General features: G+C 36.4%; 1 protein-coding gene and 2 pseudogenes across 5 annotated transcripts; 2 read left to right on the top strand and 1 right to left on the bottom strand.

Annotated features, from left to right (window-relative positions):
- Positions 1–45,978: 45,978 nt before the first annotated feature.
- On the bottom strand, positions 45,979–46,784 carry LOC143681173 (peroxiredoxin-6 pseudogene; annotated as a pseudogene).
- Positions 46,785–67,178: 20,394 nt separating this feature from the next.
- TMEM106B (transmembrane protein 106B) lies at positions 67,179–114,242 on the top strand. Of its 5 annotated transcripts, none has more exons than XM_077122681.1 (8): positions 67,179–67,382; positions 69,650–69,871; positions 74,003–74,066; positions 80,864–81,023; positions 104,758–104,898; positions 105,162–105,211; positions 106,245–106,298; positions 108,574–114,242. In XM_077122681.1, exons 2-8 carry the CDS (start codon positions 69,652–69,654, stop codon positions 108,710–108,712), a joined length of 828 nt encoding a protein of 275 aa, XP_076978796.1. In that variant the 5' UTR covers positions 67,179–67,382; positions 69,650–69,651; the 3' UTR covers positions 108,713–114,242. The 5 variants fall into 5 exon arrangements, with proteins under 5 accessions (XP_076978796.1, XP_076978799.1, XP_076978807.1 ...); XM_077122684.1 differs by having other exon boundaries at positions 69,632–69,871; XM_077122692.1 differs by having other exon boundaries at positions 67,179–67,397.
- A 16,966-nt stretch (positions 114,243–131,208) lies between these two features.
- LOC143681167 (ubiquitin-conjugating enzyme E2 E1 pseudogene) lies at positions 131,209–135,463 on the top strand (annotated as a pseudogene).
- Positions 135,464–144,179: the final 8,716 nt, after the last annotated feature.

Here is a 144,179-nt window from a genome sequence, read left to right as displayed (position 1 = left end):
AGATCTAAATATGAGACCTATAACTATAAAATTTCTACTAGAAAACACAGAAGAAAATATTTGCGATCTTGAGTTAGGGAAATATTTCTTAGATAAGATATTAGAAGCACAAACATAAAAGAAAACATGATAACTTAAAAATTAAAAATTTTAATTCTTCAAAATTAAAAATTTTGAAATGCTTCAAAAACACTTTAAAGAAATTGAAAGGGTCTATGGTGAATAATATCATTATAATAATATTGTTTCATCAACTGCAACAAAGCTGGCACATTAATTCAAAATGTATAATAGGGAAATTGCATATGTGTCTGTATCCCCTACATTTGTTTTTCTGTAAACCAACAACTTTTCTAATATTAAAAACAAATGAAATTGAAAGGGCAAGTCATAAATCAGGCAAAAATAATTGCAGAACCTGTATCTAATAATTACTGCTTTCCAGAAAAAAATATATGTATATATAAAAACTCTTGTAATTCCATAATAAGAATACAAGCAATACCTTTTTTTTTTTTTTTTTTTTTTTTTTTGCATGGGCAGGCACTGGGAATTGAAGCTGGGTCTCTGACATGGTAGGTGAGAACTCTGCCTGCTAAGCCAACATGACCAGCCCAATACCATTTTTTTCTAAATGAGCGATGATTGGAACTCACAATTTTCCAAAAGAAAAAATATAAATGGCAAATAAGCACAGTCACTGGGGAAATGCAAACTAAAACAAAATTGATATACCACTATACACCAACTAGAATGACTAATATTAAAAGATCTTAAAAGATTGACAATTCCAAATGTGGTGTAGAAACAGGCTCTTGAACAGTGTTGGTGAGAATTTAAAATGATACAACAACCATTTTGGGAAAAACCTGGCAGTTTTTTATACAGTTAAGCATATACTTACCATGTGACTCAGCTATCATTACTAGACAGCTACCCAAGAAAAATGAAAAGATACATTCACAAAAAGAGCATTTGAATGTCAATAGCAGTTTTTATTCATAATTGCCAAAAGTTGAAAACTACTCAAATGTCCATAACTTGTGGGTACATAAACAATTTTTTCATATCCATACAACAGAATTTTATTCCAAAATAAAAAGATGTTCTACTGATACACACAAAAATACAGATTAATCTCAAAATCATTATGCTAATTGAAAGAAGCCAGGCACAAAAGATAACATCCTGTAAATGTATCATTCCATTTCCTTTAAATGTCCAGAAAACACAAATCTATAGAGATGGAAAATAAATCAAGGGTTGCCATGAGCTAGGGCTGGTGAGAGAGGATTGATTGCTAAGAGGCACAGGAGGAGTGTTTGGTGTAATGGAAATATTTTATATTATTGAAACTGCCCAGAATCAGTTAGTAGCACTTTTACTTCCCTGTAACTTTTCTAACTCTTCCTGTCCGTTACTTTACTTTCTGAGCTTGTTTTAGCAGGCAGACAACCGAAAGTTATCTAACTTGAGCATGCACATAAACTCAGCCTGACCCCCTTAGATGACATCCAAGATACCCAGCACAAAAATTCAGTCCCCTTGGAACCAAAATTGTGTAGCTCAAGAGGTGTGAGAAGTTCTTCAACAAGGGAAATCCGGTCTGTACACTGCTTTATGCTTTACCATATATGAACAAATATATGCCTAACCAATTAAATCATGCCACATTAACCTTCCCCCGTAGCAATCACCTATTCTAATAAAATCCCCCTTAGCCCTCATATTGGGGAGACAGATTTAAGCCTTGCCTCCTGTCTCCTTGCTTTAAAAAAAAAAAATTCAACAGTTTTATTCACACATCATACAATCCAATTTAAGTAAAAAATCAATGGTTCCAGTTATAATCACCTGGCCATGCCTTCACAACCACAATCAATAAGAGGACATTTCCTTTCTTCCAAAAAAAAAAAAAAAATCCCATACTCCTCCCCCATATCCCCTGCTTACTGACATTTAATTTTGGCATATGCCTTTGTTGCATTCAATGGAAGCATATCACAATTCTACTGTTGATTACAGACCCTAACTGGCATTGACTGTATACCATCCAAGTTTCAACCCCCTGCAACGATGACATTCATTTATCCCTTGTGCAAAAATATTCTTATATTTGTACATTTAATCCCATCATTTCCACTCTAGGCATTCCTAATTATACTGTCTCAGTCTTTACTCTCTATCTTTCATTCTGGTGTCCTACATGGCCCCAGCCATTCTCCCTCAGTCATACATGAGTATTCAGCTTCATTGAGTGAACTTATATTATTGTGCTAACATCAGATAGTATTGTGGTATCCATTTCTGGATCTTTACAACCAGTCCCGTTGCATGTTCCGTACTACTTCAGTACAAAATGCCCAATCTCTACCCTCTTTCTATCTCCAGATAACCTATGTTCTTAACCTTAATTCTCAAAATTCACTGATTAACATTAGTTTATATTAGTGTGAACATATTGTATCTGTGCTTTTGTTTCTGGCTAATTTCACTCAGCATAATGTTCTCCAGGTTCATCCACTTTGTTGCATGGTTCATGACTTTATTCTGTATTACAGCTGTGTAATATCCCATTGTATGTATATACCATAGCTTGTTTAGCCACCTGTCGATGGACATTTGAGCTGTTTCTGTCTCTTAGCAGTTGTTAATAATACCACTATAAACATTGGTGTGCAAATGTCTGTTTGTATCCCTGCTTCACTTTCTCCAAATATACACCTAGTAATGGGATGGGTGGATCATACGGCAATTATATACTTACCTTCCTGAGGTACCACCAAACTGCCTTCCAGAGCAGTTGCACCATTCTACATTCCCAGCAACAGTGAATAAGTGTGGCCCTCCCTCCACATCCTCTCCAGCAATTGTCATTTTCTTGATAATGAACATTATGGTCTGTGTGAGATGGTATCTCATTGTAGTTTTGATTTGTATTTCCCTAATAGCCAGTAAAGTTGAGCATCTTTTCATATGCCTTTTAATCATTTGTAGTTCCTCTTCTGAAAAGTGTCTGTTCATGTCTTTTGCTCATTTTTTAACTGTGTTGTTTGTCTTTTAGTTGTTGAGTTATAGAATCTCTTTATATATTCTGGATATTAAACCTTTATCTGATATATGGCTTCCAAATATTGTCTCCCACTGAGTAGGCTGACTTTTTACTTCCTGACAAAGTTCTTTAATGCACAAAAGTGGTTAATTTGAGGAAATCCTATTTATCTATCTCTTTTTTTCATTGCTTGTGCTTTGGGTATAAGGTCTGGGAAACCACCTCCTATCACAAGATTTATAAGATATTTCCCTACATTCTCCTCTAAAAGTTTTATGGTCTTAGCTCTAATATTTAGGACTTTGATCCATTTTGAGTTAGTTTTTGTAGAGGGTGTGAGATTATATGTTCTTCTTCATTCTTTTGCATATAGATGTCCAGTTCTTCAAACACCATTTATTGAAGAGGCTACTCTGTTCCATTGGGTTGGTTTGACTGCTTATCAAAGATCAGTTGTCCATGGTGAGGGGTCTATTTCTGAACACTCAGTTAAATTTGATTAGTCAGTATATCTTTTTTTTCTCAAAGAGGCTGAACCATTTTATATTCCCATCAGCAATATGTGGTTCAATTTATTTACATACATCCAAGACTTAGTATTTCCCTCATTTATTTTATTTTATTTTTTTTATTAACGGAAAGAAAAAAGAAAGAAATTAACACAACATATAAAAATCATACCATTCTACATATGCACTCAGTAATTCTTAACATCATCACATAGATGCACGATCATCGTTTCTTAGTACATTTGCATCGGTTTAGAGGAACTAGCAACACAACAGAAAAAGATATAAAATGTTAATATAGAGAAAAGAAATAAAAGTAGTAATAATAGTAAAAAAAAAAAAAAACCCAATAGCTCAGATGCAGCTTCATTCAGTGTTTTAACATGATTACTTTACAGTTAGGTATTATTGTGCTGTCCATTTTTGAGTTCTTGTATCTAGTCCTGTTGCACAGTCTGTATCCCTTCAGCTTCAATTACCCATTGTCTTACCCTGTTTCTAACTCCTGCTGGACTCTGTTACCAATGACATATTTCAAGTTTATTCTCGAATGTCCGTTCACATCAGTGGGACCATACAGTATTTGTCCTTTAGTTTTTGGCTGAACTCACTCAGCATAATGTACTCTAGGTCCATCCATGTTATTACATGCTTCATAAGTTTATCTTGTCTTAAAGCTGCATAATATTCCATCGTATGTAAAGCAAGAGCACTGAAGAAAGAAAGAAATAAATGGGAGCTCCTCAAAATTAAACACTTTTGTGCATCAAAGAACTTCATCAAGAAAGTAGAAAGACAGCCTACACAATGGGAGATAATATTTGGAAATGACATATCAGATAAAGGTCTAGTATCCAGAATTTATAAAGAGATTGTTCAACTCAACAACAAAAAGACAGCCAACCCAATTACAAAATGGGAAAAAGACTTGAACAGACACCTACCAGAAGAGGAAATACGGATGGCCAAGAGGCACATGAAGAGATGCTCAATGTCCCTGGCCATTAGAGAAATGCAAATCAAAACCACAATGAGATATCATCTCACACCCACCAGAATGGCCATTATCAACAAAACAGAAAATGACAAGTGCTGGAGAGGATGTGGAGAAAGAGGCACACTTATCCACTGTTGGTGGGAATGTCAAATGGTGCAACCACTGTGGAAGGCAGTTTGGCGGTTCCTCAAAAAGCTGAATATAGAATTGCCATACGACCCAGCAATACCATTGCTAGGTATCTATGCAAAGGACTTAAGGGCAAAGACACAAACGGACATTTGCACACCAATGTTTATAGCAGCGTTATTTACAATTGCAAAGAGATGGAAACAGCCAAAATGTCCATCAACAGAAGAATCCCTCATTTATTTTTTATAGTTATTCTAATGTTTGTGAAGTGGAGTCCATTGTGGATTTTTATTGGCCTTTCCCTGCTTATTAACAATGTTGAGTGATTTTTCATGTTTTACTGGCCATTTCTATAGTTTCTTTGGAGAAACGTCATTTAAGCTTTGCTCATTGAGAAAAACAAAACAAACTGAGTTAGCTTTATGCTGTTGAACATAAGAATTCCTTTTATAGTCTGGATACAACACCTTTAGCCGATATATGATTTGCAGACATTTTGTATCATTTAGTACAAAATGTCTTTTCTCTTTCTTGATGAAGTCCTTCCATGTCCAAAGGTTTATATTTTGATGCAGTTCATATTTATGTAATTTTCTTTAGTTGTGTGTATTTTTGGTGTCTTATCTAAGAAAACATTGTGAAATTCAAGGTCATGAAGATTTATTCCATTTTCTTGTGTATGCCTCTAAACCTTCCATGGATTTAGCTATTACTTTTAGGTTGTTGATTCTTTTTCAGTTAATTATTGTGTACAGTGTGAGGTAATGGTCCAGTTTCATTCCTTTGCACATGGATATCCAGTTGTTCCAGCACCAGTTGTTGGACAGACCCTTCTTTCTCCATTCAATGGTATTGGCATCTAATATCCTTGAAGAAAGTCAACTGGCCATAGATTTATGAGCTTATTTTTGCATTCTCAGTTTTATTGCATTAGTCTATATATGTATAATTATGCAGAACCATTCTGTTAGTCATTATAATGTTGTAAAAAGATTTGAAATTGATAAGTGAAAGTCCTTTTCTCTTCTGACACTTGCATTCTAGCAGTTTGCTGTCCTCATATCCAGGCTACACCCACCACCACCCATAGAGTTGCACAACCTCACCCTGCCCCCCCACATAGATCTGTCTTTATGCCAGTATCATGCTGTTTTGACCATTGTAGCTTTGTAATATGCTTTAAAGTCAGGTAGTGTGAGACATCCCACTTTGTTTTTCTTTCTCAAGATATTTTTGACTGTTCTGGACATCCTGCAATTCCAAAAAAATTTTGTTACTAGTATTTCTATTTCTGCAAAGGAAATTGTTGGGATTTGGATTGGTATTGCATTGAATCTATAAATCAACTTGGGTATAATTGTCATCTTAGCTACATTTAGTCTTCCAGTCTATGAACATATTATGCCCTTCCATTTATTTAGGACTTCCATGATTTCTTTTAGCAACTTCTTATAGTTTTCTGTATATAGTGTTTTGTGTCTTTAGTTATATTCACTCTTTTTTTTTTTTTTACATGGGCAGGCACCAGGAATTGAACCCGGGTCCTCTGGCATGGCAGGCAAGCATTCTTGCCTGCTGAGCCACTGTGGCCCACCGTAATTCACTCAAATATTTGATTGTTTTGGTTGCTATTGTAAAAGGAATTTATTTATTTATTTCCTCCTCAGATTGCTCATTAAAAGCATATAGAGGGCAGTGCAATAGTGACTCAGTGGCAGAATTCTCACCTGCCATGTCAAAGACCTGGGTCCAATTCCTGGAGCCTGCCCATGCCAAAAAAAAAAGAAAGAAAGAAAGAAAGAAAGAAACTGTACAGAAACATAAAGATTTGGGGGTGTTGGTCTTGTACCCTGTTACTGTGCTCATTTATTTGCTCAAGTAGCTTTTCTGTAGATATTTAGGATTTTTGACATACAGTATCATATCATCTGCAAACAATGAGAGTTTTACTTCTTCCTTTCCAAATGGGTGTCTTTTATTTCTTTTTCTTGTCTAATTGCTCTGTCTAGAACTGCCAGCACAGTGTTGAATAATGATGGTGACAGTGGGCGTCATTCTGTTGATCCTGATCTTAAGGGAAAGCTTTCAGTCTTTACCTTTGAGGATGATGTTAGCAGGGGCTTTTTGTATAGTCCCTTTATCATGTTAAGGAAGTTCCCTTCTAATCCTATCCTTTGAAGTGTCTTCATGAAGGAAAGATGTTGATTTTTTTTTAACTTTTTTAATTGTATAATATAACATATGTACAAAGCAAAGAAAGAAAAAAGCAATAGTTTTCAAAGCACTCTTCAATAAATAGTTACAAGACAGATCCCACAGTAGGTCATGGGCTACCATACCAGCATCTCAGATTTTTCCTTCTAGCTGCTCCAGAACAGTAGAGGCTAGAAGGAATATATATATTTTTCCTCATCATTTTTTTCTTTGTTTTGTGAAAAATAACATATATACAAAAAATCAATAAAATTCAATGCACAGTGCAACAATTAGTTGTGGAACACATTTCAGAGTTTGGACTTATCTGGTCCAGAGACCCAAAAAAAGGTTGTAGGTTTCTGGAAAGTTACCCTAGTACATGGAAACTTTGTAGAACTTTATATATTGCCCTAGGTGTTCTTTAGGATTGGCTAGAATGGTTTTGCTTGGGGCTGGCAAGTTATGATAGGTGGCAATGTCTAACTGAAGTTTGTGTAAGAGTGACTTCCAGAGTAGCCTCTTGACTATTTGAACTCTCTCAGCCACAGAGACTTTGTTACACTTTCACCCCATTTTGGTCAGGATGGAATTGTTGATCCCACGGTGCCAGGGCCAGACTTATCCCTGGGAGTAATCACCTATGCTGCCAGTAAGACTTTCACCCCTGGATGTCATGTCCCATGTAGGGGGGAAAGGCAATGATTTCACTTGCAAAGTTGGGCTTAGAGAGAATGAGGCCACATCTGAGCAACAAAAGCAGTCCTCTGGAAGTAACTCTTAGGCATGCTTATGGGTAGGCTAAGCTTTTCTGTTACATACGTAAACTTCACAAGAGTAAGCCTCAAGATCAAGGGCTTGGTCTATAGATTTGGATATCCCTAATGTTTGATACAGTATCGGGGTTTCTCCAGTGGTAAAGATTCATAGCTCCATATTTTTTCTCCCATCCCTCAAGGAACTTTGCCAATACTTTTTGATTATCTGCTTAATATATTCTGGAATGTATCCACGTATTATATTAAGCTATAGAGGATTAAAGCCCTCATTCTTATTCTAGGCTCTCTCTGTTTCGATTGTTCAAATGAGCTATCCAGACAGGTTGAGTTAGATTATGTGCTACAGAAAATTTAGGTCATGGACAAAATAAACCTTTCTTCCTTTGGTCTCAAAGAGTAGGTGAGGTTCTAGACAATGTCTTCCTCAGCCCTGTGTTCTGAGTTACTTTAATCCCAACCTGATTGCCTTTGTTCTTGTCTCTGAATACCAGATTATACAACAGCCTCTCAAAATCCAGAAATAATAATTACCACTGCTGACAAAATGTGACTGCTACAAGAGCTTACAATCTAGGCCTCTGTTTTTTAATATGCATTTTCTAAAGGAGACCACACAAGAATTGCTCTTTTGTTTCTGGCATATTTTTGCCTCACCAAATGTCCCACAGGTTCATTCACAATGTTGCATGCCTCACAACTTCATTCCTTTTCATAGTAGCACAATATTAGATCATATGTGTACACCATCATTTGCCAATCTACTTTGCAGTGCAGACTTCAGCCACCTGCATTCATTAGGCATCATATATAATGTCCAAAGTCCACAGTCTATCAACACTCTCAATTTTAGATAATTTCATTGTTCTAAGAGAAAGATAACCAATAAACACACCTTTACCAAAACTTCCCTTAACTCTTGTCACTCCCCGCTCCCTCTGCCATTATTTAGCCCTGATATTGCTGTACTACTACTGATGTTGTCCTTTTAAATATATCCCATAGCATGCAATATCAGTTTCCCCCCATACCCTGAACTTAAACACTTTTTGTACAAGAATCATACCTTTGTAGTAGTTCATGCAAAAACTTATTTATATTTGTAGTGTTAATCAATGCAACCCAGGATGTTGATGCCTTTTCTGCATCAATCAAGATGATCATGTGGTTTTTCTCCTTGACTTATTGATATGGTGTGTTATATTAATTCAGTTTCTTGTACTGAACTAGCCTTGCATACATGGAATAAATACCACTTGGTCATGATGCATAATTCTTTTTATGTGCTGCTAGATTCATTTGCAAATATTTCATTGAGGATTTTTGCATCTATATTCATTAAAGAGATTGGTCTGTAATTTTCTTTTCTTGTGGTATCTTTGCCTAGCTTTGGTATTAGTGTGATGTTGGCTTCATAGAACAAGTTCAGTAGTTTTCCCTCCTTTTCAATTTTTTTGAAGCATTTGAGCAATATTGGTACTAATTCTTCCTTGAATGGTTGGTAGAATTCACATGTGAAGCCACCTGGCCCTGGACTTTTCTGTTTGGGAGATTCTTGATGACCGATTCAATCTCTTTATCTGTGATTGAAGTCGTATATTTCTTCTTGAATCAATGTTGGTTTTTCATTCCTTTCTAGAAAGTTACCCATTCCGTCTATTAGCTTATTAGCATACAGTTGCTCTTAGTATCACCTCATTACCTCTTTTATTTCTATGGGGTCAAAGGTTACATTCCCTTTTACATTTCTGATTTATTTATTTGCATCTTTTCTCTCTCTCTCTCTCCCTCTTTTTTTTTTTGTCAGCTTAGCTTAGGGCCCATCGATTTTATTGATTTTCTCAAGGAAACAACTCCTAGTTTTGTTGATTTTTCTATATTGTTTTCATATTCTCAGTTTCATTTATTTCTGCTCTAATCTATGTTATTTCTTTCTTTTTGTTGGTTTTGGGGTTAGTTTGTTATCCTTTCTCTAGTTCTTCCAAATAAACCATTATTTTCTTGATATTTGCACTTTCTCCTTTTTTAATATAGGCATTTAAGGCAAAAAATTTCCCTCTCAGCACTGCCTTTGCTGCATCCCATAAATTTTGATATGTTGTGTTTTCATTTCCATTTGTTTCAAGATATTTACTGATTTCTCTTATAATTTCTTCCTTGACCTACGGTTGTTTTAGAATGTGTTGTTTAGCCTCCATATATTTGTGAATTTTCTGACCCTCTGCCTGTTATTGATTTCCAATTTCATTTCATTATGATCTGAGAAAATGTTTTGTACAATTTCAAATATTCTAAATTTACTGAGACTGGCTTTGTGACCCAATATATGATCCATCCTTCAGAATGATCTATGAGCACTTGAGAAAAATATGTATCCTACTGTTTTCAGGTGTAATGTTCTGTAAATGTCTATTAAGTCTAGCTCTTTTATTGTATTATTCAAAATCTCTGTTTCCTTACCATTCCTCTGTCTAGATGTTCTATCCATTCATGACAGCAGGGAATTGACGTCTCCAACTCTTATGGTAGAGATGTCTATCTCACCCTCCAGTGTTGTCATTGTTTCCTCATGTATTATAGAGCCCTCTGGCTGATTTATACATATTAATGATTATTACGTCTTCTTGTTGAATTGTCCCTTTTATCAATATACAGTTTCCTTCTTTGTCTCTTACATTTGAAGTCTAATTTGCCATATATTAGCACAGCTACTCCTGAACTTTTCTGATTGTTCTTTGCATGAAATATTTTTCTTCAATCTTTCACTTTCAATCTGTTTTAGCCCTTGGTTCTAAGATGAGTCTCCTGTAGCTACATATGGATAGGTCTTGTTTTAAATCCACTCTGCAAGTCTGTGCCTTTTGATTGGGTAGTACAATCCATTAATATTTAATGTTATTACAGTAAAGGCAGTACCTTCTGATACCATTTTGTCTTTTGGATTTTATATGTTGTGCTGGTTTGAAAGTGTTATGTACCCCCAGAGAAACTGTGTTTTAATCCTGATCTAATCTTGTGGGAGTAACCATTTCTTTTAATCCTGATTCAATAGCATATGTAGAAACTTATGACTAGATTATTTCCATGGCGATGTGGCTCACCCAATTGTGGGTGTGACCTTTAATTGGGTGGAGATGTGACTCTACCCATTCCAGGTGGGTCTTGATTAGTTTACTGGAATCGTTTAAAAGAGAAAACATTTTTTTAATGTTTTATTCAGAAATTTCTAAATGTAAAATTCAGAATATTTTGTGCAATGGGAAGTTTTCTTTGAAAGTAAATTTGATCAGTATAGACTCAACAGGTAAAATATCTTAATAGACAAGGAGCTTTAGACATTTAAAATTTGAAGAACCAACTTCAAGGAAGGCACTTAGAATCTTACTGTTGTAAAAGTCATATCTTTCAATGTGAAAAAACAGATATCTCTCATACTCTATAATCTATTTTAGAATATTGAAAAATGTCTAATGCTATTTTAAAAACATTTTATGAAACAAATACATTCCTCAATATCAAAAGTTGACAAAGAATGTAAATAGGATTCTACATTTTTGAGAGAGTCAGAAATGACAGAAACCTCAGTGCTGACAGAAACTTCAGAGCAGAACTGATACAGATGCAGACACATGGAGAACAGAGACATGGATTTTTGGAGATGCTTGGAACCAAGCTGACATTGCCATGTTCCTTCCCATGAAATGTTAAGCAAGCCAGAACCTGGAGAGAGCCATGGGAAGCCAACAGATGAAAACCGGCCCTAGGGAAACAAAGTGAGGAACACTCACAGGAACAGAGACAGAAGACAATGGAGCTCAGGAACAAAGGACCAGAGATGCCAGTCATGTAGCTTCCCAGCTGACAGAGCTGTTCCAGACCCATCAGTTTTTCTTGACTGAAGGTAACCTCTTCTTGGTGCCTTAATTTGGACACTTTCACTTCTGTAGAACTGTAAACTTGTAACTTATTATATTCCCCTTTTTAAAAGCCATTTCATTTCTGGTATACTGCATTCAAGCAGCTAGCAAACTAATACATATGTCATATCCATTTTTTTTTTTTTTTACTTTTTATCTTTACTGATAGTCTTCATTTCTACACTCTTCTCTAGACCTCTTTCTCCTATCTTTTCCTATCTGCCTGTAGTACTACTCTCTTTAGTATGTCTTGTAGAACTGGTCTCTTAGTCACAGACTCTCTCAGTGTGTCTCTGAAAATATTTTAAACTCCCCTACATTTTTGAAGGACAGTTTTGATGGGTATAGAATTCTTAGTTGGCAGGTTTTTCTCTTTCAGAATCTTAAAGATATCATTCCTCTGCTTTCTTGCCTCCATGGTTTCTGCAAAGAAATCTGCACATAGTCTTATTGAGCTTTCCTTGCATGTGATGGATTGCCTTTCTCTTGCTGCTTTCAGAATTCTCTCTTTGTCTTTGATATTTAACAATCTGATTAGTAAGTGTCTTGGAGTAGGTCAATTTGGTTCTATTCTGTTTGGGGCATGAGACACTTCTTGGATCTGTAATTTTATGTCTTTCATAAGAGATGGGAAATTTTCAGTGATTATTTCCTCCTTTAGTCCTTCTGCCCCTTTTCCCTTTTCTACTCCTTCTGGGACACTCATAATATGTGTATTCATGTGCTTCATGTTATCATTCAATTCCCTGAGACCCTGCACATATTTTTCCATTCTTTTCCCTATCTGTTGTTTTGTATGTAGGAATTCAGGTGTACTATCCTCTAGTTCACTAATCTTTTCTTCTGTCTCTTCAAATCTGCTGCTGTAGGTCTCCATTTTTTTTATCTCTTCTATTGTGTCTTTGATTCCCATAAGTTCTCCCTTTTATTTTCTTCATATTCTCCCAGTGTCTTCTTTATATCTTCATCTCTTTTACTGTATCTTCCCTCAATTTGTTGATCTGATTTTTTATGTGATTTTGCATGTCTGTTCAAACATCCTTAATTAGTTGTTTCAACTCCTGTATCTCATTTGAAATATTGGTTTGGTCTTTTGACTGAGCCATATCTTCAATTTTCCTAGAATGATTCATTACTTTTTGCTGGTATCTAAGCATTTGTTTTCCTTACTTAGTTTATTCTGGAGGCCATTTCACTCTTTTACCTAGGTTTTTCTTGTATGTTGGCTTTGTTCTTTATTTGTTCTTTGTCATTCAGTTCAACTTATTCTAGACCTCTAGCATAGCTTCTATTTAATAGATCATAAATTTTCAGCTCTTGTTTTTCTGGTTCTTGCTGTAAATATATGGAACCTTTTTTTGAGGAGATTCTCCTAAGATATGACTGACCCCAGTCAGATTTTCCCAGACCAGACAGGCCCATGTCTCAGGAGGTGGATGTAACCAATATCGAGTTCTCTGAAGGTGAGAACTGGCAGGTTGTCAGACTTTTCTATGAAGCCTCTAGACTATGGGTTTTTCCTATCCTGCCCAGTATGTGGCACTTGATAGCCCATAGCTTCCCACCAGCATAAAATGATGCAGTGCTCTTATTTCTCAGCCGTCTCTCCCTCTCAGTGGTGTGATTAAGAAAGAGGTTGAGGTAGGAGTTGGGTTTAAGTTGCTTCTGTTTTACAGCCCATGGTGCCTGAATGCCCTGAAGGAGGGCCACTACTTGAGCTGGGCCACACCTTCCTTTTCTTGGAGAAAATGCACCCTTTAGAGAATTATCCCCTTTCACCTGACTAGTTACTTTGTCTTTCAGAAATGCTTTAATTCTGCCCTTGTCTGGGGCACTGCTGGAGCCTGAGAGTGCTTGCAGTTCTATTTAATGGGTTGTTAAGAAGTTAAAAAAAAAAATAGAGAGAAAAAAAGCTTTTTCAGAGCTGGATCCAGCTTCCCGAGTTTGCCAAGCAAGAGCTGAAGTTGGTTCACAGCTCTATGTCTCCCCTGGATCTATGTGCCCCTTTTCTTAGGACTGAGACCTTTTTCCAATATTTTGTGCTGTCCAACTCAAACAGCCTCAAATATTTTTTCTGTCAGCCCCACCCTCTTACTGCTGGGGTGAAAACTCCAGGTTCCTCTAGTGCTTACTTCACGCTTATCTGTGCTTGGGTCCTGTTTTCAGAAGTCCAAGTTCGTTAATTAATTCTGCATTGGAGCTGGGTTGAGCTACCTTCTCCTTTTAGTATAGTCTGTTTCTTTTTTCCTTCAGGGAACCAGCCTGTCAAGCCTATAAGAAGGAGACTTACAGTTCTGGATGGGTTCTCAGCTGTTCCACTTGTTCCAGACTGGTATATGATATATGTCTGGTCACTAGTGCCCCTTCAACAGTCATTACATACAGTTCCTGGCTATTTACTAGCTGCCCTAGAGAATGAACTACATTCCACACCTCACTATGCCACCATCTTGCCTTGCTTCCCTCTCTTTGCTTGTTGAACTTGCAACAGAGCTCTTTCTTTTCTCAAAATCCTGCTGCCATAGAATTGACTCCTCTGTGTATTCGGGAGCGAACCCTTACTTGGGAACATTATGAATATAATCAAAATACATCAAATTGTACACAAATTGGTAAATTTTATTGCATGGAACTTCTAGCTATAAAAAGGAGGATCAAAATTTTAAAAAATAAATTTAAAAACAGAACTCAGAGAGCTTCCAAATATTTGACAGATTAGAGGTGATCCATGGAATATCTGCCTAAATTAACCATGCAAACACGTGTTCTGAAAGGTATCCACTCAGATACTCACGGGTCTCTTCCTCCTTGTGACTATGGAAGAAACTATTCAGTGATTATAGAAAACAGAAAACATAAATGCATGAACTCAGGCTATGGCTTGATAATATTATAGGTTATAGAAAGGACAGATAATATGTGAGACTCTACTGGACAAGGTCCACAAGATCTGGGTCTTGATTTGGAAGGCTGTAAATCTGGGGGCTGGAATAATCTGAAGACTTGTCACACATCCGGCAGGTGATGCTGGCTGTTGACTGGGGTCTGAATTGGGGTTGTTGACCAGAAAACTTAATTGTGGCCTCTTTACGACAGTTGGATTCCAACAACAAGCATCCTGAGAGATTTGTCAGCTAAAGTTATATTGCCTTTGATGACCTGTCCACAAAAGTTGTATACCATCATTTCTGCCCCATTCTATTCATCATGGCAGTCACAAAGTCCTGCCACAGTTCAAGGAGAGGGAAAATAGAAACAGGTTTTTAACAGGAAGTGGCAAGGTTTTAGAAAAGCTTCTAAGTCTGAAAATATCATGGATACTTTTGGAAAATACAGTCTCCCGCATCTTCCTATGAAGATTCTATGAAATATTTCCCCAATCTAAGCACACATTAGTTTGAAAGAAGCCTCAATTAATTCCAAATGGCAGGAATAGCAGTGAGCAATTTCAGATCACAACTGATAAAATGAAAAATTAAGGACAAAACCAGAAGACAATAAAGATAAAAGTGTATGGGGAAGAAAAAAAAACAATTTCTTAAAACTACCTTGCATAAAAATGGAAATGAAAACAAAACTTTTGGAATAGCTAAACAAACTGATGATAAAACCTGTGCATAGGGTCTATACTACACAGCCAAAGATGTGTTCAGAAGAAAACTCATTATCTTAAATTCTTATATTAAAACAAAAAATGGATGAAAAAAATTTAATAACAGAATATCTTCTCCAAAACAACTAACAAAAGAAACTAAGGAAAGCACAAGAAAGTACTGATGGAAAAAAATCAGTGCTTTATAAATTAGAAGACAGAAAACTTAAAGCAAAAAAAAAAATTTAAGGATTGGTTATTTGAACTAACCTAATGAATAATCAAGTGAGGAAAAAAAAGGGATGAAAGCATTAATTTAGACAAGTTAACACAGATATACAAGAAAATGAACAAACATCAGAAACTACTTTGACAATTCAATTTTAAAAATTTGAGAACCTAGATGAAATTGATAGTTCTCTAGGAAAATACAGTTATCAAAATGGAGCTGAGAAGAGTTTCTTACTAGATCAATTGCCAAAGAAATAAAGATGTTGATGAACAGCACCTTTCCCGGGCTTCCCTATCAAAAGCAGTGTCTTTAGATTCAGATGGTTTCACTGAGCAATTCTAAAAAAGCTTCAAGATACAGGTAAATCTAATATAATGTACACTATCCCCAAGTATAGAAGAATAAGGAAAGTTTCCAAATCATTTTTAATAAGTAAGTATAACAATGCTAATAACCTCCTCCAGAAGCACAGAAACAAAAACTGTAGAGCAATTTTATTTATAAATGTTGAGGGGAAAATACTAAAAAAACACTATCAAAATGACTTTAGCAGCATATTAAAAGAAGAATGTTTTATAAAATAATCTATATTAGAAAGTGACCCTATTAATATATCAAAAACAGATTATTTGATCATTTTATAATTATTTAAAGTACACTTAATGAAATGAACTGAGGGTGGCGCGATGGTGACTCAGTGGCAGAATTCTTACCTGCCATGCCGGAGACATGGGTTCAATTCCCAGAGCCCTGCCCATGCAAAAAAAAGAAATGAAATTTAGATTTCTCTGTGGTTTTGCTCTAGAGGAACTTATAATACATGTAGAAAAGGGAATGAAATACGAAGCACTAAAATCAGAAAGTTAGATACAGTATTCTTTATTTGCTGGTGATATGTTTGTTCATTTGGGAAATCCAAAAGAATTAACAGAAAAACTATGAAGTAATAAATAGTTTATTATGGTGTCAAGGAACAAAATTAATATTCAGTAATCTATAACTCGAAACCAGCTAGAACATATACTAAAGGATACAATCCCATTTACAAGAGTAGTAAAGCCAATGAAACAAGAAATATACAAAATGTCTATGAAGAAAACTTAAGATTTCTACTGTGGGACATAAATAGAAAATACATATTACATCTTTGGGTATAATAAAAAAGCTTATAGCAAAGTGTTAATACTTCCTATGTTAATCTTTAATTTTAATGAGAACTGAATTAAACTGAAAACAGGATTTTCATTTTTCAGTAAGGAAAGTTGATTCTATTGGAATGAGACATCTTCTTATGGTCACAAACTGGTCCAAGTCACCATTATCTCTCACTTGAATCGCTGAAATAGCCTCCTATCTGGACTGTGTGCTTCTTCTCTTGTTCTCCTCAACCCTCTTAAGGGATTCTCTATAACAGTAAGAGTATTTCTTTGACAGCATCAATTAAATGCCATTATTCCCCAGCTCCAGTAGCTTTACCACACACTTAGAATATAATCTCAAGGTCTTAACATGGTCTGTAAGGCTCTCCAGGACCTGACTTCTAGCCCTCTCTCTCTTTGCTACCAAACCATTTGTTCACTTTTCCCCAGGTGTGTTCCTTGAACATGTTTTTAAGTTCCTACTTTTCAGCCTTGCCCTCATAATTCTATCTGCCAAGAATGATCTTAGCATATAGGTCATTCTTCAGATCTATGACTTTCACTCTTCTGTACCTTTTGTGTTTTATAAGCATGTATGTGAGTTACCTATTTTAAGAAGTGGAAAAAGTACTGTAATCTTTGTAAAATCTCTCCTTATTCATTATGCAAGTGTGAGTTGGGATCCATTGACTTTATGGCTTTTTGTTTTAGCTTTTTTTAATGATGATTAATAAATTTGCTATTTTTATTGTTATTTGAAATTTCAACTCAATTTCAAGCTTCTTGAGTATAATAATCATCTGGCTTATTTTGTATCCCCAAATGTTTCTAGCATAATATCAAGCACATAGGAGGTGCTCAATACATATTTGTTGAAATCAGGGTTGCTCAATTTAGGCATTATGGATATTTTGGGCCAGATAATTCTTTCTTGGGGGTGGGAGGGAATGACCTGAACACCTGGAATATTTAACAGCATCCTTGGCCTCTTCCCATTATATGTCAGTTGAACCCCCCCAGTAGTGGTGATAAAAAATGTCTCCAGACACCATCACCTGGGGAAAGAACCGTCCCCAGTTGAGAATCACTGGCTTAAATTAATGGTATACCAAAACTTGAAGGGTAGCTACAGAATTTAAAAACAGATTTTAAAGCAAGATTTAGTATTCATTTCATACTATATACTATATTATATACTATTGCATAAGTGACTAGGATATAGTATGTCACATACTATAAAGAAAGACTAAACTTTAAATCTTTTGTCATAACTGTTCCTGAAATTTTATGAGATTACCTTGCATAGGAAGGTGAAATTCAGAATTCTTCATTTAGTGAAACTGTATGACTTGCAATAGATAAAAATGGCTTATGTGTGAGATACATCATTTTTCCCCCTTTCTTCTTGAAAACTATAATGATAGTAAAAATAGATTATCATTACACCGAGGGTATGATTTGGAGTAAATATTCCATTCTTTGATACAGATCACTTCATCAAACAGGGATCAGACTTTATAAAGATTAATTACTCTAGCCAAAGAGTTAGTTCTGCATGATTTCTTTTAATTGATAACCAGTGGTTACAAACTAGAAGTTATCATCTGTGAAATTGGATAAAGGAACTGACGATGAGAATGATAGACAGATATTTAAGATAGATTATTATCATCTCACAAACAGCATTAATGGGGGGGGAAGACCTCCAAAATACATGGGTGAAGGAATTACAAATCTTTTCTTATCTTTAATATTGTCATTTGACAGTGAAATTCTTGCAGTAATAAGAGCATTTCCTATCTCTACTATTCAACCCATTTTTCTCCTTTGTTTTTCTTACACCAAAGAAGAAAAGAAGGAAAGAAGAAATGAAGGAATGAGGGAGGATAAAAAGGAGACAGGGAAGACAGGAAGGATGGGAGGGGAATTTTTCTGCAATAGAATAAACTAAAATTGCCACAGAGTTCTAGTCTACAAGCTAAAATTAAACTAGTGGCCTAATTTTATATTTGGTTTCCTCTAGAACAATTTAGCCAATATCTAAAAAACTCATTTTGAAAAACACTTAAGAAATTTAATTAGCTAGTTACCGGTGTTCATTCCATTTCCATATTATAATTTGAAAAATGATTTATGAAAAACCACTCCCCATAAATGGACTTCCTGGTGTTGTTCAACATAACCCCAAACAATAGTGTCTCAAAAACTAAAAATTCCTGCTTCCTTCAATTCTAAAATGTTTTGCATTGTTTTTTCATATCTGTTTTGATACCTCGACATCTGCCAACAAATGCCAAATGGTTTTATATAGCTAGCAATATCCCAGCATTTAAAAAAAAACTAAAATTATTTTAATGTTTTCCATATTTCTGTCAATCCTAACCTGGCTATAGTACAAGATATAAATAGTTGTATATTTTTAATACTGACTCCTATCTTTTTGCACCATCATTGCATAATAGTTCATCTAATTAAAGAAAAGCAAACAAAGAGTGAATCAATAGATATCTAGTAATTCCTTATTTTCTCTTAACATAAAACATCATTGCAAATAATTCTCACTTTCTTTATTCAAAAGTATAATAATTTTACAGTCTCTGTTTTTAAAACAAGAAGAGGAATTATGGAACCATTCTATCAAGATAGGCCACTTGTATAATAGTTAGAAATTTTCACAGAATCCACAATTCAGTAGTTTGAATGACTAGTCATTCATGAAGCTTTAAAGAGAAAATAATTAATCAAGAAGAAACATGCTTTGTGTGCTTTGAGGTAGAAATATTACATCTTCATCTAAGGATAAATGTTATTTCACAGCAAATAATAATGTCTACAACATGATCAAACCTCAGATGAATTGATTTTAAAGTCTTGATGAAATTAAATATGTTTACATTAATGAAGCTAAATCTAAGGTCTAGTAATTCTAATTTATCTTTCTCTCTCCAAAAAAAAAAAAAAATGACATTGTGGTATTATTCATTGGGTCTTCAAGGACATTTTCCTTCAGTATTGTAAACATTCATCCATTTTCTGTTGTAATTTTTCTTATATTCATCTAAGCCAAATGAAATTGCCAATATTTGATCATTTTGACTGGAAGGAATTGCACTTTCATATGGCCCAATACTTGTCTGAGCAAGAACGATAAGGAACTGAGACAAGAGAGAAAACAAAAACAAACAAAAAAAGTAAAGGAGAATGATGGATTAGGAAAGAGAGACAACTCTTGTTTATAGTGCTATAATCAAAACATTTGATAATCAACTTTGGAAAATCATAAAAAGTATTAATCCAAATGGCCCTTTTACTCTAAATAACTTACATAAAGCATAATAAAGTTTAAACAATCAATACACATGTGATGTGTAAATTTTACTCTTTAACTTGGTGTCAAAATCAGCAATCTAATGGATGAGAGATTGACAAATTAAAACATTCTATTGAATGCTGAATACTTCAGCATAATGCATGCACAATTTTTTTGTAATTTCTTGAAATTAGCCATACATTTGCAGGAGAACAAATTTACTTTTCTTTAAAATTTGACAATGACAGGACTTTATCACCTTATCTTGATTTAGATTTTAAAATCATACTGTAGGGACTAATGGATGGCCTATGACTTCTTACGCCAGAAACTGCTCCAGTCAAAAACCTAGGGAGCAATCTGAAATAGGTTTATTAAGAATGTGAATGTCTGTCATGAAGTAACTAAATTATTGATGAATTTTGGATGATGAAAAGGTTAATTATTTAAGTAGATTTAGGGTATTAATACTTGTCAGTGAAGAACAAAAATGATGAAAATGCTATTGATCTCAGCCACAATTTAATAAACATAAACATAATATCCAAATCAAAATGAAATGTAATCAGGCAATTTGGGAAATATTGTCTCGGCTAAGACACTTACATTATAGAACTTTAAAGTATTCAAAGCTTCCAACGTATCGTGTAAGACATTATCTAGTGCAAACATCATTGACCACACTTTCCTATTTGAGGGCTGAATTTTGGGTATTCCCCTAAAGGGCAGAATCACCCCGTAATGGTTTAGGTTGAGAGACTGACTCATGGGTTTTTTGTTTTGCCCCATGCTATCACATTTTAGTTGCTACTTTGACTTCTTAAGACAAAAAAACTGAATGTAGAAAAACACTTCATTAAAATTCCATCTTAAATCTCATCCTTTGAACAGATCTATTGAGGTCATTGATGATTTTTATATTTGGTTATTGCCATACAACACATGGAACTTTGAATATATAGATTTCTCTGGACTTCCAAGTACTTCAATTGGTAATTGTTGATTGCAGGCGAAATGGCTTAGAAGATGGGGAAGTACAGTTGATCTCAAAATTATAGCAATGTACAAGACAAATAAATAAGGCCATATTACTAGTGTCACAGCCTACAGTGCAATTTATGACCTATATCACATAATAATTTATGACATTATGAAATTCTGTAATTATCAGTTTATATTTTCAGTGTTATTGCATTACAGTAGTTTTAAAGGTTTAACTTTTACCTTCCTAGATGCTTGGAGTGTTGAGTCTATTATAAAGACAATATTACCACTTACAGAAAGTTTGAAAGTAGAAGAAATAAATCAACACGCCACCTTAATATTTTGGAAAATTTCCTTCCTGGTTTGGTCTATAAAATCCATTTATAGTTCTGTATTCAACATTTTTCCTTTTTAAATTATAGTTACTTTTCCATATTGTTTTAAAGTCACTTTTGAATAGTATTTTAGTGAGTGGATATATTAATACTAATTTAGTCAACTACCTCATTTTTCAATTTAAGTGTGATTCCATTTAGACATCCTTAAAAATAATTGGGGAGGGGGTACAAGGGTAGTTTAGTGGTAGGATTCTAGCTGCAGGAGATCTGGGCTGGATTTCTGGCCCATGCACTTCCCCAAAAAACAAACAAAACAAACAAAAAACCAAACAAACAAAAGTTCAACAAATGGTGCTGCAATAACAGAATACTCACATTGAAAAAGAATGAAATGTGACCCCCACCATACAGCATAAAATAAATAAATAAATAAATGGGTAATAAATAAAACAAACAAACAAAAAGTCATTTGGAAAGAATATTTTAGGCATATTTCAAACTATTATTTTATATTTCAGATTATAAGATTTTTAATTCAAAAAATTTCAAAACTGTGGCAAAGTAAAATGAGGATATATGTGCACCTATAATCTCATTACTTAAACACAGCTGGAAACATTCATCTTTAGAAACAATTACCACAAACTATCATTTGTCAAGAAAAATTAAAATTAAAATTCGTGGGTTATAATTTTTCACAGGATATCCTCATGAAAATGAATTAATGTATTGTTCTCAGTTTGCATAATTTTCCTTTGGAAAAAATTTGAGGCAATCTTCCTATCTCATTATTTGTAACATCTTTACTCCAAGGAAACAAAAACAATTTTGAAACTATTTGTTAAGATATGTGACAATTTATAGTAATAGAATTCTCCCTTTTGTTAGCTTTTCTGTTGCATAAGAAGAATGAGTTGGCCATCAAAGCATATACCCCACCTTCGTCCTTACAGAGGATGAAGTTAATCTATGCCCAAACTCCTGACACAGAAATTGCCAGTTTGCTAAGTATGTGGTGTTTGTTTCTTCATGCTCTTACCTTATGACTTGTTTTGTCATGCAAAATATCAGAATTATAAATATTTTGTTTGAAAAGATAACAAGCTATTTTGACTCTGGAACTTCTTGTCAGAAGCAGGTACATGACAACTATGTGATGATATTGTGAGCCAGTGATTGTCTACTTTGCAGGGTTTGTGTGGTGTTTCAATAAAATGGAAAGAAAAAAAAGAAATAGTTGCATGATACATACTGTTTTATGTAAAATATTAAATGCAAACTTGAGGTTAAATATTGATCTTCAAGAAGCATATGCTTAAAACTAAGAGGATCCCATATCAATTCTGTAGAAACTATCCTTACACTTGTACTTGTGATTATTTAAATTTGTTCAGGGGGGGAGTTTGCTCATATTTTGCAGATTATGTGATGCTGAATATAATGAATTTTTTTCTTCTCTGAAAATAAAGGATTCAGGGAACATGCAAATACCGATATTGAGATTACAAACATAATTTATGATCAACAGTATATCAGATATTGCTATTTATTATGGTTTTGTCAAACCCCAACCAAAACCATTTCTGCCAACCTTAAAGAACACCTAGGGCTCTGTCTGATATTATACAAAAGTTCCATGCACTATGATTACTTTCCAGAAAACCTAAAAACTCCAAATGTGTTCCCAGGCCAGATAAATCCTGAAATCCAGCGGGGCCAGCCTCTCCAGAGCACCAGTTAGTTCGATCCTCCATCCCATATTATTGACACCTCTTTCTAACAGGAAAATGTTAGAATGGAGCACAAAGACCTTAAAGACTGGGAAAAGGACCAAAGGAGAAGGAGGAGTTATAACAGAGAAGATAGGATTCAACAAATGAGTCTAATTGCTGAAACATTATATTGCTATTTCTTTTAGTCTCGAATGTCTTGGAATAGCTAGAAGGAAAAATTTAAAATTGTGGAATTGCAATCCATGCCAAACTCTGAAATCTGTTCTATAATGAATTATTGTGGTATGCTTTGAATTTTATTGCTTTCTTGTATATCTGTTATTTTTCACACACAAAGCAGCCAGTGGAGAAAAGGGAAATGAGAGGGCTTGGGGATGGAGGCCTGCCTGACTTTATTTCAGTCACACAATCGCAGACACATCAGAAGATGGCTTGGAAAAAACTGTATATCAGAGAAAGTTTTGTTCTGGTAAGCATTATCTCCTGGGGTAAACACTGTGCTCTCTAATATAATGAAATGTTTTCTTCCTAAGTAAGACAAAATAATGTATCCATTGAAGGTAAGCTTCCCCCTTTGCAATATTGAAAAAAAAGAAAAAGCCAGCCTTTCTTTGATGGACCAGAGCTCAGGAAAATGTACTTACTCCAGAAACAAGGTATAAGACTGCTGCAATCCACATGTCTGTTTAGGTGGTGCTTTGTGAACCAACTCAATCCATATTTTTTCCCCCATAAAGAAGCAAAGGTATAAAACTGGGTTCTTGGCAGCAGCAAAATCTTGATCCAGGAAAAGTAACCTGCTAGTTTGAAACTGTTACATACCCCCAAAAATCTATGTTCTTTTATTTCTAATCCAATCTTGTTGGGGGAGAGTTATTGTAGGGTGGGATCTTTCTATCAGGTTGTTTCCATGGAGATGTGACCTGCTCATTCAAGGTCAGTCTTAATTAGTTTATTAGAGTTCTTTAAGAGGGGAAAATTTTGGAAAAAGCTCAGAACAAACATATGGAGATGCTTGGAGAACTAATATGGAGAGTAGAGGAATGAAACCAAGCCACAGACATTTGGAGATGCAAAGCTAAGAGATGAAATCTAGGGTTTGCCACACAGAAGCTAAGTGAGTGCCCACAGGAGCTCAGAGAGTAGGCCAGTGGAACCAGAAGTTAAAGAATGAAGCCTGGAGCAAAACACCAGCAGACATCACCCTGTGACAGAGAAATCCTGAAAGTGATCACGCATTTCCAGAGGGAAGGTATACTCTTGCTGATGCCTTAATTTGGACATTTTTATGGGCTTAGAACTGTAAATTTTTAATTTAATGAATCCTCCTTGTAAAAGCCAATCCTTTTCAGGTACAGTGAATTCCAGAAACTTTAGCAAGCCAAAGCAAGTAATTACCTATTTTCCTACTGTTTGGCTTCATCCATTTAAAATCTTGAGACTCTCTTCTGTTGGGACCATACAAACGATGTTTGGTGCCATTGCCACTCTTGTCCATGATTCTGTTCCATCAAACAAATGGAATTTTTTACTTTCTTGCTAATTGGTTGTTATAAAAGCTTTTAAATATAATTTTTATTGTGATAAAATAGGTATAATACATTGTTTCCAATTTTAACCTCTTTCAAGTGAACAAGTTAGTGGTGTTAATTATGTTCACCAAGTTGTACCACCATCACTATCACCCATTACCAAAACTTTTCCAGCACCACAAACAGAAACTCTGTACCCATTAAATATTAACTCCATATTCTCCACTCCCAACACCACCTCTGCTACCCTGAAATCTACTTTTTGACTCAATGCATTTGCATATTCTTGTTATTTCCTATCAGTGAAATTGTACAATATTTGTCTTTCTGTGTCTGGCTTCTTTCACTCAACATGATGTCTTCAAAGATTATCCACGTTGTAGCATGTAAGAGAACTTCATTCATTTTTACAGCTAAATAATATGACATTGTAGTATTTTGAATTATGCACCTGAGAAAAAAATATTCTTAATCTTAATTAAGATTAATTGTAATCTTACACTCCATTGTAAATAGTCCTTTTGAAGATTATTTTTGGTTAAAGCATGGCCCAACTAAACTGATAGAACCCTGGAGCATCTCACTCCACAAACTTAATCTACTAAGAAGATCTTAATTAACATGAAATATGTAATTGAGCTAGGGGGAATTAAAATAGACTTTCTGTAATTAAGCCCCAGAAGCCACTGACAAGAGATAAATACATATAAGTAATGCAGAAATCCATGAGACGTGTTCCAGACATCAGGGCAAAGAGAAAAGGAGAGAGAGAAGAAAAAGGCAAACAAATGGAATTCAGAAAGCATACCTTGCTTTCAAAAACCTACAAAAGAAGTTTGGTACATTTTAAGACTTAAGACAAGACAGAAGAACCAGGGTGTTCTAGTTTGCTAGCTGCAGGAATGCAATATACCAGAAACAGAGTGGCTTTTAAAAAGAGGAATTAATGTTGCTACTTTACAGTTCTAAGGCCAACAAAATGTTCCAATTAAAACAAGTCTATAGAAATGTCCAATCAAAGGCATCCATCCAGCGAAAGATACCTTGGTTCAAGGCCAATGAAGTTCAGAGTTTCTCTCTCAACTGAAAAGGCACATGGCAACAATGGTGATGTATGTTAGCTTTCTCTCCTTCTCACTTTCTCTCAAGTGAGAAGGCACATGGCGAACACAGTCAGGGTTTCTCTCTCAGCTGGAAGGGCACATGGCGATCATGGCATCATCTGCTAGCTTTCTCTCCTGGCTTCCTGTTTCATGAAGCTCCCAGGGAGGCATTTTCCTTCTTCATCTCCAAAGGTCACTGGCTCATGGACTCTCTGTTGCGTGGTGCTGCAGCATTCTCTGCTCTCTCTGAATCTCTTTCATTCTCCGAATGTTTCCTCTTTTGCAGGACTCCAGAAACTTATCAAGACCCACCCAAACCGGTGGAGACATATTGTCACCTAATCCAATTTAACCACCACTCCTGATTAAATCACACCTCCAGGGAGATAATCTGATTACAGTTTCAAACATACAGTATTGAATAGGCATTATTCTGCCTTTACAAAATGGGATTTAGATTAAAACATGGCTTTTCTAGGGGACATACATCCTTTCAAACCAGCACACTAGGAAAATAGCAGAAGCTATAAAGGTAATTTTTAAAATACAAGTGGCACCAAAGTGTAAAGAACAACAAAAATATTAATAATTTTTTAATTTCTTTCAATGTCCAAGATAATGTACCAAAAGAATGTGTGAGTACTTCAACTTTGTTTTCATCAATTTTTAAAGTTTTTAGTAATAACTCTTCCATTTCAAATTGTGATTATTATTTGATGATTGAATTCCAGAGTAAAGGAGTCTTTTATCACTTAAAATAAAAAATATTATATTACATAATTGGTCTTCTTTTGCATTAATGCACTGAACATTCTTGTGTATATGAAAAACTAAGAATAAAGCGTAATTCTTACTATGAATACTTCAATTGATCAACGACCCTAAATATATAATTTTACACTAAATCATCAGCTTAGCAGAGAGATTGATCCCTAAAAATATTTAAAGTTTCGATTTTTTAAAAACTCAAAGTTTTTCAGCAGCTTTACCACAGACCTTTATCTACATGATTTAGCAGGTTTCATATTAGGCCAGTTCCTGTATATATCATTTACGTGTGCAATTTCATATATCAGACACAAACATCTGCCATATTTAAGTTTTATACTGAATGGCTGTGCTGTCTTTTTAATGCACCACAAACACCCAGGAGTAGAGTTTATGTATCTAGAAATGTCTTCTACATATAGCCCATTGATCTGAACAAATAATTCCAGCTAAATATGTACTTTAAAAGCAGAGGAAACATACAACCACATACAAAAGTAAATTTCTTTAATAATACGCATTTAATTTGAAATACATGAGTTTAAGAACTTATAACACTTTTAAAATGAAAATAATATGCCTTCTAGTATCAGAGAAGGTATTTGTATCATATAATTAGGTGTATGTATTTCATTTTTAAAACTTTTAAAATAATATTATTAAATATATATCATTAGTTCATCAGCTTTCGTTTTTCCATTTACAAGGAATTTTTTAGAGTGTAGTTTTCCTCCAGGTTAAAGTATGGTATATCAGTTACATATTTAATTGTTTTTCAATCTCAGCCTTCTAATAGTAATGGTATTTTAAAAATATGAATGATATTTTATTTTATTTAAATCTAAGGTTACATGTCATAGCATATTTCTATATCACCCACACAGGAACAAGTATAATATTATGATATTTATGTTTGGGACTAAAAATTTATGGCACAGTATCCCTAATGGGAATGCATTCATTAAAATGTAGCATCAAACTTGAAAAGGAACTGGGAGATTACATACATATATATATATATATATATATATATATACACACACAAATCTGGATTCAGACTCTTTCTAGTCTGAATCTTCAGCTCAGTGCACTACCCTGCTTTTTCCCTATATGAGAGTCTATAAATATCAAAATATCCACCTTTTTGTGGTTTTCTTTTCAAACTCTACTATCACTAGAGGAAATTATTAATTTTAAATAAACATTTTTCCATTAATAATAGTAATAACCAAGATATAGCCTGTGCCTATGTGTAAACATGTCATTGTAGGAAAATCAAGAACATTTTCAAATAAACCTAGAGTGACAACACATTAGACTGTTATGTTCTGTGACAACCTACAAAACGATTCCTTTCCCCCATGATTTTCTAAACACAATATGATTTTTTAATGTAAGTGTTATGATTAAAATATCTTGACCATTTTATAGATTTTTAATAAAATACTAAAATATGAATGATATAAAAAATATGAATGAAATATCTAAAAATGAAAAATTCTGACTTTGAGATTTAACTCATCAGGTCTTTCTTTGCAGGAAATAATAATACAGGAAATGTATAAATAATGCAAGAAAGTTTTTCATCAACAGTATAAGTTGATGAATTAATCAATTGTAAGAACAGGATGCTCATGAGACATTCATTCCTTTATGGGGCAGATCATTTCAGTCTCCTACATACACTTAAAACTTAAGACTGCACATATGTCTATGTGCTTGTGTGTGTGTGTTTGTGCGTGTGATGTGTGTGTATAAGAGAGAAATACAGAGAGGGGAAGGTGGAGAGAGAGCATGAATGTCAAATTATTCCTATACCAGGTAGAACAACTATCTAAGCACATATGTTACTGATATTATATCAGAAGTTTTACCTATTTGAAAATTATATTTAGCCACATTGCTTGTTAACTGAGTTACAATAATCTGTGCAACTCTAGAATTGACAAAATAATTTTTAATGGACCTTCCAGCAAATTTACCAGTGCCAATTCCAGGAACTAAACCCATTCTGCCAGTTTGAAACTGTTGTGTACCCCAGAAAAGAAAAACCATGCTCTTTAATCCTCATTCAGTATTGCTGTGTGGAATCTTTTTATTCTTTTCATGGAGATGTGTCCCACCAATTGTGGGTGGTAATGTTTGAGTAGATGGTTTCCATGGAGATGTGTCTCCACCCATTAAAGCTGGGGTTGCTTACTGGAGCCTTTCAAGAGGGAACCATTTTGGAAAAAGCTCAGAACCAACAAAGCCCACACAGCCAGAGCTCTTTGGAGGTGCAGAAGGAAAATGCCCTTGGGGAAGCCTTATGGAATGAAGACAGAAAGCTAGCAGATGTTGCCTTGTGCTTTTCCAGCTGAGAGAGGTGTCCAGAACCCAAAGACTTCCACAGACATCAACCACGTGACTTCCCAGCATACAGAGCTGCTCTGGACAACATCAGCCTTTCTTGAGTGAAGGTAACAGCTTGTTGGTGCCTTAGTTTGAACATTTTCACAGTCTTAGAATTGTAAACTTGCAACTTAATAAATTCCCTTTTTAAAAGTCATTGCGTTTCTGGTACATTGCATTCCAGCAGCTTAACAAACTGAGACACCAACATATGTACTCTCTTAACTCAAAGAACAACATTTGTGAAACTGCAAAAGCATCATCTATAAATGATAAAGTAGCTGTAGTGAAACAATACACTGTTTTCTCATTTGGAGACTGTTTGGAAACCAAATTGTATAGGTGAAGTGAATCCATGGGGAGAAGCCCAGAGCAATAAGACAATATGGTTAGTAGTGCTCGGCAAAGTTATGATCCTGTTAGGGGAAATTCTGTCTAGAATATTATACAGCTATTGTCAATGCCTCCTGCAGATTTCCACATTAGAATACCTACATTTCTTGACGAATTAAAGTATATCTGTTTCAAGTATGCAATGCCATATCAAAAGATTCTTATGCTGGAGGTGCAAGGGTAATTCAGTGGTAGAATTCTCACCTGCCATGTGGGAGACCCGGGTTCGATTCCTGGCCCATGAACTATCCCCTCAAAAAAAATTCAGCAAATGGTGCTGCAATAACAGGATAGTCACGTGGAAAAAGAATGAAATGTGCCCCCCACTATTAGCATACAAAAAAAAAAAAGATTCTTGTGCTTTGCCATTACTTAGGTACCTCATTTCTTTTCTCAAAGTTAAAATGCATTATATTAGCCAGGGTTCTGCAGGGAAAAATAATCAACTGAGTGTATGTATATGTAAACAATAATAAATTTATTATAAGAATTGGCTCATGTGACTGTGGGTATTAGCAAGTCTGCAAGAAGGAAGGTATCTTCTTCCTAGGAGAAGCTGACTGACTGGAGCAGAGATAAAAATTCTTTCTGCCTGTCTAAATCACCAGCTCTCCCTTTAAGCCCTTCATCTACTGGATGAAGCTTCTCTAATTGCTGAAGGCAATATACTCTGTTGATTATAAATATAATCAGCCATAAATGCCGTCAACTGACTAATGATTTGAATCCTTGAAATACTCTCACAGTAACAATCAGGCCAGTGCTTCCTTGATCAAATATCTGGACACCATAACCCAGACAAGATGACACATGAACATAACCATCATATACATATGAAATGATCTTACTATTAATGTTTCATTATTATATTACTTGGAATGCTCCTAATAAATATATTTAAATTTGTCTACTGTCCGGCGCCGTCTCGCTCAGCTTCTGATCCCCGGCCGGCGGAGGGAACAGGAGGGAGAGAGAGACAGATGCAGACAAACCGACTCAAGTGACAGACACGGGTTCGAGACACGCTGCAGTTGTGAGCACAGACCTTTACTGGAGCTAAGCTTGCAAGCTCTGTTACAAATTCCGCGCGGGACAGAATACCCCGCGGGGGAACAACCTCTATGCGGCCGTCAGGTACGGCTCCCTATGGGTCGTCTCCGCTTTACCCCGTCCGGGTAAAGCTTATATACATAGTCAGGGTCCAATAAGCTAACGCCGCGTGTACGGGGGTGATTGGTAGGCGCGGTTTGAGCAGGCGTGTGTCATTTGCGGAAGCAGGATGTGAGCGCCATCTTGGCTCACTCGATGGGCGGGGGGAACTCTAGAGCAGGCTGCAGCGTGTCCACTAGGCCCAACCCGGGAGGCGGCTCTCCACATCTCCCCCTTTTTTATTTATTTTCACCCAGTGTCTCCATTGATGAGTGAGCTCCCGTGGACCTGAGCGGCCCACTACTTGTTTTGGTGCTTTGGGGAGTCTGGACTAGGCTTGCTAGGCACCAACCAGAATGCCACCTCATATAGAGACCGGAGAGCCCGTGAGCTGGAAACCACGTGACTCTCCCTGCAGTGCTTCGCCTCGCAACTGGGTTATGAGGGGGGGCAGGAGAGCGGCAACCAGAATCGAGAGTGTCGCTAGGTGTCTCTGTGCAATGGCTGGAGTCTAGTCTGGCCAGGACTGCGACTTCGCCTAAGAGATCAGCCTACGACCAAAATTATGACTGCTGGTGCCGCCTTTTATACCCGGGACACAGCCATGGGCCTTGCAGCGGGTCTTGCTTTCGAGCGTCCCGCCCTGAGTGGCCGGGATGGGTCATATGGTGAAATGGGGGACTGGGCAGCAGGGCGGTCATTGTCAGGAGCACCAGGGGCGAGTGACATAGCCAACATGGTAGTAACACGCAATTGCTGCTGTGTCTGGAACAAGCGTTCTAACAAGCATTTAACAGTGACTAATCCCACTAATAGTCCCACCGCTACGAGAATCCAAGTAGTCAAATTGGGCCAAGAGAACCAAGAGGTGACTCGGTTCCACAGACTTTGTACAGTCTCGCCCAGTTTGGAAAGGTCGAAGGCAACGGGGGTTAACTTGATCTTCCCAAGCACTTTAAGGTCTGATTCCACCTGTTGGGAGAGCGGGGGGTATTAAAACTGGTCCCCCCTTCTAAACAGTCGAAGGGTGACCGGCGTTTTCGTTGCCATCTCGTCAGTCGCCGCCGTCATCAGCAGAGTTGGAGGCCTGATCTGATGGTTCAGGTTGAAGGCTTGTTGGTTTTTTGGGCAACAGCTCCGTGGCCTCCTCGGGCGATGTCACGGTTCTCACCAGTCTTTCCGGAACCCACACTGGTTGACGTCCTGGCTCCTGGGGAAAAACACAAACAGAGCCTCTGGCCCAGCTGAGCACGGGGTCAGGGCCTTGCCACTGTCCCGACAGGACATCCTTCCATCGGACTAGACCTCTATGTGGAGGACTCGGAGTGGTGTGTTGAAGGGCAGGTGTCATTCCCTGTGAATTTTCATTTAAAAAATTGTACGTAAACAAGGCTATAGACAGTTGAGCCTTTGGGGACAGGCCGTGACCTATTCCCCCTTTCTGTTTCTTTAGTAAGTCTTTGAGAGACCTGTGAGCTCTCTCAATGACTCCTTGTCCTTGAGGGTTGTAAGGGATGCCATGTTTTAATTGTACTTCCATATTATCACAAAATTTTTGGAAGGTTCTACTGGTGTAAGCAGGTCCATTATCTGTCTTTAATATTTTTGGCTTACCCCACGCTGCCCAAGCGGCAAGGCAGTGTGCAATGACTTGGTGGACTTTTTCTCCTGTCTCAGCAGAGGCAAATAATATCTGAGAACATGTGTCTACTGACACATGCAGGTATTTAATTTTACCATACTCTGAATGATGAGTGACATCCATTTGCCAAATGTCTCCTGGGATGAGGCCCTTAGGGTTAACTCCAACCGAAGGGACTGCTCTTTGTTCTGCACAATCCCTGCAGGCTCGGACTATATCTCTAGCCGCTGCACGCGGAATACTAAACCGCTTAGCTAGGGTACCTGCATTGATATGAAATTTGGCATGGAACTCTCGGGCTTGCTGATATGGTGTCAGCGTGGGGAAGACGTGTGGCTGTCGAGTGGCCACATCTACTATGTGATTTCCTTGTGTCATGGGACCAGGCAGGCCTGTATGGGCCCTAATATGAGTTGTGTAAAAGGGATGTTGTCTAGCACGTATTGTCTCTTGAAGCTCGAGAAAGAATGTGCTCACTGTGGAGGAACATTTTATAATGCCCACAGTTTCTAAAATTTGTAGAGAATTTACGACATAAATGGAATCAGAGATAATATTCAGGGGGCCAGGAAACTCTTTCAGGACTGTAATAATGACTTGCAATTCAACCCACTGAGGTTTTTGTGGTTGAAAAAATACTGTTTTGGGAGTGTCCCCTTCCACACAATACGCCCCTGTACCAGAGCTGGAGCCATCCGTGTACACGGTGAGGGCGCTCGCTAGTGGCTTAGGCGAAGTCACTTTGGGAAAGATCACTGGATGTCGGGTAACAAATTGTAAGAGGGGGTCTTTAGGGTATTGACTGTCAATACATCCCAAAAAGGTGCACCGGAGAACGGCCCATTGATCTATGCACCCGGTAAGTACTTCAATTTGCTGGAGAGAGTAAGGCACCCTGAGGTTTTTGGGTGGTTGGCCAAAATGTTGTATGGCCTTCTTGATGGCTTCTAGGGCTAGTTCTGCAACTGCGGTAGGGTAATGCTCTAAAATCTTTTTTGGAGAAACTCCGGGATGGATCCAGAGTAATGGTCCCTGTTGCCACAGCACCGCCGTGGGCTGTGACTCTGTTGCTCCGGATCTCACAATGGAGGGCAGACGGAATTACCTGATGCTGCCACTCGAGGGAGCCCTTGCCTACCATCCACCGGAAGGCGCCGCGTCTCTAGGGGCGCAGCGGTAGGCGCGGGCGGGGCGGAGGGCAGCGGGGGCGAGACCGGGAGCCCCCCCAGATCGATCAGCAGAGGTGCGCCTGCACTCTCGGCCTCGTCACCATCTGACTCTGAGTCAGAGTCGTCTGAACTAGCGCCAGACTCTGGCGGCTTACAAGTGGGCGGCTCACTTTCACAGGAGCCGTCCGCTAAAAGGGTCTTTAAGGGAGCTAACAAAGGTAAACTTCCGGACTGCCCCATGTTTGCAGTCGGCACTGTACTTTAATCACTCGGAGAGCTCTTCCGAGTCCCCGGGGCTACCTGAAAGCCCGCGGGCCTTAACTCTCACGTAATAAGAAGTACTCACCTTCTCGCGGTGATCAGGCGCGGGAAGTCCGCTGCAAGCTCAGGATGCACGTCCTTCTCAGTTCAAGAAGAGACAGTACGGCTCTCCTTGCAGAAGAGGTGTCGAGAGAGGAGGGTCCCCGTACGGGCCACCACTTGTCCGGCGCCGTCTCGCTCAGCTTCTGATCCCCGGCCGGCGGAGGGAACAGGAGGGAGAGAGAGACAGATGCAGACAAACCGACTAAAGTGACAGACACGGGTTCGAGACACGCTGCAGTTGTGAGCACAGACCTTTACTGGAGCTAAGCTTGCAAGCTCTGTTACAAATTCCGCGCGGGACAGAATACCCCGCGGGGGAACAACCTCTATGCGGCCGTCAGGTACGGCTCCCTATGGGTCGTCTCCGCTTTACCCCGTCCGGGTAAAGCTTATATACATAGTCAGGGTCCAATAAGCTAACGCCGCGTGTACGGGGGTGATTGGTAGGCGCGGTTTGAGCAGGCGTGTGTCATTTGCGGAAGCAGGATGTGAGCGCCATCTTGGCTCACTCGATGGGCGGGGGGAACTCTAGAGCAGGCTGCAGCGTGTCCACTAGGCCCAACCCGGGAGGCGGCTCCCCACAGTCTACTTCTTATTTATCATTGATACATTTTCATTTGATATTGGTATTAATGTTTAGTTAAATATTATTTTGCTCTACCATCTATATTAGTTTGTTAATGATGCCAGACAGCAATATACCAGAGATGGAATGGGTTTTTAAAAAGGATTCAATAAGTTACAAGCTTAAAGTTCTAAGGCCATAAATATGTCCTAAGTCATCCAGAGAAAGATACCTTGGCTCAAGGAAGGCTGATCTGGGAAGACATGTGGCTGGCATCTGCCGGTCTTTGTTCACAGTTCCATTGCTTCCAGTGTCTGATGGCAATAGTTTCAGAGCATCTGTGTCAGATCTGCACTCTCTCCAAAATGTTTCCTCTTGTGAAGAATTCCAGTGAACCAATCAAGACCCATCTTGAATGGGTGGAGTCACATCTCCATCTAAACAAAGTGTTACACCCACAGTTGGGCATGTCACATCTCTGTGGAGATAATCTAATCAAAAGTTTCTACTGTAAAATGCTGAATCAGGATAAAAAGAAATGGCTGCCCCACAAGATTGGATTAGGATTAAAACATGGATTTTCTGGAGTACATAATAGATTCAAACCGGCAAACTTACTGATTATAGCCTTTACATGTATCCAAGCTGGGTTAGTTTAAGGAGGCACTTTCAAGGTATTTCTACTGTACCAAAATGCTGGTGGATTTCTGCTAAAGTAAGTTAAAATTTACATTTTAAGGAAATAATTAAGCTCAATCTATATAAAATGTTTACTGTTGGTGAACTCTGGAAGAACAAGAAGATAACAGGTTATAGAAAGATAGAAAGAGAGAGTAGAAGTGTATGGATGAGGAGAGCAGTAGAAAATTCAGAAATTTAATTCACAGTCATAGGAATTTTATTCTTGTTTTTAGTTTTACTATAATGAATACCCCCTTTCCACTGACAAATGGAAGAAAGGCTTGAGGAACAATGTTAACCAGATATTGGGTGTTCTAAATAAGGAAAAGGATGTATCAATTTAAAAATAAATCTGGAATTTAGGTAAGGAGACCTTTTTTATTTGAGAGGATTATTCAAATAAAGGGAAGGGACAATTGCAACAAGGAGAACTTTCCAAACATGATATATGCAAGCATCTCAAAGATTAGACTGAAAGGAAAATTCTTTTTCAAGAATAGGTGAACAAGGGGCCTAGATTGTAATCTCTTATAGCAGTCACATTTAGTCCAGAGTGGTAATTGTTATTTTTGGATTTTGAAGGTGTCTCTATAAGTATATCCTGGTATTTAGAGATAAAAACAAAGCCAATTAGACTGGGATTAAAGTAATTCAGAATACAGGGTTAAGGAAGACATTGTCTATATTTTAGAACCTCATGTATTCTTTGAGATCAAAGAAAGAAAGGTCCATTTTGTCCAGAACCTAAGTTTTCTGTAGCACATATCTAACTCAATCTGTCTGGATAGGTCATTTAAACAATCCAAACACAGGGAGCCCAGAATAAGAATAAAGGCCTTTAAACCCATATAGCTTAATGTAATACCTTGATAAATCCCAGAGTGTATTAAGCAGATAATCAAAAAGTATTGGCAAAGTCCCTTGAGAGATGGAAGAAAATATATGGAACTATTAAACTTTACCACAGGGGAAACCCTGATACTGTGTCAAATATTAAGGACACCCAAATCAATAGGCCAAGCTCTTGATCTTGAAGCTTACTCTTGTGAAGCTTATGTATGTAGCAGAAAGCTTAGCCTACCTATAGGCATGCCTAAGAGTTACTTCCAGAGGACCTCTTTTGTTGCTCAGATGTGGGCTCAGTCTCTCTAAGCCCAACTCTGCAAATGAAATCATTGCCCTCTCCCCCACATAGGACATGATATCCAGGAGTGAAAGTTTCCCTGGCTATGTGGGAACTGACTCCCAGGGATGAGCCTGGACCTGGCACTGTGGGATCAACAATGCCATCCTGACCAAAAAGGGGAAAGAAGTGTAGCAAATAAGGTATCAGTGGCTGAGAGAGTTCAATAGAATTGAGAAACTACTTTAGAGGTCACTCTTATGCAAGCTTCAGTTAGATGTTGCTACCTATTACAGCTTGCCAAACCCCAACCAAAACTATTCCTGATAATCCTAAAGAACACCTAGGGCATTATATAAGATTCTACAAAGGTTCCACATACTAGGGCAACTTTCCAGAAACCTACAACCTCCAGATGGGTTCCTGGACCAGATAAGTCCTGAAATGCAGAGGGGCCAGCCTCTCCAGAACATCAACTAGTCCCATCCCTCTATCCCATATTATTGACAGCCCTTCCAACATGATAAAGTTAGAACAGGCATAGCTTAAATATCCATGAATAGTGGGAGAAAGATCAAGGGTAATGGTGGAGTTATATAGAGAAGGTAGGGTTTAATAAATGAGTATGATTACCAAATCATATTGATATTTCTTTTAGTCTCCAGTACCTTACAGCCGCTAGAAGTAAAAATCTAAAAGTGTGAAACTGTAACCCATACCATCTCTAAAAGCTGTTCTACAACTAATTGTTGTGATGTGCTTTGAAATTTATGCTTTTTTGGATATGTTGTTTTTCACAAAATAGAGAAAAAGTTGATTGTGATGATAAATTTACAGCTATATATAATGATATTGTTAACCACTGATTATACACTTTGGAGGATAACATGGTATGTGAATTTATTATATATATCAATAAAAATAAATAATTAAAAAGAATGGGTAAACAAGGCCAGAAAGAACCTAGGGTGCATGTGTGGGTGGCATGATCTAAAAGTTGCCAGATAATGCCCCTCTTGCAGTAAGCTGATTTTCAGGAAAGGTCATTAAGGATGGGCTGTACATTGGCTCAGGGCTAAGGTGGAGCAAAGTACAGTGACCTGGAAGATGAAAAGCTTAAGTTTTGGCCAAGTTAGTTAATGATGCTTTCTTCTGAATGGCCAGTGCAACAAACAGTTCAACCGATTTTTTTTTTATCTTACCATCAAAAATGGATATCTTAGTTAGCTTACCTATAGGCATATTTAAATGAAGTATCCAAATAATCATTGCAAAGACTGTTTGTGCAGTAAATTTATGAAATTTAAAACAAACAAGGAAAAACCCATAGACACAGATGTCAGAGTTTCTTAAATTCCAAATATTAAACACTATCTTAAATATCATTTGATTAGCTATCAAAACTGTGTACAGTATCAAAATATCAAGCAGAAAGTTATTACAAATATCAACTTTGCTGTAGTAATGACCTATGTTATCTAAACATTTTCAAATTTTTGACTTCCGGAATCTATTTTATCTAATATTACTACAACTGCCACTAGTTTTTATTTGTTAGATCCACATGTTCTTTCCCTCTCTCACCTTTTATCCTTTAAGTTACCCTTGCCAATACTCTTCTCTTTTGTACCCTACTCCAGACATCCCTCTCTGTCTTTTTTCTGTCACTAGAGCTCCCTTTAATATATCTTGTAAGACAGGTCTCTTGTTGGCAAATTCTTGCAACTGTTTATCTGTGAAGATTTTAGTCTCTCAATTTTCAGGACAACTTGGCAGGATAAAGAATTCTCGGCTGGAAATCTTTCTAGTTCGAAATCTGAAATATATCATATCACTGCCTTCTCACCTCCATGGTGTCTGTTGAGTAACCTGAGCTCAGTCTTTTATGTTTTCCCTTGTATGTAATAAATCTCTTTCCTCTTGCTGCTTTCATGATTGTTTGCTTCTCTTCAAGATTTGACATTCTGATAAGTGTATGTCTTGGAGTAAGCCTATTTGAATTTGTTCTATTTGGGATTTGTTGGGCTTGTTTTATTCGGATGTTTATATCTTTTATAAGAGTTGGGAAGAATCCCCCCAGTATATCTTCAGCTAGTCTTCCTATCCTTTTACTTTTCTCTTCTCCTTATGGGACACCAATAATTATTATATTTTCATGCTTCATGGTGTCTAACATTTCCCGGATATCAAGCTGTGTTTTTTCCATCTTTCTTACCATTTGTTCTTTTGAATGTTACGTTCATTCTCCTGTCTTCTAACTCACATATTCTTTCTTCTGCCTCTTGAAGCCTATGGTTATGAGTCTCTAATATACTTTTAATTTGGTCTACAATATCTTTCATTTCTGTGGTACCTGATATTTTTCAATTTATTCTTTCAAATTCTTCTTTACACTCCTCCACTGTCTTTTTGATATGCTTTATGTCATTATGAACAACCTTAATTAGTTGTTCCAAATTCTTTGTCCCCTCCGGTAATTTAATTTGGTCATTTAGCTGAGCCATATCTGCCGGCATCTTTACATGCTTTATGATCTTCTGCTGTAGGTGGGGAATTTTAATGTCTTAATAAGATTATTTTGCAGATTTATTTCCTTCCCTTGTCTAACAGTTTGAATCTACCCTCGTGTTAGGTTTAAAAATCCTCTTTTGGATTTGGTTTGTCAGTTCTTCCCCCTAAAACCAAGACCCTAATCTCAAGGTCGGGGTGGGGGGGGATTGCCATTGTGCTTAGGGCTTTATTTGAGAGCTAGGTGGATCTGCAGTTTGTCAGACTGTACTTTCCACTTCTCCCAGAAAATGGTGCTCTTGAGTCTTCTCACCCCCTTAGGCCCACCTGTCCCCAAATGCAGGTGCGATGTCTAGTAGCCAGTCACAGCATTCAGCTCTGCCTGCTTCGTTGGCCTCACCTCTCTAATTGCACACACCTAAAGTCCCTGGGGCTCCTTGAAAGAAGGGGAGTGGTATCAGGGCCCAAACAAGTCTCTTTAGCTGGTTGGGTATCATACCAGTACCACTTCCTGTCTCCCCCTTCTCCCAGTCTCTGCCAAGAAAAAAACAGGTGCCCACAGCAGCATGTCAAAGGGGTGAGGAGTAGGCACTATATCTTGACTATGTGGAGTCTATGTATAGGAAAATCCCATCTATTATCTTCCAGACTCACCATGGGAACTCCAAGCTATGGAGCTGAAGGGAAAATCTTCCCAAGCCAGCTGCGGGGGTAGGTGGAGTTGTGACTGAGTACATTTATACATTCACCCTGTTCTCTCCATCCCAATTTCTCGGGTTTATCTTCGAGGGCCTACCTATGTAAGGTAGAAGACCATCCACAATCATTTACACCCTGGAACCACTGTCCTGGTCATTTTTCTATCGTATCTTTCATTGTTGTACAGAGCTGGGGTAAACTGAGCCTCTTCTATTCTGACATCTTGCTTGAAGTTCTCCAACTGATCTTTAAATGGTAAAAATGGGAATTTAGAAGGTCTGTGTCTGACTTCTTATAGGTAAACAAAGAGCACTTTGAGTCTTATTGGAGTAATTTGGGAAAAGGTGGTTCTTCACAGTAAGAAAAGGATGAGATGGGGGATTTCTTTAACCATTGCTGTTTTCCAGTAGTACAGGACTTAGTAAAGTTTAACATTGTCAGATAGCTCACCTTTTCTCTGCCTCTATGATACAGGTGCTATCTACCTTTATAGCATTGCAGCTAGGCCCTGTAGTCTACTTGAGCTAGTGCCATCCTGAGCTTGGGAAAATTGCACAGGGCTATTATTAGCATGCTATGATATAATTAAATCTTATTGTCATTTAGTAGTTTATAATTGGTCTCTTCCTTCATTTTTTAGAGTACCCTTCCTGAGTATTATGGAGATGCTCTAGTAGTTTATTCATTGCAAAGAATTTAGCTTATTAAAAATTATGTGAGAGCATAAAATACACAGGAAGGGATTGATATTGATGATCAGTGGGAGTAAACAATAATTGAGCCAATACAAATGGTGATAATTGGCATAATCAAAAATCAGAATAATGGCTACAGGGTGAATGCAGTTAGTTTTCCGTATTTTGTGCCACAGAAACATTTGACTGGAGGAAATATATATGGTTCAAGTGATAGCGAAATTATTTTTCCTTTCTTTGATATTCATATATTAATTCTCCTATGATATGTCAGCCAATGGGGTCTTGGATAAATTTATGTTTCAAACTTTCTGATAAACAAACATGAATTTTACATTCTAAGCCTTTTTTGTACCTATACAAAACAGACATCTTCTGATTTCAGTTTGTGAAAAACTCTTATAAGATGGAAGAAACACTATAATAAAAGTAGAACATCAACATAAATTAAAATTACATAAAGGGATTTGAATTTCTACTTTTTGATTTGGAACACCAGGCAGAGAAGTATTCCCACAGGGCTAAAGTTTCACTTTGGAAGGATACATGTTCTGCTTGACTGCTACACCTAAATAATGTCTAGCCTACTTATATGGCTTGTCAACAAACCCACATATCTACAACCAAGGTCTACATAAAAAATTCTTTCCCAGGATTTTTTTTTTTTTGGTCAAAGGGAAACACACTTTTACTATCATGTGAGAAAATATTAACCAGAAGAATAGTTGAAAGTATTTCTTATCTGGGTTCTATATGGGATCCTAAGTTACCATAGTAGTTTGCTAAAGCTGCCTGAATGAAATATACCAGACCTGGATTGGCTTTTATAAAGGAAATTTGTTATGTTACAAGTTTACAGTTCTAACACCATATAAATGTCCAAACTAGGGCATCCAGATAAAGATATCTCAGCTCAAGGAAGGTTGATCTGGGAAGGCATGTGGTTGGCATCTGCTGGTCCTTGCTCCTGGTTCATTCCTTCCAGCTTCTGATGCCAGTACTCTCTCTATAAGTGTCGGTGGGCCTTCCCTTAGCTTCTCTGGGTCACAACTCTGGGTTCTGGCTTGCTTAGCATCTCATGGCAAGGCACATGGCCACGTCTGCTGGGCTCTGCCTGTGTCTAGGCATCTGCTTTCTCTGCTGGCATTCCACGCATCTCCAAATATCCGTGTCTCTGTCAGCTCTAAAGCAACTGTTCTCCAAGGGTCTGTATCTGAGGTTTCGCCAAAATGTTTCCTCTTTTAAAGGACTCCAGTAAACTAATCAAGACCCACCTTAAATGGGCAAAGTCACATCTCCATCTAAAAAGCCACACCCAAAATTGGGCAAGCCACATTTCCATGGATATAATCTAATCAAAAGTTTCTACTCTACAATATTGAATCAACATTAAAAGAAACAGCTGCCTCCATAAGAAGGCTTTTCTGGGGTGCATAATAGTTTCAAACTGGCACTGTTACTATATCATAAATTACAGAGCTACACCATTTAAATATTGCTGTCACCCAGTCACTCACTACTGTGATGGCAACCTGAAGGAACTGAAAAGAGAAAGGGGATTTTGCAAGCTAAGAGAATCTAACAAATGTTTAAATAGAAAGAATTAGATGTTTTAAAAAATCAGCTTGGTATGGTATCACAGTAGATTTCAAAGTGACTATTAATACACATATGGAGTTGTTCTAAGGAGAAGGAATAGTAAGAAAAAAAGTATTCTTTTTGAAAAGTTAAAACATTTTTTTAAAGAAAGCTTATAACATAAGGGAAGAGGATGAGATGAAGATAGCAAATATCATGAAAAATACAAGGGTGAATGATGAAAATAAAAGACTGAAGCCAATAATTACAGTTAAATATAAATGAAATTAATACTTATATAGAAATTATACAGATAAATTTAAAAACTCATCTATATGGAAAGTCATAAATAAATATGAATTTAATGTTTCTACATGAAATTATTTCTATAGGAAGAACTTATTCTTTTTTCATTTCAACTAAATAGATATTTTTTGTACAACTTCTATGTTTCAGGCAATGGGTAATTACAAGAATTAAAGAGAAATGTCCAAATAAATGCAGTGAGTTGGAAGTTTTGAGAACTCTCAAAAAATGTACATATTTTAAATATAATTAAAGAGAGAAAATTCACATTCTGATAGTTCTGACATGACATAACATGAATTTTTAAATATCTTTGTTCATAAAAACCTCATCTTCAATAGCCTCCTCTGTTGTCCCTTAATCTAACGTCTGGTGCCATTATAACATTTATGGAAAACAGATCAGTGAAACTTCAGAATGAAGGAGAAAATCAACTTCACTGTAAAAATTACACAATTAAGAATGCAATCAAGCTTGTCTAGGGTGATCACTTTCAAAATGACAAAGAAAAGAAGGAACAACAGTTGAGCCCAAATGGGCCACTGCCAAGTACAGCTTATTCACTGATGGAACTGTGCCTGATACTTGCCCAGGATGCAGCTGTAACAAGTTTTCCTTTCAAAACATAGTAGAGAGAATAAATTAAAATAAAATAAAAAGCATAGCAGAGACTCAGCCCTCAGAGGTTTTTATGAGGTCTTCCACAACTCTGTACTTCCTAAACTGTATACAAATCTTCTTACTACATGAGTTGTGCTGTTCACAGCCAGGTAGTCAGGAATCATTCTTTAAAAATCCAGAAGGACTGAATACTCCAACCCCAATTTAGACCTGCATATGATGCCCCATGACCTCCACCAGAGTCCATGTAAGGAGCTGAGTCCTTAAAGACTGTAGAAAAACTATTCTCTAGGGAAAAAAGTGAAATGAAAATTAAACATTAAAAAAAAAATGAAGAAAATCATAAAACATTTCATCTGTCAGCACCTGGGATTTATTATTTAAGAAGAAATCCTTCAATAATTTCTTCATTACCTAAAGCTATAATTAAACCTTATGTTTTCAGATATTGTGGAGAAAAATGTTGAGGTTCAATAATCTATATAACTATATTCAGAATTATTTGTAGATAATCTACATGTCATTGACATAGAACAGATTTAAAATTAATTCTCCATGGGGATACTTGTTGATATTACACTAGAAGTGTCAAGATGAAAATATTTATGCTCTTTTCAAGCTGGACCCCAATGAGTAAATGCTCCTTTCCTTCAAATTTAGTAGAATTCTGTATCAATCCTATCACCTCAATAAAAGTAGGCTACTTAGGTGCCTACTCAGAGAACACAGAATATCCATATTAGAATAAGAAGATAGGTACAACACATTTTTTCTCAAAAGAAAAAGAGGCATTTCCTGGAAATATAAAACTGGATATGCATTATGAAAAGATTATAAGAAAGGTGTCAGCCTTTTTAGAAATACAATTAATAAAGACAATGTTAAAACAAACATTGGAAACTTGGAGAAAGAATTAGAAAATTTTATAAAATCAACATGAAACAAACATTGAGAGACACAAAGGAAGACCTAACAAATTTAGAAATCACAAGAAAATGAATAGGTAACATCTTTTACACTGGGTTAAATTTTTGTTGCAATTTCTTAATCACCAGTCTGTTGCAGATGATTATGTTCCCAGCTGATTGCATAATAAAATTTATATAATTTTCATTTCACCGTGAGTTCAGTGGTTTTAAATATGAACATAAAAGCCTCATACAGTTCAAAGAAAAGAATCTCTCCAAGCATATTTGTAACAATGACCTCTATTTGAATACTCTAGGCCAAGTTCTTGTGCCAAGAACAGGAAAAACAAATTAACTAGAACCTTCTCACAGATGATTGTTTTAACAAGGCTTATTTTGTTTGGGTTCTACTTAATACATATGCATGCCTGATCACTTGTGAAACTAAAGTCTTATAGAAATGTCAAGGTTAGAAGTTGAGGCCCTGTAATTTTCCCTTAGTCATTAAGTACTTGATTCAAGCAGCAGATTGTATCTTTCCGTTAGTTTACTTAGCTGGTGCCAAAGTCTGTTCAAATGTTCCCCGAGCTTTATTTACTTTTGTATTGAGATTCAAAGCATTGTTGCCAAGTATTCTATGAGCCTTCCAAAATATTTCAATGAAAATATGTTGGCAGATGACATAAGAATGATTTATTAAGGAAAAATTTCAAGTAAATCTATAAACAAATGAAAAGCAAGCTACTGATGATATGCTATGTATTTAACATTAGCTTAGAAATGATGATTAAGCACTAAAAACGTATAACACTTTAACTGGAAGGTGATAAGCACATTCCAAGCAGAGAACAGAGCTTGACTGACACCCCCAGCAGATGTGTCCAGTGCCCAGTGGCAGGACGAACAAGCTAGGAGAGCCAGAGGAGGAACGAGGGCAGCAGAGTCCTGGAAGCGTGTTTGCAGTTGGTTTCCCTTGCAGAAGCACCTCGTTAAATAGCTGTCCTAGAAAACTGGCCCTAATGCCCAGGGTCAAACACTGAGAGCAAAGACTGCAACAAATATAACCAGCCAAACAAAAGGGCGCACGTGTGTGGAATTAATCCACCAGTTTTGTAAAACAGAATTTTCATTTCTTTATTCCAATATCTGACAGCATTATAGATTAAGGTGCAAATGCCATGTCCCTATCATCATCTGATATAAGCTCCCAAAAACTACTGTCAACTTTGACCCTTGGTTCATAGAATTCAGTCTGCATCTGTGGTCTGCTCCTAAATTCCAGATATCACAACAACATATACCTATTTTCTGTCTCTCTTGCCCAGTCCAGTCAAGTCTAACAATCTGGACTTAAAAAAACAAATCAGAAAACAATAATAAACATGAAAGAATTAAATTTAAGATGGATAACATGCAATCACTTTCATGAAATTTAGTACTGAGAAGATAATACATGTTGGATTTAAAAGTTTCATCCAAATACTTTATGACCAGATCAGGAAATTGTAACTGTTCAAATACAGAGTCAAAGTTTCAAATTCTACTTATTGTTCAACCTCCCTAAATTAATTTACTTCTTATAAAAGTCATTTCTTTCAAATTTGCAGTATAGAAGCTAAGATTCATTTCAAAACCAACATATCATTCCTCTATTTCATGGACCAACATTGTGGAGATAATACAATGAATGATAAAGATACATAAGACAAATGAAGGGATTTTAAAGTTCAAGCAGGAACTGAAAGTCAGAAAAAAATAATAAGGTCAAAATCCAGAGAAACTGTTTGGGCAAGAGAGATCAGTAAGCAAAGCCAGAAAGTGGGCAACATTGGCCAGTGCATATACAATTCTTGAATACAACAGGAAGTTAGATCCCCACTCTGAATATTGACAGGGATTATAGGATATCAACATCAAATAGGATCCTGAACTAATGCATCAGATGTATATATGTATTCTTTGAGAGAAAAATATGAAGGATGGAGCCTCAGTAATGAAGAGTCAAGAAAAATGGACACCTCCAGGCTTGAAGAAGCACCGTTGAGAATGAAAATTGTTGACAAATCTAATACTTTTTCTTCTTTTTTTTATGTATGATCTTTTTTTTTCAAGTTTTAGTATAGGATTTTATTTGTTAATCCCAAAAAAGCAAAATTCAGAAAATAGCCCACCCACTGCAAGAGCAATTCTATAATAAAACATTTAAAATCATCCTTTCCTTTTTTTCCCCAAGGTGTGCTCTTTTAAGTATACCACATTTTAAGTATATCACATTTTAGAGTAGACTGATGCACAGAAATACTGTGTGAAGAACATGTGGCACTTGTTATAGGAGCTCTCATTTTCTGGTGCACCTTTTTTTCCTGTAGCTTGCCCTTTTGCTAGAAATTTATTGCCAAATTTTCTTTTCTTTACAGCAAAATATTTTAAGAATCTCTTCTTCCACTCTTCCCACTTGAGTTGGAAAAGTACAGAATTGAAAAGGTTTTTTTTCCCCCACTGGTGGTTAAAACACATAATATTGAAGAATAGTTGGGTTACTGTTTGTTCTTGACTTAACCATTTACAGAGAAAGTTGAATTTTAAGTTCTGTTACTTCCCAAAATGGCTAACAGAATTTAGGATTTGATTAGTACAGCTGAAAAGCTGAGCCATTCTATGATGGAACAAAACAGGCTTTAGCAACCATCAATGATACTTATACTTGTTGATTACAAATCCTGAAATGAGAATCCAGACTCCAAATAGAGAATATATTTCAGAGAGAGCCAGAAAAGTGCTGAGATACAGGAACAGAATAGAGAGCTGGTGAAGGCAGAGTAAAGAATCCCAAGAAATTTACAGTGTCATTTTCATTTAATAAGCCAGTAGCATAGCAACCTAAAGACCTTGGCTATGATACACTAGGATGTTTTTAAGGGATTGCTGCAGGAAAACATGACTGGCAGGTGGTAAACTCTGGCTCACTGTGCTAAATGAGCAACTCCAGCACCAACTTCCTGGAGAGACTAAAGACTGGGGAGTGTAATGGAGGTATTTCTCACCAGATGAGAGCTCTTTGGTGAAGTTTCTTTTAAAGAACAGTTTTTTTGCTTCTTCTTCAGGGCTGGTTGGAAGGACCATCACACTGTCTCCATCCTTCCAATCAACCAGGGTAGCAATCCTCTTTTCTGCCTTCAGCCATGGAGAGAGATAATTACTCTGTGAATCTCATCAAAGTTCCTTCCATAGGTAGCTGGAGAGAGAATAGACAGCTTCAGTTTCTTGTTAGAACCAAAAATAAATACCACATGAGCTGTCACAGGCATGCCCTTTTCGTCCTTCTCTATTGCGTCCAGCATCCCCAGCAGGATGGCAAGGTCCTGATTCCTATTATTGATGAAAGGAAAAAGTAACTTTATTGTGGGTTCATCACCAATGTATGCAATGATATCCTTGCTCCAGGCAAGATGGTCCTCAGTACTGTCTATTGAAAGAGGGATCATCTTAACATTCATCTTGGCAACTCCTGGTGCCAGTTTTGCAGCTCTGCCAAACTCCATCATGGACACTGTGGTAAAATCCCAAGGATGGGAGAAGAAAATGCCCCATGAATTTCCCAGATAATCATGGAAACTGATGTCACCAATGGTGGTACTGGCCTTGAAACTGGGGGCCTTATCGTAGAGAAGCAGACATCTGAGCATGGCAGCAGGGGTGATGGGGTAGGGTGAGGGGACACAGCCATCATAGCACCAGCTGGCTGGCTTTGGCAGAGACTATGAATGAGCTTTTCAACTGAAGAATGTGATGGCTTGGAGTTGTAGGTACCCCAGAAATATATGTTCTTAAAGTTTAATCCATTCCTATGGGTGTGAATCTATGGTAAGTAGGATCCTTTGATGAGATTATTTCAGCTAAAGTGTGATCCACCTTGTATTAGTCAGGGTTCTCTCAGAGAAACAGAACCAACAGGAGATATCTCTAAATATGAGATTTATAAAGGTGTCTCACATAACTGTGGGAATGGAAGAAGTCCAAAATCTGCAGGGCAGGCTGTGAAGTTGGCAGCTTCAATAAATGGTCTGAATGAACTCCACAAGAGAAGCTCATTGGCTGAAGAAGCAATGAAAAAGTCTCTCTTCCATAAAAGTCTTCAACTGATTGGATTATCTTGATGGTGGGAACTGCGCCTTAGTTGATCGCAGATATAATCAGCCGCAGATGCAATCAATTGACTGATGACTTAATACACCAGCTTTCTGGTTTATCAACCAGTCACAAAATATTCTCTCAGCAATGTCAGGCCAGTGTTTGCCTGACCAGATAAGTGGGCATCAACACTTGACCAAGTTGACACCAGAACCTAACCATCACACAACTCAATCAGATGGGTCTTAATCTTATTACTGGAGTCCTTTATAAGAGAATGAAGTTCAGCCAGAGAGGGAGAAAGCCATAGAGGAAGAAACCAGAAGCTGAACATCAACAGAACCAGAAATGAAGGGAGAATTGAGATGTTGCCATGTGCCTTGCCATGAAACAAACTAAGGACACCAGGATCATTAGCAGCCAATCTCAGAATTCCACAGTCTTCAAAGAGAAAATATTGCCTTGATGATGCCTTGATATTTTGTGAGCTAGGGTGCATGGGTGGTTCAGTGGTAGCATATTTGCCTTTCGTGCGGGAGACCTGGGTTCAATTCCCAGATCATGCACCCCCCAAAAAAACCAAAACGAAAAACTGAAAACTGTGAGCTAATAAATTCTCATTGTTTAAGCTGACCCATTGCATGGTATTTATTTGACAGCCAAGGAAATAAAAACAAAGTATAATTTACATTTAATAAAATTACAGAGGTTTTAAGTGTTGGTGCAATGAGTTTTGACAATTGCATACAACTCTATAATTATCACCCCAAAAAGATACAGAAGATTTGTATTGGCATAATCCTAGAAAGATCATTCCCTGTGCCTTCTGTCAATTTCTGCTTCTTACCTGAGGCAACCACTTTCTTTTCTTTTTTTTAGAGGGAATTTTTTTATTGACCAATAATGCTAACAGTTTTTAAAAATAGTCACTTATGGGTTTTCTTTGTCCCTACCCAGCCAATGGACAAAGTGGAAAATACTGCACACAACTCAAGCATGGAAATAATGATTAACAAAATATCTAAAGAACAAGTATATGTTTTACATTTTTAAGAAGTAATCCAAACAAAATAATTTGAAGTGTTTCTCTGTTTTGGAAGTCTTAAAACGTAATCTCATGTTTTGTTTTGTTTTACAAATTGACACTGTGTACAAAGAGTTCAAATGGCCAGTAAAATTATTGCCTTAGTATTGTTGGCTTCAAGTAATGAAGGTATAATCTGAATTCACATCAGAGCTTTCTAAAATGGCAATAGTACATGCATATAACTTTCTATAGTATCCATAATCTGTTTTGGCTTTCTCTTGGCTAAAGAATAAAAAACCAGACAGCCTTTTAAAGCTGCCACAATTTTCTAGACTGCTTTGACCAAAGTTGGCATACTTCATTTCTCTTGCTTGCCTTGATAACACCGGGCTAAACAGAAAATGAAAAAAATTCATGTCAAGAGAAACTTAAACAATAGCTAGTTCTGGACCTAAAAGTTTTGGTACAATTGATACCAACTCAGATATAGATTCTTAAAGACAAGCAATTTTCAAAAATTAGGCCAAAAAGCCTACATTAAAAAAAACTAGGCAACCACTTTTTGATTTCTGTCACCACATCTGAACTTTGTCTTTTCTTATAATTCACATGAATGGAATCATGCTGCATGCATTCTTTTAGATCTTGTTCTGTTTGCTAAAGATGCTGGAATGTAATATACCAGAAAGAGGTTGGCTTTTTCAATGGAGATTTATAAATTTACAAATATACATTTCTAAGCCCATGAAAATGTCCAAATTAGGGCAATAAGAGGAAGAGATCTTCTCCGAGGAAAGGCTGCTGGCATCTGGGGTTCCTCTGTCACATGTGAAAGCAAATGGTGACATCTGCTGGTCTGTTTTTTTTGTAGGTTCTGGTTTCAATGGCTTTCTCTTTCAGCTCCTGTGAGCCCTTGCTTATTTCTCCCAGGGCATTTCTTTCTAAATTCTCTGTGCCTTTATTGTCTTTTACCCTCTTCACAAAGGACTCAAGTAAGTGATTAAGACCCAGCTTGAATGGACTAGGTCACATCTCAACTGAAATAGCCTCGTCAAAAGGTCTCACCCAGAATAGGTTTGTCCCCACAAGAATGGATTAAAAGAACATGGGCTGGTGGGAATGTAAAATGGTACAGCCACTGTAGAAAGCAGTTTGGTGGTTCCTCAGGAAGCTAAGTATAGAATTGCCATATGATCCAGCAATCCCATTGCTAGGTATCTATTTAGAGGACATGAGGACAAAGACACAAAAGGACATTTGCATACCTATGTTTATAGCAGCAGTATTTACAACTGCCAAGAGATGGAAACAGCCCAAATGTCCATCAATGGATGAGTGGCTAAACAAGCTGTGGTATATACATACGATGGAATATTACACAGCTATAAGATAGAATAAAGTCAAGAAGCTGGTAACAGCATGGATGGATCTTGAAGCCATTATGCTGAGTGAAATTAACCAGAAACAAAAGGACAAATACTGTATGGTCTCACTGATATGAACTAAACATTAATGAGTGAACTTGGAGAATTTAAGAACACAGGTTATTAGGAGATATAAATAGGGTAGAGATTGGGTATTCAGTTCTGAAGGAATACAGATTGTGCAGCATGACTGATTATAAAAATTCAGAAACAGATAGTACAATACTATCTGATTATAGCACAATAATGTAAGTACACTGAATGAAGCTGAATATGAGAATGATAGATGGAGAAGGGCTGGGGACATGTATGAACCAAGAAGGAGAAATAGAAGATAAAGGTTGAGATGGTATAATTTAGGAATGCCTAGAGTGTAGAATGATGGTGATTAAATGTACAAATTAAAAAATATTTTTGCATGAGGGAGAACAAAACAATGTCAGTATTGCAGGGTGTTGAAAATAGATGGTCATTTCATATTTTAAAACTTCAACTTCTGCATGAAACTTAAGGGAGGGATGTTTATTTGGTGCAAAATTTATACTTTGACTAGCGCATTTCTTAATTTAACTTGTATGGTCAGTTTAATTGAACACTATACATACATGGAACCTTGAACAGGGCATGAGATTTTGTTGGTTTGTCCAGGTTAGTGTGATGCCCCGATAAATCCCAGAGTGATTTGGACAGTGAATAAAGAAGTATTTGCAAAGTCACTTTGGGGCAATGGGGAGAAAGGGGGTAAAATTCAATATCACTATTTAAAGAACTCCTGGAATTCTCGCAAGCAGTGGGGGCAACCAAATCAATAGACTGAGCCCTTGATCTTGGTGTTTGCCTCTCTGAAACATATCCCTGCAAAGGACAGGCTAAGCCTACTTAAAATTAAGCCTATGAGTCACCCCAGAGAGCCTCTTTTGTTGATTGGATGTGGCCTCTCTCTCTCTCTCTCTGAGCTGACATGGCAAGCAAAATCACTGCCCTTCCTCCTCCAAATGGGACATAACTCCCCAGGGTGTAAACCTCCCTGGCAACATGAGACAGAAATCATGGGATGAGCTGGAACTTGACAACAAAAGGACTGAGAAAACCTTCTCCACCGAAAGGGGGAAGAGAGAAATGAAACAAAATAAAGTGTCTGTGGTTGAGAGATTTCACAGTCAAGAGGTTATCCTGGTAGTGATTCTTATGCATTATATAGATATCCACTTTTTACTTTATGATGTATTAAAGTGGCTAAAGGGGAGTACCTGAAACTGTAGCGCTGTGTTCCAGTAGCCATGTTTCTTGATAATGATTGTATAATGATGTAACTTTTACAATGTGACTGTGTGATTGTGAAAACCTTGTGTCTGATGCTCTTTCTACCTAGGGTATGGACAGATGAGTAAAAAATATGGATAAAAATAAACAGATATTGGGGGGAACAAAGGATAAAATAGTAGATTGAGATACTAGTGGTCATTGATAGGGAGGGGTAAGGGGTATAGTATGTATGAATTTTTTCTTTTTTCTTTCTTTTTCTGGAGATATGCAAATGTTAAAAAAGTGATCATGGTGATGAATATACAACTATGCGATGATACTGTGGGTCATTGATTATACCATGTAAATAGACTATAGGTCAAGAATGTTCACATGTTTGTTAAAGTTTACAGTAAAAATATTAAAAAAAAAAAGAACATGGTCTTTTCAGGGGTATACAAGAGATTCAAACTGGCACAGCTCTATTTTATACAATATCTTTTTTGGGGGGAAGGGGGTGCATGGTATGGGAATTGAACCCAGGTCTCCCACATGGAAGGTGAACATAACAATATCTTTTTGAGATTCCTTTATTAGTAGTTTGTTCTTCTCTATTGCTCAGTATTATTCCAGTGTATGTATGTGCATAATTTTCTTTATCCTTTTGATGGCTATTTGGTCTGTTTATTTTTCTCCCTGCAAGTTTTGGCCTTGTAAGAATAAGGCTGCTATGAATATTATTATTTGACTGTTTTGTGGGCATATATTTAATGTCCCAGCAGATTTCTGTGTCATAGTATGGACTCTGACCCCCAATATCTTTAAAAATATCCATAAATTCTTTTACTAATCATTAATATTCAACGTGAATAGTACATTACTTCCTAAGTCATTTACTGGAATTGCTGTCTCACCTGAGATTTTTGTTGTATGATTTACATGATGTAAAGATACTAATACACTCAGATGTGGCCTCTCTCTCCAGCCAATACAACGAACAGTCTCACCACCCTACCCCTCTCTACTTGGGACATGACTCCCAGGAGTGTGGACCTTCCTGGCAACGTGGGACAGAGATCTTAGAATGAGCGGAGACTCAGCATCAAGGGATTAAGAAAAACCCTGGAATGAGTTGAGATTTAGCATCAAGGGATTGAGAAAACCTTCTCGACCAAAAGGGGGAAGAGGGAAATGAGACAAAGTGTCAATGGCTGAGAGATTCCAAACAGAGTCCAGAGGTTATGCTGGAGGTTATTCTTATGCATCAAGTAGGTATCATCTTGTTATTCAAGATGTAATGGAGAGGCTGGAGGGAACTGTCTGAAAATGTAGAGCTGTGTTCCAGTAGCCAACAGACACTCCACCAAAGATGATATGAGGGCGATCAATAAGTACTATGAAAAGATGTGCAACATCAGTAACTATTAAAGAAATGCAAATTAAATAGTTTGACTATTTTTTAGTTTCTTGAGGATGATTGAATAATGATACAGCTGTCACAATGTGACTGTGTGATTGTGAAAACCTTGTGTCTGATGCTCCTTTTGTCTACCTTGTCAACAAACAAGTAGAACATATGGAATAAAAATAAATAATAGGGGGAACAAATGCTAAAATAAATTTAGTTTGAAATGCTAGTGATCAATGAAAGCAAGGGGTAAGGGGTATGGTAGGTATAATCTTTTTTTTTGTCTTTCCTGTGTTCTTTTTATTTCTTTTTCTGAATTCATGCAAATGTTCTAAGAAATGATGACTATGCAACTAAGTGATGATATTGTGAATTACTGATTATGTATGTTGTTTTGTTTCTTTATTTTTTAATTAATAAATAAATTTTTTAAAAAGATAATAATACATTACACTTCTAGGGAGATTTGAACTTTAATCCCAATAACCTTCAATTTGTAACATATGAGGATATGTTCTTAGTGTAGTGAGATGCTTCTACTCCTTGGTTACTGTTGGCTATTACTAACTTAACAGTCAGCTTGGCCTGCCAGCCACCTCATTGATCCCGCTTCCCTAATATGTCAGTTACTAAAACACATGAAACAAATGATGAAATTTCAAACTATGTACCCCATTTCTCAGCTACATCGTCAATTTATTTAAGCTACAAAATTCATTTTTCTAAATTTCATTCCATTTACTTCTTCCATATAGCCTCAGGAAATATTCACTGATTTCTACATCCTTCTGATTCTGTCTTCCAACTATTTCTACTTATTCATCTTCTCCATTCTCCCGTATTGTTATTTCTGTTCTGGATCATTGGCATACTTCTCACCTGGTTTCTCAGCCTCCAATAACTCTCCCACTCCATCCTCTACTCATTTTTGGCAATGAGTTCAGAATAATAATTTTTAAAAGCATATATGACTTTGCTCTTTTGTTAAAATCCTTCAAGGATCCTCAGTAATGATCAGCATTAAGGTGAAATTCCTTAACATACAGGATTCTTCACAACTAATTAGCTTTACTCCTTTTCAGCCTAATTTCATTTTCTATCCTTTCATCACATAGAAACTATGCTCCAGCTATACAGATACTTATAGTTAAATATACAATGCTTCTTCATATCACAGAACTTGTACATGGGCAGTTCTCCTTGCTTACAACTTCATTTCCTGAGTTACTAACTCCTCCCCAAGTATCTCCTCCTCCAGGAAGTCTTCATTAATACTTTAGCCTCAATCACGTGCCATTTCTGTATGCATCTTGTGCAAATTCTTATCATAGCCCTATCACATTATTGTGTAATTACTGATTTAATTAACTATCTTCCCTACTAGACTTTAAGGAATGCTGATGAATTTGAGTTCGTCATAATTAAGAAGTTCTCTTTGAAATACACAGTTGAGAACAAAAAGAAAAACACTAATGGGGAGAAAATATTTGCACAGCACATATCTGATAAATGTTTATATTCAGAACATTTAAGAACTCTCAGAACTCAGGAATAAAACAGCCAAAAATAACAGTACAAATGGGAAACATTTTTAACAGACACTCCACCAAAGATGATATGAAGGCAATCAATAAGCACTATGAAAAGATGTCAACATCAGTAGCTATTAAAGAAATGCAAATTAAAACCACAATAAGGAGTGGCTAAAATGAAAAAGAATGACCATAGCAAGCGTTGACAAAAGTACAGACCAACAAAATCTCTCAGACATTGCAAATGGAAATGTTAAATGATGCACTTACTTTGGTTAAATAGTTTGACTATTTTTTTAATGTAAACATATGTACATCTACTATATGATCTAGCTGTTATTCTGCTGGGTATGTACCCCAAAGAAATGAAACCAATATATCCACAGACTGTGTGTGTCAGTGTTCATAGCAGCTTTGTTTGTAATAGCCGGAAGGATAACCAAATGTCCACCAACAGATTAATGGTGGACAAACAAAGTGTGGTATGTCTAAGAATGCAATAATACTGAGCAATAAAAAAGAATGAACCATTGATACACACAAAAAGATGGGTGAATCTTAAAGTAACTAGACCAAATGAAAGAAGCCAAACAAGAATATATATTGTTTTGTTTACGAAAGAACACATACTTTAGGTTTTAGTTCCTATCTGCTCCAGCAAATACCATGAAACGGTGGCTTAAACAATGGGAATTTTTTAGCTTAAAAAAAATTTTTTTTTGCTTGCTGTATGGCGGGATCACATTCCATTATTTTTCGATGTGAGTATCCCATTATTGCAGCACCATTTGCTGAATTTTTGTTCATTTGCTTTTGTTTGCTTGTTTGTTTTTGGGGAAGTGCATGGACCAGGAATTGAACCTGGGTCTCCCACATGGCAGGCAAGAATTCTACCACTGAACTACCTTTGCACCCCCCTATTAGCTTAAAGTGTTGAGGTCTGGAAAGTGTCCAAATCAAGACTTCATCAAGGTAAAACTTCCTACCTAAAATCTGACTGACAGCAATCCTTGGATCCTCCGCCACATTGCAAAGCACATGGCACCATCTGCTGTCCTCTTTCTCTTCTGGGTTTTGTTAATTTCGCTTTCTTGCTTCTGTGGCTTTCTCTTCTCTTTGTCTCCTTTCATTCTTTTATAAAGGACTCCAGAAATAGGATGAAGACCCATTGTGATTGAGGTGGGTCGCACATTAACTGAAGTAATCTCATCCAAAGGTTCACTTATAATAGGTTCTCAACCAAAGGAATTGTTCACAACTTTAAGAAATTTTAAGAAATTGTTTTTCAACCATCACACTGTTTGATTCCATTGATTTAAAATGCAAATTAGTCTATAATACAGGAAGTGTATTAGTGGAAGAGTGGCAAGAGAGTAAGGTTACAAAGGGGTATAAGGAAATCTTGGGTAATTTGAATGTGATTATTAATTTAACAAGTATATTCATATGTTCAAAGTGTCAAACTGCATACGTTAAACATGTGCTGCATGTGGTGTATTAATTTTACCTCAGGAAAGTTGTGAAGAAATAAAAAAAATTAAATAAAAATCTCTACTCATTCTTCACCTTCTCCAGGGATTCTTCACCAATCTTTTAGTTCCAGTTAGACTGGCATTCTTCTATGCTTACTTTTATCATATTACATTGTTCTTGTTAATTTACCTGACCATCAGCCACATTAGATTTTAAGCAGAATGAAAGGAGAGAGAGTATTTTTGAGATTGATTTCTTAGAGAAGAAACATGCCCTCTCAAAACATGCATATTGGCCTCTGTCCAGAAGAACATAGTGATTTGAATGGACATTGTCCTGTACCGATGCCCAATGTCCATTTTTATATACTAATATCTGTTATGTTTAAAACATGGATTATTAGTTGCTAGTTAATTGAAATTTGAAGACTAATATTGAATGACAGGAGAATCAAACCTCTACTTCGAAGTGATATTTGGGAACTTTGACAGCTTGGAATCAGAACATTAAAATGTATATTCTAACACATCTCTTGTAGGTATCAGCTTTATCTGACTCCTCTGTCTTAAATCAAAAAGTAACCTGATCATTCTGGGCAAATCTGTGGTTCATTAGAATCCTCAAGAAACTCTGATATGGATTTCATGTTGGGAAATCTAAGAAATAACAATATTGATAGACATGGCTGTGTTCGGCTTTATAATTTAGGAGTCATATTGAGGAGGAGCTTTAAAAAGTAGTGTTCAGGATAAGAACCCAACAACAAAAAAAGGAAAAAGTAAAGGAAAGATCAGATTTAACACAAAACTTTCCTTAAACATTAATATGAGATATAAATATTCTTTTCTCCCTTAAACTAAAACACTTCAGTTATAGTTAATTAAAAAAATGCTAGGAATATTATGTGTTTTTTATCAGTATGGAGCTGTGCTCTGCAAAAAAAGTATGTACTAGCCACATGTGCTAATAAATAAATACTTGAAATGTTTCTGCTTTGAATTGAGATGTCCAAATTTCAACTTAGCATAACATACAGAATATAAAATCTAATTAATAAGTTTTATATGATTACATATCAAAATTATATGGTGGACATATTGGGATATTAAAATTAATATCTCTTTAGTCTTTCTAATCTGAAAATTAAAAATTACTTACATGGCTTTCATTTCTAATCAGATTTTTTTCTGTTTTACAGCATTGGTATAGAGAATAAACACCTCTTCCAGTGCTTGAACTGAATATTGGCATTTCAAAGGGAGAATTTGGATTTTCATGGGTTACTCTTTTTTTATATTCTAGTTATTCTGTTTTAAATGGAGGAAAAAAAGAAGAAAGGATTCCAAATTTTTAATAGTAGATGTCACTGCATTCTCAATGGGTAGGCAGGAGACTGCTATGATTGGTAACAAACATTAGGGCGTCTTTTGGTCATAAAAGAGAAGTCTCTAGGCTAGTCTTATATGACAGAGGTAGAAATAGAGGCAGAGCTAAACTGATCTGCCTAAGAGGGATTTTCATTTTTCATCTGTAGAAGCTTGAGAAAAGGGGAGTTTGAGCCACAGGATTTACAGAAAAGCAGTTAAGAAAAAGCTCACTGGAGAGTCAGAGTAGGCCCCTGGGAAACTGATAGCAAACGGTGCCCAGGAGGAAAAGGGACTGGTATAATCTGATTCTTGGCTGAAAATGAACACTGAAATTTGGTAAAAGCACTATCTGATATTTAGTTGTAATTGGTTTCTGTTTTTTGTGTGTGTGTGTTCTTAAATTATTTTCTATTGTCCATAAAACTTTGTTAACAATAATCTGTTACATATATGGGATTCTGTTCATGACGACTTGTGGTATGACAGAGAAGAAACAGGTTTAAATATGTGGCAAAATGATATAGAGAGAGCAGGGATGCCTCCACAGCATGAAGTGGTCGAAATTTGAGTCAGGGGCAGAGCATAGAAAACACTAACAAGCAATTATCGGCAAAAATTGCAAGCCCCTTTTCTCTGAAATCTTCAAAAAATTTAAGGAGTGAACTTCACTGGAGAAGAAGGTTCAAGTTATTTTATTTACCTATTACATAAAGGGTAACTGTTGTGGGTTGAATTGTGTCTCTCAGAATGATGTTGAAATCCTAACCCCAGGTACTGTGAATGTGAAGTTATTTAGAACTGAAGTCCTTGCAGATGCAATTAGTTAAAATTAGGTCACACTCAATTAGGGAGTACACTAAATCCAACTTAACTGAGGCAGCTCTATTCCCTGGTTTGACTTCAGTGTGAAGTTTAAGAATTAGTTTCACATTGTTATACTTTTTTTCAATATTTATGTTTTAGTCACCCTCTTTTTTGCATATTAAGTCTATCTTCCCTGATTCAATATTGATACTAATGCCACAGTGGTTAAGAGCTCAGGCTTTGGAATCAGAATATCTAAGTACTGGTTTTGACATTTATTACTGTGTTGCCATGGGCGCCCAATATCTTGTTTCTCCTGTTTTAAAAAAATGATGTGGTATAATAATAAACCTAATCCACTGTATCTCTGTAAAAGCTAAATGAGATGGCATAAACTGTTTAACACAATGTCTGGCAAAGTAAATCCATTCATTCAGCAAACCTTAGCAAACTCCTAGAATTATTCTCATTAGAAATCATGATGACCCTAAAAAATATTAAAATAAATTTAATCAAAGTCACTAATAAGTTTTAAATTCACATTTGGGAGAGGAAATTTTAACATACAGGGAGGGAGAATTAGCCCTGTGCAGGTGTGAAGTAACACAGATGGGACTGAAGTATAGAAGTTCTTTCCAATACAGAGAGAATTTCAGAGATGTAAGTAAGAGTTCTGAGGAGAGAAATGATTTGCAGAATATAATACAGGTTATCATCTTCAAAAGAGAGGGAATGACAAGTTTGTAGTAAAAGAAAAAGTAATGGGGGCCAAGTGGCTATAGGAAATGATCATTTGACTACATATCTGGGGATCAATCCCTGAAATTCAACTAAAAACAACTCAATACTTTAAATTCCAGCATGCTAAAGTGGCCAAGCTAGACTGCAAGTGAAAGGGGCTGAGCTGTGAGACTTACACAGCTACACCTGACAAATTGTGTATATATTAGTCAGGGCTCCCTAGAAAAACAGAACCAACCAGAGATATATATATAAATATGAACTTTATAAAGCTGTCTCACATAACAGTGGGAATGGAAGAGTCCAAACTCTGTAGGTCAGGTTGTGAAACTGGCAGCTCTGATGAAGGGTCTTGTTCTAGTTTGCTAGCTGCTGGAATGCAACACAACAGAAAGATTGGCTTTTAATAAAAGGGGATTTATTTTGTTAGTTCTTCAGAGAAAAGGCAGCTTAGTTTCCACTGAGGTTCTTTCTTACGTGGAAAGGCACAGGATGGTCTCTGCTGGCCTTCTCTCCAGGCCTCTGGGTTCCAACAACTTTCCCTGGAGTGATTTCTTTCTGTATCTCCAAAGACCTAGGCTGAGCTGTGAGTGCTGAAATGAGGTGTGCTGAGCTGCCTGGGCTGTGCTACATTGCGCTCTCTCATTTAAGCACCAGCTAATTAACTCAAACATCATTCATTGCAGCAGGCATGCCTCCTAGCCCACTGCAGATGTAATGAGCAACAGATGAGGTTCATGCACCATTGGCATGTCCACAGCAACCAAACTAGGTGCCTTCACCTGGCCAAGTTGACAACTGAATCTAACTACCACAGGTCTGAATGAACTCCACAGGAGGGGCTTGCTGACTGAATCAGTCACGAAAAAGTCGCTCTTTTTCTGTAGAAGTCCTCAACTGATTGGATTATCTTATTGGTGGGAGATATGCCTTAGTTGATCGCAGATGTAATCAGCAACAGATGCAATCAACTGACAGATGATTTAATAAACCTTCTGGTGTATTCAAACAGCCACAAAATATCCTTGCAGCAATGGTCAGGCCATTGTTTGCCTGACCAGACAACTGAGCATTACAACTTGGCCAAGTTGACACCCAACGATCACAGTTGGCTCTTGTCAACTTGGCAGCTATACACATCACCTTGAAACATGTTTAATTTCAAATAGAACACAATAACAGACATGTTTTCACCTCACAATACTCAACTGTCCTGCATACAACCGGAATCACACTACATCCCTCTACAACAGGGTACAAGTCCTTTGGTAACATTCACTCTTAAACTTCAAATCCTACTACTTAAATAGTATATCATGAACAATATAATTTATATCATATGATAAGAGGAAAACAAGATACTTGCTTATGTACAAATGCAAACATAAACATAACAAAACAGGGAGGAAATATTCACACAATCACAGTCCTTTCTGTAACTGGTCACGTGGCTGCAGTTCATATTTATTGCTACCTTCTTCTATTACCCATTTCATGTTCCCTTTACCTTCAGCAAGGACTTCAGCTGGCCATGGTTCTTTGCCTGGAGAGGTGACCCATTCATTCATTCCTGAAGTTTCTGGGCATTGGTCCTGACTAGATTAGGTTGTTGTAGTTTTCCATTGACTTTAATCACAGGACATGGTAGTACCAAGAGACACCCTAGGGGATCTCCTGATTTCCAGGAAAACTTTTTTACCTCCATTGTGTAGTTACAATCCGACTTCCCCTGGATAATCAGGATCAATCACCCCAGACAGAACAGCAATCCTTTTTCATGCACCTGATTCAGTGGCATGAGAAGTTCAAAGTGGCCAGGTGGAAGTCTTAACTTCCAGTTCAAAGGAATCATCATTATATCCCCTGGTAGGAACACTCTTCCTTTTGGAACTAAGACCTGTATACTAGCAGAGCCTAACGTTTTGCTGAGTCCAGCTCAAGCAACTGTCCAAACAGGGTCAGAGGGGGCAGTGGGAGATTAAGAAAAACACAATACAGAGTTAAGAGAAAGCAGGGGCTAGGTGGTTCATTGCCTGACTGAAGGCAACAACCCCAAGAAGCCAACGCAAGTTTATTATATACTGTTTAACAATAGAACTTCAGCTAAGGTAGTGCAGTACGTGTGAATGTGCTTGACGTAATGAACAGGGATACAGAACTCTCTTGAGAACAGAGTGAACATTAATTAGCCTGCCCAGAACTGTAAGTTGCCCGGAACTGTACAGGCAGAATGCTTCCACAGTAAAGCTGGATTAGATAAGGTGCAGCCCAGGCCAGACCTCAATCCACAGTAGACTAAGGAGCCGTGCTTCCAAGGTTACTCTTACATGGCTTTGCCAGCAGTCAGAGGCCTGCTTCATGAAAAACCTGACCTGGGCCCCAACAAGGTTTCAGGGACAAGAAGCAAAAATTTTCCTAGTGGATCACTTGGGGTGATAGTGAGTGGTGCTACTCTCATTTCCACCCCATGATTCCTGGACCTGTGACTCTCAGCTATGGGAGAAACAGCACCATACAGTGGAGCTAATTCAAAGCATACACAGCCTTCTGGAGAACATTGCTTCAGCACTGCAAGATATTGCCACCTAGTCGGCACCATAATTGGGTCTTGAAAAGGCCATTCCACCGTTCTCTCAATACAGCTGCCTCAAGATGATGGGGAACATGCTTAAACCCAAGAATTCCACGAGCTGAGCATGTGCCTATTCCCGAGCTTCATTTGCTATGAAGTGGATTCCTTGATCAGAAACAATGCTGTGAGGAATACCATGATGGTGGATAAGGCATTCTGAAAGTCCACAGATGGTAGTTTTTGTGTAAGCATTGTATGCAGGGAAGGCAAACACATATCTGGTGCACGTTTCTATTCCAGTTAGAACAAATTGCTGACCCTTCTAGGATGGAAGTGGTCCAATGTCATCAACCTGCCACCAGATAGCAGGCTGATCACCTCAGGTAATGGTGCCATATTGGGGACTGGCAGATTGGGCACTCAGCAGTGGCCTTAGCCAGCTTGGCCTTGGTGAGTGGAAGTCCATTTTGCCTAGCCCATGCTTAACTTCTATCCTATCACCATGTCCACTCTGCTCATGAGCCCACTGGGCAATAGCAGGAGTAGCTGAGGAAAGAGGATGGCTTGTATCCACAGGAGGGGTCATCTTATTCACCTGATTATTAAAGTCATCTTCTGCTGAAATCCTCCACTGGTGAGCATTCACATGGGACACAAATATTTTCATATTCTTTGCCCACTCAGAAAGGTCTATTCATGTACCTCTTTTGCAAGACCTCTTTGTCACCAATTTTCTAGTCATGCTCCTTCCAAGTCCCTGACCATCCAGTCAAACCATTAGCAACAGCCCATAAGTCAGCACAAAAACACACCTGTTTCTCCAGGAGAGGTGGTTACAGGGTAAAAAGGCAGTGAAGGACTAATCTCTTTAGGTGGAGGTTGGGTGGCTGATGCTTCTGGGCAGACTGGAGGATGGGAAGCTCTTTCCTCAAGGCAGGCTGGAGGCAGGGAAGTTCTTTCCTCAGGGCAGTCCATTACAAGTCTATCTAGCAAAGGCTCAGCAGATTCCAATGATTCCATCTCCCCATTGCCATCATTATCAAGCCATAAATCTTCATCCCATGTTTCAAGATCCCATTATTTTCAATCAATGCCCTTACTTTAACAGCAGTCACCCTGCAAGGTTGAGATTTTAGTTTACATTGTAAATCTGCTACTTGCATGATGAGTCTTTTGTCTGGTTTTCAGAGATCTCAATTCTGTGACCACAAGAAATAAGACTGTGTTTCAGGGCAAACATGGAAACTTTTATATCATTCATATGGTGCCTAAGTTGCAAATTTGAAGACTTCAGCTCATCGCTTTCCCTCATCACTGTATCCAGTGTATCTAACAACAACCGGCCAAAATCATTATACCTCTTAATTCCACAAAACTCCATAAAGGTGCCAAAAACACTCTCACCCAGAGCCTTCCCTCGTATAAGCACACAATCAGCAGAATCTAACGGTGATATTTTGTGTATCTATCTTACCAACTCACTGCATGGACTGTCAGTGCTCTACTCATTAGTGCCTCTGAGTCTAACCAGAGTAGAAAAACAATTATAAAAACCCATTTTTAAGACTGTGTTTCTCAAGACCCCACTCCTGGTAATATCAAGCTGTATTAGTTAGGTTTTCTAGAGAAACAGAACCAATAGGACATATCTGTAATATGAGATGCATAAAGGTTCTCATGGCAATTGTAGGAATGGATGATTCCAAAATCCATAGGGCAAGCTGTGAAGCTGGCAGCAATGATGAAGGGTCTGGATAAACTCCAAAGGAGAGGCTCACTGGCTGAAGAAGCCATGAAAAGCCTCTTTCCTTCTTTAAAAAACACAAACAAACAAACAAAAAACTCCACATGATTGGATTATCTTGATGGTGGCCCTGTGCATCAGTTGAGTGCAGATGTGATCAGCTACAGATGCAATCACCTGGCTGATGAATTAATATACCAGCCTTCTGGTTTATCAAACCAGCCATGAAATACCCTTGCAGCAATGTTCAGGCCAGTGTTTGCCTGACCAGACAACTGGGCATCATCACTTGGCCAAGTTGACACCACAACCTAATAATTATAGTATACTTCACAATTATTAAGATGGTGGAATAATTATACATTGAGTGGTCTGCTTAGAAATTTTAACAGCAGATTTCTAAGAATGTAATTTTCGCAATATGCCTGATTGGTATTGGTGCGGCAGGTTAAAACAGGAAGAAGATACTATAAAGGAGACCTTGAGCAAGGACAGTTAATCAAGGTCAAGAGGGCCTGATTTGGAGTACCTACCTAGGCAAAACACCCAGCATCAGCTGAACCCAAATACACTATGTTCTAGTTTGCTAGCTGCCAGAATGCAATATACCAGAAACAGAATGACTTTTAAAAAGGGGAATTTAATAAGTTGCTAGTTTACAGTTCTAAGGCCAAGAAAATGTCCCAATTAAAGCAAGGCTATAAAAATGTCCAATCTAAGGCAACAGGGAAAGATACCTTGGTTCAAGAAGACCAATGAAGATCAGGGTTCCTCTCTCAAGTGGAAAGGCACATGGCAAACGTGGCGATGTCTGACTGCTTTTGCTCCCAGGCCTCTTGCTTCATGAAGCTTTCCAGGGGGCATATTCCTTCTCCATCTCTAAAGGTCTTTCATTGCATGGGCTCTGTCTCTTCTCGTTTTCAGAAAGGGACTCTATCCAAAATGCTTCTTCTTTTAAAGGATTAATGGGTGGAGTCACAACTCCATGGAAGTTATCTGATCAAAACTGGGTGACTCACATTTCCATGGGAACAATCAAAATGTACCCAGCCAGCAATATTGAATGAGGATTAAAGGACATGGTTTTTCTGGGTTCCACCACAGATTCAAACCAGCACACACTATTACCACCAGAGGCTCTGGAGAGCAGAGAAGGTAGGAGGAAGAGCCTGAAACAAGGAAGCAGGGGCGAAATAAGTAAAGCTAAGCAATAAAAGCAGATGGCCCCAACATTGTGGGGCCTCTTGCTTTTCTCACCTCTGTCTTTGTGAGAGTGCCCACATATCCTCTCACTTGTGTTCTCAGTAGAATTTTTGCTTGCTTATTCTATGCTGTGCTATGCCCTTGAATTCCTTCTCACAGCATGGCCAAGAACCCAGAAATTGAAATCTGGCAACACTAGGATTTGGGCGATTTATTATTAGAGAAGAGTAAACAGAGCCGTGAAATATAAGACAAGGCTAAGCTTTCAAGATTAATTCAACATGGAGAAATCCCTTAGCTTGAGCAGCAATGCTGAATATAACCAGAAATCATTGTGGAAGAATAGTCTTCTGCTCAGTTACCTTGGAGTCTTAAAATCAAATGGCCTTATATGATAGTTTATAGACTGGTAGAAAACTTAGGAAATCATTGTAATTTGGAAGCTTTTCAGAAAAATTTCATTTCCAAATGTGCTTTAATCATGAAAAATGGAATTAGAGGCTCAAACGTGCCTAGTATTCAGTATCTGTCTTTAAAATACATTTACATATAGAGAGTAATTTTTTTTATTTAGTTAATTAATTTTTATTTATTTTTACCTGGGCAGGCACCAGGAATCGAACCTGGGTCTTCTGGCATCATAGGCAAGCATTCCTGCCTGCTGAGCCACTGTGGCCCACCCTAGAGAATAATTTTGACATAATGATATCTAATAGCTACAGAGTGCCTTTTATGTGAGACAGGTTAGATAGGGAAGGAGGAAGGGGGAAGTAACCCTAAGACCCTTTGGAGCACACACACCTAACCCACACACATCTACCCTCACTCAGATTGGTGCTTAAAAAGAACCAACGAGACATGTACCTCACCAATCCCTTGTTAGCACAGTCAAAGGGGGATGGTCCCCTCCAAGTCTTTATAATGCAAGGATCCCACCTCAAACTGCTTCTCCTCTGGAGAATGCCTGAGCTCATCTTTCTTTGAGCATGTACTTTCACTATGCACTGCTTTGTTTAGCTGTACACACTGGCTAGTCCTCATGTTCTTTTTTTGTGGCGGAGTCAAGAACCTTCACGGCATCAGTCCCTGATCTGGGTCTAGACTTCTCCAAGAATTCCTGCAGCTCTCCAGCAATCAGTAGAGAATTCCTGCGGGTCTCCTGTATCAAACTTATTAAACTATTTTGCTGCACACCTGACTACTCCTGGAATTCTTTCTTGAGACTGAATTGAGAACTCTCAAGGCACCAGCCATTGGTTGAGGGCTCAATTTCTCCAAGAAATTCCCAGGACTGTCCAGCTTCACTAGTATGAGGCGCCTGGCCACAATGCTATAAAGTAGGTGATATTACTATCTCCATTTTAAAGATAATAAAATTCAGGTAATAAGTAACAAACTGTCACACAGTCTCTGTTAACAGATCCTAATTGGGCTGGTTCATCCTGAGGCAGTTTTGCAATCAAGAAATTAAAATTTAACAAATGGTTATGATTACTGATTCATTATAGATTTTTTTCTTCTAGTATATTGTAGAATGGCCAAAAGTTAATACCTGGGTTGCACGAGTGGTTCAGTGGTAGAATGCTCACCTTCCATGTGGGAGACCTGGGTTTGATTCTTGGACTATGCACCCTCTTCCCCGCAAAAAAAAAAAAGTTCATATCTGAAATTATTAAAACTCCCTGAACTAGTCTCAGCCCCATTCATATTTACCATTGTGATAGTTATTCTAGCTCAGTCCCAGCCCTTGTTTATGCGTGCTATTTTAATGGTAACAACTCCATCTTCTTTTGTTTGAATCCATAAAAACCCTGCACTTCTTACAGGGAGACAAATTTTTGGACCAAGAGGTCATCTGACCTGCTTCATGCTTAAGCAATGAACTTTCTCTGTGAAATCCCAATGTTTGGCTGTTATGTCTATAGTATCCGGCGGAGAACCTGTTTTTGTTCAGTATCAGTTTGAATCTTAATGTTGTATTCCTAGCCATGCCACTATATTGCTGCTTACAGGGATCGTCTCTTAGAAAGGTTCACTCATGTTAATTGCCATGATTTCGATAAAAACTGTGCTGTATGCTCAGTGTCCTCTGAAAAAATGAGAAAATCCAACAATGCATGTAATAAAGTAAAAATTGTACAGTTTCACAAACTACAGATAATAAGTTTACATTTTATGTATTTCCTTCTATTTAAGTCCTCACAAATAGATATACATATTTATATGTTCTAAATGTGCATATACTGTAACCCTATTAATAATACTTTGTCTTCACTACTTCATTCTACTTTTGTTTAATAGTATAACATTATTGTTCTCCATGTAAAAAAACATCTTTACAACATGATTTTTACTGGTTTTAAGGAGCTCATTGTATGGCTGTCCCATAACTTTAGTAACCCAGTAATTCTAGGAAGAGTGATACTTCCAGAAGTTGCCTATCAGAATAGATTTTCAGATTGCTTTCTTTCCATGTTCTGATTTGTTTTAGCCAAGATATTAGTTTTGGAATCTCAAACAATGTTAATGGAGGATTTGTTTCTATTTTCCACCTTTGGAAAGCATGGACTAAATAAAAGGGGTTGAAAACTAATGATTTAAATAAAATCCCATTGTTGGACACGTAGGTTGTTTAAATGAACACACCGTGTAAATAAATGTTTGTAAATTCTGTATCAGTCATTGTTCTTCAGAGAAACAGAACCAACAGGATATGGATGAGTGGATGAATGGATGGATAGGTAGATTTATTATAAGGAATTGGCTCACCCTATTGTAGGGGATAGCAAGACTGGATTTTTAGGTCAGTCTAGAAGCTGAAAATTCCAGTGAGAATGCTGTTGAATTCTTAAATCCGGTCCTTAGGCTGGAAACTCCTTAGGCTGGAAACTCCGGAAGGAGTGGAGGATGTAGTTTTGAGGCAGAATTCCTTTTGATCTCTGGAGCAATAGGTTCTTGCTGATAAAACTAGGGGTGTGAGATTGATACCCCTGAGGGTAATCAGCTTTATTAGTCAACTACCTGTGTATGCTAATCCCAAATAAGAAACATCATCACTGTAAAAACTAGGCTAGTGTTTGTTCAAGCTGGACACCATGTAACCGAGAAATTAGGATTTAAGGGATAATTATGACCACTAAATCATTATATAAATATTCATTTTTTTTTTCTGGTATATCAGAATAGAGAGAGGAAAAATACCTGAAATCTCTGAACTACAATTCAGCTACCCTGATAGCTGATAATGACTGTAAACGCCTTTAGACCTTCCTTTCAAGTCTAGGGAAGACAAGGGAACAAAACCAGAAATGAATGAAATATCCTCCAATCCTCTCCTACTTTCAGCAAGGGAGAGCAAGGACGCATGCGTGGTGCGCGCCGCTGGCGCACAGTCCCGGGTTCCGGAGAGCGTTCTGCGCAGGCGTGACCGCAGGTAGTCGCTGGGGCCGGCCTCAGCTGAAGTGGACTTGCGTCCTCAAGACCCCCGCCCCCAGCCTCAGCCGCTGGCGCGCCACAGCCGGGCTCTAGCCTTCGCCGGGAGTGCGGCCGTGACCCCGTCCTCAGGCCTCTCTGTGCGGGAGCAGCCGGGAACTGCGCAGTGTCCCGCGTGCCGGTGAGAGATCTCCGGGTGCGCGGCCTCCAGTTCCCCTTCAGAAGCTGGGCCGTGTGGCGGAGCTTTGGGAGTAGCCGGGCCTGGCGAGGAGAAGGGAGGCCGCGGGGAAGCTGGGCGGGCGGCGCGCTGCGCGGGGCTGGTTGGTGCAGGTGTTGCTGTGTCCGCGCCTCCTGTCCGTGCCGCACCTTACAAGGGGCTCTCGGTTCAGCCAAAGCCCGGCGCTCGGGGTTGATTCCTGTGGCCTCCATGTCCTCAGCGGCTATAGCTGGTCCTTGTTTTGCTCTTCTTGAATTTTCTTATACGGTCGTCTATACACACATTTAATGTTACAGAGTAGGCTGCGTTTTGGCGTTTTGTTTATGGAGCTGTTTGAAGACGCTGGTTTACCTCTTTCCCACGGCCTTTCATAACTAAAACCAGTGTTTGTACAGGAGAATATGAGGCATTTAAATTTGACGGTGTGTAACGCTCCTCCCCCAGAACGGCTCCAAGATGAGTCTGATTTGTTTTGGTTTTCAGTAGTGACAGATTGCGATACGAACTCTGAACACATGGAAGAGAAAGGTTCTAGTCCCTTTTAAACCAACCAGTGTCCGAGAATAAAAGTAGTTGAACTTTTTTCAGTGCTTGCTCTGACGAAAACCTGGCAAGAAGGCCAGGCATGCCCAGTACCTGACAAATTATAAGGTTTGTTCAATCACTTTGACGAAACACCCAGCAGCAGCTGTTAGATAAGGATAGAAAACTAACCGGGGCTGAGTCACTTGGCCTTCCCCACAACCCCCACAAGGCCTTCTATGGGATGCACCTTAAGCTCCTGCCTGCCGTATTAACTGAGATCCTCTAAAAGGTGCCTCTGAGAGCGCGTGATGCCCACTTATCCCAGTTCACCTAGCATTTCCCATAGATCTGTGGGTCGCAGTGGGTGTGTTTAGTGATGTTAATTCACCTCGAAACCATCTGTGGCTGCAAGTCTGGGTTTGCCTGGGATTTAAAGTAAGCCAGTGTGAACGAAGATGGTTGTATTTTTTTGATTTTTGTTTTCTAAAGAAGTTAAAAGTCATTTGGTTTTGTACCTAATTAGGAAACTTGTACATAAATTAAAAAAATAATTCCTCGTTCTACAATTTTTTCTATCTCGTTATATAGTTTTTTTATCCTAGTGTTTATACTGTGTTGTACTTCTTGATGGTTTAGGATTAGTTGTGTTATTTGAGGAGTATATTTTCCTATTCAAATCAATGACGATTTTTGAAAGAAATATAATTTACCTCTTTTATGAATGTCTATTGTTGTTTTTTAGTAACTGATGAATCATATGGTCAAATTTAGAAACAAAAGAAATACGTTCTTTTAAGTCCTGCTTTACTCCTTTATTTTCTCCCAGAATATTGGCAGATTGGATAATATGACTTTTAAGTTCTTTTCAGTCTTAAGAATCAATGCCTTAAGTGCAGTGTTATTTATTGCATTACCTACCTGCTGAAGTTATTTTCACGTGGAAACTAGTACTAATTAAGTTCACTTACTTGGATTTAATATTTGTATTTAATTTTCCTCATGTTATTTTTTATTCTGTTATCCTGAATTTTGAAGTTAATGTTCTAAATTTTGTTTTTTATATGGGTAAATTCATATTTTGGAGTTTAGCGTTATAATTTTAATTTGCCAACTGTTGAATGAAAGAAAAATTGGCAAGATTTGGTTTTTGAGTTACTTTTTCTTGCAAATATTTGAATGTTTAAAGCAGGAAATCTGAGGAGGCGAGATAGGATAGGAAGGATTGTGGATTTTATTTATCACAAAAAGGTATGACTTTTAAAAGATTGAAAAATACTACTTTTAAATTACCTGGTGAAACATAACTTTGCCTAGTTAGCTTCTGTCCGTAGCAGCTTTTGCCTTTACTGTTAATTATTCTAAAAGTAGAATGTGGTTTTGTCTTAATCTGAGGAAAATGAAGCCTGTGTCTTTCTTTTCAGAAAACCCTCAGAAACTATAGAACTTTGCCAAATGTTGATGTTGTTTGAACACCCACTGTCATCACATTTTTATTTCATAGTATTTTGTTAGAAGTACATTCTAAACTCTAGTAAATGGCTCTCTTGTTTCAGTCATTTTTATTGAATATAATTATAATTAAAAAAATAACTTAAACACTCTGTTGAAATTTGTTCTAAGAAAATTAGATTGGTGTAAATATCCCATAATGTTCTTGAGTGTACCTTTTTCCTAAAGTTTGCTTTAAGATTTTTGTTTTTCTTTAGATATGGGGAAATCTTTTTCTCATTTACCCTTGCATTCAAATAAAGAAGATGCTTATGATGGAGTTACATCAGCTGACAATATGAGGACTGTATTAGTTAATGGTGAAGCCCATAATGAAGATGGAAGAAATGGAGATGTCTCTCAGTTTCCATATGTGGAATTTACAGGAAGAGATAGTGTCACCTGCCCCACTTGTCAAGGAACGGGAAGAATTCCTAGAGGTATGTTATTTGCATTGCTTTTCCTTTAAAGAATAATTATAGATATTTGCACAAATATTATAAAACCCTGGGTCTAAGCTACTATGTTCTAAAAGAGCCTTAGATTTAAAATTAAAACTTTATATGAGTTAGCTTCAGTAAAGAGGTCACTAAGAAACAAACCTAAAAATATTTATTAAGATTCCTAAAGCAGTAATAATGGAAAGCACTTTTCTACCCCTGGTATTTTTTTCTTTCTTACCTGCTGTTGTAGCAGATATGCATAGTCTCTTGAGTGAAAATCTGAGTTATATTTTGGCATCTTTGAGGACATATCATAATCTCTTTGCTACGTTGGGAATTAGTGACAATTTAAGTGAGTTGATGACCTAGTTTTTTTTATTGTGAAAAATAACATTTATACAAAAAAATCAATAAATTTCAAAGCACACTGTGACAATTAGAGCAGATTTCAGAGTCTGGCATGAGTTACATTTCCACAGTTTTAGGTTTTTACTTCTAGCTGCTCTAAGACACTGATGACTAAAAGCAGTATCAGTATAATGATTCAGCAATCATACTCGTTTGTTAAACTCTACCTTCTCTGTATAACGCCACCATCTCCTTTGATTTTTCTCCCAGTCTTTAGGGTTATTTGGGCTATGCCCATTTTAACATTTTCATGTTGGAAGGAGTTGTCGATAATTTCGGATAGGGGGATGGAACTAGATAATGTCCTGGAGAGGCTGGCCCTTCTGGGTTTCAGGACTTATCTGGCCTAGAAACCCATCTAGAGATTGTAGGTTTCTGGACAGTTGCCCTAGCGCATAGAATTGTCATAGAATCTTAGATAAAGCCTGCAGTGATCTTTAGGGTTGGCAGGAATGGTTTTGATTGGGTGTTGACAGTCTGTAATAGGTAGCAGTGTCTAGCTGAAGCTTGTGTAGGAGTAGCCTCCTGAGTAGCCGCTCGACTCTATTTGAACTCTCTCAGTCACTGATACCTTATCTGTTATACTTCTTTCCCCCTTTTTGGTCAGGATGACATTGTTGATCCCACGAGCCATATCTCTATTGCTGGGGAGACTTTGTCCCCTGGATTGATGACCTAATTTTAAAATTCATTATCTAAAAAATAATAAGTTGGGCATGTCCTAATTAGTTATTTTTAAAAGGAATCCCATGAAAAGGTATGGGATATGAAGATGAAGTAACTAGTAAAAGATACCAGTTTATGGCATATCATAGGAGAAGTCAAAAGGAAATAATCCCCCAGGTGCTGTTCCTAGGCTACTTTAGTAGCAATGACAACAAGTATAAATAATAAAAATACCTTGGGCTATTCCATTTTCTGGTTGGTAAAAGCTGACATGTGACCCTAGAGAGACACTGAAAGAAGAGGGACAAAGTGATAGTATAAGGAAGACCAGAGTCTCTGAGAAATTCCTTGGGAGTAAATATATATTTGAGCTGGACTTGGAATATTCTGGCTTCATCTTTACAGACATACTTTGAGGATAAAAGGATTACTGCAGTTAAAGGGATTAATACACCAGGCTGATTAAGAAAAAAAATACTATTTTAGTAGTTTGGATATATTTTTTCAGTATGGCCAATACGATTTTTTGATAATCTGAATGTGGATTAAGGAGACTGAAGGGAATTTTTCACCTAAGCATCTGGGAAGAAATGGAGTAGTCATTTAATGAGATGGAAAAAAGCAAGTTTGGGTGTGTGTATCAAGGGAGAGAGAGATCAAGAGCTCAGTTTTAGTCATGTAAGTTTGGAGATGTGTATTTGATATTTAAGTAAGTAAGTTTAGTTCCAGGCCCAGGCAGGAGTCCTTAGCATACAGATGGTACTTGGAGCCATGAGCTGGATGAAAGTACCAAGCACCTCAGTGTGCCTAGAAAAGAAAAGCGCTAGCAGTGAACACTGGGGCATTCCAGCATTTCCAGGTTAGTGTGATAAGAAGGGATTAATAAAAGGCAGTGAGAAAGAGCCGCTTGAGTGGGAGGAGGAAATTTTTCCATGGGTGGTGTCCTGAAAGATAAGTGAAAAAACTGTACCAAGGAGGAGTGAGAGATGAACCATGCCAGATGCTCCTGTTCGACCAAGTAATGTGAGGACTGAGAACTGATCGTTAGATTTGGTGAATTGGAAGTTGCTGGAGACCTTTATAAAAGCACTTTTAGTAGCTTGATGGGAGCAAATGCATGCATCGAGTAGTATCAAGAGAGCTTAGGAGGAGGAAAGTATTGTAGAGAGAAAATAGCATTTGAGCAGTCTAGAAAAGTAGAGAAAAAAGGTGGTAGTTGGAGTGGATTATGGGGCCAGGGAAAATATTTTGTAAGATAGAATGAATAGTATGTATTTATATGTTGGTGAGAATGATCCATAGAGAAAATACTGATGATGCAGAAAAGGGGGGAGAATTATTGGAGCTATATCCTTGAGTATGTTTAAGAGATCTATTGCACAAGTGCTGAGGGTTGTTCTTACATAGGAACAGAGGTAGTTTATTCTCTTTTATATAGGAGAGAAGGTAGAGTCTCTGAACCCAGAAACAGGTAGATGAGTATATGTGCTAGTGGAAGCTTGTGGAAGTTTTCTTCTGTTTGCCAGATCGTGAATTGAAAATGGAGGTGGGGAGAAGATATTGTAGGTTTGAAGAAAAAAAAGAGGTGAAGTTATGAAATTAAAGTTTTTGAAAGTCAGAGAGTGAGAATGTAAAGTAGGGAAGTAGAGTATGATTGTTGGCCCCCCATTAAGGGTAACTTGGGATTAGTGATCTTGACTCTAAATTGAGACTACTTAGCATGGTCATATTTTTCTTTTTTGAACTTCTATTCATATTTAGTTGGGTGGATATAGGCACAGTGGCAAGAAAGTTGATTTTAACCAGGTTTATAATTTAGCCAAAGGAACATCACTAAACAAGATATGTATGCATTCAGATACAGATACATATATACATATTATACATATGTGGAATTTATTTATATGAGGAATAATGACAGCATTTTGAAAGACTTCTAAAGAGAATTTGACTGGCACTTTAATAGTTTTATGAAGATGAAGATCCAACTTCTGGTACGATTGGAGAATTGGCATTTAAAGGTAGTGTTCTAGTTTGCTAGCTGCCGGAATGCAACACACCAGAGATGGATTGGCTTTTAATAAAAGGGGATTTACTTCATTAGTTCTTCAGAGGAAAGGCAGCTAACTTTCATCTGAGGTTCTTTTGGGAAGGCACAGGACTATCTCTACTGGCCTTCTCTCCAGGCCTTTGGGTTCCAACAACTTTCCCTGTGGTGATTGCTTTCTGCTTCTCCAAAGGCCTGGGCTGAGCTGCGAGTGCCGAGATGAGGTATGCCAAGATGTTTGGGCTATGCTACATTGTGCTCTCTCATTTAAGCACCAGCCACTTAAGTCAAACATCATTCATTGCAGCAGGCATGCCTCCTAGCTGACTGCAGATATGATCAGCAACAGATGAGGTTCACATACCATTGGCTCATGTCCACAGCAACAGAACTAGGTACCTTCACCTGGCCGAGCTGACAACTGGATCTAACTACCACAGGTAGCATATGAATATAGCTCAACCCAAGAAAGAAATAGTGGGCTTTGAAGTAACAATGTGAAGAGGGGCCTGACCTGAAAGAGCCATGGAAGACTCATTATGTAGGGACACTTAAAGCTTGAGATGTAGTATTATCAGTTTGAGTTTTCAAGGGGGACAGTGTTAAAAGACCTGCAGGTTTAGGGGTGTTAGGATGTGGAGGTAGCAGTATGTTTGCTTTTATCCAGATAATCAAATCAAAGTCTCAGTGGAGTTCTCTGGAGTAGTTCTATAAATTAAGATCTTCTGAAAGCTGGGACTTATAGATTTTTTTTTTTCAGTGGAAGAAAGAGTAATGGAGCCCTCGTTCTTTATACTGTTTTTGCTCAGCTAGACATTTGACTATGATGAAAGTGTCCACTTTGGAACCAAACTGCTGGAAAAATTTTGAAACAACAGAGCAGTTTTCTAAAGGGATGAGATGAACGCCGGTTGATATTCTGGTCTTTTCCAGACTGTGATAGGGAGGCAGTATATTTTCAACTAATCATATTAATAGGTTTCTAAACCTACACCTTTTACTTTCAGGGCAAGAAAACCAGCTTGTGGCATTGATCCCATACAGTGATCAGAGATTAAGACCAAGAAGAACGTAAGTGATTCTAAGAAAATTGCAATTCTTTTTTTGTTGTTCTTGGTTTCTGTTTTTTGTAGTTTTTGCTTTTCACTTTATGTATGAATAATTCTGTAGTTAAGGATCTTAAAAGGAAAAATACTATCAGGTTAATTTATGCTATCATATGTTTTTATCCTTCCAAAAAACAAAAACAGGATTCCTAGTTGTGGTAAGGTCTTGAAGGCAGTGTAGTATTTGAATCTTTTCAAATCTATGTATTCAGCTCAGAAATAGCAGCAGGCAAAAAAATACTGCACTCATACAAACAATGTTTTCGTCAAAAATTGGTGATAAGACATTTCCTCCAATCCCAGAATAAAAATGTGTATTCAAATTATGATGACAGCAGGGATCTAAACATGCTTAGCCCGTGTATAGAGGTTATGAAGGGAAGCAAAAATAAAGTTCCTAAGGATCCTAAGAACCTTGATACACAGAGAGCAAATACGCTACCCCCAAAGAATACCTTGATATAATGGTAAGAAGCTGCATGCTGTAATTTGGAGAGAGTGCAAAAATGACCACAGAGATTCACTAAGGGCTTTGAGAAGATCAGAATGAACTCAAGCATCCTAAGCCTTCAAGGACCTTAGGAAAACACGATAAAAATTCTTTTGCAGAAGGGCAGAGGTACATCCTAAGGTGAAAAAAAAAAAACCCTGCTAGGGGTAGAATCTACTTTGGACAGGGTAGGAATAATGAGGGTAAAGGAGAGAAAAGGCTTAGATAATAGGGAGACAACCTCAGAACTATCAATGTGGGTATTTTTTAAGACTTTGTAACAACAGAGAGGAAGGAACCCTTTAGAAGTGAAACTAGGAAAGCAACACTGGCCCAGCCTCTAAACTGGAACCTTCTTTTAGAAGTACAAAAGTCCCAACTCATTTAAACATGAACAGTGCAAAACGATTGCAATCAGGCATCGTATAAAAATACTGACCAAAAAAAAAAGAAAGAAAATGAACAAAATGTTGACATGATACAAGCCCATGAACACTTTAAAAGCAGATGAACACCTTAATGTTTTCAAATGTTTAAAAGAAGGTAAGAACTATGGAAGCTATGACAGAGCAGCATAAATAAGAAATTGAAAAGTCCAAATGTGCAGACTAAACTGTAAGAGGATGTGGAAATAAAGTCTATAGACCTCTGGAAAGAATTAGAAAATATTAATAATTTGAGAAATAAATGCAGTCTGGGTTATTTATACAAGTGTTAAGTAGTTATGGAAAGTACAGTAAGGGAAATGGATAAAAGGAAGAAATGAAAGAAAAACATAGACATGAATTAATGAAAAGGATTTGAGAGAAAATGGTATAAAAAATAAACAAAGAAGATTGAATATATACATCATTTGAATCCCTGAAGAAGAGAAGCAAAGAAATAGAGCTGAACAGATACTAAGCATTTAACATAAGAAGACTTTTCTGAAGTAAAAGGAAATTTGAACCTATATATTAAAAAGACATCCTGGGAAAATGTGTGATCCTGAGAAAATCAAAACTATTTTAGTAAAAGTACTGGACTTTGAAGCTTAAAAAAAAAAGGTCATTTGCCACCCAGGCAAAGGATCAATTAATTTATAATGTATAGAAAAGCAGATTGGCATGCTACTTCTTGACCATAGTGCTTCAAACAAAAAAGGCAAAAGAGCAACACATTTAAGATAATTATGGAAATAAAATGACTTAAGGATTTTATAACAATCGGTCTGACACTTAGGTGTAAAATGCATAGATCTAATTATGAGCATGAAATCAGAGAGTGGGGGAATCTTTTCTTGCTATGATTTTGAATCCCCAAATGACAAAAGAAAAGATTAATAAATTTGAAAAATTATAAATAAGCTAAATATAAAACTGTTATGTATATATATTTGTTTTTGAAAACAAAACCTTAATTGAAGTCAAAATACAAATGGCAAACTGGAAAGCAGAGTATGCAACTTATATTACAGACAAAGTTCAATATCCCTACTCTGTAAAGCCTTCAAAAATTGAGAAGGAAAAGACCAATTGCCAAATTTAAAAATAAGAGCTGTGAATAGTTCCCCAAAAAGAAATAAAAAGATCTTAAAACACGAAAAGATTTCTCATAAGAGAAATGCAAATTAAAACTACACTGAGATACCATTTCTCATCTATCAGATTAGCAAAACTCCAAAGTTTTGACTTCATATTTTGTTGGCAATGCTGTGTTTAAACAAGCACACTCATACCTTGCTCCTGTAGAGGAACTTGGCATTATCAAGCAAACTTAATATGCATTTATCCATTGGCTCAGGAATTCTACTTTGAGAAAAATATTGTAAGAAGAGTCGGCAAAAATACTAAATGGCATTTGTACAAGTGATTCATTGTGCCAATGTTTATAATAGCGAAAGACTAGAAATAACTTGAATAGCCAGTAATAGGGGACTGGTTGAATAAGTTACACTACAGCTACACAGTGGTAGAATGTAAGAGGTAGAGAACTATATCTTGCAACTGTGATATCCAGGGCACATTTTTATTAGAGAACACACTACAGGAATGAAAAACCAAAAATTGATAAAATTGGATACTGCATTTGGGTGGGAACTTAGAAGAGGAACAGATAAGCAAGTGAGATTATCTATATATAGTTTTGGCTTTGGAACCACATAATTTTTTTCCATAACTAAAAAACATTAAATTAGAAAAAAGAACTCCTAGAATTAGAAACAAACTGAAATAAGTGAATTAAGTTGGTGGCATGAAAACATTGTACTTTTTTCTGTCAGTGTCTAGTGATATGTTCTAAATGGCAAAGAGAGCCACGATAACATTTTAAATTGTACTCAATGGTTGCGTTGCTAATAGAAATGTTGACTTTATTTTGAAATTATATAGACTTTTTTTAGAATAAAGCAAATAAGTAATTATGTAAATGCTATAAGGAAACACGATTTTCATTGTAAAAGCAAAGAGGTGTGTGTGCAAAATTTTAAAGTATTGGATTCTCATATAGCCAAGATGGAGTAATAGGGACTGGGTTTACCCTCCCTCCAGAAACAACTTACAAACTAGACAAATAAACGAAACAGTGTTTTCAGATAGTGGAATTGGGCTGTTTAGGACAGTGATTGTTGAGATGGGGTGGAAAAACAATATGAGCCTTACTATTGCCCACAGTTCCAGGCTGCAGCACAGGAAAGGAAACTATGACAAACTCTGGGAGTCCAAGAGTTAGCAAGGCAGAATACCAAAGAGGAGATAGTTGCACAGAGAGAAAGCTCCAGAGATCTGTTGAGGATACTTCTAGAGTCTTCAGCTGAGTAATGATCAATACGTATGTGAGGAAGGTATTTGAGGAAGGAACAGAACCATACATAAAGAGTAAAGAAAATAATCCTCATAGCTCACACAGTCAGGAATAGTTTCCACCCACCAGTGTGGGAAACCTGATTGACAGGCCATTGGGTGAAGTACTAAGTGTATTTACTCCATAATAAGGAAGTTTAGCTTTAGATTAAAGGCTGCAGTCGTCCTACCTAACAAAGCCTAAAGGCAAGCCTCAACGATTAAACTGTTTCTAAGAAATTTAACCACAACCCAGTACAAAGCTTACGAGTATTTGTGGGAATTCTAAAATATCCAGCTACCAACAAGGTAAAATAACAGTGTGGCATCCAATTAAAAATTATCAACGTTGCAAAGAAGGAATCAAATATATCTCATAATGTGGAGAAAGATAATGGACCCAGAAATGACTTAAATGAAGGAATGGCAAGGATAGTAAAATAATATTTTACCATGTTCCCTAGTTTCAAGAAGATGGAGCTTGTTAAGAATAGACATGGAAAATATAATTTAAAAATCCAAAGTGAACATTTACAGATGAAAACTATGAGATTAAAAATACGCAAAATGGGAATGCAAGGGTAATTTAATGGTAGAATTCTTGCCTGCCATGCAGGAGACCCGTCTGCAATTCCCGGCCCATGTACTCCTCCCCAAAAAACAAAACAAGCAAACAAAAAGAAAAGAAAAATTCAGTAAGTGATATTGCAGTAATGAAATACTCACATGGAAAAAGAATAAAATGTGACCCCTGCCATACAACATACAAAAAAAATGTATATATACACACACACACACACACACACACACACACACACACACACACACAACACACACACACACACAGAATGGGATAAACAGCAGATTAGACACTTAGAGGAAAAGAGGTATTAACTTGAAAATGTTGCAATAGTTACCATCCAAAATGAAATACAACAAGAAAAAAGACTGGAAAAAATGTGAACAGGGCATTAGTGATCTGTGGGACAATTCTAGGCAGTCTGTAAACATGTAATAGGCATGAAGAAAGGGTAGTTGGAGGGAATAGGAAAGGTATTTTCCATATTTTATGAAACCTTGTAGGGGACAACCTGGACACGTGTTGAGTACGTACAAAATCAGTCCCTGTTCTAGGGTCTGGGAATACAAATATGACAAAGACATTGTCAGTATAAGGAAATCATGGTCTTGTAAAGGAAGCAGATGAGGAAGTGATTCTGGTATCTATAGGTACTAGAGGTACGCGTAGTGTACCACAAAGGCAGAATAGAATAGTATTGAAGTCATTCTGCGGAATCAGGGATGAACATCAGCAAGTCAGAGCAATGGAGAAAGCAGAAGTGGGAATTCAGTCAAAGAGAAGAGCATATGTAAGGGCAAGAAGGAGTAAATGGACAGTGATAGAGATGAGACTAGAGAAGTTGTTAGAGACCAATCTTTATACCTGTAGTAAGAAATTTAAACTTTATTCTGAAAAGTATGTGAACCCCTTCAAACATTTTTAAGGAGTTTCAGGTTTGCATTGAAAAATACTTTCAATTTGTAGTGAAATTACACCATTTTGTGAAAAACTCACATTCTTATTAGTTACAAGTTGGGGGGTGCCATGTGGCAAAGTGGATAAAAATTATGTATATTAATTGTTATGTGTATACATGCTTCAAGTATGTCAATAAATCTTCAAATAAACCTACAGAATTTACAGTTGAGGAAAAAAGTAGATTTCCTAAAGTATTACAGTTAGGAAATGGTAGAAGTGAAATTCTAACCTAATTCTAAATATTCCAAACAGCTCTCATAACTTCATTAGTAGTATATACCTGTCAGGATTCAGTTACTGTTACTAGATCCACAAGAAAAATAGTCACTTGTTACTGATAAGATCTGTATACTTATGGAGTTAGCAGATTTTTCAATTTAGTTTGAAATATTAACCAGGTTGTTATTTTATTGTCCCAGTAGGTTCAATAATATTTGTTGTGGTTGTAAACTAGGGGTACAAAGTAATTGAGAACACTTTTATTATATTCACACCTAGGGCTGATTTACAGGCTCTAAGCACTAAATAGATTATAGTGGGGTCACCCAGTCATAAATAAAAATAGAACAACACTAAAGATTAAGAAAGTCCATCCAAGTTGTTATTTTTTCATAATGATTTTTTTTAACTCTTTATGCCATTTTGGTGTTATGGTGTAGGTACTTTAAACATGTACTTAAATGACCTCTTGTGTAATCCATAGTGATCAGCACCCTGCTCAAGTTGAGAGGAAGCCCAAAGTGAATGAGTGGGAACTGCTTTGTTTATTCAAGACAACAGCATGGGCTTGGTAGCAGTGGTTAGCAAATTGATTTTTTTTTTTTTGGCATAGGTAGGCACCAGGAATAGAACCCAGGTCTCCAGCATGGCAGGTGAGAACTCTGCCTGCTGAGCCACCGTGGCCGGCCCTTTTTTTGTTTTTTTAATAAAACGTTTTGCTTTCTTCTCAATTTAGGCAACTTAAAAATACTCAGAACATTTATGAAATATCAGTAAAAAGCACTTTAATAGCTATTGTGAGGCATACAAAGATAGATTCATCAAGGCATTTGGAAAGGGGATGGTGAGGAGTTAAGTGTAGAAGAAAGAATAAAATGACTAGTTTTTTAATGGCTAGAATATAGGAAAGTGACATGCAAGACAGAAGCAAAAGGTGTTGTAGACTTTTAGTAGAGGGTGATATATAGGAGACATCAGGAAATAATTTCTGGAAACTAGATTTTGACAAGGGTAACTTTGAAGATAAGAACCTTTCACCTATGGGAATTGGAGAGAGAGAAATGGAAGAGTTTCATTCAGGAGGAATTAGAAGAGCAGCAAAGGTATAATAATATTTCCTTTCTTGGTTTTGAAGAAACAGTGTTGATAAATCGAAAGTGTTGATAAATCTAAGCAATATTTTTTAAAAACTGAATACATAAATACTTTAGGAAGTGGAGACTCCAAAAAGATTGATCATAGTCTCAGTGAGTTTGATGAGACATGTTACATCTTTTTTTTTGAGGGCTTCCCAGGTGGTTTATGATGAGTAGTCACTTTAGGAAATATTTAATGGTAAAACTGCCAGTTCTGTTTCAGTGAGGTCATAAGGGGGTCTTGACATCTCTATTTTTATATAAAGCTCCCTTATTATTTCTAATGTGCAATCTGGTTTGGAAATCCCAGTGTAAATGTTATATCTACCAAGAGCCTGAAAATCCAACCTCCAAAGAAGTGAATTAATCTTTTACATTTTAACTCAGAGCCAATCTTCCCCAATAGTTTAAAAATTAGAAAAATTTTTAAAGTATAGATCTTTTCCTGCTGTTAAAGTATATATGAAAGAAAAATTCAAGTTGAAGATATCTGTTCTGAATGTTTTCTTATATAATTTTTGATGCACATAAATTTGAATATTCCATTTTCCTTTTCAGAAAGCTTTATGTGATGGCTTCTGTGTTTGTCTGTCTGCTCCTTTCTGGATTGGCGGTGTTTTTCCTTTTCCCTCGTTCTATCGATGTGAAATACATTGGAGTAAAATCAGCCTATGTCAGTTATGATGTTCAAAAGCGTACAATATATTTAAATATCACAGTAAGTAAAAAATTATATTTAAAATATTTGACTTTGTTCCTTTATCCTGCTAAGCAGCATATTGTCCCTGTTAGGAGGATTTTGTTAAATGTGACAATAGTTGGTTTGCTTTATCTTGTATGTCTTTACCATATTGACCTTTTCTACCATATTTGGTTCTGCTGAAAATGGCAAATAAGTATTGGTAATTCTTTGTTTACAGAATGTGGTAAATCACATTTAGCGTTTGAAAGTGCCTTCAGGAGGGTGAACTAAACTAAACAATTGATTGCTGGCAAAACGAAACAAATAGTATTTACAGTTCTGTTTGCTTATCAACATTTTACTATGAATGGTACCTGGCAGGCTATTAATAAACCTGATTTCATAGATGTTATAAATGTAACATTTTCATTCCCTTACTTTGTGAAATTATTTCTCCAATTTTAATAGATCATTCCTTTGTTGTGTTTAGACCTAAAGTACATGTGACCATTTGGTTTCTTTGTTGTAAATTAGAATGTATGGGAGATGTGCTTTGTATTTTTCAGGGCAGTAGTTTTTAGAAGAAAGCTACAACTGCCCAATCTACCTCTGAAAAAAAAAAAAACGAGAAAAGAAACCTCAGAGAAGGTCTTTACCTGTTTACAAGTTACCATATATTGGGAAGAAATCATGGTCTGCATTAGAAAAAAGGACAGTGCATATTTTGATCATGCCATTAGTAATCATTTATGGCTTTGGGCTGTGAGGTTTTTTTTGTGGCATTGTTTTGTTTGGAAGAGTCATATTGAACATAGTTGGCTTTCCTTGCAAAGGGGGTTGGTTATGGTTGAGTTTGAGATAAGATGTCTGTAATGGTGCTTAGGAGGAGCAAGGGATGGAGGGACGAGGAGTGAATGGGAATGGTATGTTAAAGTGTAATTACTTCTTAATTACAAGGAAAAAATAACTGATTCATCCATTTACCTTACTTGGTTATGATCAAAAGTTGTCAATCTAAGAATTTTTTTTTACTGTATAAGTAAAAAAATAGAATTCTTATGTGTACAAAACATTCATAACATAATATTAATTATAAATCATTTTGTATGACCAAGTAATTGTTGGTCATTTTCCCACTTTAACTGTCATTTGAATATTGTTCAGATGTTTTCCCATTTGAACGATGTTTAGAACAGTTGACTAGTTTTTTATTTTTCATTTTTTTGTGGCCAACCTCCAAAGCCTATTTAGTATCAGTTACTGTAAATTTGTAATAAAAAACAGAAAGCTGAGTGACATTTCCTTTTAAATGCTAGAAAATGTATTTAAATATAAATACAACGCAGAAGTTCCCATATTTTGGAATATTAACACTTAATTAAATCAAGAAAAACGCGAACATTTAGTAAGAAATAGAATTATTATCTAGAAGAACATTAAGTTTAACAATTTTTGTTTACTTTGTTTTTCATGATGTTTATCTTTTGTGTTTCTTTGTTTTAACTTTCAGTCTTTCTTTTTCTAGTTTTCATAAGTAATTTTGTCCTTAACCATTTTTGGATCTCTGAGCCCTTTAATATTCTTTTTCACTTCTTCTATTTTACTTTATTTTATTGTGGTTTGCAGATATTGCACTTTCTTTTTTTTATAAATTTAGGTTTATGTCAACCCTGCATGGAGCAATGCTATTGGTGCCATTTTTCCAGCAGCATGTACTCACTCTGTGTCTCTGTGTTATATATTTTTTTATTTAATTTTTATTCTTAAAATATTTTTATTTAAGAAAACAAACAATACACTTAGAACCACCAAAAATGGATATCTTAGTTTAACCACAGGCATATTTAAATAAAGTATCCAAAAATCACTGTAAAACTTGTGTTCATACAGTAAGTTTCATAAACCAATTTAAAATTAAGGCAACAAGGAAAAAAATCTATAAATTCACATAGCAAAGTTGTTGAATTCTAAATATTAAGTACTAACTTAAATACCATTTAATCAGCTGTCAAAGCTGTGAGTTTTCCCAAAATATGTTGGAAGTTATTACAAATTTCTAAATTGCTATAGTAATGATCTGTTACAAAACGTTTTTCTGATTTCAGGAAAATATGAAGATACAAATGTTTTTACAATTAACATATGAAAATCTTAACCACCTACAATGGATATCTTTGTTAGATGACATAAACCTAAATTTATAAAAAAAAGAAAGTACAATATCTGCAAACCACAATAAAATAAAGTAAAATAGAAGAAGTGAAAAAGAATATTAAAGGGCTCAGAGATCCAAAAATGGTTAAGGACAAAATTACTTATGAAAACTAGAAAAAGAAAGACTGAAAGTTAAAACAAAGAAACACAAAAGATAAACATCATGAAAAACAAAGTAAACAAAAATTGTTAAACTTAATGTTCTTCTAGATAATAATTCTATTTCTTAATAAATGTTCGCGTTTTTCTTGATTTAATTAAGTGTTAATATTCCAAAATATGGGAACTTCTGCGTTGTATTTATATTTAAATACATTTTCTAGCATTTAAAAGGAAATGTCACTCAGCTTTTTGTTTTTTATTACAAATTTACAGTAACATACTAAATAGGATATCTTTGTTAGATGAGCTAAATAATCATTTTTTACAATATGTTTCATAAACCAATTTAAAATTAAAGCGAGGAAGGAGAAAATCTACAGATACCGATATTAGTGTTTCTTAGATTCTAAATAAACACTATCTTAAATTCCATTTGATTAACAAAACTGTGTACATTCTCAAAATATCAAGTAGACAGTTATTACAAATATTGGCTTTGCTATAGTAGTGACCTCTGTTACTAAAAACAAAAAAAAAAATGAAAGAGGACCCCTACCTTACACTCTATACAAAAATTAGTTCCAAATGAATTAAAGACCTAAATGTAAGAGCCAGTACCATAAAACTTCTTGAAGAAAATATAGGGAAACGTCTTCAAGATGTAGTAAAAGGAAGTAGCTTCTTAAACTTTGCACCTAAAGCACAAGCTGTGAAAGAGAATATTGACGAATCGGAGCTCCTTAAGATCAAGAGCTTCTGTGCCTCAAAGAACTTTGTTAAAAAATAGAGGCAGCCAACTCAATGGGAGAAAACATTTGGAAAATACATATATCAGATAAAGACTAGATATCCTGTGTAAAGAAATTATACAGCTCAACAATAAAAAAAAAACCAATTATAAAATGGGCAGAGGAAATGAATAGGTACTTTTCTGAGGAGCAGATACAGGTGGCTAAAAAGCACATGAAGAGATATTCATCTTCATTGGCTATAAGTGAGATGCACATTAAGACAACAGTGAGATATCACTTCACACCAATAAGAGTGGCTGCTATTGAACAAACAAGAAACTATAAATGTTGGAGAGGAGTGGAGAAATTGGAGCACATATTCGCTGCTGATGGGAATGGATAATGCTTCAGCCACTTTGGAAGTCAGTTTGGCGATTCCTTGGAAAACTAAATATTGAGTTGCCATATGACCCAGCAATCCCAGTACTCGCTGTATACCCAGAAGAGATGAGGGCAGTGACACGAACAGATATTTGCACACCGATGTTTATAGCGACACTATTCACAGTGGCCAAGAGAGGGAAGCAGTCCAGGTACCCATCAAGAGATGAGTGGATAAACAAAATGTGGTATATACATACGATGGAATATTATGCAGCAGGTAGACAAAATGATGTCCTGAAACATACAGCGTGGCCGAACCTTGAGGATATAATGTAGAGTGAAGTAAGTCAAACACAAAAGGACAGATACTGTATGATTCCATTATTATGACTCTGGTAAAGCCTCCAGTGCTTCAGAGCAGCTAGAAGGAAAAATCTGAGATGAGGAAAGGGTAGCCCATGACATACTATGGGACCTGTTCTGGAGGTGCTTGTTGAAGTATGCTTTAAAAACTATTGCTTGTTCTTTTCTTTTATTTGTGTATATATGTTATATTTTACAAGTGGGCCCTTTAACATTCTAATGAAAGCATGGGCAGTTTGGTAAAAGGACACTTAACATTATTTTGCGTATACAATTTTAGAGGATTATGAGATCCTTCTGAATCCCATTCATTTTCTGTAGTAGAAGGTCCTAGACCATAAATTCAGTCCCTTTCCTATAGTGTCTAAAAAATGAAATTAAGGGTGAGCAACAGTGGCTCAGTGACAGAGGTCTCACTTGCTGTGTCGGAGACCCAGCTTTGATTCCCAGTGCCTGTCCACACACACACACACACAAAAGAAATTAACGTGCATATTAACAGACAATTAGATAAAAAATATTTAGATAATTCAAGTTCATTTCTATGATTTCACCAAATTTTATTTCATTTCCTTACATTTATAACTATTTAAGTAACCATATAAATAAATCATGTAATTGCTGATTTTAAGCACTTCTTTGTTTATTGTTATCCTTTTAGTCCTAAAGCTGTCTTTTCTCTTCTTTCTGCTCATCCTGTCTTTCACTCTTTCTCCATATCCATATTAACTTATATAGATACACATACTCATATGTTTAGTCTTTTATAAATCATTTTTTTAAATATCACTATTATGTGCATTTTTGTGCATTTTGCTTTTCTCACTTGTTATACACCTTGTGAAATCTCTCCTAGTTATCTGGCTTAGGGTTAGTCTTTTTTTTTAGTGGGTGCGTAGTATTCCACGAAGTATTTAATGTAATTTATTCATTCATTTCCTTTAAGGTAGACATTCACTTTATTTTTCCCACTGCACAGATCACTGTCATTAATTCTTATGTTTTTATTCTGTGGAATAGATGCTCAGAAGTAGGAATGCTAGGTCAAAAAGTTCTGTGTCAAAGTTTGTTTTAATGGATGTTGCTGTAACACATCATGTTTGGTAGCAGTGAACAAATAACTGCCCACTTACCACTTCTGTGGGAATTTGATGCTTGGTTTTTCCATTTCTGCAAAGAAGTCTGTTAGAAATTCAGCTGGTGTTAGAATTGTGGTGAATTATATTGCTTTGGTGAGAATTGACATCTTAGTAATTGTTTGGTTTGCTAAAGCTGTCTTGTTTTGGTTTGCAGAAGCAGATGAAATGCAATATACCAGAAATGGGTGGGCTTTTACAATGGGGATTTATTAGTTTATAAATTAACAGTTCTAAGGCCTTGAAAATGCACCAGTTAAGGCATACAGGACAGTACCTTCTCTGAGCACCAGCTGCCAACATCCTGGACACTTTGTCACTTGGACAGGGCCATGGCCAGTATCTACTGGTTCTTTTCTTCTGGGCTTCATTGCTTCAACTTCTGTCCATGGCTTTTTTCCCTAAACTTTCCTAGGGTTTTTTCTGTGAGCTTCTGGATTTCACCTTGGCTTTTGTATGTGTTTTATCCTTTTATAAAGGCCTACAGCAGGAGGATCAAGATGTGCCCTGAAAGGCAGGTCACATCTCAATTGAAATAGCCTAATCAGACTTCCGGAGAAGATGGCGGCTTAGTAAGACGCACCGGTCTTAGTTCCTCCTCCAGAAAAGCAACTAAAGAAACAGAAACAATACGAAACAGCTCCCGGAGTCACAACAGAGACCAAAAAGACAGCGTACCCCATTCTGGAACAGCTGAATGGGCAGGGAGAATCTGCTGCGGTGAGATACCCGAGGGGCGCGCGTTTTCCCGGCCGGGGCGGCTGGCGACTGGGGTCCCCTCCACGCACGTGGCTCCCCAGTCTGACTGGGAACGTTGGATAGCGGGGCCCTCCCGTCACGCTTGGCGTTTCGGGCCAGCTGGGCAATTAGGACCGGCACTCTCCCACGCCACAGCGGCCAGCGACCCCCGCCTACACGCGCGGTTTCCCGGGCCGACTGCCGTGCAGACAGACGAGTGCCACGAGCGCCACCTACTGGGCAGGAAAAGAAAAACAGAGCCCAGAGATTTCACAGAAAAAGCTTTCAACCAGCTGGGTCCCACACCCAGGGAAATCTGATCAAATGCCCAGACACCAGCAGAAAATAATGGATGACGCTCGGAAAATTGAAGATATGGCCCAGTCAAAGGAACAAACCAATAGTTCAAATGAGATACAGGAGCTGAGACAACTAATGCTGAATATACGAACAGAAATGGAAAAACTCTTCAAAAACCAAATCAATAAATTGAGGGAGGACATGAAGAAGACATGGGCTGAACAAAAAGAAGAAATAGAAAATCTGAAAAAACAAATCACAGAACTTATGGGAGTGAAGGACAAAGAAGAAAAAATGGAAAAAACAATGGATACCTACAATGGTAGATCTAAAGAGACAGAAGCTACAATTAGTGAACTGGAGGATGGAACATCTGAATTCCAAAAAGAAACAGAAACTATAGGGAAAAGAATGGAAAAACTTGAGCAGGGGATCAGGGAACTGAATGACAATATGAAGCGCACAAATATACGTGTTGTGGGTGTCCCAGAAGGAGAAGAGAAGGGAAAAGGAGGAGAAAAACTAATGGAAGAAATTATCACTGAAAATTTCCCAACTCTTATGAAAGACCTAGATTTGCAGATCCAAGAAGTGCAGCGCACCCCAAAGAGAATAGACCCAAATAGGCATTCTCCAAGACACTTACTAGTTAGAATGTCAGAGGTCAAAGAGAAAGAGAGGATCTTGAAAGCAGCAAGAGAAAAACAATCTGTCACATACAAGGGAAACCCAATAAGACTATGTGTAGATTTCTCAGCAGAAACCATGGAAGCTAGAAGACAGTGGGATGATATATTTAAATTACTAAAAGAGAAAAACTGCCAACAAGACTCCTATATCCAGCAAAATTGTCCTTCAAAAATGAAGGAGAAATTAAAACATTTATAGACAAAAAGTCACTGAGAGAATTTGTGACCAAGAGACCAGCTCTGCAAGAAATACTAAAGGGAGCACTAGAGTCAGATACGAAAAGACAGAAGAGAGAGGTATGGAGTAAAGTGTAGAAAGAAGGAAAATCAGATATGATATATATAATACAAAAGCCAAAATGGTAGAGGAAAATATTATCCAAACAGTAATAATACTAAAAGTTAATGGACTGAATTTCCCAATCAAAAGACATAGAATGGCAGAATGGATTACGACCCAGCAATACCACTGCTAGGTATCTACTCAAAGGACTTAAGGGCAAAGACACAGACGGACATTTGCACACCAGTGTTTATAGCAGCATTATCTACAATTGCAAAGAGATGGAAACAGCAAAAATGTTCATCAACAGACGAGTGGCTAAACAAACTGTGGCGTATACCTACGATGGAATATTATGCAGCTTTAAGACAGACTAAACTTATGAAGCATGTAATAACATGGATGGACCTAGAGAACATTATACTGAGTGAGTCTAGCCCAAAACTAAAGGACAAATACTGTAAGGTCCCACTGATGTGAACCGACATTCGAGAATCAGCTTGGAATATATCATTGGTAACAGAGACCAGCAGGAGTTAGAAACAGGGTAAGATAATGGGTAATTGGAGCTGAAGGGATACAGACTGTGCAACAGGACTAGATACAAAAACTCAAAAATGGACAGCACAATAATACCTAAGTGTAATGTAACTAGGTTGGAACACTGAATGAAGCTGCACCTGAAATATGGTTTTTTGTTTGTTTGTTTGTGTGTTTGTATCTTTTGTTTTTGTTTTTTTCTTTTTCCTTTATATATATATATATTATTAGTATTATTATTTTAATTCTCTTCTCTATATTAACATTCTATATCTTTTTCTGCTGTTTTGCTAGTTCTTTTCCTAAATCGATGCAAATGTACTAAGAAATGATGATCATACATCTATGTGATGATACTAAGAATTACTGAGTGCATTTGTAGAATGGAATGATTTCTAAATGTTGTGTTAATTTCTTTTCTTCTTTTTGATTAATAAAAAAAATAAATAAATAAATAAATAAAAAAAAAAAGAAATAGCCTAATCAGAAGATCCTATGTGTAATAGGTCTACATCCACAGGAATGAATTAAAAGAACATGGCCTTTTATGGAGTAGATAATATCTTTGAACTACCATAGTAATATTTAGTGTTCTAATCCATGAACACAAAATGTCCTTCCATTTATTTGGGTCTTTTTTTAGTTTTTTTCAGCAATGTTTTTTTTGTTTGTTTTGGTTTCATGAATGAACAAACCTTTAATAGGTGAATAAGGAAAAGGACACTTATACATTCACAAGCTCCTCAGAAATATCACAATTACATTTCTCATCTACGTTCCCATAAGGATACAACAGTTCAAAAGAAAGAAATGAGATCAAGGATTGAGATAAAAGAATGATAAAGAAAAGAAAAATGGAAGTAATAATGGCGTAAAATTGGTTTCCTCATGACTTCATGTGCACTGTCAGAAATTTTATATGGATGCCATGTGGCAGATATATCTCCTATTTCAGACAGATGAATTATAAGAAGCTCATTTTTTAAAGAAATTGTCTCTTGGAAGACAAAAGAGAGTTAAAACATTTCCAAATTTCCAAAATTACAGTGCATTTTACTGGGTAGTCTTACACATTTGATAACCAGATTTAAGTAAACATTATTTCCTGTATAAAAGACAGAAAGGAGAGGGGAAAGTTAGACAATATAAATAATACTTCTGTCACTGATGAAATATTTAGTCCTGAAGAAATCTGACTGAAAAAATATTTCAGTCCATTTCATTGAACTATATGGACCTAAACTATTTATTTATTTTTTCATTTTTAGTTACATCATTTAATTAGTGGTAAAGCTAAGGTAGGAACTGAGAATTTCTGGGTTTTTTTTTTTTTTTTTTAGTTCTTATCATATGATATAGCATATTTTCAAAGCTAAGAAAGAAAAAAGCAATAATTTTCAGAGCATACTTCAACAAGTAGTTACAGGACAGATCCCAGAGTTTGTTATGTGCGACCATACCATCCTCTCAGATTTTTCCTTCTAGCTACTCCAGATTATAGGCAGCTAGGAGGAATAAATTTTTTTTTTATCATTGCAGTCGACTTTTTTTTTGTGATAAGTAACATATACAATAAATTTCAAAGCACAAAGCAACAGTTAGTTGTAGAACAGATTTCAGGTTGCAGTTCCACAATTTTAGGTTTTTACTTCTAGCTGCTCTGATACTGGAGACTAAAAGAAATATGGGTTTAATGATTCAGCGATCGTACTCGTTTGCTAAACCCTAACTTCCCTGTATAACTCCACCATCACCTTGGATCTTTCTGTCCCATTCTTTAGGGATATTTGGGCTATGGCCATTCTAACTTTTATGTTGGAAGGGGCTGTCAATAATATGGGGTAGGAAGATGAAACTAGTTGATTTCTAGAAAGGCTGGCCCCTTGAAGTTTCAGGGACCCATCTGGAGGTTGTAGGTTTCTGCAAAGTTACCCTAGTGTATGAAACCTTGTAGAATCTTATATAATGCCCTGGGTGTTCTTTAGGATTGAATGGAATGGTTTCAGTTGGGATTTGGCAAGCTGTGATAGGGTAGCAATGTCTAACTGAAGCTTGCCTAAGAGCGACCTCTAGAGTATTCTATTTGATCTCTCTCAGCCACTCATACTTTTTTTGTTATACTTCTTTCCCCCCTTTTGTTCAGGATGGAATTTTTGACCCCATGGGTGCCAGGACCAGACTTATCCCTTGGAGTCATCTTCCACGTCACCAGGGAGACCTTCACCCCTGAATGTCATATCCCATGTAGGGGGTAGGGCAGTGATTTCACTTACAGAGTTGGGTTTAGAGAGAGTGAGGCCACATCTAAGCAACAAAAGAGGTCCTCCAGAAGTAGCTTTCAGGCTTATTTATGGGTAGGTTAACCTTCTCCTGCTACCTACATAAGCTTTACAAGAGTAAACCTCAGGATCAAGGGCTTTGCCTATTGGTTTGAGTGTCCCAGTGTTTGACACAGTTATCAGGGGTTTCCCTGATGGTAAAGTTTAATAGTTCCATATTTTTTCTCCCATTCCTCGAGGAACTTTGCCAATGCTTTTTGATGATCTGCTGACTGTGTTCTAGGGTGTATCCCAGCATTACATTAAACTATACAGAATTAAAAGCTCTCATCCTTATGCTGGGCTCCCTGTGTTTCAGTTCTTCAAATGAGCTATCCAGACAGACAGCATTGTTCTATAGTTTTCTGTGTAGAAGTGCTTTTCATCCCTGGTTAAATTTATTCTTTTATATTTGATTCTTTTAGTTGCTATTGTAAATAATTTTTTTCTTGATTTTCTCTTCTTACTGTTCATTACTAGTATATAGACACACCAATGATTTTTGTGTGCTGCTCTTGTATCATGCCACTTAGCTCTAATTGCTTTGTTTTGGATTTTTCAAGATTCTTTCTCTGTAGAATCATATCATCTGCAAATAGGGACAGCTTTACTACTTCCTTTCCTAATTGTGTGCCTTTTATTTCTTTTACTTGTCTAACTGCTCTGGCTAGAATTTCCAGCACAGTATTTGAATGAGAGTGGTGAAGTGGGCATTGTGGTCTTGTTCCTGATCTTTTGGGGAAACTTTTCTTTCTTTCACCATTGAGTATGATATTAGCCATAGGTTTTTCATATATGCTCACAGTGTTAAAAATGTTTCTTTTTGTTCCTAGTTTTCTTAGTATTTTTATCAGGAATGTATGCTGCATTTTGTCACGTTTTTTTTGGTGTCAATTTAGATGATCATGTGGGTTTTTTTTAATTATTATTTTAACAGCATACATACAACCTAAAATTTCCCCTTTTAACCCACTCAGATAAACAATTCAGTGGATTATATGGGTCTAGTCCTTCATTATAGTAATATGATATATACATTAATAGATTTTCTTACATTGAGCCACCCTTGAATACCAGTGTTAAATCCAACTTGATCATGGTCTGTAATTTTTTTAATGTGCTATTATTAAATTCAGTTCTCTAGTATTTTGTTGAAGATTTTTACTCTGTATTCATGGGGGATATTAGTCTATAATTTTCTTTTCTTGTTGTATCTTTATTTGACTTTGGTGCTAAAGTGATGCTTGCCACAGAATCAGTTGGGAAGTGTTCTTTCCTCTTTAGTTTTTTGGAATAGTTTGAGCAGTATTGGTGCTAATTTGTCTTTTAAATGTTTGGTAGAATTTAATCTTTCTACCAAATACTGTCTGGTCCTAGGCTTTTCTTTGTTGTGGCATTTTTGATTACTGTTTCAGTCTCTTTACTTGTTATTGGTCTTTTGAGATCTTCTGTTTCTTCTGGAGTCAGTGTAAGTAATTTGTGTGCTTCTAGGATTTTCCTTACTTATCTAAGCTATATAATTTGTTACCATACAATTGTTTATAGTATATTTTTTAAATTATTTTTTATTGATATATATTATATATTCATAGCATGATAATCTGAAGTGTACAATCAGTGGTTCACAATATCATATAGCTGTGTATTTATCCTCGCAATTGACTTTTTTTCTTTTTTGTGAAATATAACATATATATGAAACGATAAATTTGAAAGCAAATCTCAACAATTAGTTGTAGAACAGATTTCAGTTTGGTATGGGTTAGAGTTCTACATTTTAGACTTTTACTTCTAGCTGCTCTAAGATCCTGGAGATTAAAAGAAAAATAAGTATGATTCAATCATACGCATTTGTTAAACCCTACCTTCTCAGTTTAACTCCACTGTCTCGTTTGATCTTTCTCCCACTCTTAATGGGTATTTAGGCTGTGCCCATTCTAACTTTTTCATGTTAGAAGGGGCTGTCAATAACATAGGATAATGGATTAGAAATAGTTGATGTTGTGAAGAGGCTGGCCCCTCTCTATTACAGGATTTATCTGGTCCAGGGACCCATCTAGAGGTTGTAGGTTTCCAGAAAGTTGCCCTAGTGCATGGAACCTCTGAAGAATCTTATGTAACACCCTAAGTGTTCTTTAGGATTGGCAGGGATGGTTTTGGTTGGGGTTTGGCAAGCTTTGATAGGTGGCAATGTCTAACTGGAGCTTGCGTTAAAGTGACCTCTAGAGTAGCCTTTCAACTCTATTTGAACTCTCTCAGCCACTGGTACCTTATTTGTTACACTTCTTTTTCCCTGTTTAGTCAGAATGGCATTGTTGATCCCACTGTGCCAGGGCCAGGCTCATTCCTGGTAGTCATCTCCCACTTCACTTCTGGATGTCATGTCCCATATGGGGGGACGGCAGTGATTTCACTTGCATAATTTGCCTTAGAGAGAGAGAGGCCACATCTGAGTACCAAAAGGGGTCCTCTGGAAGTAACTATTAGACATATCTACAGGTAGGCTAAACTTCTCTGCTACTTCCATAATTTCACATGAGCAAGCCTCAAGATCAAGGGCTTGGCCTATTGATTTGGGTATTGATGTTTGACACAATATCATGGTTTTCCCCAGTGGTAGGGTTTAATAGTTCCATATTTTTTCTACCATCCCTCAAGGGACTTTGCCAAAACATTTTGATTTTCTGTTTAATATACTCTGGGATTTATCCAGGCATTGCATTAGCATATACAGGAATAAAGGCCCTCATTGTTATTCTGGTCTCCTTGTGCTTGGATTGTTTAAATGATCTATCCAGACAGGTTGAGTTAGATTATGTGCTATAGAAAATTTAGGTTCTGGACAAAATAAACCTTTCTTCTGGTTTCAAAGAGTAGATGAGGTTCTAAAATACAGACAACATCTTCCTTACTCCTGTATTCTGAATTACTTTCATCCCGACCTGATTGGCTTCATTCTTACCTCTAAATACCAGCTTATACATATATAAAATAGCCTCTGCAAATCCAGAAATAACAGTTACTACTTTGAACTAAGTGTTACTCTAAGAGCTTAAAATTTAGGCCTCTATTTTCTTATAAATATTTTGTAAATGAGACCATATAATACTTGCTCTTTTGTTTCTGACTCATTTTGCCTCACCAAATGTCCCACACATTCGTTCACAATGTTGCATGCCTCACGACTTTGTTTCTTTTTGTAGCAGCACAATATTCAGTCATATATATACACCATCATTTGCCAATCTACTTCTCACTCAGTGCACCCTTCAGCCCACTCCGTTCATTGGGCATCATGTATAATGTCCAAAGCCAACAGTCCATCAACGCTCTCAATTTTAGATAATTTAATCATTCCCAAGAGAAAAATAACTGATAAACGTACTGTTACTAAATAGAAGATCCCTTTAACTCTTGACCTTTCTTCAGTTATTTATTCCTGGTGTTGCTGTGGTGCTGCTGAGGTTTTCCTGTTAAACATAGCCCCTAGCATGTAATAGCAGTTTTCCACCTATACCTGAACTTAAACACGTTTTGTACAAGATTCATACCTTTGCAGTAGTTCATGCAAGAACTTATTTATATTTGTAATATTTATCAGCGGGACAGATAGGTCTATACAGCCCCTTTAAATCATGTACCCCTTCAATATGGTAATATTACTTACAGACCCACTAGTGAACTGCTTTCACTTCTATCTAGCCCTTACATTTAAGTTTAACCTCATTAGTTAACCGTTCACCCATATCTAACTTCCGTGTATCTCTAGGTCCCCTGTATTCAGTATGATAAGCTTCTGATTTTTACCATTACCATGTTCATAAAAGTAGAATCATACAGTGTCTATCCTTTTGTGTCGTGCGTATTGCACCCAACGTTATGTCTTCAAGGTTCATCCATCTTGTCATGTACTTCATGCTACATAATATTCTATCATATGTATGTACCACATTTTGTTAATCCACTCTTCTGTTCATAGGCACTTGGATTGTTTCTGTCTTTTGGCAATTGTGAATAATGCTGCATCGATGTGAAGATATCTTTGTGTCCCTGCTTTTAGCTCTTCTGGGTATATAGCAGAAGTGGTATTGCTGGGTCATCGGGCAACTTGTTTGTTTCCTAAGGAACTGCCAAACTGTCTTCCACAGCAGCTGTACCATTAGACATTCCCACTGGAAGTGCATACGTTTCCCAGTTTCTCCACATCTTCTCCAACATTTGTAGTTTCCTGTTTCTTTAATAGCAGCCATTCTTACAGGTGTGAAGTGATATCTCATTATAGTCTTGATCTGCATTTCCCTTTTAGCTAATGAGCATCTCTAAAATGTGCTTTTTAGCTGTCTGTATTTGCTCTTAAGTAAAATGCCTATTCATGTCTTTAGCCTGTTTTATAATTGGGTTATTTTTTTGCTCTTTTATTGTTGGGTTGTATTTCTTTATGTATACAGAATGCCCAAAAGGCTTTAACCAATGTGAGATTTCCAAATATTTTCTCCCATTAAGTTGGCTGCCTCTTCACCTTTTTAAAAAAAAATTTTAGCATTTTTTTATTGATATGTAATATATAGTCACAGACCAAGTAATTAATTATCCAAGGTAAACAATCAGTGGTTCACACTACCATCCTGTAGCTGTACATTTATCATCACAATTGACTTTTTTCTTTTTTTGTGAAATGTAGCATATATGCAGAAAAGCACTTAAGTTTAAAGCACATCACAATAATTAGTTATAGAACAGATTTCAGAATTTGATATGGGTACAATTCCACAGTTTTAGATTTTTAGTACTAGCTGCTCCAAGACAATGGAGACTAAAATAATTATCAATAAAAGGATTCAGCAATCATACTCATTTGTTAAACCCTATCTTCTCTGTATAACTGTACCATCACCTTTGATCTATCTTCTGCTCTTTAGGGATATTTGGGCAATTCCTGTTGTAACTTTTTCATGTTGAAAGATACTGTTGATATAATATGGGATAGGGAGATGAAACTATTTAATGTTCTCCATGTTTTGACAAAGTCTTTGGGGATGTAAAAGCATTTGATTTTGAGGAGTTCCCATTTATCTATTTTTTCTTTTGTTGCTTGTGCTTTGGGTGTAAAGTTTAGGAAGCTACCTCCTATTACTAGGTCTTCGAGATATTTCCCTACATTTTCTGCTAGGAGCTTTATGTTACTGGTTCTTATATTTAAGATCCACTTTGAGTTGATTTTTGTATATAGGGTATAACATAAGGGTGCTCTTTAATGCTTTGTGAATTGATAATCAATTCTTCCATGCCCCATTTATTGAAAAGACTATTTTGTCCCAGTTCAGTGGATTTGGGAGCCTTGTCAAAGATCAGCTGACCACAGATTTGGTGATCTCTTTCTGTGCTTTCGATTCTATTCCATTGGTCAGTAGTTCTGTGTTTGTGCCAGTACCATGCTGCTTTAACTACTGTGACTTTATAATAAGTTTCAAAATAAGGAATTGTTAATCCTACTTCTTTCTTCTTTTTTAGGATGCTTTTCAGCTATTTCAGTTCTCCTTCCCTTCCAGATGAATTTACTAACTAACTTTTCCATGTCCTCAAAGGAGGTTGTTGAAATTTTGATTTGTACTGCATTGAATCTGTAGATCAGTTTGGGTGCTATTCACATCTTAATTACATTTAACCTTTGTATCCATGAGCAGGAAATGTCTTTCCACCTGTTTAGATCTTCGTTGATTTCTTTTAGCAATGTTGTGTAGTTTTTTGTGTACAAGTAGTTTACATCCCTAGTTAATTTCATTCCTAGATACTTGAATCTTTTAGTTGCTATTTTAGTAGAACTTTTTCCTTAATTGACTCCTTAGTTAGGTCATTGCTTGTATATAGAAACATACCTGATTTTTTTACACATTAATTTTATATCCCTCCTCCTTGCTGAATTTTATTAGCTCAAGTAACTTTGTTGTAGATTTCTCAGGATTTTACAAGTATAGTATCCTGTCAACTGCAAATAATGAAAGTTTTACTTCTTCCTTTCCAATTTGGTTGCTTTTTTATTTCTTTTTCCTGACTGATTGCTTTAGCTAGAACTTCTAGTACATTGTTAAATAATAGTGGTGACAGAAGGCATCCTTGTTTGTTCCCTATCTGAGGGGGAAAGTTTTCAGTCTCTTTCCATTGAGTACGATGCTGGCTGTGGGTCTGTCATTTATGCCATTTATCATATTGAGGAAGTTACCTTTTGAAATGTTTTTATCAGAAAAAGATGTTGAATTTTGTTGAATGCTTATACAGCATCAGTTGAGATGGTCATATGATTTTTTCGTTTTGATTTGTTAATGTGCTGTTATTACATTAATTGATTTTCTTGTGTTGAGTCATCATTACATTCCTGGTATAAACTCCACTTGGTCATGATGTGTAATTCTTTTCATGTGTTGTTGGATTCAGTTTGCTATTATTATGTTGAGAATTTTTGCACCTATGTTCATTAGGGAGATTGCCCTGTAGCTTTCCTTTCTTATAGCCGCTTTACCTGGTTTAGGTTTTAAAATGATATTAGCTTCATAAAATGAATTAGCTAGTGTTCCTTTTTCCTCAATTTTTTGGAAAAATTTGAGCAGGATCGGAGTTAGTTCTCTTTGGGAATGTTTGATAAAAAAAATTCTCCTGTGAAGCCATCTGGCCCTGGGCTTTTCTTTGTAGGTAGATTTTTGATGAATGATTGAATCTCTTTACTTGTGATTGGTTTGTTGAGATCTTCTGTTTCTTTCTGAATCAGTGTAGATTGTTTGTGTTTCCAGGAATTTGTCCATTTCATCTAAGTTGTCTAGTTTGTTGGCATATAGTTGTTCATTGTCTTATGATTTCTTTTATTTCTTTGAGGTCTGTGGTAATGCACCCCTTCTCATTTCTTGTTTTGTTTATTTGCATCCTCTGTCTTTTTTTGTCAGTCTTGGTAGTGGGCCATCAATTCTATTAATTTTCTCAAAGAACCAACTTTTGGTTTGTTGATACTTTCTATTGCTCTTTTGTTCTCCATTCATTTAACTCTGCTTTATTCTTTGTTATTTCTCTTCTGTTTGCTTTGGGGTTAGCTTGCTGTTCTTTCTCAGGTTCCTTCTGGTGAGCAGTTAAGGCCTCAATTTTTGCTCTTTCTTGTTTTTTAATATAGGCATTTAGGGCAATAAATTTTTGTCCCAGCACAGCCTTGCCACATTCCATAAATTCTGATATGTTGTATTCTCATTTTCATTTGTCTCCAGATAACCACTGATTTCTCTAACAGTTTTTTCTTTGATGCACAGGTTGTTTAAGAGTGTGTTATGTAATCTCCATATATTTGTGAAAGTTTTTGTTTTTTGGGTGGTTATTGATGTCGAGCTTCATTTCATTGTAATCAGAGAAAGTGCTTTGAATAATTTCAGTGTTTTTGAATTTATAAATTTATGCCCCACCTTATGATCTATCCTGGAAAATGTTCCATGTGTGCTAGAGGAGAATGTATATCTTGATGTTTTGGGGTGTGATGACCTATATATGTCTGTTGGGTCTAATTCATTTATCACATTGTTTAATGTCTCTGTTTCTTTGTTGATCTTCTCTCTGGTTGTTCTATCTACAGAGAAGAGTGGTTTATTGAAGTCTGCTATAATTGTTGAAATATTTATCACTTCCTTCAGTTTTGCCCATGTCTGTCTCATGTACTGTGGAGCTCCTTGATTGGGAGCATAAACATTTATGATACTTATTTCTTCTTGGTGAATTGTCCCTTTTATTAATATATTGTGTCCTTCTTTGTCTTTTATGATGTGTTTACATTTAAAGTCTATTTTGTCTGAAATTAGTATAGCTACTCCTGCTTTCTTTAAGTTACAATTTGCGAACATCTTTTCACTTTCAGTCTATTTGTGTCCTTGTGTTTTAAGATGAGTCTCTTATAAGCAGCACATAGCTGGATACATTTCTTAATCCATTCTGTAAATCTGTATCTTTTAATTGGTATATTTAATCCATTTACATTTAAAGTTATTATTGAAAAGGTATTTCTTGAATTCATCATCTTATCTTATGGATTTTATTTGTCAGGTCTATATATTCTTTTCCCTCTTTCTCTTTTTATACTTTAAGTTACTCTTACTGTTTTACTCTTCAATTCTGTGCCCACCTCCAGACCTCCATCTCCTGTCTTTTTTTTTTCAATTGGCAGAACTCCCTTTAGTAGTTCTTATAGGGCTGATCTGTTGTTGGCAGATTGTTTCAGGATTTGTTTGTTTGTGAAAATTGTAATCTCTCCCTCAGTTTTGAATGACAATTTGGCTGGGTACAGAATTCTTGACTGGAAGTTTTTTTTTTTCAGAATCTTAATGTATCATACCACTGCCTTCTCACCTCCATAGTGCCAGTTGAATAATCCAAACTCATTCTTATGTGGTTACCCTTGTATGTAGTACATTGTTTTTCTCTTGCTGCTTTCAGGATTTTCTGCTTCTTTTCAACATTTGAAAGACTGTTTAGTATGTGTCTTGGGAATGCCTATTTGGATTTACTCTACTTTGAGTTCGTTGAGCTTATCTGACTTGCATTTTTATGTCCTTTATAAGGGTTAGGAAGTTTTCCCCCATTATGTCCTAAACTAATCTTCCTAGCCCTTTACTCTTCCCTTCTGGGATACCAGTGATTCTTATCTTTGTGCACTTTGTTTTGTCCATCATAAGCCTGACATCCAATTCAAAGTTTTCTATCTTTTTTGCCATTTGCTGTTTTGAGTGTTTGAAATCAGTTGTCTTGTCCTCTAGTTCACTTTTTCTTTCTTCTTCTTCTTTAAATCTGCTGTTGTGTGTCTCTGGTATGTTTTTTATTTGGTCTACAGCATCTTTAATCTCTGTGATATCTGCTGTTTTTCTACTCTTTCAAATTCCTCTTTATACTGTTCTAGTGTCTTCTTGATCTCCTTTATGTCATTAGCCATCCCATTTATTTTATTTAGTAGAGTTATATAAAAATCTTTGTTTAGTTTTTCCAACATCTGTGTCTCCTCTGGTGTTTTAATTTGGTTATTAGGCTGAACTATATCTGTTTACATCATGATATGCTTAGTGATCTTTTGCTGTCTTTGTGGCATGTAAATATCTTGACAGGTTTACTTTGGCAGTTGATTTCCTTCAGTAGTCTAAAGCATTGTATTTGCAACCTGGGTGTGGAGCAGGATGCGGGGCTCTGGGTAGGGCACAACAGTGCGAAGTTGCATTAGTGCAGGTATAGGCGTAGGTTGGGGATGCTATGCTGGTGCCTGTGAGCGTGGGTGCCCAGCAACAAGAAGGATATGGCTGCGGATGCATGGGTCTAAGGGGTGGGGCCCTTGTGTTCACTGGTCTAGGGCGTGGAGCCCTTTGTGCACATGTACAGAGCTCAGGTTAGCAGGTCAAAGTTGCATCTTCCTAGAAGGGGGTGAATGTGGCCCATCTTTGCATTTCAGCGTTTTTCCAGAGCTGGGGGATGTGACTGGGGGCCATGTGCATGTGCACATCTGGTGGGACCATAAACTGATGTACATGTGTACAGAGCTCGGGGGGATGGGGTGGAGTTGCAGGATCCCCTCACAGACTGGGGACAGGTGTAGCCTAGGTATGGAGATAAGCACCTGTAGCCTCTGTATGCTGGTGACCGCCTGTTGGTGACAGGGAGGGGGAGGTCGGTCTTGGCAGGGGTGGTGCAGCAGTCATGCGTGTGCTTCAGGTGGGTTGTGCGGCAGATACGCACATGAAGATTTGGTGGAGTGGGGATGTGTGTAGTGTGGGGAGGGGAGTTGTGACGGGTTTCAGGTGTGTGGGGTGTGGGGTGGGTCCAAAGATAGAGGGCTTGGCCTGTTACATCGGTTGTCCCCAATGCTTACAAGAATTTTAGGAATTCCCCAGGTGGGAAGGTTTAATATTTCCTCCTTTCTCACTCACCCCCGAAGGGGACTTTGTAAATACATTTTTATACTCTACCCAGATTACTCTGGAATATATCAGTGTACCACACTAACCTAGACAAACAACAAGATCTCATTTCCTATTCAAGATTCCATGTAATTATGGTATTCAAATAAACTGACCATACAAGTTAAATTAAATAGTATGCTACCAAAAATATAAATTTTATACCAAATAAACGTCTCTTCCTTTGGTCTCACATAGGAGTTGGAATTTTAAAATACACACCATATCATCCTTTACCTTGCATTCTGATTTACCTTAGACCTTTCCACATAAGCTTCATTCATATCTCTAGTTGAAGTCTGATCAGTTTTTCAACTTTTTTTAACAGTCGCTGTATGGGGTAATGCTGAGTCTCATAGCTTCAAGTTCCAGGGAATGACCAGATGTCTGGGCATTTGATTGTTTTAATTTGCTAACTCTGGAAGTCAGTTTCTCCCTCTTGTCTAGGATTTAGTGATTGACTGTGTATTGAGACTCTTCTTCAATACTTGGTCATCCAGTTTTTTGTTTGTTTCTTTTGTTTTTTATTGGCAAAATATAACAACATACAAACACGAACGTTCTTAACATGTGAATATTCCATTCTTGGTATATAATCAGTGACTCACAATATCATCACATAGATGTATATTCATCACCATGATCATTTCTTAGAACATTTGCATCAGTCCAGAAAAAGAAATAAAAAGAAAAAAGAAAAATCTCATACATACCATGCTCCTTACCCCTACTTCTCATTGACTGCTAGTATTTCCATCTACCCAGTTTATTTTAACCTTTGTTCCCCCTATTTTTTTCTATACCCCTTACCACTCCCTTTAATTGATCACTAGTATTTCAGTCTACTCAATTAATTTTAACATTTATTCCCCCAAGTATTTATTTTTAATCCATGTGTTTTACTCATCCGTCCATACCGTAGATAAAATGAGCATCAGACACAAGGTTTTCACAGTTACACAGTTACATTGCCAAAGCGATATCATTATACAATCATCTTCAAGAAACACGGCTACTAGAAAACAACTCTGCAGTTTCAAGCACTTCCCTCTAACCTGTCTAATACACCTTAAATTATAAAGGATATGTTTATGTAATGCATAAGAATAACCTCCAGGATAACCTCTTAACTCTGTTTGAAATGTCTTGACCACTGACACATTATTTTTGTCTCATTTCTCTCTTCCCCTTCCGGTTGAGTAGGTTTTCTCAATCCCTTGATGCTGAGTCCCAGCTCATTCTAGCATTTCTGTCCCATTTTGCCAGGGAGGTTTATACCCCTGGAGTCATGTCCCATGTAGAGATGAGGGCAGTGAGTTTGCTTGCCATGCTGGCTGAGGAGCGATAGGCCACATCTGAGCAACAAAAGAGATTCTCTGGGGGTGACTCTTAGACCTAATTTTAAGTAGACTTAGCCTCCTTTGCGGGGCTAAGTTTCGTAGGAACAAACCCCAAGATTGAGGGCTCAGCCTGTTGATTTTGGTTATCCCCATTCCTTGCAAGAATGTCAGGAATTCTCCAAATGGGGAAGTTGAATTTTCCCCTTTCTTGCCATTCCCCCAAGGGGACTTTGCAAATTCTTCTTTATTCACTGTTTGAATCACTCTGGGATTTATGGGGGCATTACACTGGACAAACCTACAAAATCTCATGCCCTCTTCAAGATTCCATGTACTTATGGTGTTCAGTTAACTTGTCCATATAAGTTATATTAGGAAATGGGCTAGTCAGAATATAAATTTTGTACCAAATAAACATTTTTGCTTTAGTCTCACACAGAAGTTGAAGTTTTAAAATATTTTCAACACTGTACAATATTGACATTCCTTTGTTCTTCCTCATGCAAAAACATTTTTTAATTTGTACATTTAGATGCTATCATTGTGCACTCTAGGGATTCCTAGATTATACCATCTCAGTCTTTAGCATCTATCTTTCCTTCTGGTTTCATATGTGTCCCCAGCCCTCCTCCCTATATCCTTCTTATATTCAGCTTCATTCAGTGTACTTACATTATTGTGCTACAATCAGGTAGTATTGTGCTACTACTTCTGAATTTTTACAATGAGTCCTGTTGTACAATCTGTATCCCTTCATCTCCAATTACCCAATATCTACCCTATTTCTATCTCCTGATAATGGTTGTCCATTTTTACTGAACCTTTAGTGCAGCTTGTGTTCACTGATTTTGATTTCCTCAGGTCAGTCTGCATCTGCCCCTTTCCCTGGGCATGGCAAAATTACCCTATTATTTGTGACTGTTTCCCCTGTAAGAGAGGATTTCCTTTCCTGTGTTCTTCCTCCTGGGATCCTGAGCTGTTCTGTTTGTTTTTATACAAATTTTCCTCCCAAAAGGCTGTGATTTGTTCAACTTCTCTCCCACACTCGAGGTCATCTTTTCACTCCAGCTTTCACCCCTGCACCTGTCCTGCCTTACAGCAGTTCAGTTTTTACTTTTCTTGTGCCTGTTCTACCTCTGGTGATTACTGCTTAGTGTATCCCAACCCTTGGAAACAGGTAGCATAAGTGTTCAAAAACAAGCTATTTTTTATTTAGGTGCACCAACAGTTAGGGATTGGGTTGACAGTGTGTGCACATCTTGCCAATAGTTCCACCATGGATCATTCTGATTTCCTGGGATTGCTGTGTATGTGTACAAGTGCCGCCCACTAGGGCCCTACCTTGGGACTATGTAGTCTTGTGTCCCTGTGCATGAATGTACATGGGACTCTTAAGTTGCTGCAATGCAACTTAACTGCTGGATGGTACTGTGTTTAGTGACCACATTAGGAAGTGCCCAGTTCAGAGCATTGCCCTTGTGTGTCTCTTAACATTGTGTGGAACTAAGTGTGAGCTTGGGAACCGAATTAGGTTCCAGTGTTTTCTTCCAGTGTTTTTGTTTGTTTGTTTTGGTTCAGCATTTGTGGATTCTTTATCCAATCTCTGTCATCCTCCAGAGTGCCACGCAAACTGAATCTTCGTTTTATTTAGCTGTTTCTTTTTTTTTTTTAAATATTTTTATTGTTAAATCTTAACATACAAACATTCTTAGCATACAAACTCGCACCATTGAAATGATATAACTGATTTCTTGTCTGAAATCAGGTTTCCTTTAAAGGGTGAGCCAAATCGTTGGAAGAAAGGCACAAGCTGATGAAGACTCAATATTATTTCTCATCCTTTTCCAGCCAATGCAGTTTGCAATTCTGTGCTGTCCTCCACTGAACAGTCCAGGCAGTGAAAGGCTTTTTGCTCCCTATTTAAGAAAAGCATCTGGAGAAGTTGTGACAAAGCTTTCTCCTCAGCAATAGGGCCAGGAGCCTGTTATTTATTTATATTTATTTATTTTTTGGTGCACGGTCTTGCATGACAGGCATTCTAATTGCTAAACTACCCTGTTAATTTTTGATGTAACATTTTTCCTTTCTTGTTTTCAATGGCTGTTTTCTAAAGTAATTTAAAATTATAGTTGTGCATTAGAAATGTAAAAGCTGACACCAGCTGTTACTGAAGTGCACCCATGTTTTGGTTCTGAATGTACAACCACATTTCTTTCTAATGAAATAGCTTGAATCTATTTAATTTCTTCTCCATAGTGACCTGGCATAAATCTGTACTAATGTATAAGTTTAAAATGCCGATTTCCTTTAAATAGAGAAAAAAAAGATATTTAAAGTACATATTTAATTGGTAATCTTTGTAATCGGATAGAAAACGTTATACTAATGTAATATGTGGAAGCATATATATTTACAACAGTAAAAATGTAAATGAATTTTAAAAATTATTTTAATTGAATTTTTGCTAAGTCCATAAATACATTTTCTAACATTAATTTCCTGTATTCATGTACTTTGTCATGTTTTTTAATTTATGTGTGCTTAATATATTATATATAGTGCTTATTCATGAAACCAATAGTTGATTCATTGATGTTCTTTGACATTTTTAATAATACTTTTCTTGTGATGATAACTTCTGCATTTTCTGCCTCTTTTCTTTTACAGAGTACACTGAATATAACAAACAATAACTATTACTCTGTTGAAGTTGAAAACATCACTGCACAAGTTCAGTTTTCAAAAACAGTTATAGGAAAGTCACGCCTAAACAACATAACCAATATCGGTCCACTTGATATGAAACAGGTAAGCCTCAGTCTCAGATATATTCTAGTATTTAAGAGAGTCTCATTTTTGTATATCATATGAACTTCAGGGAGAGGAAGGGTGAATTTCTCAACAACTTGACTTTGAAATGTGCCCTTTCTATGTATAAGAGGAAGTCTTAGAATCAGTTCCATAAAAGAGGAAATTCTTAAACTCTTTGGACTTGTGAAGTACATCTAATATCTTTGATGTTTTGATCCTATTCTCTCTCTTGATTGTTTTTTCATTTTTTTGCCTTTCAGATTGATTATACAGTACCTACTGTTTTAGCAGAGGAAATGAGCTATATGTTGTAAGTTCTGATTTTTTAAAATAACTTTCTTTTATTAAATAGTAAATTAGGTATGTAGAATAAAGATGTATTTTTTTAATTTTTAGTTTCCCATAATCTTATTAATCAGAAAGAACTGGGAGTGCAAGGGTAGTTCAATGGTAGAATTCTTGCCTGCCTTGTGGGGGATTCAGATTCAATTCCTGGCCCATGCACTTCCAAAACAATAATAATAATAATAATAATTCAACAAATGGTGCTACCGTAATGGAATAGGCACATGGAAAAAGAATGAAATGTGACCCCCAACCATACAGCATACAAAAAAGAAAAGAAAAAGAACCATATTTTAGAATAATTCCTTCTGGCCTCTAATTATCTCTGTTCTTAACATATATAACATCCCTAAACAAAACATTTATGAATGTATTACCTATATACATAAAATTTATTTTATTTTTCTGAATTTTTATCATATATACTATTTCACTTTTTATTTACTATGTTATGTGACCCATCATCTCATATAATTCTTGTATTTATTGATGCTTTAGTATAAGAGAACTGTAAATGGTAATAAAGTATGATCGTGTTAATATTGGTTTGAAATTCTGGGGCTTTTAAATTGCATCTAAATGATTATTAACACTTAGTAAGTAAAAAAAGTAATTAATTATAAATTTTTGATATTTTTTTATATGAGCCTGAGTCTAGAATTTCTGGGTAAGTAACAAGCTGATTACTAAGAATTTCAAAAAGTGAGTGAAAAGTAGAGGTAATTTGTAGCCCACTTTAAAAATGACTGTACAGTTCCATCCAGTCTTGTGAAGCATATTTAGTTTTAGAGTAAGTAGTCGTGAAATAAATCGAATCATTATTTGAAGTACAGAAATATTCAAAAACATATTTATTTGCTTATTTATTATAATTTCTTAATAGCATTTCTTTTACCTTATAGGAAAAGAGCTATTAATTAATACAAGAACTGGTAATTAAACTATTCTAATTTATTATGTTTTAATTTGCATTTATTTCCAATTTTTTTCTTTTATAGTGATTTCTGTACATTGTTATCCATCAAAGTGCATAATATAGTACTCATGATGCAGTAAGTATGAATTTTTTTCCTTTGGAAGAAAAGTTTATGATATTTTTTTTTCCTTTGAAAGAAAAGTAGCGTGTCTATCATCTTTACAGATGCCATCTCAATTAGATTTTGTATTGGTTTGCTAATACTGCTGGAAAGAAGTATAACATAAATGGAATGACTTTTAAAATGGGAATTTAATAAGTTACAAGTTTACAGATCTAAGGCTATAAATATGTCCTAACTAAGGCATCCAGAGAAAAAGGTACCTTGGCTCAAGGAAGGCTGATCCAGAAAGGCCTGCTGGTGCTTGTTCCCAAATCCATTGCTCCCAGCATCTGATGCCAGTGGTTTCCTCTCGAATCATCTGTGGGTCTTCACTTAGTTCCTCCAGGACACAGCTCTGGTCTCTGGCTTGCTTAGCATCTCATGGGAAGGCACATAGTGACGTCTGCTGCACTCTATGTGTAGACATCTGCCTCTCCTTCTGCACTCCAAATATCCATGTCTCTGTGAGCTCTGAAGCAGCTGTTCTCCAAGCATCTGCATCTGAGGCTTGTCTAAAATGCTTCCCTTTTTAAAGGACTCTAGTAAACTGATCAAGACCTACCTTGAGTAGGCAGGGTCACGTTTCCATCTAATGAAAAGGCCACACCTCTACAGAGATAATCTAATCAAAAGTTTCTACCCTACAGTATTGAATCAGGATTAAAAGAAATGGCTGTCCCCACAAGATTGAAACAGGATTAAAACATGGCTTTTTTGGGGTACATAATGATTTCAAACTGGTACAGGTTTTTAAACTTAATAGAGAGTTATGAGGTAGGGTAAAAATTATCCCACTTTAAAAATGAGGAAATGTGGGGTGGTGCAACAGTGGCTCAGTTGCAGAATTCTCACCTGCAATGCCAGAGACCCAGATTTGATTCCCTATGCCTGCCCATTAAAAAAAAAATGAGGAAGTGGCGAGCTCAGAAAAGTAGTGAAGGATCACATGACTGGTGAATAGTGAATCTGGACATTGAAAGGATTCAAGAAAATAGCAGATATTGGGATGGAGAAGATGACTAAACTTGACATCCACCACCTTGCTTCCTGTGGTAAATGGTCATTAATACTAATATGGATGAGAAGATAGTAAAGCCAATGAAGATGCACCCAAAAGGGGGTACAGATTTTGTTTGAGATTAATAGTGTTAGAATATGTTGAGGATAGGTCCTATCCTGTGATATACGTAGGAGAAAGCAGCTTTCACCAAAAAAAGGTTAATTGTTCCAGAATGAACTAGATTTTGGTTATGCAACAAGATGGGGAAACATTGATATAGGTGGAAAATTGTACCAGACAGCATAGTAGATAGAGGAGGGACACTCAGTGTTAGGTAGGGTGGGGCTGGGGTGGAAAGACACTCGACAAGAGAGTAAGCAGTGAGTGAGAAAGAATGAGTGGAATAAGCACGTGCCCACTACGTATTTCCTAGGAGCTTTAGGGAAGAGAAATTATGGTTGGTCTAAAAATTCTCAGTAGGGAGTTAAGTTGATTAGATGTTAAAATTGTCTGAGGTTTAGAGAAGGCAGAGTCATGCTAATGGCAGAACTGGAATCGTTCTTTGGGTTGAGGGAAGCATATAGTCAGAAGGCTTGAACCTTTACTACTTGAAGGTATCTTAGGGCCTGAGCTGCAGAAGCCTATAAGAGAACTACTCTTCTTCCTCCTAAATGTTTATTTTTAACTTTTTCCTCTAAGTTAATTTTTTTGTTCAATGCAGTTTTTTTGAGATGTGGTCACTCACCATACAAACCATCTGAAGTATACAAATCACTAGCTCACAGTTCTCTCAGTTTATTTTATTTGTAGCTTGGAGATGAGATGTGGTGCCATTATCTTGATGATTCTTCTGTAAATAGAAAATTTTATATGAAAGGTTTGGAATTTTTTAGACCAAAATTAAATTTAAGAGCATAGGAAACTGCATTGGGATTTCACAGTTGTAAATTTGATTTTTATAATCCGTTTAAAAGTTCTATTATGTATTATTAATTGAAAATAAGCATTCTGAAAGAAATATTTTTATTATGTATAATTATTTGGATAGGGCTTTCTCAGCTAGCATATTTGTTGTCTCTTGGGACAATATTCCCTCAGGTTTGTTTCCATAATATTGTTAGTATTAATCAAATAACCTGTCTGTGGAGAAAGTTATTATGTTTAGAAGTATTTTCACTTTATAAAATCCTTTTATACCAGATATAAGATATAGAAACTCATGTTTCTCCCCATATATTTTATTTTTAGAGTTACTGTAACAACGACATATTTTGGACACTCTGAGCAGATATCCCAGGAGAGGTACCAGTATGTTGATTGTGGAAGAAACACAACTTATCAGTTGGGCCAGTCTGAATATCTAAATGTACTTCAACCACAACAGTAATAACTGAAAGAGATGCAGCTGGAAAAGAAGAAATACCTATTGACATTTTCAAAACTCTCAAAGTTGAGATACTTCCTAACAGGAGATCTTAAATTGGAAAACCTGAAGTTTACACTTTGCTTCTAAGAGTACAGTTAAAAATGTGTGGACTTGCAGTTATTCCAGTCTTTGCCCCGGTGTTATGGTATTTGTTCCAGGATCTTTTACTTGAGTCTCAATTTACCAATTTGTTTTCTTCTGTCCAACTCCCTACAAAAAGGAAAATTGAGACTTCCCCTCTAGGTCAGTACATAATTATTTAAAATTTAAAGCTCTAGTCACTACTGAAATATAATTTTAGTGATGAATACAATTCAAGAAACTTTATTTATGTATTTTTTAATAGAATTTTCTGAGAGCCTGTTATACATGGAAGACTTTTAAAACCTCATTTTCCTGTTTTATAAATTCCCATGGTAATATTTCAACTACTTGGATATTTTAGCTTCTAGCTAAGAGTTCTTAGCTTTTTATGTGTTGAAATTCCGGTCATTTGTATTTTTGTCAGTCTTATTTCAAGCCAGTGCTTGCATAATTCTTAGAAGCCAAAATAATCTTTGTGAAATTAAGTACCTAAAATTTTTAAAAGTCCCTAAAAAATGTATCTCATATTAGGTATAGTTTTGTGAAGTTTTGTGTGATCTTGAAATATAGTCATTTAATGTACACTATTGTAAGTAATCTATGCATGGCTTTTATACAGCTTTAATAAATGTCAAAGTGCTGTAGACTCAAAATTAAAGTAAGTTGCTCATGAAAAGAAATAAAACAGGAAAATGAAATCCAGAAACCTGTAGAATGCAAATATGGTTCCAATTACATATTGCATCTGGCATAATGTAGATTTGAAATACATTGATGCTCTCCTTTTTTTATGTTGCTTTTTTCATACTAAGGAAATGTGAAGACCCTGGTTTATCACAGCTAATAGGTACCCAAGTCATCAATTTTATGAATATTTTAGAGTAGAAAAAGATTTCCTTGTTAGAAATTATGTAAGAAATCCTGTCATTAAATGATGAGGGCTTTAACAAAATAAACTATATTGTGCTTTTAAAAATTGAATCACTTTGCTCATCACATGGATATGATGCCTTTAGCAGTTACATTGTGAAAGTTTTCTCTTTTTAGTTTTGATTTTATTTAAATTTTTTTTCAAGCTTTATTTTCAGTGCATTTCCATCTGGTCTTTTTTGCCTTTTCATATCTTTTTAAAATGCATATCACTGTGCTAGGGGCTAAGTATAACACCAAAAAAAGTTAAGTGGCTTGAGGTTAATTTATTTCTGTTACCTAGTGACAGAATTTAGTTGTTCTTTTCCCACCATATGTCTGACTTTGTTCTGAAACAGCCTATTTATCAGGCCCTTTCTCTCTGAACTATCAAACATGGTACATTTAATAATTTAGAGTTAATGAAGCCCTTGCTTTTTACCTTGAAACACACTCATTTCTCTTAGCTTTCATATTATTCTCCAGATTTTCCTGAGTGAACATTTTAAATGGGTGGTATGTGCTATCTAACTTTCTTTTCCTTATTTCTTAGTTTTCCCATTATCCGTTGCTAACTCATCCATCCTTACAATTAAACCAAAATCACCCTTTAATTTATTATGCACTTTCTAGTCAAATCATAATTTTTCTATTTTCTTCTGCTAGGTTTGCTGACTACTCCCATTCTTGAAACTGCAGACTTCTCTAATGTATTGATTTTACTCATATTTTTCAAATCATTCCCATTTCTATTTTTCCCTCGTTCCCTGCCTTTTAGCATTTTTTAATGAGTATGATCTGGGGCTCCTTTTGCCTCAAAATTTGTACTCTTGCGACTTTTAACAATCACCTATATCCCGATCAAGCTTCCAAATCTGTTTCTGCATACCTGGAAATTTATATAATGTAAATTAAACATGGATTTTCTCATGATTTGTAGTCCTTGCAAACTTTTAGAGTGCATGCTTATGATCACCTATAGAGGTGGAAAAGTGGAGGGAACACTTGCTTTGAGTGACTTACTTTTGAATCTTTTTCATCATCTTTTAAATTATAAACAATTTCAGTGGGATTTTTCAGAAAAAAACTAGAATTTAGAACAAGTGAAAAAACCTGTGGTAGAGGAAAAATGTTGTTTGTGACATTTGTCACAGAGGGATTAAGTAACTGCCAGGATAAGCCTGAACTATAAGAATTCATTTGGGTGAAACAGCGTTATAGATGGAAAAAAAAAATCAGTGAATTAGGGTTTAATTTTTCTTCTCTTAGGTCAGTTACCACTTTGTGTTTTTAAGTGATAATAGGATAAGCATAGATACTTTTTAAAATACTGCTCTCAGACCTGATCCAGAAGACATAGTCAAGATAGCACACAATTTTTAATTGATATTTCTAAGAATAATGTTTTCTTAGCTTTCATCCTAATAGATTATTCTTGTTTTTTAACAAAATCCAATAGTGTGGCAAGCTTCAGTGTAAGGACACATATATAGCATTCTTCAGTTTTTAGAGCTTACATGATCTCCACAGTCCTGTGAGTCAGAAAAAAGAGGGTGATAGGGCCTTCATCTCTTTTTCGAAGGGAAAGGCGAGGCATGGAGAAGTTGGGAAACTTGATCACACATTTAGTAACTAGTTTAATTGGGACCAGACCTAGTTTTTCCGTTTCCCACATCTGTGCTTTATCATTTAAAATATCTATTGTATAACTCTATCTGACTCAGGTTAGTATGATTCAAAATTAGAGAAAAATTTAATATAGTTAATAGTTGACAATCAAAACAGTACTGATGGACTAAGATTTTGATAGCTTCTAAGTTAGTATTTGAAATTTTTAATGGAAATAAATACTCTGGAGCATAATCTATAGCTTATTTTTTTTGTTAAAATTTACTATCCCTTGATCATTCCAATAACATAACTGATATCATAAATTATTTATAGAAAATAAAGATTAATGTATTTGAGGTTTGAAATGGGAACAATATGAATATGTTAGGTACCAGATAAATTGCTTGAAATTCCCAAATGACCATCTTTATTCTAGTATATAACATCTGAATGACTAGTTTTATTTGTGTGCAGGTTTTCTAGGCCTTTTTTTGTTTGTTTAGGCCAATACGGTAATTATTTTCTCTAAAAATTTATAAGAAAGTATAACTCATTTTATATCTTCTGAATGTGTTTTGAAAATGGCACAATGCAGTGTTAAAATAGATACGAAGTGACAGCCGAAACACAGTGAAAATAACAAATTAGGAGACTTGAAACTTTAGGCTAATTAATCCTTGTGGTTCTTATTCTCATGATTATTGTAATATAATTCTGTAATATTTATCTAGCAGGTATGCCCCCTATTCTCCCCCACCTTTTTGTTGTTGTTGTGTTTTTTGGTTTGTTTAAAATTCTTAGAATAAAAAGTTCTTTATATAAAGATGATCTCCTATTTAGAAAAATATTTGACCCCAAAGAAAAATCACTGCTTAGTATTGCGAATATTTATTGAGGACTTAATATGTTTCAGATATTGTGCTCAGCTTTCACCACGTACATGATCTTATTCCTCAAAACAGTACTTGAAGATAGATGCTGTTATTCTCTCCCATTTTACATTTAAGAAAATTGAGTTTTAGCAAATTTAAGAAATTTGCATCAGTAGAAAGTGGCAGATTTGGAATTCAAGCCAGGTCTTTTTGACTCAAGCATCATTGCTTTCATCAATTAGTTTATCTTTCCAACCTTTGAATATGTTTCATTTGTAAAAATATATTTGTTGCTGTAAGACTTTGAGATTGTTTATGGTATTTTCAGAAATACTATTATTAGGATATTTTATTTTGTAGATCTTTAGTATAATGAAAATATTTCCCATTGATTTTAAGCTATCCATACTTATATGTTAGACAGGAATTTTGTTTCTTTTTAAAGGAATCAGAATTTTAAATTTACATATATACATCAGTCTTCTTTGATAAGCTGTATAAGTTGAATTTCAAGTTATTAGGTTATAAGCCAGTACAGTATTTACTATAATGTAATAGCATCTCACATCTGGAAGTAGCAACTTTTTGCTGAAATACATCTAAGGGCGAATAATTTTATTTCTTTTTCACAAAATCAGAGTTTAAGTCAAATGTTTATCTAAAATTATTTTACTTTAAGGAAAATATCGCATTTTTGAGAGAGTGGGTTAAAAAGACAAACGCATTTTTTAAAAATGTTCTTTTTATTTTTACATTAAAACTATATTTGAGATGTGCTTGGATCAAAAATTTAACTTCTATATCACAGGTACTTATTTCAAAGTTAAAATTTTAATGTAGCTAAAATTTCTGATTAGAACTAATATGCGTATATTTTTGTGCATAGTAAGAATATAAATTTCTGAGTGGAGTTTTGAAATTTATCCTTAATTTGGATAAAAGCAAGTGATACATTTATAAAGGTACTTAGGGATAATAATAGTAGTCTTCATTTTTTAAATGACTAATGTGTTTATGTTTGTAGTTATTTTTACATGCATTTAGCACAGGCTCTAAATTGAAGAATATAGTATGGTCTTTGACCCTAAAAATGTTCCATAAGTTAATTTAACAACTAAATGGCAAGATTTTCATAGCTAAATATAACTTCTCTAGAAGGAAACTGTTGCCTTCTGTTTAATTACATTAATTGAAATGTGTTTAAGCGAAATGTTTTCAGCATATTTTGTATACTAAAAAACAGGTTTAGTATTGGGCCAATGGCCAAGAGGTAATATTACTACCATGTAGACTATTAACAGTTCAAATTGTCCCACTTCCCCCAGAATTTTAGAAACTAGAAGTCTGGGAGATACTGTATTAGATGTAGTTGGGTGATTCTAAGTGCTATAATTACTACTCATTTCTTGGTTATTGTGTAAGGTGGAACAAATGCCAAGGTGTAAAAGGAATATTTTTTTCTAGATGCCAATTTCATTATTAAACAGCTTGTTTTAAGCATAACATATCAGCAAGCCATGCCTTGTGTGTTTTGACATATATTTCTTTTTAAAACTAAATTAAATAAGATTTTGGAAAATGATTTGGAGTGCTTGTTGACCTGACCTGCAGGGGTATTTGAATGATGGTATTACTAGTAGATTCTAGCTCTCAATTCTAGTTGTAGAATAAAAGAATAATCTAGAATGTGAAAATTTGTTTGGGCACTTAGTCTCTGTTTATATTATGTAGTTGCCTCCACCTTGACACACTTATTAAATTTACAAGTTGAGCAGTTCTATAATTTTAATTATTGTTGTTCCTGTAACAAAACATGCTTATGATAGTAATAAATGAATAGAAACATCCCTTAATGCTAACTATATTTTTCACTCACTTGAACTGTGCTCTTGTAATCATGTATGACAAAATAAAATTTGTAATAAATTTTAGCATGCAAAATAAAATTTATATCTATCCAATATGTTGATTATACGCTTGAAATTCTCTTGATATAAATAAATCATTATAAGGTATTAGATGTCCTTTAGCTTTAAGCTCTTAGGTGTTTACAGTGTTGTACCTTCAAGATACCCGAACTCCACTGATCAGCCTTGATTCCTCTTTCTTTAATCTACTTAGCTTCCAATTAGTTGCTGAATTCTCCATTCTGTGTCTGTAATATCTCTGGGATCTTCCTAATACTTGAAATCTCTGTTGCTGTTATCCTCTAATTTTATACTGGAAGAAGTCCTTACTTGGTGTTGAATCTTTCATTATTTGTCCAGAAACTAAATTTGTTGTTTTATTTCCTTTTACTTATAGGTTCCAGCTAAATTAATTGTTTGCTTTTTTCTTGAAAATAGTTCTTCCTTTTTACATTTTGCTCATTCTCTTCCCTTTTTCCCTGAAAAGAATAATAATAATTATTATTTTTTTGCATGGGCAGGCACCGGTAATCGAACCCGGATCTCAGGCATGGCAGGTGAGAACTCTTCCTGCTGAGCCACCATGCCCCCCCACCCCCCGAAAATTATTTAACCATTTCTTTTTTCCTCACAGTCCTGTCTGTTTTTCAGTGCCTAGCTCGAGTGTTCTGCCTTTTGGGAAGCCTTCTGTGAATCCTGCTCCTCTAACTCTCTCTCCGTCCAAATCTACTCAAGACACTTGACCTGTTTTCATGCATGTATGTTTTTAAAGGAATTCTCTTGTCAGGAAGGAATTTTGTTTGTGTTAGAACTCCTGTTTTACTTTTGTTTTAATCAACATTTATTCAAACTTTTGCCAGTGATTTAGTGTTTTGAATACTGTTATGAAAATCTTGTATCAAGTAGCATGATTTGAAGTTAAAGTATGCTCAAAGATATTTTGATAGAATAATAGAAAAAGTAGGTATATTTGCTGGTTGTATTTTACCTAGCCAGTGTCTCAAAGGAGAGAAAAGAATCATTAGCACATTCATGGATTGTTCCTCTGGCTTTCAGAATTTTTTAAAACTTGATTGTGAAACCTATTTTAAAAATATCTCACATAGAACCCCAATTTGTTACAAAATGCAGCTGCTTTGATTTAATTGGAAACAAAGGGTCTACAGCCCCTGACTCTTTTATCTTCCCCATGGTCCCTGAAGCCACTGACCTAGAGTATGGCCAGGTTTACAGCCACTTTTTCATGATACCAGTGCAGTTTCAGCAAGTCATATTGCTTTCGTTTATGACTGAAACACTTAATAACATGGCAAAAACAAACTTAAATTTATATTTTAAATTTATATTTTATAAATGACTGAAGATGAAACAAACAAATCCTTAATTTTTAAATAAAGGATTTCTACTTTTATACATATTTCAAATATTTATTCTTCAAAAGGACCATTAAAATATTTCCAAGACTTCTTGAAATGTGTATGCTATTAAAATTATTTGTATAAAAGTTGCAACATTTGTTGTCAGTTTCGTGAATCCCAGATTCATCATATATTATTGATAATAGCATTTTTAGAAGATTACACAGAAAAAAATGGGACCAGTTTAGTTTCCTAGGCTGCTCAAAATCAAATACCACAAAATTGGTTGTGGTAAACAATGGAAATTTATTATCTCATGGTTTTGAGGCCAAGAAAGTGTCCAAATGAAGGCATTATTAAGCCATGTTTTTTTCTGAAGAGCTGCTGCTGGTGATCCTTAGCTGTTCTGCCACAAAGCAAGGCACATGGTGGCCTCTGCTGGTCTCTCTCCTCTTCAGGATTTCATTGGTTTCAGCTTTTTGCTTCTGTTATTTTCTGTCTCTCAGTCTGAATTTCATTTTCTTATAAAGGACTCCAGGAATCTGATTGAGGTGAGACACACCTTAACTGAAGTAACCTCATCAAAAGGTCCGACTTAAAATGGATTTATACCAACAGGAATGGATTAGGTTTAAGAATATGTTTTTCTGGGGTACATACAGCTTCAAACCACCACACTCCAGCCTCTGGATCACAAAATCCCATGTTCTTTCCATATGCAAAATGCATTCATCCCCTCACAATATCCAAAATGTCTTAAATCATTTTCAGAAGCAATACTTCGTACAAAATCTCATCAAAATTGGTTGTGGGTGTGGTCTCTCCTAGGACTCAATTCTCCTCAGTCTGTTGACCTGTGAAACTGAAAGAACAAGTTATCTGCTTCCAGTGAACAATGGACAGACAAGCATAGTATAAACAATTTCATTCCCATAGGAAGAAATTAGAACGAAAACGGGGGTCATGGGTCCCAATCAGTTCCAAAACCCTGTAGGGCACTTTCCATTAGATTTCAAGATCTGAGTCATCAATAGAGGAATCTTTTGACCTCTGAGCCTTATAGAGACAAGCCCTAACCCTTCCAAGTGTTTGCTTAGTGGCTATGCTCTCCTCGAACACTGGGGTGAAGGCTCCACTCTCTCAGAGCATTGGGGTGGTGTCCAGACTTTGTAATCGCCAGGACATTCTCTACTACCTAAGAGCACTGCGTTGGCAGTATTCTTTCTGAACAGTGGGGTGGAAGGTCTGCCCTCACCAAGTGCTAGATCAGAGTCCCTTTCCAATCACGTGGGTGGGCTTGCTCTTTTAGCCTGAGAAGATGTCCTTGGTTCAAACCTCAGCTTCAATGATTCTTCCCTTGTAATTTTTCCTTCAGTCTGTCCCTTTTCTGTCTCTTTCAGTTCAGGCTGGCAGTGGTTCTGCTCTTAGAAATCTCATTAAAAAAAAACAAAACTTACTGGATTTGCATTTGGTACACAGGCATGCAAACCATCAGACAAAAGAATTTCCCACAAATCCTTCCTGGAAAACTGCACCTCTAATCCCAACACAAATTTCTGACTGACCCATATTCAATTAAATCCCTCACATGGAGCACTACTATCTAGGGACTCATTTTCCAGATGCTCAGAATTTTCCAAGCCATCAATTTGTGGTTTCTTTGTGCCTGGTAGTTCATTTCTTAGCTTATCCATTTCCTCATCCATTTTACAATAAGCTGCAGAGAAACCAGGCTGCACTTTCCACATTTAGCTTGGGAATCTCAGCTAAATATCCAAGTTCACTTTCAAATTCCACTTTTTATCCAATGTCAGAACTCAAATTTGCCAAATTATCTGCTGCTTTAAATCAAGGAACACCTTTCCTCCTGTTTCCAATAATGCGTCCATCATTTCCATCTAAAGCCTCATTGAGAGTACCTTTAGCATCTCTATTTCTACAGATAGTTTCTTCAATGCAATCTAGGCCTTTTCTATCAAGCAAAATTCTTCCACCCTCTCCCGAATTCCAAAGCCATTTCCACATTTTTGGTATTGGCAATAGCAACACCTCACTCTTTTGGTACCAATGTTTGGTTTAATTTCCTGGGCTGCTAAAAACAAATACCATGAAATGAGTCAGGTAAACAATGAGAATTTATTTGTTAATGGTTTTGAGGCCAGAAAAATGTCCAAATCAAAGCAGCATCAAGCCAATGCTTTCTCCTCAGACTGGCTGCTGGTGATCCTTGGCTCCTTTGCTACACTGTAAGGCATATGGCAGTGTCTGTTGGTCTCTCCCCTCTCTTCAAGATTTTGTCTTCTGTTGCTTTCTCTCTGGTTCTGAATTTCATTTTCTTATAAAGGACTCCAGTAATAGGATAAACACCCATCCTGAATGAGGTAGAACTCACTTTGAAAGAAGTAACCTCACAAAAGATTCCACTTACAATAAATCTACACTTACAGGGATGGATTAATATTAAGTACATGTTTTATGGGGGTGCATACAGCTTCAAACCACCACAGACTGCAAGGAATTCTATTCCCAGATCTGCTTCAGATATTTTAGTCTTAAATTTTAAAATATTCCCTCCCACCCCACAGACAATCACCATTTCTATCTTGTTGGAATTTATCAACAATACTTTCTAGTATTTATAATAAATCTAAATGGAGACATCAGTGGTATTTGTAAACAACCTAAGTAAAGTTTAGAGTAAAGTTAAGATCAGACTTTCAAAGGGAATGTTTACTCAAATGTAAATTTTCATGTATCTGAAATTATCTAATTTGAGTAAAGTATTTTATCCCAAAAGTTATTTCTTCACATATAAACCATAATTTTTAACATTTACACTCTATACATTAATTTGAATTGTGTACTTACTGGATACTTTTTTGTGTTTAAGTTAAAAGATGTAAGGCGGTGCGATGGTAGCTCAGTGGCAGAATTCTTGCCTGCCATGCCAGAGACCCAGGTTTGATTCCCAGTGCCTGTCCATGCAAAAAAAAAAAGATGTAGAATTTCCCAAAATCACAATATTTGGGTATCCATGTTACTACATTTAAGCATACCTTTCCCTTCTTCAACTAATATCTTTTCTCTCCTGAAATATTAGCTGATTATTATATCCTCCTGTATCTGGTTAAAAAGGAAATGAAGTACTTTCTATATCTCCGAACTGTGGAGTTAACTATCTCTTTTTTCCTGCCTTTTCATAGCACCCATAGTTATGTAAAATACTCTGCATATTTACTGATTTAATGTGAACTGTCTACTATCCTACTCTAGAACAGAGATTCTTGTTTCTTTTGCTAGCTACTGCAGCAGTCAATTACTTATCACTCAAGTAATGTCAAAAAAAGGAAAAACTACAAATAATTAGATTTTCACAGAATCTAAAGAATGTTTTAATATTTTAGAGGTCTTTCATTTGTAATAATCAAAATGAAAAATTTAGATATATAGCGGATGTTTGCTTGTTTTATTTATCATGAGTGATCCCTTTTAATGCAGTTTTATTGATAAATATTTACATACTATGTTATCATCCTAAGAGTACAATCAGTGGTTTGCAGTATCATCAAATAGTTGTGCATTCATCACCACAGTCAATTTTTGAACATATTCATTACTCCAAAAAAATAAATATAAGAATGAAAATAAAAATGAAAAAAAATTTCCATGCCTCTTCTCCCTCCTATTATTTACTTATTTTGTGTGCTTATTTTTTTATTCATGTATCCAAATACTGCATAAAGGGAATATGAGCCACTTGGTCACACTATAAAAGCCATATAGTATATAGTTGTCTTTAAGAATCCAAGCTACTGAATTACAGTTCAATAATTTCAGGTACTACTCTTGAACCACTCCAATATATCATAAACTGAAAAGGAATACCTTTATAATGCATAAGAATAACTTCCAGAATGATCTCATGGCTGTATTTGAAATCTCTCAGCCACTGAAATTTTATTTCGTCTCGTTCTCTTCCCCATTTTGGTCAAGAAGACTTTCTCGGTCCCACATTGCTGGGTCCGTGATCATCCCCAAGAGTCATGTACTATGTTGCAGGGACACTTAACACCACTGGGAGTCATGTCCCACATCGAGGGGAGGGCAGTGAGTTCACTTGCGGAGTTGGCTTACAGAGGCCACAGCTAAGCAACAAAAGAGATTCTCTGGGGTTGACTCAGACATAATTATAAGTAGGCATAGCTTCTCCATTTTTTAAACATTTTTTATTATGAAATATATATACAAAAAAAAACCCCAATAAACTTCTAAGTACATTGTAACAAGTAGTTATAGAACAGATATCAGAGTTTGGCATGGATTACAGTTCCACAATTTTAGGTTTTTACTTTCTAGCTGCTTGAAGACAATGGAGATTAAAAGAAATATCAAGATAATGATTCAGCAGTCATACTCATTTGTTAAATCCTTTCTTCTCTATTACAACTCCTCCTCCTCTTATCTTTCTCCCAATCTTAATGGGTATTTGAATTATGCTCATTCTAACTTCTTCATGTTGTATAGGGGTGTGAATAATACGGGATAGGGGATGAAACTAGTTGATGTTTTTGGATAGGCTGGCCCCTCGGGGTTTCAGGATTTATCTGGCTTAGGAACCATCTGGAGGGGGTAGGTTTCTGGAAAGTAATCTTAGTGCATGAAACTTTTGTAGAATCTCAGATAGAGCCCTAGCTATTCTTTAGGCTTAATAGGAATGGTTTTGGTTGGGATTTGGCAAACGATGGCAGTTAGCGATATGTAGCTAAACTTTGCATAAGAGCAGCCCCTAGAATAGCCTCTTGACTCTATTTGAACTCTCCTAGCCATAGATACCTTATTTTGTTACATTTCTTTTCCCTCTTTTGATCAGGAAGGCATTGTCAATCCCATGGGAAGGACCAGGCTCATCACTGGGAGTCATGTCCCATGTTGCCAGGGAGACTTTCACCCCAGAATGTCATGTCCCATGTAGGGAGTTTTCTTTTTTTAAATGTAATTTTATTGACATATATTCATGTACTCTATAATCACAAGGTATACAATGAATGGTTCACAGTATCCTCATGTATTTATGAACTTATCATCACAATCCATTTTTGTACATTTTCATTAACTCAAAAATATACATATAAGAATAAAAATGAAGTGAAAAACCCCCAAAACATCCCAGCCTCTTATTCTACCCTATCACTTATTTATTTATTTATTTATTTATTTATTTATTTATTTATTTATTTATTTATTTATTTATTTTAGTTCATGCAAGAACTTATATTAGTAATGATAATCAGTGGAATACATAGGTCTATACAACCTCTTTCAATCATGGTCGCCTTCAATATGGTAATATTACTTATAGACCCACAAGTGAACCACCTTTACTTCTATCTGTTCCCTTACATTTGAGTTCAACCTCAAGCTAACTGTTCACCCATCTCTAGCTTCTATGCTTCTCTAAGTCCCCTATATTCTGTATTAAAAGCCTCCAATTTTAACTTTACCATGGTCATAAAAGTGGAGTCATACAGGATTTATCCCCTCCCCCCCCTTTTTTGTATGCTCTATGGTGGGGTCACATTTCATTATTTTTCCATGTGAATATCCCACTGTTGCTGAATCTTTGTTTGCTGGTTTTGGTTTTTGTTTGTTGGTTTTGCTTGTTTGTTTGTTAAGGGGAAGTGCATGGACCAGGAATCGAACCTGGGTCTACCACATGGCTGGCGAGAACTCTACCACTGAACTACCCTTGTACCCCCAGGATCTATCCTTTTGTGTCTGACTTATTTAACTCAGCATTGTGTCCTCAGGGCTCATTCATCTTGTCGTGTGCTTCCAGATATCATTTCATCTTACTGCTGCATAATATTCCATTGTATACATTTGGCATGTTTTGTTAATCCATATATCTGTTGATGGGCATTTGAATTGTTTCCATCTATGGTGATTGTGAATAATGCTGCTATGAACATTGGTGTGCAAATGTCTGTTTGTGTCACTGCTTTCAGCTCTTCTGGGTATATACCAAGTAGTGCTATTTCAGGATCACAGGGCAATTCAATATTTAGTTTCCTAAGGAACCACCAAACTGTCTTCCATAGAAGCTATACCATTATACATTCCCACCAGCAGTGTCTAAGTGTCCCAATTTCTCCACATCCTTTTAGAAGCCATTTTATTAAACAAATAAAATGTAGAGGTGTAAGGGGCAATCTCATTGTAGTCTTGACCTGTATTTCCCTTATAGCTAATGAGAATGAGCATCTCTTCATGTGCTTTTGAGCCATCTGTATTTGCTCTTCAGAAAAATGCCTATTCATATCTTTAGCTCATTTTATAATTGGGTAGCTTGTTTTGTTGTTGAGTTGTCTGATTTCTTTATGTATACAAAATATCAAACCTTTGTCTGATGTGTGATTTCCAAATATTTTCTCCCATTGAGTTGACTACCTCTTCACTTTTTGGACAACGTCTTTTGAGGTGCAAAAGCATTTGATTTTGAGGAGTTCCAAATCTTGAAGATGTTTCCCTACATTTTCTTCTAGGAGCTTTATGGTACTGGTTCTTCCTTTTTTGGGGGGTTTCTTTTTGTTTGGGAAGTGCATGGGCCAGGGATTGAACCCATTCTCCCATATGGCAGGCTAGAATGCTACCATTGAACTACAGTACTGGTTCTTATATTTAAATGTTTGATCCACTTTGAGTTAATTTTTGTATAGGGTTTAAGGTAAGCGTCCTCTTTCATTCTTTTGGCTATTGATATCCAGTTCTCCCATGCTCGTTTATTGAAAATACTGTATTGTCCCAGTTCAGTGGATTTGAGAGCCTTGTCAAAAATCAGTTGACCATAGATTTGGTGGTTTATTCCTACACTCTCAATTCAATTCCATTGGTCAAAACTTCTATCTTTGTGCCAATACCATGCTGTTTTTACCACTGTGACTTTATAATAAGTTTTAAAGTCAGGAAGTGTTAATCTTCCCATTTTGTTCTTCTTTTTTAGGGTCCTTTTAGCTATTCAGGGTCTCTTTCTTTTCCAGATGAATTTGGTAATTAGCTTTTCCAAGCCTTCAAAGTAGGTTGCTGGTATTTTGATTGGTATTGCATTGACTGTATAGACCAATTTGGGTAGGATTGACATTAACCTTCCTACCCATGAGTCGGGAATATCTTTCCACCTATTTAGAGCTTCTTTGATTTTCTTTTAGCAATGTTATGTAGTTTTCTGTGTACAAGTCCTTTATGTCCCTAGTTAAGTTCATTCCTAGGTACTTGATTCTTTTTGTTGCTATTTTGAATGGATTTTCTTCCTTAACTGACTTCTCAGGTCATTGCTTGCATATAGAAATGCTACTGATTTTTGCACATTAATTTCATATCCTGCCATCTTGCTGAATTTCTTTATCAACTCAGGTAACTTTGTTATATATTTCTCAGAATCTTCCAAGTGTAGAATCATATCATCTGTAAATAATGATAGTTTTACTTCCTCCTTCCAATTTAGATGCTTTTTATTTCTTTTTCCTGGTCTCCCTATTCTTTTCTGGGTTTCACTGATTTCAACATCTTGCTTCTGTGGCTTGCTCTTTCTCTGTATTCATTCCATTTTGTAAAGTACTCCAGTAAGAGGGTTAAGACCCATCCTGAATTAGGTGGGTCACACGTTAACTGAAGCAGCAGCATCAAAAGATCCTACTTACAATGGATTTATACACACAGGAATGGATTAGAATTAAGAACATGTCTTTCTGGGGTACATACAGCTTCAAACAACCACAAAGCAGTATGAGAACATTTGGTACATTTTGAAAGATACAGCAATATTGTATTATTACACAAAAGGCTGTTCATCTGCTTCAATTTCCTAATCCTTCCAGAAAAAGACTAGACTTTTAATTCCACTTTGTGCTGTTATTTTGTGCTCTATGACATATTACTGATTGTTTTAATCATCAGAAGGTGTAGTTGGAATAGATAGGACTGTAACTTGAAAACAGTAAGAGACAAACACTTGATATATATGTCTAGTTATTAAATATTTTTTTGGTCAGTTAGGCAATTGGAGCCAATTTGCAATGAATGTATATGCAAAATTAGATTTTCACGTATTATATATTAGAGAGTCAAATTCAAGGTAAAGAAGGAGGCAGTTGAGTTTTAAGCAGTTGCACCTGAAACCAAACCTTTCGGCTCCTGTCATAGAGCAACTCTGGCCCCTGGAGCCCTCACTGTTGCCAGTCCTCTAACTTCCTTATGAACCTGCTGAACAACTTTGTCCACTCAGGCCCTTGACTTAACATTTCATGTCAATAATATTCTTAGTTTTTCTCTATTAAATTTAGGCAAGCATGTATATGTTGGGTGCCTTTGATGTCTCAGGCACTGGTGTAATGTGTTGACTCAGACAGTCTTTACCTTCAGGATAATCATTGCGTGGAGATAAGGGGTAGGTGTAATTGAGCATTCTTCAGTGAATTGATATGTGAGTAATAAGGTTGCAGTGATAGGCTACCTCAGAAATAATAACACTTTATTAGGTAAATACTGTTACTAGCAATTTTACAGATAAAAAATAGAAGCACAGAGAATTCAAGTGTCATGTCTAGATTAACTAGATGAGAAGTGGCAGGCCAGTTTTCAAAACAATGGGCTCTGATGCCAGAATTGTTAGTATTAAACACCGCACTGAACTCTTCACATTGTTTGGATTTTGGCATTATTATGCTGGAGCTCTCAGACCATGATAACTCACATGAATATATAAAATTTAATTACCTGATACCTCAAATTTCAGAAAGTTTAGGACTTTACTGAAACACAAAACCTCTCCTCTTTAACAACATAAACAGTGTGTTTGCAGCTTAAAGAGTCTGCTAAAGGACAAATCTTTCATGAAGAATCACAGCTGAAAGATTCACAATTGTTGGTAAACTTTACAAGCGCACTTTTCAGGAATAAATTTTACATTTTTGTAGTAGCTTTGAGATTATCTTCAAAATCTGTCCTTCCAGTCTTACATAACAAAAGCTTTACATGGTTTTACTTCCTTTCATCTAGTATAAAATGCATTGACTTTTTCAGATAAACAGTACATTTGATTTTTTTGTTGTTGGCTTTGTCTATACTTAAAGGATGAAATAATTATGCATTATACATTATACACAAAGGGTTAAAATTCTTGTTGATTTTAAAAAGAGATTATAACACAAATCATATCAACAAATCCAGAAATGTCACATAGCTTTACCACTAAAAATACTCTATTCAAGTGTCCAAGCAGGGTCTAAATGAATCTTCATATAGAAAAGATAAAAGAATAAATAAATAGGAATTTTCATTACTAAGGCTCTCAAAATATATTCAGTGCAATAAATATATAAATTACTTAGATGTCAGACAATTCGATTTTATAAACATTCTATAAGAACACTTCAGATATATAGTAATAGTTAATCTACATAGATGACTGTTTAAAAGGGGAAATGTACACCTTTGTTCAACTCCAGCCAAAGAAACTTTAGCATGCAAATCTTATTATATATCATGTGGTACTACATTTTAAATAGAAGCAGATTAACCTCTTCATTAATATAACTATTTTTAGAAGTTGCTTTTTTGCATAAAGTGACAGATATAATATTTGAGAAGTATTTTCCCAGTCTACTGGGTAATTTTTTGTAACCATGTGTTTATTTGGCCCAAGTTCAAATGCTCAAAATTTATAGTAGAAAAAGTCCATGGTGACCATATAGTACAATCCCTTATTTCCTGGTGATGAAATGGCTATGAGCAACAATCAACTGAAGGCTTTAGAATCCTGATGACCAAGACAAGTCTGTAGTAGGGATAACCCAAAAAGCAGAGTTCCACACCCTGACATAGGATGTGCTGCATACCTCGACACAACCATGTCAGGCATCCACAAAATCATGAACTCTCTTGTCTTCTGTTTCAGTTTGCAAAAACTGCTGGAATGCAATACACCAGAAATGGATCAGCTTTTATAAAGGGGATTTATTTAGTTACAAATTTACAGTGCCTTGGAGGAAAGGCAACTAGCATTCATCTGGGTTTTTCTGTCACATGGGAAGGCATATGGTGACGTCTGCTAACTCTCTTTCCAAGTTTCTGGGTTCAAATGGATTTCTCCAGAGCATTTCTTCTCTGAGAGCATTTCTTCTCTGCATCTCCAAACATCTGAGATGCACTGAGTTGTGTTGAGCTGCTGAGCTATGAGATGAGCTGTGCTGTGCTGGGCTGTTTTTCTCCTGACTCCTTCTTTTAAGCCTCACTCATTGAGAAAGGCATTCAACTTAGCTGACTGCAGATGTAATCAGCCATAGATGAAATTCACATGCTGATGATTTATGTCCACACCAACATAACAGGCGGGCACCATCACCTGGCCAAGTTGACACTTGAACTTAACTACTATATCTTCCAATAATTTCTCTTCTTCAAATATACCCTCTATATCCACATTACACACACATCCACATAGTTACCTCACATGCAAAAACAAAACACAAACCAGTTTGTTATGTTGATAATATTTCCTCTTTTAGACCTATCCCCACAGTTATTCTGTGGACTCAGTCAAAATTGAGCTACAAAGCCACAATACCTACTTTATAATTTTAATGACAATAAGTTGACATTTCAGGTATGCTATCTCATTTCCTGAATTCTGTAAGCTGCCCTAAATTTCCCCATAATTTTTCCATTATTTAGGCCTCCTTTTATGTCACTAAATTTGGTATGTATTTTTCATGGCTTGAGATTTAGGATTGTCATTATTACCTGTGTTGATAGATTATTCTGCAATTATGAATTTTATTCTATTATGTAAAACACATACCTAGAATTGTAGATTGATTATCTGAGACCACAGTTATCTCTCCTGTCACAGCACCCTGGTCAAGAGAAAGAATATTAACAATAACCCCAATTCTGTCAGGGCTGTGACGTTAAACCACAAATGAGATTTCATTTTATATGCATGAATCACCAGTATGGCTATTGCCATATTTCTTTATAATTTTTCCTTAAAAATAACAGATTTTACATTCATTGTCTTTCAACTTACTAGTGTCTTATTTCTTGGAGTTGTGACAACATGCTTATGATATGTACCAACAGCTACAAGCAAGATAGAGAATAGATATCTCACTCCAAAAAGCACTTCTATGACTCTTTGAATTCAACCACTTCCTTACTCCCCAGCTCTGTGGAAAGAGTTCTCTATTCTCTGAACGAATAGCATTGCCAAGATAAGAATACTGCATTAATGAAATCATCAGAAAGTAGCCTCTAGAGAATAAATTCTTACACTAACACCCTGATTAGGTGCATAAATATTTATGATTGTTATTTCTTCCTAGTGGATAGTCCCTTTTATTAATATATGGGGTCCTTCTTTGTCTCTTATAACAGTTTTGCGTTTAAAGTCTAGTTTATCCAATCCTAATATAGCTACTCCATCTCTTTTTGGTTACGGTTCCCATGGAAGATCTTTTTCCAACCTTTCGCTTTCAGCCAATTTGTGTCCTTGGGTCTAAGGTGAGTCTCTCATAGACTGCATATAAATGGATTCATTCTGCCAATCTGTGTCTTTTGATTGGAGGGTCTAATGCATTAACGTTCAATGTTATTATTGTTAAGGCAGTACTTACCTCAACCACTTTACCCTTTGGTATTTATATGTCATATCTTATTTTTGTCTCTCTTTTTACTCTCTCAGCTATCTTTTCTTTTGACATATCACTCTAAGTCTCTGTCTCTTGTCTTTTCCTTTCAGTTTTCAGGACTCCCTTTATTACTTCTTGCAGAGCAGGTCTCTTGATGAACTCTTTCTGTTTCTGTTCATCTGTGAATGTTTTAAACCACCTTAATTTTTGAGGGACAGTTTTTCCAGGTATAGAATTCCTGGCTGGCAATTTTTCTCTTTCAGAACCTTAAATATATCATGCCACTGCCTTCTCCCCTCCATGGTTTCTGATGAGAAATTGGCACTTATTTGTATTGCAGTTCCCTTGTGACAAATAGCTTTTCTCTTATTGCCTTCAGGATTCTCTCTTTATCTTTGGCATTTGTCATTCTGATTAGCATGTATATGGGATGAAGTAGGTCTATTAAGATTCATTCTGTTTGGAATATATTGTGCTTCTTGGAAGCTTCTTGTGCTTTTTTATGTCTTTCATAAGAGTTGGGAAATTTGGACAATCATTTCAACAAATATTTTTTCTGCCTCTTTTCCTTGCCTTCTCCTTCTGGGACCTATGACATGTATATTCATGTACTTCGTGCTGTCATTCAAGTCCCTGAGACCTTTTTTTTTTCCATCTGCTCAAATTTTTTTCCCATTGTGTTCTCTATCTGTTCTTCAGTCTGTAGGAATTTGATTGTCTTGTCTTCTTTTTTGCTAATTCTTTCCTCTGCCTCTTCGTATATGCTGTTGTATACCTCTAACATGTTTTTAATCTCCTCTGTTTTCCCTTTTTTCCCCATTACTTCTCTCCTATCTTTTTATACTTTCAAATTATCCTCTATGCTTAGCCAATGTCCTCTTAATATATTTTATTTCTTTGGCCATGCTTTCCTTATCTCCTTCAATTTATTTAGGAGATTTGTTTGAACACTTTTTGATTAGTTGTTCTTAATTCTGTGTCTTCTTCAAAATGTTAAATTGTTCTTCTTACTCAGCCATACCTTCTTTTTTCTTAGTATGGCTTGTAATTTTTTGCTGATTTCTGGGTATCTGATTATCTTGATGAGTTAACACTGAAGGTCAGTTTCTCTCTCTCTCTCTTTTTAGGGTTTAATTGTTGATTGGCTTTGTGTTACAGCTCTTCTTTGACAATTCATCCAGCTTATTCTAGACCTTTAGAATAGCCCTGTTTAACTGATCAGATTTTTAGCTCCTTTTCATCTGATTCTTACTCTAAATTTGTAGTACAATTTTTAAGGTTGTACTATTTGTGCAATTGTTTCACCACTAAGAGAAAGTTTTCTAATCTCTGTTCCTTCTCCAGGAATCATGATTTATTCTGTTTGTTTTTGTGCAAAATTTTCTTCCCAACTCCCAGATTTTCTTAAATTGTCTCCCTCACTCAGTGTCCCATTTTCCTTTCACTTCTCAGTCCCGGGAACCTCCATTTTGCAGCAGCTTAAGTTAACCTTCTCCCCTCCCTTGTTTTTCCTTCTGAGGCTTTTTTTACTTCTGATTTATTCCCTTTTAGGGTATCCCACCCAGGGGACCCATATGGGATCAATACAGAAAGGTGGGTCACTCCAGAAAAGTCTGGTTTGTATATAGGTGGTCCAGCCAAAAGAAACTGGATTGAGTGATTGTACCACTTGACACACAAGATTTCTTCCCTACTTGTCCACCCTGGGAGTCCTTACGCATATAGCACTGTCAAGCTTGTGTTCCACCCTGGGTTTCTGTGGACTTGGTACCTGGTGCCTGGATATGCTTGGGATTCTAACATGCTGTGAGGCCCTCTATAATCAGAACCACTGTGGGAGAGAGGGAACTTGGCCGCTTTGTTGCTGAGGGAGTCCCATGCTGCACAGGACTGAGGGAGGTGGAGGGAGAAGGAGAGTGATCAGCATTTGTTATAGCAGTTTTCTTACCTGATATTCTTCTTTTTCTTTGCTTCAGCATTTGTGAAGTCCTTCCCTAATCTTCTATACTCCAGAGTTTTACGCAAGTTGCATTTGTCCTTTTATTCATTGAATCTCTGGAAAGTTTTTTCCAGAAATGTCTCACATTGCTATGTTGATGATGTCATTGATATTCCATTTAAATTTTGAAGAGAAAATTATGGTTCACATGGAAAGAAAAATAACAATGGAAAAAGTATGTTTTGCTATTTGTATTATGGAAAAAAATTGGTCAGCTCACAGTCAAAACTATACTTGCATATACTTTTTAAAGGTCTGTGGTGCTCTGTAATGCTTGTATTCACTGAATACCTGTTAAGAAATACAAATATTATATAACAGACTTTGAAAAGTTACTTTAGGAGCCAATATAAACATAATGGATTGTAAACATATTAGATTGAACATATGAACGTAATGGATTAAGGCCAATAACCAAAATAATAGCTAAAGTGTTACGATCTTTTTCTATGACAGGCACTGTAACAAACATTCTTTATGTGTTATTTTATTTAATCTTTACAGCCAAATGAGATAGGTACTGATTTTTGTTTTCCATTATACAGGTAAGAATATGGAGGCTTCGACCAGGTAAGTAGCTTTCCCAAATCATACAACTAGTAAATGTTGAAACTATGATTGGAACATGAGCTTGAATCTAGAAACTATACTTTGAACACTTTACCATACTACCTTTTTACCTCTCAGTTTAATATTTGCATTGGAGTACAACTCTCCAATATCTACTGCATGTGGTAATACTGATGGGAAAGCTTAATATTTCACCTTAGTATTAGCTCCTGTTGTCATTAGTTATAACTTATCAGTCATTTCAGGTTGTTTTTTTTAGCTATTTACAGTTCAATATCTATTAGTATCTTTGAACAGGTGGATTTTAGCTGGATATACAGATCTAGGTATGATAAAAGGAGATACGTAATTTTCACAATATGTATGGTTTATTAAGGCTATACTTTGAAAAGTGACAATATTTGCATAAAAAACCCATGCTTTATTTTCGTTTTAAAAATCAACTTAGGGTTTTAATTTTGACTTGAACTTTCAACTAAAAACTGGCTCATTAACAATATTGGGAAAATGATACACTGTCTTTGTTGCATTCTATTCTGGTTTTTAACTTTTCTGTTTTTATCCTTTTAAAGTTTATTAAAAACAAAGGTATTGTAAATTATCACAATCCCTCTTTTATGAAAATATCTTATCATATTTTTCAAAATATATTTAAGGGCACATTTTATGATACTTGCTAGAACTCAAAATAGTGTGGTGGTGGCTACCCAGAGTTTTTCAATCCAGACAATTTTGAATAATTATTTACATGGTGCTGCATTTGATGCTATGAGTGATCAAAAGATGAAACTAATGCAGTCCTAACCTAAAAAGAAACAGTTGAGTAGATATGAATAAAATAGTCCACCCACCTCTATCTTTTGGGCACTTTACCCTCCTCTACTTTTCAGAATCCATGTCAGTACCTGGGGAAGCTAGAGCTGCAGTACAACCATAGCATTTTGGGAGGCTGGGAGAATGGACAACAAGGCTAGGAAGGTCATGGGGAGTCTAAATAGTGCTGTCTAATCAGTGTACTTCAAATGAGATGCAGGTGTGCCTGCCGCTTCAGGGGCGAGGTGGGCTCTGGGGTGGCTGGTGGTCTCAGGCTGTGAGCATCCTTGTCAATTTGTCCTAATGTACTAAGCATATATTTTATATGAATGCAGTAGAGGGAAAATGTTGGGAAGCCCTGTATTTCTAAGGAAATGATGAACAAAACAATTTGTTATTCTTATGAAATATGACACGAAGTATATGACATATTACCCAAATTTTGATTAGAGTAGACTATACTGTAATGTATTTCATATTTTCCTATAAACCAACTGATTTTTAAATACAGACGTATAGATACATATATAACTGCACACGCATACATAACTCAGTTCTAAACAATCCTAAGACAAAACTGACTTCTGAGGACAACCATCTTACATACCACTTCTGGATGTCTGCACATATGAGTTTACAAGAAGGTCAAAATGGCATTTTATAAGGTGAGTCACATAAAATACATGCTTTGAAGCAACGTGACTTTGAAGTGCTGCTAGTTTTGTTCAAATCCTCTTTCCTCTTTTCCATTGTAGAAATACAGTATTCAAAGGCACTTGCTGTCAGCAGTGAGCATTTTTATTTAGTTTTTCTAGCACTGTGGACAAAATACTGACAGCAAGCAGCCACTTTGAATTGTTTTACAAACTACTTATTTAAAGTTTTAGACAGTTTTCTCTAATAGGACTCCAATTGAACTGCAGAGACATTTAGCCAGTTGGCTATATCCAGAGTTAATTGGAAGTCTGACAAATAACAAATAACAGCTATATTGGTCTTATATTTATTTTTCAAGCCTAAGTTACTTTGTGGCTGAAAAGTTAGAACATTAATGCAGTCCCTAGTCTGATGCTTGTTTACTCTATGAGCATTATTATCTTTCGTGTTATAGGTAATATAATTATCTGATTCTTTGGAATAGATGTACAGTCTATTCATAGGTTTATGATCTTATGATTGAATAAAAATATGAAGCTAACATAAGCTTACCTTTTATAATTTAGATCCAATTCTTTCAGATGTCAATTTTAGTCAAGTTGTCTAAGTAGGAAATTTGCTTGAACAAACAGTTGAGAAAATGCAAATAAAATATGATATTTTTTCATTCTGACTGGCAAATATTTTTTTCAAAAGATTTATACTAACCATTGGTGACAGAAGTGTGTTGAAATGATATCCATCATACATTTTTTTTAAGTTAGAGAAGTTTTACTTTTATAGAAAAATCATGTAGAAAATACAGAACTCCCATATACTCCCTTGTTTTAGTTTTCTAGGAAGTTGAAGACAGATACCATGAAATAGGTTGGCTTAACAATGGGAATTTATTAGCTTACAAGCTTACAGTTTTGAGACTGAGAAAAATGTCCAAATGAAAGCATCATAAAGTCAATACTTTCTACCCAAAGATTAGCAATCCTGAACTCCTCTGCTGTATGGCAAGGACTATAGGTATTTCTGCTGGTCTCTCCCTTCTCTTCCAGGTTTTGTTGCTTTCAGCCTGTTGTTTCTGTGGTTCTCTCTCTCTCTCTGCATTCATCCAGTTTATAAAGGACTTCAGTAAGAAGATTAAGACCCATCCTGGGCCATGCCTTAACTGAGGTAACCTCCTGAAAACCTACGAACAATAGGTTTACACCTACAAGAATGGATTAGCTTTAAAAATATGATTTTCTGGGGTACAAACAGTTCCAAAACACCACACCCCTATTATTAATAACTTGCATTATGTGTACATTCATTATAATTGAAAGAACATTATAATTGCACTACTAATTCTAGTCCACGTTTTACATTAGAGTTCCTGTTTGTGTTGCACAATCCATTTTTGATTCCTTTTTATTCAACAATAATACATCCTAAAATTTCCCTTTTACTCCAAATACATAATTCAGTGTTAATTGCACTCAGAATGTTGTGCTACCATCTCCAACTTCCATTATCAAAACTTTTCCATTGTCCTAAATAGAAACTCTATACAATTTGATCATTATCTACTCATTCTCTACTACCAATATGGCTCATGGTAACCTATATTCTAATTTCTGATCTATGAATTTGTTTATTTTAATCATTTCATACTTTAGTTTGTCCCTTTGTCCCTGACTTATTTTGCTCAACATGATGCCTTCAAGGTTTGTCCACTAGAATGGCTACTGTTTTTAAAAAAACAAAATTACAAGTGTGGGAGATGATGTGGAAAAAAAGGAAAACCCTCTCTTTGTTGGTGGGAATGTAAAATAGTGCAACCACCCTGGAAGACAGTTTAGAAGTTCCTCAGAAGGTTAAATATAGAATTACAATATAATCCAGTAATCCCACCATAAGGTATATACTCAGAAGAACTGAAAGCAATAACTCAAACAGATATTTTCACTTCCATGTTCGTAGCAGCATTTTTCACAGTGGCCCAAAGATGGAGGGAACTCATATGGCCATCAACCAATTAATGGATAAACAAAATGTGGTATATATACACACAATGGAATATTGTTTGATTGTCAAAAGGAATGAAGTTCTGATCAATCTGACTTCATGGATGAACCTTGAAGACATCATGTTATATAGACATCATGTTTCTCTCTGCCCTCTATCAGCTCTGAACTCTCCATGCTTTCTGACTCTTATTCTGTTCATACAGGGCTCCAGTAAATGGATGAAGACCCACTTTGAATGGTGGGGCCACATCTCCATGGAAACAATTTATTCAAAAGTTCTCACCCAGCAAGAAGTCTTCCCCCCACAAGATTGGATAAAAGAACAAGGCTTTTCTAGGGTACATAGCAGCTTCAAACCAGCACAACCTGTTCTACCATCTTATATAGGGAGTGTTGAGATGGTGCTCTAGTTTGCTAGCTGCCGGGATGCAATATACCAGAAACGGAATGGCTTTTAAAAACGGAATTTAATCAGTTGCTAGTTTATAGTTCCAAGGCCAAGAAAATATCCCAATTAAAACAAATCTATAGAAATGTCCAATCTAAGGTGTCCAGGGAAAAATACCTTGGTTCAAGTAGGCCAATAAAGTTCAGGGTTTCTCTCTCATTCAAGAAGGCGCATGGTGAACACAGTCATGGTTTCTCCCTTGGCTGGAAGGGCACATGGCAAGCACAGCATCATCTGCTAGCTTTCTCTCCTGGCTTCCTGTTTCATGAAGCTCCCTGGGGAGCATTGTCCTTCTTCCTCTCCAGAGTCACTGGCTCGTGGACTCTCTGCTTTGTGGTGCTGCAGCATTCTCTGCTCTCTCCAAATCTCCTTCATTCTCCAAAATGTTTCCTCTTTTATAGGACTCCAGAAACTTCTCAAGACCAACCCACGTGGGTGGAGACATGTCGTCACCTAATCCAGTTTAACAACCACTCTTGATTAAATCACATCTCCAAGGAGATGCTCTGATTACAGTTTCAAACATACAGTATTGAATAGGGATTATTCTGCCTTTACAAAATAGGATTTAGATCAAAACATGGCTTTTCTAGGGGACATGCATCCTTTCAAACCAGCACATATGGTAAATTGTCTCTTTAGTTTTACAGGTCCACATATTGAAAGGAATTCTGCCCCAGCACTAGTGCTGAGGAGCACCTGATTTAGAAGACATAGTTGAAATTTTGTACATCTGAGCTAATGAGATTTAAGTAAGAGGATAGGAAAAGATCAGTTCCAATAATTTTCAAGTCTCTGGTTTTAACCTAGTCTGATGTCAGCTCTACCTCTGTTTTTCCCTCTCTTGTCTTTTGCTTTGTTGTTGATTTCTGTCACTTGTAACCAAAACATCCCTTCCTATTATGGACCACAAGTGAAATAAAACAAAATAATAACTAAGGGGGACTATCAGGAACAAAGACTTAAATCCTTAAAAACTTTAAAAAACTGATAAGAGAAAAATGAGGGGGGTGGAGGGGGGATGAGAGGGGGGAGGAGGAGGAGAGTGTGTGTGTGTGTGTGTGAGCGTGTGTGACTAGGCGAAGCCATTGCCCGTGCTGCACTTCCGCTTCTCTCCCAGCAAGTGCGAGAGACTCAGTGGCCAGGCCTGGCAGCAGCCACTGCGGAGGAGCCAAACACAAAGAGAAGGGCTGTTTGTGGGATGGGGGGGGGTCGCTATGTGTTAGATGATGATTCCAGGGCAGCACAAGCTCCTCCTCATTTTCATCCTCCAACCAGCAAACTGAGAAAGAAACAAACACCCCCAAGTAGAAGGAGAAATAAAGTCAGCATGACCAGAAACTCCAAACTCCTCTCCACCAGCGCCAAGAGGATTCAGAAGGAATTGGCAGACATGGCTTTAGACCCTCCACCTAACTGCAGTGCTGGTCCCAAAGGCGATAACATTGATGAGTAGAGATCAACCATTCTAGGGCCTCTGGGATCTGTGCATAAGGGTGGTGTATTCTTCCTTGATACCACTTTTACATGAGTATATCCCTTCAAACCTCCAAAGGTTACATTTTGGACAAGAATTTATCACTGTAATATTAACAGTCAAGGAGTTACATGTTTGGACGTATTGAAAGATAATTGGAGTCCAGCACTAAACTTTCTAATGTCCTTCTTTCTATTTGCTCACTTCTTACAGACTGTAATCCTGCCGATCCCTTGGTGGGAAGTATTGCCACTCAGTATATGACCAACAGAGCAGAACATGACAGAATGGCCAGGCCATAGACCAAGAGATATGCTACATAAATTGAGTTTTCACAATTCTTATATTATTTGTCTGTTACAGGAGAGAGCTGCTTATGATTTTGTGAGGGAGGCTGGGAATTGGTAAATGTATAAATAAATATATATTTCTATAGCAGATATTATTCAGTCTTATTTCCTAAGATTTTGTTGTAACTTAAGGTATCTTGCTACAGTAGACAGAATTGGTAATAGCATTTTTTAAAACTCTCATTAGTTCTGCAATATTGGCTGAAATGTAGTACAGAAAAGAACATATATTTAGACATTTGAGTTCAGTTTCTTATAGTATATAAATTTAAAGCAACCTAATTTTGTGAAGGATACCCACAAGGCCATTTATGTAAAGTCCTTCCAAGACTTTGCACTTTTTTGTTTAAAAAAAAAATCTCAATTTGTTTTTCCTTCTTGGGAGGTATATTAGTTAGGGTTCTCTAGAGAAACAGAATCAACAGGGAGCACTCGCAAATATAAAATTTATAAAAATGTCCACGTGATCATGGGACTGCAGAGTCCAAAATTCACAGGGCAGGCTGTGAAGCGATGATTCTGATGGAGGGTCTGGATGAACTCCACAAGAGAGGCTGGCCAGCTGAAGCAGGAAGAGAGCCTGTCTCTTCTGAATCCTCCTTAAAAGGCTTCCCGTGATTAGATTAAGCACCACTCATTGCAGAAGACACTCCCCTTGGCTGATTACAAATGGAATCAGCTGTGGATGCAGCTGACATGATCATGATTTAATTCTATGAAATGTCCTCATTGCAACAGACAGGCCAGAAATTTCCCAGCCAGACAAACAGGTACCACCACTTGGCCAAGTTGACACATAAACCCGCCCATGACAGGAGGGAACATTGGTATTGAATATAGGTTTTCAGAGACAGTCATCTCACATATACAAAATAGACACATGACTATTAGACACCATATAGGAAATGAGTAATGAGTAGTTGTGTATTTTATTTTATGTGTAATGAGTAGTTGTGTATTTTATTTTATGTGTAATGAGTAGTTGTGTATTTTATTTTATGTGCCAATCTACTTTATTGTAAAAAGATCAATAAAGGTTTGAATCAGGACTTGTGAAAACCTGTAGCGAAATACCTTAAGCTGTTAACTGTAAGGTGTGGAATAGGAGTTGCTCAGTGATTGGTTATATATTGTGGATTGCATAAGTCTGCATTTGTTACTGTGCTAATAAACAATATTAAAAACAAATGAACAAAATTAGCAGAGGGGAGAAAAACAGCATGGTTCACTCCTTCATATTTTTGGTCTATTAATTCCCTTCCCATTTTCTGGATTGGGGGCAGTCTGCAAATGCGGGGAAGGGTATTGAGATGAAAAGAGACAAAGGCCTTTTCTATTTATCTGGTAACTCTCTTTGCACTGACAGGCAGCACAAGCTTGCTCCTTTGTCCACTTATAGGGTCCCTGGGAACTCTCCCACAGGAGTTGTGGTAAATTGAATATATAGACCCCAATTTAGACTTTTTTTTAAAGCTTCCTTGCATTTCTGTGACTGTGAACTCATTGTGAATAGGATCTCTTGAAGATATTATTGTAGTTAAGGTAATGACCCAACTGAATAAAGATGGGGTTTAATCCAGATGCTAGAGTCTTTTATAAGCATGAGAAATTGAGACATAGAGAAAGCCCGGGGAGGAGCTGGAAGTCAGCAGAACCTAAAGAGAAAGGAGAGGATATCACCATTTCATGAGAAAGGCAATGAACGTGAGGCTTGTCAGCCAACCAGAAGGCTACTGACCCTTAGGAGGAAGCAAGACTTCCGGCCTCAGAAAACATTAGCCAGTGAATTCCTAATTAAATGGATTAGACCAACTCATTGTGTGGTAGTTTTCTTAGCAACCTGGCAAACTGAGACAGTGTCCTGCACTATGCTGTGTTCCTTGGAGGTCCATGCCATGGCCTTTCTTCTGAGGCCCCTTTCCTCAACAGGCAGTCTCTTATTTTATTACGCAAAGTGGGTCACACTGCCACTGTGACCATAATCATAGGCATTACAAGCAGTTCTTGAAGAAAGGTGGGTTATTGTGGGCTGAGTGGTCACACCAAAATTCAGAAAGGAATCATACCCATGGAGTAACAGGGTATCTTAATTAGTGGAATTACGTATGGTTTTAATTTCCTTTCTTTCTTTTGCCTCTGTCATGTACAGTTTCTATTTTCGTAAAATAATTTTTATCAATTGCATAGTGTAAACAAAAATTTTACTAATATAGTAAGGATCAGATTTGTCCCAGAGAAAGGTATTTGAGTGCTCAGAAAAAATTATGATTTTTAAATTTAATCTTATTCAGACATATATTTCAATGCTGTTAATTGCATTCAATGTGAGCAACACCGAAACTAACAATTATTTCTGATTGCTTGTGATTACCTTGAAAACTGATCCAAGTTACTATATAGACAGTATAGTCTATATTTATTTTTCATAAAGATATTTAATGTCACTTAAACAAGGATTTATTGATTTTTAAAAAATATTTATTCAGTGCAATGTAGTACCTAAACCATTCTTATTACAAAATATATTTTCTAGGTGAAGACAGATGTAATGTTCTGTCCTCTATATTACTAAGTGATTTTCATGGAACAAAAATTTTATGTGTATTTGCTAGACTACTGAAGATTATGGAAATCAAGTTGGTTTTGCTTAGTCAATCTTTACATGAAGTATGCTTTCTGAAACTCATCTGTCATTTATGAATTATATACAAACAGTGCAAAGCAGGTGAATTGTGCCAACACTGTAGAGGTGATTATTGTGTTTGGATTTATGTGAGCTCAAAGAATAAAGCAGTTGAAGGAGAGATAAATCAGCTGCCCTTTCTGTGAATGGCTTCCTTATGCATTAGTCATCTTTCTTTTGGAATTGTCTTATAATTCTAATGGCACAGTTCCTCACTAAGGTAATGTTACTCCTTCCTTTTTGTGGAAACTCCTTGTTGTCTCACAAGATCCATTTTCCTTACTTAGAATCCAGACTTTTAGGTGGGCCTCTTGCCAACCAGTAAAAGACTTCCTTCACCAGCCTGTCTTATGACTAGATGTGGCATTTGAATAAATCTAGGCCAATAATATATAAGTGGAACCATTATGGAACTCATGTGTAGTCTGGTACTCAGACTTAATGACAGTAGCCCTTTCAGACTATGAAGTAACTGAACTTGGGAACTGAACTTATGCAGTGAAAGCGATAAAGCAAAAGATAGGATTTTGAGTTTCAAGTGACATTATGAAGTCTCCATTCTAGCCCTAGATTGCTTAGCTCTGGACTGCTTTTACAGAAAAGAGATAAAGTTCTATGTGGTTTAAAACAGTGCTATGTTTTTCTGTTATATGCAGCTCAATCTTATAGACTGTGAAAATTTATTTTAAAGAAAAATGACTTATCATTTTAAAAATGTACACAGGGCAGGCCATGGTGGCTCAGCAGGCAGAGTTCTCGCCTGCCATACCAGAGACCCGGGTTTGATTCCTGGTGCCAGCCCATGCAAAAAAAGAAAAGAAAAATGTACACATACACAATATAAATCTGCTTTTGGCAGTGTGTTAAGGAGGAAGAAGTGATCCGCTTATTGTAATGAGGCTGACATGTCAAGTATAATGAGGGCTGAAAACTATGCACTGGATACAGCAATGTGGCAATCATTACTTACTTTGAAAATTTAGATGACATGGAAGGAGTCCTAGCATGCTTGGAGTAAGTTTAACTAAATGTGAAGAGAGGATTTGGGGACAGAAGGGTTAGACAATATTTGCAAAGGTCAGCAAAGAAATGGGGATGTGTGGAAGAGGAAGTATATTGAGGAGATGATAATTTAAATGCAAAAAAACAAAAAAGGGGGGGCATGTTTGCGTCACTGTGGATATGATCAGGAAAGTGAAACTTGATAATGTAAGGAAGAGAAGAAAATGGTGCAGAAGCCATGTTCTTGAGAAAGTGGGAAAGGATGTGATACAGGCAGAGAAGAGCAATTGGCATCAGGTGTTAACAAGGGTAGTTACTTTATAGGCACAAGTAGCAAGGCAGACTGTGTGAGTGTTGATTGGTAGGTCAATACATGTAGTGTTGGGAGTCTGTGGCCCTTCTGACCTGTTAACTACAATTTTCTCCAGAAAGGAGGAAGCGAGATTATTGGCTGAGAGTGGGGTTGGGGAGCGAGGTTTGGGGGTTTAGGAAGAGACTCTATTGGCAGTTCTTCTCAAACTGAAATGTGCATTAGAATTTCCTGGGTCCTTCTAAAAACTGATTCTTATTCAGTAAACCCAACATGGGTGCTGACAGCCTACATTTCTCACATCTCTTAAGCAATGTCATTGCTGTTAGTCCATGGATCACACTTTGAGCAGCGAAACTCTAGAAAAAATGGGAAGATGAACAGGTCACAAAAGTACTTTATGACTGTCAGGCAGCACTATGCACTTACTTGAAATCATGTCATTAATTTGAAGTGAAACTAATCAGTTATGTGTGTTTTGCTCCAGCCACATTCAACCCCAAGTATACAAGTCCTGAGTAGCTGCAAAATTGGATTCAATCATAAATTTAGTTGTTTTTTTTTCTGTGTGTGGGCAGGCACCGAGAATTGAACCTGGGTTTCTGGCATGGCAGGCAAGAGAACACTGCCTGCTGAGCCACCGTGGCTCTCCCAATAAATTTAGTTTTACAAACAGAAAATGATGAAGGGAGAGAGATACAGGAGTCAAGGAGTATATGCTAGAGAGATTACAGTCAATAAATCTAAACTAGGTAAGGACAAGTTTAGAGGGGAAGGGTCTGTAGAAAAGATCTATGGATGGTGTGGCTGAAGAATTTTGGGGGACTCTAGTATTGAGATTACAGAAGGTGGGCAGTTATTGACAATATCAAGGTCTAGGATATAACCATGGGAATAGGTGGCTGAGTTTAGATGGAGAACACAATCTTGGGAATAGAGAAATTCATGAAAGTGAGAGAGCCCAAGTTTTTGAAGGACTACTCGTGTTCTCTTTAAAGTCTGGAGTAGAGCTGGAGGGAGTAACAGTGAGTCCAGGACTAAAAATCATAGTGGCTGATTGTTTTTTTTCCATTTTAGCATGGGCAGGAACCAGGAATCGAACCTGGGTCTCCAGCGTGGCAGGTGAGAACTTTGCCACTGAGTCACCATGGCCCACCTATGGCTGATTTGAATCATAGTATATTCAACTCTGCAGGATTTTAGGGAGGAAAAATAATAATGATAATGATGATAATAGCTGTGGCATGTTGAGTTATGTACACAGAGGGGTGGGGAGTGTTCTCAATTTCTATTCAGGTAAGTGTGAACCCATTATAAATAGGGCCCTTTGAAGATATTATTTTTCGTAAAGGTGTGGCCAACTGAATCAGGATATCTGTTTGTTTTTTTTTAAATTTTTGCATGCTGTACGATGGGGGTCACATTTCATTCTTTTCTATGAGAATATCCTGTTATTGCAGCACCATTTGTTGAATTTTTTTTGAGTAAATAGGTTGGGAATTGAACCCAGACCTCCCACATGACAGGTGAGACTTCTACCACTGAACTTCCCATGCACTCCCCAGGATGAATCTTAATCCTGTAATTGAAGGCTGTAAAAGAGAACACCACAGGGAAAAGGCCATGGGGAAGGAGCAGGAGGCTGGAATTCAGCTGAAACCCAGCAGAGAAAGGAGAGGACATTGCCACCTGATGAGAAAGCCAAGAAACCTCAAGGGTCGTCAGCCTGCTAGAATGCTACCCGCTCCGGGGGAGGGGGGGAGCAAGCCATTCAGCATCTGAAACCACGAGACAATTAATTCCTGTTGTTAACTGACCCATTGTGTTAGCAGCCTGGAAACTAAGATACTAATAGTAATATTCACAGTAGGAATAACAGTAATAGATAATTTTGTTAATTATCTTCTAGTGCAAGTTAAGTACTTTGTGTACATTATATTTGTTAATCACCACTGCAGCACTGAAAGGCAGGGGTTGTCAATATCATTTACAAAGGGAGAAACTGAGACACAGAGAGATTAGTTAATTTTCTGAAGTTCATTAAATTAGTTAAGTGGATGTACTAGAATTCCAGCACAGATTAGTATGAATCTAAAACTTCATGGTAGGACCGGCTGTTTATTTTTAAATTTTTTTCTTGCAAATTTTTAGATATCTAGAAGCAGAGGCAAAAAAAATATCTTTAGCTGTTTTATCTCCTCAAAAATAGAACAGATGCTAGAACTAAAGCAACTAGTTTGTTCTTTTCTCATCTTTTCCTTCTAAACACGTCCCCTCTGTACACTACCACAAACACACAAACCTCAAAATCTATAAAATGAGGAACAATATGTTTCCCAAACTGTAGGTATTAATGTGCCATCTTTGTCATCGCCATTATTTTCACTTAAGCCTCACTCCAGATTCTACATACCTTAGCATTCTCCTAAGCTGTAATTCTGTAACATTACTGTTTAATGGGACAATTAAATTGCTTTAAAATACAGTGAAATGCATAATTCTTAAATTAAAATACGTTTATCTACAGAGAGAAATCAATTCCTGTGCCACTGATAGAGTATGATGCTTTGTGAAATTTAGTTACCGCGCTTAAAGCACTGGTCTAGAAGACAAGAGACCAGAGGTCTAGGGCTAGCTCGGGCAATTAGGAGCTGTGCTTTTGCTGGTATGTAATCTTTGAAAGAGTTGGTTTCCTTGTCTCTAGAATGCATTTAGTATAATGCAGGCACATGGAATTTTTTCAATAAATTATAGCAAATATATAAGTAATTCTCATGTCATTCACTGATTACTGTTCATTCCTCAAGTATTTTGCCCTTTCTCCATATATCTGGAAGGAGATAAAGTGGACCTTTCAACTAGAAAGCCTTTTGAAAGCTCGGTCAGCACTATTTTGGCTATTCTACCTAAAGTAGATGAGAAAAGAGACAATCTAAGGAAAAATGAGTTAATTTTATAAATCTGAACTGCAGTTCTCATATGTAGGACATTAAAGAGCCAACACTTTCTGTAAGAGCCTTTCAGTACTCCAGGGGAAACTTGATGTGTCTGAATAATAATAAACTATAATCATAATAGCCAAGTGTACCTCATAGGGGTGCTAAGTTTTAATGACTCAATATTTATGAAACCCTTTGAACACCTCTGGAGTTATATAAGCATAAATGAATAAATGGGGAAATCATATACCATTGTTATTTTTCTCTTGATAATTTTTTGCATTTGTGTCTCTTACAAGGTAGGCATAGTATGGAATTAAGATATGGATGAAGTTATGGAAGAAATAAAGTATAAAATGACATATAGTAGTGATTTCCAGTGAAATAATTAATGAAAGAAATGGGGTCATTAATTGTGCCTCTAAAAAGTTATTCCTAGGTTGTAAAGTGGGAAAATGAGAATCTGGAATAGATACGTAAGATATAAAAGTCTATAAAATGTTTGAAAAAAGCACCAATTTTTTTCCTTAGAGGAGACAGTTTAGATTTTAGTTGCTTTTCCAATCCCATGCTGAAGAAATTTCAATAATATTTTGTTTATCAGTTGATATAAATGCCATACTTTTTAATGTCTTCCATCCTGCCTTTCTATTTTCTCTCACATTTCTAACATTACCTACATGATCTCACAGTAACCTTAAGATTCACAGGCTAAAAAAGAGTTTTCTCAACCCCCTGTATTTTTTATCATATTTTAAATAATGTACCCCTGTGATTGTGGTATTGCTCTAATTTCAACTGAGGTAGCAATAGACAGATTATAGTGGCCTAAACAATCTCTTCAACGAACTTTGGGGTAATACTTGTATCTCTGCCAAAGAGTCATTTCTGCCAGTGTCTTCCTTTTTATAAGCATATATACATGCATATGTTTATTATAAATATTATAGATATATAGTACAAAATTTATAAATAATATATACAATACTTCTTGTTTTAAATTCCATGTAAGCATTGATTCTCATGGAATACTTTTGTTAATATAGGCCTAATTCTTGTCTATGTAGCCAAAGTATGGTTACAAGTCAATTATACCATTTTTATGCTTTGTACTTAACCGGCATGATTAACATTTTGTCCATCACTTTCTTAATCTAGATAATCAACTAAATAGCATATCAAATTTCATTTGTAGTATTTGATGACTGAAAAAAATTAACTTTATTTTTAGACCAGTTTTACGTTTACAAAAAAATTGTGCAGAAAGTACACTGTCCCCATATTCTCTCTTTACCCCCTACCCCACCCCACACACCACTAGTTTTCACTATTATTAACATCTTGCATAAATGGGCTATATTTGTTACAACTGATGAACATTGATACATTGTTATTAACTAAAGTCCATCTTTGGAGTAGCATGATTGCTGGATCATATGGTAAGTCTATGTTTAGTTTTATAAAAAACTGCCTGACTATCTTTTTTTTACCCCGACTCTCTTTTAAGGTGACTATACCATTTTGCATTCACCCTAGTATTCTTGTTTCCAATTCCCTCCAGCATTTGGTGTTCTCACTGTTTTGGATTTTAGTCATTTTATTAGGTGTGTGGTGGTATCTTGTTATTTTAATGTGCAATTACCTAATGACATGATATTGAGCCTTTTTAACAATGATTATTTGCCATCTGGATATCTTCTTTGGTAAGTTATCTGTTCAGATATTTTGCCCATTTTGTGTTTAAGTTCTTTGTTT

This window comes from Tamandua tetradactyla, chromosome 1 (assembly GCF_023851605.1).
Source record: "Tamandua tetradactyla isolate mTamTet1 chromosome 1, mTamTet1.pri, whole genome shotgun sequence".
Lineage (NCBI taxonomy): Eukaryota > Metazoa > Chordata > Mammalia > Pilosa > Myrmecophagidae > Tamandua > Tamandua tetradactyla.
The sequence above is the reverse complement of the archived record's forward strand: the minus strand, read 5'-3'. Positions and strand labels throughout refer to the sequence as shown.

Excerpts from the sequence above, each read along its gene's own strand:
- TMEM106B (XM_077122681.1), top strand. The coding sequence starts at position 69,652 with ATGGGGAAATCTTTTTCTCATTTACCCTTGCATTCAAATAAAGAAGAT. Across the intron at positions 74,067-80,863 it reads AGATTAAGACCAAGAAGAAC|AAAGCTTTATGTGATGGCTT; the intron begins GTAAGTGATTCT and ends TTTCCTTTTCAG. Across the intron at positions 104,899-105,161 it reads GTCCACTTGATATGAAACAG|ATTGATTATACAGTACCTAC; the intron begins GTAAGCCTCAGT and ends TTTGCCTTTCAG.